Raw genomic sequence first — 104,307 nt, forward strand, 5'->3', positions numbered from 1 at the left:
GGTGGCGGAAGTAGCAACATTAAGTTCAGTGACTGTTAAATCCAGAGACATCTTCTCTAAGGTAGAAGCATTTGGGCTGAGACCCAGATGGAAAGGAACAATTAAATGAAAACATGAGAAATCCACATCTGAGGCCCTGAAACAGAAGTAAGCTTGGTCTGCGCACACACACACACATGAAACCCAGTGAGGAGATTGGTGTGGTTGGAGTTTGGAGGGCAAAGAGAACGACGGAGACAGGGCCAGAACAGAAGGAACTATGCAGGACTTTATAGGTTGTGTGTAAGGGGTGGGGGGTGAGGAACTGTCCATGTTCAAGCACACATTTCCCTTGTGTCTGTCTTCCTGGAGTTCCTGTTGTGGCTCAGCAGTAGTGAATCTATTATCCATGAGGACACAGGTTTGATCCCTGGACTTGCTCAGTAGGTTAAGGATCCAGTCTTGCTGTGAGTTGTGGTATAGTTTGCAGATGTGGCCGGGATCCTGTGTTGCTGTGGCTATGGTGTAGGCTGGCAGCTGCAGCTCCATTCCACCCCTAGCCTGGGAACTTCCATATGCCATAGGTGCGGCCCTAAATAGACTGAAGGAAAAAAAAAAAGATTCTAAGATTCTCATTCAAGATTCTAAGATCCATGAGCTTCCTTGACTTCTTCATTTGTTCTTCCTAAAAGGCTGCATTATTTCAGAAAAAGGCAGAGATTCATTTATAAGTGATGGATGATCCTGGCATATATACTAAATGTACTGACACAGGAAAGGAACTATTGGCCTCTGATGCAGACTACTAACTTCTTGAAAATTAACTTACTGAAAATGCCAGCTAAAAAGTGGCTCACTTTATGTATCTAGCAGACCCTTCCAAAATACTTACTATATACTCACTATTAGCTCTATGAATAACAATTAATTTAAATCTTCAAACAATGCCATGGGGTGAACTATTAATATCTCCTATTTCATACACAAGGAAACTGAAATAAAAAGAAGGTATCAAAGCTGACCAAAGTTACCAATAGTAGGTTGCTGAGCTGGGATTCAAACCAGGTAGACTAACTTTAGTATCTGTGCCCTTACCCACTACCATTCATTACCTCTAAAATAAGTGATACTCAACATAGCATATTTAAAAGAATTGGTATATGAGCTATCTTGCATTTCATTTGAAAGGGAAGCATTTACACTATTGCAAAGTATTGCTCTAATCTTCTAAAGAAAATGAGAGTAGCATTGTTTCCTGTTGGCACTACCATATATCAAAGCATCATCACTTTTTATCATCTCTTAGAGCTGGAAATTTAGCTTAGTGTGAGTGTGATATGAGCAAAATTTATATCCTATCAAAAATTTTCTTTTATGTCCACAAATACCTGAAAGGATGTTTCAATAACAAACTGAATCAAGCATGAATGGATAGTAGTTTTTTGGCATACAAACAATTTTCTATCATTTTAAGTGTTTCATTAAGAAACACTTTATTCAACAATTCACCTGCTGCAACGAGGAAAAAAATTCCTGCTCCCAATAACTCATGGCTAGCAAAGGCATTCCGGTATTTGCTTGTCCATGACTAGTAATTATAAAAGAAGGGGGCGGGTCATCAAATCATGGTGGCATTGATTGTCCCTCTCTGACACATATGATATGGACTCTGTAACTACCCAGCAAAGGATGTAATGTTGCATCAATGAATATTTGTTAATTCATATATTGTCAAAGGCGTTTTTAATGTAAGTCAAGGAAGTGATGGAGTATTAATTAGAGGCCAATAGAATGAAATCACACTGCTCTAGCTTGCCAAAGACATTACCTGTGTGTTAGAAAGAAGTGTCTGCGACTAGCATGCTAGTGTCACATGCCAATAATCTGAGCAGGTGGTCAATAGAGACTTTTGCTAGGAGCCAGATCTTTTTCCCTGTGAATATCTTGGTAAGGTCCAGGCACACATTTCTCCCTGAATTAGAAATTATTTCACTTCAGATTGCCAAGGTACCTGTCCATAAAGTCAAGGAAGTGTTTTAGCAGTTCTCCTTTCACAAGCTGAGAATGACTCACAGTGTTCAGAATTTTAAAATCTGTTTTATTAGATAAAATATCTGCTTTATTGGATACATTTAAGATATCTGTAGATGCCTCCTTTCTTTTTTACAAACAAGATAATTGAAAGCATTGTTTTGGTAGAATCTTCTCAGAAGACCACATAATCACCATTTAAATTAGCCCTACTTCATTTTACATTTGCTTATTTTACTGTTAAGTTTCCCAGAACTGTATTTTTTTTTTTACAATTAGAACATCTGAATTTTAATTACATTACCATCAAGAAGCTCATTAAAGTCACTTAATTGGCAACATTTCAAAAAAAACCTTAGCTGGGTTTAATATATTTTAAAGAGTTACTGTCAAAGTATAATTTCACCATTACAAACAGCTTGGCAACAACATTTGCATAAAGATCTGTCAGTTTCTGAAAAATGCTCAAATGTTGGGAAAATCAGATTCGTTAAGTTGCCTTTACTGAAGCAGTCTAGAAATGGAGAACTTGTCAGATATATTCATCTTTGTGACCCCTGCAGTACATCCCAGGATACTGCCATGCACAGCATAGGTGTTCAAAAAATGTTTCTTGAAGGAAATAAATCATACACTTTATACTTTGGAGTAGATTTTTTTAAATTTAACTCTCAATTAAAATTCCCTCATTTGTATTAAATTTAACAAAATACCCATTTTCTTGCTTTCTTTCTCATTCACTCTAATAAATATTCAATTGTCACTTTGAATTTTGAAACCTTTAAAAATAGCTCTAAGGCCAGCAATTCAGGATTAAAACTTGAGATTTTGAGATGGTATCATTTTTTTATGGTTTCCCTCTTACATATATTAGAATCCCACCCCCAGAGGGCTGATCTCGTTTGAATTTGCAGTGTAGTTACATTCATTTCTCATCTTTACAAGCTTTAGGTTCTGCCTCTAGACATGCCTACTGTTTAATACACATGTCTTTTGTGTGTGTGGGGGGGTCACCTATAGCACCTAAATCAATGGCTTGCAATTGCATTTGTTGAATGAATGCATGCAAATCTCAAGTTTGTGATATATGATTATTATACTCTACAGCATAAATTAGGGTGTTGGGACATCCTCCCCCCCAAATCTCATATGCAAGAATAAATGTGGCAAGGGATAGTTATTATTACAACTCACTACAAATAGAAAAAGTGAGACTTTAATCATCCCTTTTAGTTTGATATTTTCTCCTAAAATCTTTGTACTTTATGTACGTTTTATCTTCCAAGGCAAAAGAAAAACCTAGCAAAGCTGCACAAAATGTGATCATTAAAAAAAAAAAACAAAACATGCCTGCCACTCTGGTTGCTGCCTTGCTCTCCTGTGTATCCTCAAAGACTTGCACAATGTCAGGTATACAGACAGACTCAATAAATGTTTGCTGAATGAATGAATAAATAGTCCTGAGGAGCACTTGGATGAATCTACCTGAGGGGGTCAAGGAAAGCTGCATCAACAGTGACATAGAAAACCCAAGTCTTTATGAGTCCTTCACTCATTCAATGCTTGGTGAGCTTCTACCATATGCTATGTTCCAAGATATGGTCTGCGAAGATTCTTCCAGGATAGTACCATCCAAAAGCACTTTCTGTGATGATGAACATGTTATACATCAAATATCTACATTATTATTATTATTATTATTATTATTATTATTATTGTCTTTTTGCCTTTTCTAGGGCTGCACCCATGGCATGTGGAGGTTCCCAGGCTAGGGGTTCAATCGGAGCTGTTGCTGCCAGCCTACGCCAGAGCCACAGCAATGTGGGATCTGAGCCACATCTGCAACCTACACCACAGCTCACTGCAACACCGGATCCCTAACCCACTGAGCAAGGCCAGGGATTGAGAACCTGCAACCTCATGATTCCTAGTCGGATTCGTTAACCACTGAGCCACAATGGGCTCCTACAATATTATTTTGTAGACCGTGGAGGTTTTTCCTTGGGATCTATCTTGTGGAAGTTTCTTCTGTGGCAATGAGAACAAAGGCCTGAGTCTGGAGACCACTTTTGCACCTTAGTATTAAACGCTGGCTTTGCATACTCTACAAAGGCTGAAAAGAAGTTGGGGGTAATGAGACTTTCTTATTATTTGTCATTGCCTAGTTGTCTCTCTTGACAGAGAGTTAGGAAATGACTGTTGGCTAGTTTCCACTTCCTAGCTGGAGAAAGCGAATGGGGAGAAAGTTATGTGGAAATCACCTGGGCTTGCTTCAGGGGCTGCTCTGTACTGAGCAAGAAGGGAGGATGGTAGCTTTCCTCTGACCCCCAGGGCATCAGCAGTTTCATGGACATACAGAGAGGGGCTGTGGCTGGTCCTGAATCTGGGAGGGTATTGCCTAGGCTCCTTGACCTTCACAAAATACCCTTCCTAACAGGGGAGGTGGTGCTATATGGACTGAGTGGGAGGCATGATTTCAGAAAGTCATAGTAGAAGGAGTTCTGGACTGAGAAAGGCTGAAAACTCTAGAGGAGTCTGTGGTGTAGGACCTTGGAGGCCTCTCCCTGCTCCAAGAGGCCATTTCTGGATTGGTGCTTCTGACTAGACAGCATGACAGAAGGCAGGAGGTCTTCTACTTGCAACTGGGAAGAATCAAGCTAGGGCTACGGAGGAATGACCCCAGGGCATCCAATGTTGGAACCATGTCAGTGGAAAGTCCCCAGCAGTGGCTTCATGGATACTTTCAACATCCATTTAAGAAATATCTTCTAGTGACCTGGTATGGATCTTTTTAATTCTGTGGCAATCACAGAGATGGCAAGCTGCCTGCGTTTCTAATTGAAGGGACAGTTACTGGCAGAGAACTGCCTTTGGGATTGCAGGCATTATGGCTCTTCTTTTCTTTTCTTTTCTTTTTTTTTTCTCTCCCTCTCTTTTTAAAATAAACCCTTTAACATAGAACTAAAACCCCAGAATATCTCTTAGATGTAACATTTTTTCCTCTCCAGCTATTGATGTCCATCTTATTTAATTTTTTGTTTTATTTAGTTTGGTGTGGTTTAGCAATCTGAAAACAGTTACCATTACTCATTCTAAAAAGAGATACAAAATCGGAACATTTCCAAATTTGAAGCATTTCTTAAAAGGAGCCTGGATTCAAAATTCTGACTTTATCAAATGCTTCTGGCAATGTTGAAGAAATCTTCTGGGAGAAATTTGATAAACATTTCTGGGAGGGACAGCAGGGTGCAAATGTCAGGGTGCCTCTACTACTATGCGCGTCACCAACCTGATTTCTGAACAATGCTTTTGCACACTCAGGGTTATTTGTTCCAGCATTTGGAGCTCTAATTACAAAAATCCAAAATTGCTTCTACATTCTTCTCTTCCATGACCACCCCAATATTTTTCAAACACAAGGATTTCTTTCAGTGATAGAAACTGGAACCTGAAATTAATGCACACAGAGAAAATAACAGCATTTCAACTTCTGCCTTTATTTTTTTTTCCTTCAGACAAACAAGTGCTACAACACTGCCTGTGTCCAAAGCAAAAGTCCTGGCCTCCTTTTCTCTTCTTCCAAGGGTGCCAGAAAAATGTAAACAATATTTAAGTTGAATTTCTGAGTCCTCTGAATTTTCTGTCAGCCTTTAGAACAATATTCATTAGTTGTTTATACCAACATTTAAGAGCATAAAGAGTAAAAAGCCAGGGGTCTGGGGCATTTATAGGGAGTGTTCAGATTGTAATACAATCTTGTACCTGCATCGTTTTCAATCTGGCAGAGAGAAACATTGCTTTAGGAAATGGGTCATGTGGGTGTATAAGTGCTTCGTGGAGAGGCCGGATATGCCGTGGTTCTGGTCTGAGTACCACTGAAACACAAAGGGAAGAAACCTATTTTATTCTTACAGCTATATGAGGAATGACTTTTTGTGCTCTCAGGACCTGATAATTTTTCTAACATCATGGATGAAATTCTATTTAAGAATACTTGCATAAATAAAACAGTTTACATGCAAACTTCTGGAACAGAAAGATATAAAGCCCTTTTATTGACCCTCACTACCGTCTCATGTTTTTCAAACTTTTATTTGCAATCTCAGTGCCTGAGCTTTCCCAGGGGCCCACATCCTGGGGGACCAGGAGGCAGGCCCAGTTCCTGAGCTGAAGTGCTGAATTGATTACTTTGTTTCTCTGGAGTTTGGTTTCCTCATTTGAAAAAAATGAGAGGGTTGGTTTTGATTTTCTCTAAGGCGCTTTCTAGCTCAAAAATTCCATGAAGCGTTTAGCTTCTGAATCTAACTCCTCTCCTTCCTGCAGAAAATTCACAACACATGTCATGGTAAACACCCTTCCTAGGAGTTAAACACAGTATCATTAAAAAAAAAAAAAAAAATCCAGGGAAGTGGTATTATAAATTTAAACTTTATTGCTGGAATGATGCCACTAAGAGTAATGTTTTCACTGAATAAAAATGGCTACTAGTTATTGATGTTACGCCACATACCAATGAGTTGAATTTACTTTGGGAGTCACCACAAAAAAAATGGGGTGAAGAGGGGTTAAAAAAACTTCAGAAAAATCTCACCTTGCCTTTGGTAAATGATTTTTAAAAAATTTCCAAAAGATGGGGATTTCCTTTTCTAGGTTCTTGTGCAACATGAGCAGCTGAGGGAGACTGTATGCTCCTTGAAGAGGGGGAAGGGCAGCTCCCAGGGGTAGAGTCTCCCTTGCTTTGGCTTTTGCCTAATTTTTCTCTCGGTATCCATTTCTCATTCCTTGTGCAGCTGGATTTCACAGCTAACTCATTCATTCATTCACTAAGTAAAAATATGAGTGTCTGTGATGAGCCAGACATGTTCCAGACACTGAGAACACAGAGATGAAAGGATTCTTTAACTCCAAGTGGAGCTGCCTGACTTCAGGGAGCCTCTGAAGTCTGATAATATTCTGTGATTGCTTCTTCCTGAATAAACAGAAATCTTCTAGCTGCTTCGGGACACTCAGGTTTTACCGGGACTCTAAGCTCACAGCTACTTATGTACATAGGATCACAGAACTACTGGGCGATATGAACTAGAAGATCATTTAATCTTGTGGACGCCCTTATTTTATATAGGACGTGATGGGGATCAGTAAAGGTGACATGGTTTGCCTAGTGTCCTTTGAGGAGTTTATAAAATATCCAGGATTCATTTGCTAATGTTCTGCCTACTCTCCCTCACAGCCTATTTGTCAGGTTTTAGTGTAAATAAATAAATAAGAAGATTCTGCTTTTTAGCTTAGGGGTCTAAGGCCGTGAACGTGAGTAAAATGAAATTATGTACCATTGCCTGGAAATCCACTTGTGCATTAACCAGAGCTTTAGCAATCTGTGCTGAGTTTTGAAAGTGCACATTATCTGCAACAAAGAGAGAGAGTTGAAGTGCTGTTAAATACCAGAAAGCATAGAGTGACAATGTACTGCCTGGAAATGAACACCAACAATTATCTAGTCATGCAGTTGACATTGTCAGCAGTGAGTAATCACACTCGTTTCTGGAAATGTCCCTGACTCTTAGGTACTGACCCTGAGCACAGGCATAGGAGGATGCTTAATGTTTCTTAAACAAAGTGATGCTGGCTCAGTATTTTTATGTGTAAGAGTCTTGCTTAAACCTCACCATCTGCTGTTCCGTGGATGAGAAGATAGTCTACATTTCTGAAATATTCTGCTCTTGCCATCACAGTTGAATTCTGGAAAAGAGGAAAAATTAACATTTTAGTTGCTGCAAGTTCTAATAGAAAACTAGCTAAATCATTGTGCAATGGACTTAGCACCAATACTGAAATTATGTATTGCTTTGGTTGATAAATATTTAAGAGTCAGAGAAACACATTTTCATCATCATTTGCATTACTTCCATCTGATTCTTAGTTTGAAAAACTGAACGTTTATGTGTCATATGTTACATATGAGTGAGACCTTAGGCATAAATGATGCCCGCTCAAGCTGTGTAGGGGCTGGGGGTGGGGAGGAGGATGAGGAAAAGGGAGGTTAGGGAAGGGAAAATGAGGAAAGAAAAAAATCAAACCCAAAAGGAGTCAATTCCTTTCTGGTGAGGTGTTTTGCAGCTGACAAAAGATCATCTTATTTGCTTGGGGACCCAGCAAAAGTGTAAATTCCGAATGATTGCTTTACAATTATTTAGCACATCTGAAATAAATGAATGATCTCAATAACACAGGAAAAGCTTACTTTGTAATGCTCGAGGTTATCGTCCTTTGTTGGGAGGCCCATGAATCGCTCTGTGTAGATAGATGCTGTAAAATACACAAGAATATGTTGTTTTCCCATGATGTGTGTCATTTCACTAACCAACAAGACCCCCAAGTTGGATAACAGCTCCTCAATCTTCCAGGCGGAGCTGTCCAGGAAGGTTCTCTCTTTCCTTTACTGTAACTCTCCACCCAAGTTATTTGCTCTGCAAGTTGCCCATATGGGGCTGGAGAAGCAATGCAGAAGGTTATGGAAACAGAAGCGCTAACATTAGAAAGGCTGGTCTTAAGCTTTTTCACTTTTACCCAAAGTTCTTAAGTGGGAGGAATGTTGAGCTAGGAATAACCCCATAGAATGACCTCAATATATTTTAAAAGAAATCACAAATGCAGCCACTTCTGGTACATTTATTAATGTCTTAATTAATGTGAGATAGAATTATGTCCCCTCAAGTCTTTCTCCCCCAAAACACACACACACACACACACACACTTTTTTTTTCTCTGAATAAAGATTCCCTACACATTGCAACTGTCTCATTTCTACCCCAACACAAGGAAGAGGATCTGATGAAAGCTAATTTTTGTGCATTTATTAGAGCTAATTCCAAACAATCATCCTACATTGATGTTAATCATAAAAATAGGCACACAAGGATAGTGTACTTTTCAAACAGACTTTTTTCTTTCTTTGATTTCTGGGGCAATGTTGACTGGCAGTTGCAAACTGTGGCATGGAGGTGAATTGGTTGGCCCTGGCCTGACTTTTGCTTAAGATGCACTTAAAATCCAGTTAGGCTGCACCTGTGTGTCTGCAAAAACAGAGGGAACTCTGACTTTAAAGACTTGATTCATCAGGAAGCATGAGGTTTCTGGGACAGAATAACATAAGTTGGATTTTGGAAGACTCCTTCCTGGTCTTAAGATTTCTTTGATTGTTGCAACATGATTATAATGAATCATATAAACAACTTCATTTATAGATTATATTTTTCCCAGAGATGCTGGGGTGAATTTTACTGCATAATTTGTTTTCCTAGCAACCTTAAATATAGAGTAATTATGTGTTAAATGTTTTTGCAGCAACATTTATGAAATGTTTCCATACCGTAGTATTCCCAGCTGGAGACTGGAGCCACTGCTATTCCGCATTTGAAAAGACCAGTTCCTGAGGCGAGGGCCAGTGATGAAACGTAACCTCCATAGGACTGCAGAAACATTGTTACGAGTCAGTCCCAGATTTACTTTCATAAACTCTCCAACATATTTTTTATAGCAATTCTACTCAAAATAAGTGTGAATGGGAACTGGGGAATATGGCAAGGGTAGATTAAATGTCTGTCCTGCACCCTCGGCAGCAAACTCCATCAGACATTAACAGCAATTTCATCCCTAGTCAATTATGAATCCTTGGTGTGCTGATCAGAACATGGTAGGGGCAGTTTAAGAGAGAGATATAATTGCAACTTTTCTGCAAAAATCGCCCCTCCTTTCCAACCAGGGCCTTGCTACAGGCCAAAAACAGGATTTTTACTTAAAAGAAATTCACAAAAGAAGAAGATCCTTTCCAAAATGAAAAAGCAAGATACTTCTCTCAGGGTGCAAAAGTCCTGTGAGGTAGAACTTACATCTGTGGATTTACTTATTTTCATAACAGAACAGCAAGGGAAGAACATAAGAACCTTTTGGATAGAATTTGTGTATAAGGTAGAGTTATATATTCTGTTTCAAGGATTTCTGTTTGAGCATAGCAGCTCAAAGGCAGAAAAGTCATTGGTGTCTTTAAAAATCTCACGTTTTCCACCCTCCTCAATCTAATGGAAAAACAAAGAAATAAAGAGAGGACACAAATTAGAGAGTCAGGAGCAGGCTCAGCACTCATCAGTTTTCTTCCCCAAGGAATCAGTAGTTAACACAGAAATGTGACCCTGATGACAGGAGGAGATGTGTTCCTGTGTCACTTGGATATTTGAACCTTTCCCTAAACATGGAGAAATGAACAGAGTATCACAATAAAGCTGCCTCTCCTGCTGGGAGAAAGATTTGGTCTGTGTTTAACATGCTGGAAAAGAGATGTTTCTTCTGGGAATATGGATTAGGCAGTGTTCTGGGACATGGACCTCCCAAAATGTATGTGCTAGATTAGGAAGGGATTTATATCTCAGTGTTTATTCTTTCCCCAACACAGAAAAGTCCCTACAAATCAAGAGGACAGTGTGACTCTCTAACTGAGGGCGTGCCTTGTTTTTAGGACCTTATTACCAGAAACTATTGGAAATCTCTTGCTCTCGGGTCACGCACAAGAGATTGAATCATCCTTTGCCACCAAAAAGGCAGGCAGTCTTGAGAGAGAGTGAAAGAGGGTGGAGTGAGAGCCTACAGGGCAGAGGAGAGATGAGACAGACACACGGTGATAGCAGGCTGCAGGTCAGTGGCTTGGGTCTAGTTTTGACGCATGAAATACATGGAATGGAGGAATAAGTGAAACTGTTTTGCTGAATTCAATGGTTAGAGGAAGAATGCTCTAACTAGTTTACAGTTTTAGGTTTCCAATCTTATTGAGGACCCTTGGCTACAAAACACACACTAAAAGAGGCAGCTCCAATTATACCATGACCTCCTTTTATTATACTTAGAGAGAACTAAAAAGTATTTTAATAGGGGAAAAATATATTTTAAAAACAGAAGGGACATGTGGGTTTAAAAATCATTTTGATAAGTGAAAATTCTCTATCTGGATCAAATTTCACTTATAATGTAAAAATAATTTGTTTTGATTAGTAGGTTAGCAACAACTATTACTGAAATGAAAGATTTCTTCTTCCTTCTTAATTTTAGGTATAAGCCAACGTAGAGAAAGCCTGAGTCCTTTGGAAATATTATTACTGTTTACAGTTTTATTGGAAAAGTGTGTTTGCTGTAATGTATAATACTGGATTCTGCTTCTCCTCTCCTATGCACCAGAAGAGAAAATAGCATAGAGTGATATTTGAAGTTAAAGCCTTTGCATATAGTAAAACGGGTTTTGAACATTTCTGTCCCAAATCTCAGGAATTACAAAAAATATTAATCTGTATTTACTCAGTGATTAGATAACAGTGCTGTATCTAAATAAAATCTTCCTGTTTCCAAGATGAATGCAAATTGTCTCTAGGGATTTGTAAAAACAAAACTAATGTAGCAGCAGCACAACAAAAGAAGGTGTACTTTAAATTCGCAGGCGGCTTAGAAAAGCTATTTCTATTGTAGAAATAAAGAGGGGAAAAAAATCACCCGAGTTGACTTTTTTCTGCTCTCCCATGGGTGGGGCTCCGAGGCAGAGTGGGTGGCTGCAGCAAGAAAAGAACCCACGGAGCAGATTGGCCATGAGAATTCTAGAATTTTGTCCTTTGCACTTAGATGCCTTGCCATTTTGTTTAAATGAGGGATATCTTTAAAAACACTCTTAGAAGGGCACAGAGTTTTGAGGGATGTATAGAATGGTACTCTGATGGGAGCTAGAATGCACACTGGAACATGTTACCCACAGGCGATAATAATGACTAGCTAATGTCTGTATGGCCAAGGTTACTGCAATTGGTCCCATAGTCTCCTTTCTTCCCCCTTCCACCTCCCCCTTGCTCACTGGCTCTCTTGATGTTTTTTGAACTCTCCAAACATGATCTAACCCTAGGATTTTTGAAAATGCTGCCATCCTCTGCCTGGAATGCTCTTTCCCCAGAAATTGGCATGGCTCACATTTTCCCCATTTTAAGTCTTAATGAAAAAGAAAAAAAAGAATTCTTACTTGTTCTAATCTAAAATTGCACCAACCCTGTACCATGCTCCTTGCTCCTTTTATTTTGCTTTTCTCCATATCACTGATCATCATTTAACATCCTTTACATTTTGTGTATCTTGCTTAATGACTTTCTCCCCCATCCCCAACTCAAAAAAGGGTAGAGATTTTTGTCTGTCTTATTAATGAATGTATCCTTAGCACTGAAATACAGTAGGAAGATAATAATATGTGTTTAATATATGACTTTCCTATTAATTCATCTAACTCTCACAGTGACTTGGTGAGGAAATGACTGTTGCATTTCACGGTGAGGAAACTGAGGCTCAGGCTAAATTTATAGTAAGCCGTGGAGCTGTGACTCAGCCCCAGGATGCCTGACTGCAAATCATTCCACTTTCTCTAAGCCCTACAGTAGGCCACCCTCTTTGGGAAGTTTTAAGTTCAGAGTCTAATATAGTCTCATTAGAGGTGCATTTGTCCTACTTTTACATCGTTGATCACACATAGCAATTCAAATTGCTTATAATTAGTCACTGGAAGAGAAAGGAACTAAGATTAAATCATGAACTAATGCTTATTCAACACCACCTGGCTAGGTCTATATTAACAAAGCAAAGCCCATAAATGAGGTTGTTATTCTAATAATTTAAGCAAAACCCCTGCTGCTCTTCAATTGTCAGAATAATTGCTTCAATTTTTCTTTGTATAAATCAGGTTTCTTCAACCTCAGCACTGTTGACATTTTGGTCTGGATAGTTCTTTTTCTTTTTTTTTTTTCTTTTTGTGGAGTGCAGTCCTGTGCATTGTTGATATTTAATAGCATCTCTGGCCTCTCCTCACTAGACGCTAGTAACACTGCCCCAGTTCTGACAGCTAACAATGTCTCAGACATTGCCAAATGTCCCCTGAGGGACAAAACTGCTGGTCAGAACCACTGTCATCACAGACACTTCCTAGGCATAGTGCTGGGTACAGAGTGGCTATCTAATAAGCAGCTAAAAGCAGGGCTAGTGGAATTCAGTTTGTATGCCAGAAAAATGAAAGAGCAAGATAAAAATCCCTTCTCCTTCCCTTCTTAATCTGGATAACAAAGGGAAAGCAGGATTTGCAATCATTGATCAACCGACTAGAAAGAAAAAAGTGTGGTTAATGTATTTCTCAGGCCACTAAGGTACCTAATGCTTCGTGGAGTAAGATACTTATAGAACACAGCAATGGCTAAACAAACCCACGTCGTCATTCTCAATATCTTTCTCTTCCCTTCTCCAATTTCCCATATAGGTCTCTGCATATTATACTATAAGAGAACACTCAGAGCTATGACCTATTCCTGCCCCCTGCTTCACTGCCTATATCCATGCTTCTGGTATTTGTTGCCAGTATTGTAGTTCTCCTAGCCCCTTAGACCACTCCTTCCCCATCAAACCATCCTTCACTCTGCAGCCAAGAGTATCTTTGTAAGGTTCCAATTCCACTCCTTTTGGCTTCAAGACTGTCAAAGAGGTGTCCATGGAATCAAATACTTTTTGGTAATACTGTATTAAACAAAATTTATCAGAATTCTTTACTATTGTTCCATAGAGCCTATATACATTATTATAGACCTCATATTATATTTTCATATTATATAGACTTCATAATATAACAAATTATTAGACATTATTAGAGAACACCCCCCCAAATTTTCTGGTACTGATATAACACATTTGAGGAAACACTGATTTAAAGGATTAAATTCATTGACTTACAGGATTTAAATGTTTAAACAGCATTATAGATGTGTAAGATGGCTGAGTATTGTGCTAAACATTTGAAAAACAAAGCTGAAGAAAGACAAAGTCCATTCCTTTGATGGGCTTACATTCTCATGAGTGAAACCAATGCACAGACAAGATAAAACATGGTAACCTCTACAAGAGCAATATAAAGAGCTACTGGAGCACAAAAAAAGTCACATCTGAGGTGGGTCTTAAAGAACATGTAAGAGTTTTTTCATTCTGGAAAGAGAAAGACATGGAGAATGAAAGAAGAGGATGGAGATTGCAGGTACAAGGAATAGGATTGTAACTCATGGAAACAAGGAAACACAGACATTAGTCATATTATTCATAAGGTGTGGAGAGAAGTGGAGAGAGAGGAAATTAGAAAAGTAGGTGGCAACCAGATTGCCAGGGACCTTGCATGCAAGGAAGTGTGTTCAGGCACTAGGCTTAGGTCAATGTGTAACCCCAGAAAATGTATAAGCAGAAAAGTAACATGATAAGAATTGTGTTTTGGAATAACAACTTCATAAGCAGCACTGAAGCTTATGAGGCCAAAGCAGGGAGACTAGTTAAGAGGGAATTAGGGTAATTAAAGCTCTACCACCCAACACATGACCCATAGAAGTGGACCCTCAGGTCCCACCCAGGAGTACTGAATCAGAAGCACCCTGGAAACTCTTCTAACAAGTTCTCCAGGTGATGCTTATGCAAGCTAAAATTTGAGAAGCTCTGGTTAAATTACATATAAAGAAATTTGAACTAAAACAATGTTGGCGGGGATGATGAAAATAGATTCAAATGTTTGAAGGCAGAACTACAGAATTTACTAACATAATGTTGGCATCTGGAAGCAGGGGATGTTGAAAATACCTCTGAACTTACTAATTTGGGTGACCAGGGGTGTGGTAGGTCCTTATTAAAGATAAGAACTTGTTTTAAAGTAGACTATAATGAGTTTAGCTTGGGCAAGTTAAGCTTGAGGCCTTGGTAAGCCATTGGGAAATATGATCAGTAAGCATTTAAAATGTGGAGCTCAGAAGGTGGGGTGAGGGCTAGTGGCAAGGATCTGGCCATCATAGTCATCTTTGAAACCACATGAATTTCTTCAATGAAGTGAAGAACACTGAGAATCAAGACCAGGCCCAGAAAATCACTGACATTTAAAGAACGAATAGAGTGTAATGATCACAGAAACAGAAAAATGAGAAAAGGAACATGCCACAGAGCCACGGATAGGGCCCACTCTCCTTCATGTGATGAGCAGATTTCTTAAATCATCAAACATACATGGTTCTCTACCAACCTACCTATAGCTAGAATGTTCTAGAAATAAAGTTAAAAGTTCAACTTTTTGGTTACTTCATAGCCTGAAGTAAAAGCAAAGTGAAACTCTAAGCAAAATGTTAATGATTATATGCAAGTGTTCAGCTTGCAATGTGAATCTTTCAAGGATTTGCTTTAGGAAATTTCATAAAAATGGATGATAAGAAAGGTCTTATCTGCAATGTTCCATTATAAAAATATTTCATTTATTTCCACCCATTTGAATTCCATTCTGTTTAGATACTTTAACATTTGATAGTTTTAAGAAGGACCAAATGGCTTGAAGTAACAACTTTCCACATATTCATGGCAGCTCTTCATCTGGTCACTGAGCTGGGAGTGGAGCAGAATCCTGCAGATTCCCTTCAATATCGGGTTTCATTCCCTCCATCTTGTGCAGGCCGCTTTCAGAGAAAACAGCCAAGAAAAACAACCCAAGCACAAATGGCTGCAAATTGACTTGCAAATGTACAAATTCAGACCAAAAAGTGAAACAGGAAATCTTCTTGGAAGTGTAATTATCATAATTTATAATGGGCAAATCTAAACTCTTTCCCATATTTCTCTAAACTTTTCAGTGACTTCATTGCCTATGACTGATAAGTGCTGCCACTTCCTTTCAATGTGTATTTTATTTTATTTTATTTTACTTTATTTTTTACTTTTTTTGTCTTTTTAGGGCCACACCAGTGGCATATGCAAGTTCCCAGGCTAGGGGTTGAATCAGAGCTGCAGCTGCTGGCCTACACCACAGCCATAGCAATGCTAGATCTGAGCGGTGTCTGCAACCTACACCACAGCTCATGGCAGTACTGGATCCCTAAACCACTGAGTGAGGCCAGGGATCGAACCTGTGTCCTCATGCATACTAGCTGGGTTTGTTACCACAAAGCCACAAAGGGAACTCCTAGATGTGTATTTTAAAAACCCACTCAGCTCTTCAAACATGGGAAATTATCTCCATGACCTATAAATAGTAATAATTATTTCTCTCCCATTAGCACAAATTAACATTAGATCTGGTGAAAGAATTTGATTACTAAAAAGAATCAAAATGGGCAAGATAGGACTAGGAAAGGCTGGGTCCTAGGGAATTTATGTATGAAAGTTCCTGTAATTTCAAAATTTATCTTAGCTTTTCATAAAAATGAAGGGATGAAACATAAAAGGAAAGAAATACATTAACCCTAAAATAATAAAGGAAACTAAACTTCAGATGAATACAGTTCAGTTCGGTATGCTCATAATCTAATACCAGAAATTAATGTGTCAATTATGAGTTAATTTGCTATAGGGAAGAAGCTAAATGATTAAAAAAAGGAACAAACACTTAAGCCACCACTTTGAAGCCCAGATAGTACAAATTGACTTGTTTCCATTGACAGATCAAATTATGTTGCAACATTAACATTTCATGAGAAACCTTATAAGCGAACACTTTTGAAAATGATTGCCGAACTGAATAACAGGCATAAAGCATATAAAACAACTCACCCAGCCCCATATGGCTATTCTTTTTTCATCAATGAAACCCATTTCTATGAATTTTCTAAAGTAAAAGAAACAAATTTTTAGAATTTTAAGTGTGTACACATGACATTTACTTCATTACACAAGCATATTTAATCCAAAGATTTAATAGAAGCGCTACAGTTTCTTTGTTTAAACACATGCATAATAAGACTACATTTACAAATAATTAAAAGAATATTACCATGTCTTCTGCAAAGGATAAAAGGATCCTTTAGACTCAATGGTACATCCCTGGAGTTAGTATTTTCAGGGCTGGTTAGTACTTTTCTAATTGTGCTGGTGAGTTACTTGGGACTCAGAGAGGTTAAGAGACTGGCTCATAGTGACATCAGAAGTAATTGCACAATGAGTAGGACCAAATCCCAAATCTCCAGTTTTTGAGAGAAAGAGTTTTGTCATTGCTACTTCCAATTTTGTTAATTTCTCATGATTTGGACTGTGTAGATGTTAATGTGAAAGAATTTCAATCTCAAATGAAACTGAAAGATACAAATGGAAAATTTCATGCATGTGACCTCAGGAAAACAAAATTTTATGACTGAGGGACTTATTTCCATATACACCTGATTTACAGAAAACTGATAATATTTATATTTCCTTAAATGATAGGGAGTTGGTCAGGGGTTGTGCACATCAACCTTGGAAAGTTTTGCTTATGGTTTACAGAGATGTGAACAAGAAACGACCCAAGATGGGTTGGTTCCTCAAAATATGCTGAATTGAGCTTTCTTTGTATGACTGGACTTGTCTTGTCTGCTTGGGGAGTATTCAAAGATGATCTATTTGTTTTTGACTTTATTAGACTCTCACTGTATTCTCCCCTCTTTATATTCCCTGCCTATAAATACAGCCTAGCCTGAACCCTCAATGAACTGGCCTATAGATTGCTACAGTTCATGAATCCAGAATTGCAATTCCTCTGCTATTCTGAATAAACTCTTTGTTTTGTTCTTATTTTTTTGACAATTGTGAGCTTGCCTCATTTTAACCTTCTATTTAGGTCGACAGGCATAATAATCAGTGTCTCATTTTTGGTCACATTCATCCATGGAAAAATATCCATCCTTTTCCCATTTCGCACTTAGGTACCTTCAGTTTATCATGATGTGGACAATTTTATGTATCTTTTAAGAGGAAAAACATGATGCACTGGAGTCCCTCAGAGAAAGAGTCTCCATTTGAAAATGAGTTTGAAATCTCTCTTCAGGAGCCACCTCTGCCATGCTGAAGGGCAAACGTTAAAAAGTCCTGGGAAGTCCTCAGAAATCTAATTGCCTCACTGGTGCAAAACAAGAATGACTGAGGCTAATTTATTCCGTGCCTCCATGAGCTCTGGTGTTCCAGAGCAAGTGTGATTTATTGGGGGAACTTTTTGATTAAACTCAAGAAACTCTCAGAGAAGCAGAGACAGTGGAAGGAAAAAAGCAAAGTGAATGAGCCATTCCAGAAACCTGGATGGGGCCATGAAGGAAAAGAGGGAAAAGAGACCAAAGTCACACTCATGACCCCAGAAAAAAAATACTATTTTTTTGTTGCCTTAAGTGCCCTTAATGCCCTTTCTCATTCTTCTCTGGAACTAGGACGGAATGATTTTCTTCAGTTGAATAATGGGATTTCTTAAAGGGATTTCACAGTGACCATTTTGCTTGTTGCATGGATTCAACATGCATGTTTCTAATTTGTAGAAGAGTTGGGCAGATGCCCGGGACCAACAGATGGGAAGAAGCCCCGTCAGTCACAGCTTACTCGACACTGATTCTGAGGGACACTGAGGAGCCTACAGGGGAGAAATGCAGTAGCAAACAGCAAGTTGCTACCTGTGTGGAGGTAGAGAAATGAGTGGCAAATTGTGGCATTTCGGCAACTCTTCCACAAACTTCAAAAGCCAAGTGAAAGAAAAGAAGGTGCACTTTCTTTGTCACAACAATAATCTTGCTGTTTGTGCTTGAAGACCCTTCTGAGCCATAAAAATCAATCGTGATTTTATGATCTCCCAGAAGCTAGCAATCATATTGCCTTGCATCTGGGGTAAAAGCAAATAACAGGTGATACACGAGAACAGGAAATTCTTAACTGCTCCCTTCCGAGGTTTATTCTGAAAGGATGACATTTACAGGAAATGATAGTGCAATAGTTAACATGGAAATGAAACATTAACACTTAATGTGGCAGAACTAGGTTAAAGGTTAGCTAGATAATCTGAGCACTTTGAGATCAACAAGGCTCTATAAAAGTTACCTCCAAATTCTGAAGAGCTTCCAGGAGGGTTATCAGAAATACTATTGATAATGTGGTTAAATCAACAAAATGCTAATAACAAATGAAAAGGCATGTTTTTCTAATTTGGGGCACTGGACTGGATTTAACAACTTATCTCTCATAAAAATGGCCCTAGACCAAAGGTCATTTGGAAACCTTAGTGATCAATCATTCTTCTATTTTGGAAATGTTCTTATTGATACCATGTATAAAGTATGATATGAGATTTTTTTTCTTGTATAATTCTTCCTTACCACTAATCCTGAATTTATATACAATGCCAAAATTGTGGGAATGTCTAAAATGCCAAACCTCACACAAATAAGCAGATTTGACCCTCTAACTACTGAAGTTTTCAAGTCTCACAAACACACCATTCGCAGAGGAGCCTGAAGAAAGCAGATCTCAGTTTTACTTAAGCTTTGGACTCCCAAATATCTCCTCTGGGGGTCTCTTTTATGTATAGTCAAAATTTGATAAAGTTGTAGGGCTTCTTTTTTTTTTCTCCTGCTTGCTTTGCTTAAATCTATTTCTTGACTCTGACTAGTATTTACCAGTGTTTCCAAATATAATCATATGATTTCCTTTTACTATGTAAAAAATTTAGCCAGATAGCACTTTGTAAGAGATTTAAGGAAAAAAATTTCATTCTTTTGGGGGGAGGTAATTTGAAGGGCTACCATAGAGGAATTACAATCCCAAGTCCCCAGGGCAGACACTCAGAGTCTGATTCCAAAAAAATCTCTTGGATAGATACATGATTGAATCCCAGAATTATCACTATAAATCTATACTTTTAGCTATTGTTTTCTCTTGTTTTGGGTTCCAAGCCTTCCCTTTCACTTCTTCAGAATAATAGTTTCAAGCAAAGCCAAGGCCAGCCCAGTTGGCATCTCCTCTGTTGTATATGTGCTCTGCTGGGGCCACAGAGCCATCCCTGTTCACTAAGGTGAATACAAAAGTTCCATCTAACAGCCATGTTGTAGCTTTAGTGCATGTGGTGTATTCACTCTTCAAAAATTGTAAGTGCATTGAAAGTAGAGATTGCACATTACACAGTTTATACAGACCGCTGCAATAGCTTGTGTTAATATTTTATCTCTTGTTGAATCTGAGTCAATGAATGAACACATGCCTAATCAATAGTAGGAAGAACTTCTTCAGGTTCCATCCTAAAAAGGGCTCAGAGACGGCGAAGGTAGCCAGTCACCACCTCTGGCCCATCTTCAATCCTAAAGTCCAAAGACATTTATGTTATTGTGAAAATCAATAGAATTTGTGACTTTGGGTCCTATATGTTGAATATCAGAAATAACAATTTTTGTTAAGGTCTATGCATGGGTTTCAGGTTTAAATTTTCATGTTACCCAAGGAAAAACATTAAGAAGCTATAGTAGATGCAAACTATTGCATTTGGATTGGATAAGCAATGAGGTTCTGCTGTATAGCCCAGGTAACTATATTCAATCAATTGTGATGGAACATAATAGAAGATATTATGAGTAAAAGAATGTGTGTGTGTGTGTGTGTGTGTGTGTGTGTGTGTGTGTGTGTGTATCTGAGTCACTTTGTGGTATAGCATAAATTGACAGAAGACTGTCAATCCGCTATAATAAAAATATGATTTAAAAAAAAAGAATCTGTTCTGTTTCTTGTGGTACTCCTCTTAAGATTGTTGCATTTTTGGTGGAAAATAAAAGCACAAAAATATAATGATGTATGACATTAATGATAAAATTGTTTGAACCAATGCTAAAACAAACCACTTTTAACTACCAATTTTGGAAAGTTGAATTACAAACCATAATTGACATCTCTGTCTTTTGAAGTAGCCCCTAGGATTACATATCCTTGGTGTTTACTGCTGGTTTAAATAAAAATAAATGGCCCTACAGTGCCAAAACCAATTCCTTGAAGAATTAAGTCTTCAATGCTGATCAAATATTCCTATTAAGGTATACCACAGTCTTTATATGAGAAACTGAATCTGTGATTCTCCAGCAAGCAGATGACTCTCCCAAACAAGTTCAAATAGTGGAAAGGCCAAAAATCTAGATCTGTAAGAGCTTTAAACTCCATCCTAGAAGCTAGATGTGAATGATGCCTACAGACTGTGTAGTGTTATTTGGTAATTTACTTATTAATTTTTCAGATTTTACTCAAATTGATGTTGCTTTCAACTGAATGTTTTATGTGTGTGTATTATCATTCACCGAATGAAAGAAAATTTTGAAAACATATGGGTTATGATTACTTCTTTTTAAAAAATTATTACTTGTGAATTTAAACTCTCTGCTGCGATTAAAGACAAAAATACAGAAAAGTGTTGTCTGGGCCTGGCTCCTAGTTGTTAAATACAATCTGTGTTTGTCTATGCTGTGTTGAAATCAATAACTATTAATGATATTCAGATGATAAAAGTATTAATGAATTTTCTGAATTGCTCTTTGCTATGAAACAGTGTTTGACCTTTAGTTGTCACACATGGACATAGATCCACACCTAAGAGCTCAATCAGCCTGTATTAACTTTTACACTCACAAATTACTATTCCCTAACTTTACCTACTCACACGTAATAATAGAAATTCAACAGCTAGATAGATATATCCAGATTCTTCTGCACGGTGTTTCCAAATCAGGAAGAATTTTGGTGACTGTATTCTTTATGTTTTAGGAAAAGATGATTGAGCCAGAAGTTATGGTTGAGAATGTAGTTGGGAAAAAGAACTCAGATTATGAGTCTGTCTTTACTCTAAATGTTTTCATAATGTAATTTCTAATATGAAAAATGAATTTTTTGTCAAGTAAAAATAGGAAAACACTTTCATCCTAACATAGCTAGTTTAATTACAAAAGAATACCTAACACCTGTAAATACAAGGAGCTGAAGAACTCTTGAGCCATTTCTAAATTTATGAGGTAGAATCCACAAGGCTTGAGCAAATTCAGACGTCTAGTTTCCTACAGACCATACTTAGAGTTATACACATTTTTCTGCTAATTGTGACCCATGTTAATGAAAGGCTATTAGAAGGAACATCTTTATCAACTTTCACTATAAAATCATTTTTCTATACATTTATTAGCTCTCTTTCACAAATAATATTTTCTCATATTGGGTAAAACTATTCCTTTAAGACTAATGATAACTTTAGGAAAGTCAGGCAAAGAGACAAAAGGAATTAAGGCATTACAGCTGGAGAAACCCAAGAGTGATTACACGACTTTCATGGACATCAGTTTCTGTTTGAATGAGAAGGTGCTCACCTGACAGCTGTGATCTGGTCCTCAACTTCATAAACACCCAGCTTTCGATACACTGCATACAGGAGTTTGTCACCTTGGAAAGCTGTTCCTCGACCGTCCACCAAGGCAATGACTATCCCTTCCTTACTTGCAAGATAAGATATCCATCTAATAGAGAATACAGACCTTACACTCTGACTGCAGGGACCACCATACCTAAAAGAAAAATGAAAGAAAAAGAAAAAAAAAAAGAAAAAAGAAAAAGATAGAATCTCGGATTCCTTTGTGAAACTCAACTTCCCACCATGGCCAAGAATTGCCTTTAGTATTTCCCAGTACATTTGTATGATAAAAATTTCAATAACAGTGGCATTAGAACTGGCTCAAAACCAAGAGAGGACCAGGCTTTCCCAGAGGTTTGCTACAAGGAAGTTGTTTTGGGACACAGCCTCTCCTCTTCCCCAAAACGGATACATCTAGGGTTGGCATTTCAAGGAATATGTGTGGGTTTTTCGTCATTTCTGCCACCTGCCACTTGCTAAAAGCAGGCATAAGATATACTAAAAAAAATGCATGGTGTTTTAAGCAAATTGTGTGTAGGTCAGCACTGATTTTGGGTGTGATTCCACAAAATGTATTCCATTCCCTTATTTCATTTCTGACTCAATTACATAAGATGTTAAAGATGCTTTACAATATTTTTTTTTTTTTGGCTGAAATTTCTCTATCTCAAAGGTATTCTGACACATTAGGCAATTTGCCATACAAAGGAAATTCAAAACAGCAAACGCAAGCAAGTCCACCTAAAATCTTAAAACTTTCTCTAGCTATTTTAAATAGCTGTATTTTATTTACTCTTATTAGTTGGGAATATATAAAAACAGCATTAATAGGAACTGCTATCGAGGAGAATGGTTCATTCTATCTCATACATGTCTATTTAATCCAAGATATTTCAGTAAATAGTTTTCTAACCAAGGAAAACCTTACATACACTTGGATTAGCAAGGGATACTTCTTTGATCTGTCAAACTGAGGAGGAAGGATCATCTTGTACCATAAAGCTTGAAAAACAAAAACAGAGGAAAATCATCATTCCACTATACTCATAGCATTTTTTATTTCTTCAATAATAATATATAAGAAAAAATCAATACATAACTAGTAAATTGTTAAGAATTAAGACTGTTTTATCTGACTTTTATTACATTTTTTCCCCAATTTACAAATTACTAGAAACATTAAACTATCATTTTTCCAGAAGCACACATTCTAAAATTAAAATTAGAGAAACTCTTTTTTAAAAATATCGGTGTTGAAATGGAGTTACAGAAAAGTGTAAGATCAACCCTATTCACAGATATGAAAGATTTTTCATAAAACTCTACCTACTGTTACAATATGATTTTTTAAATTAAGAGCCTGTAATACTACAGAATTTGGACTATAATATTTACCCTATAATTCTGTTTTAAAAAAGCAAGATAAAGTGTTCAGCTTCACATCTATTTCAGAGAAGTTTTAAAAAGGTCTTACTAATATCATCCACGTCAAGTTTTTTAATTTCTTCTTTAGGCAGCCGGATATTTTTCAAAGCATATTCCAAATCCTTGTTTTCTTCCAGGATTTTAATTTCTTAAAAAAAATAAAATACAGTGTAAATTTTTAATTAGTAGAATTTCCATAAGAAAATTCCTTTCTTAAAATTTCTTTAGCTTTAATATGAATACAAGTAAAACTGCATAAAAATTTGCTTAAGGAGTTTCATATGGATAAGCATATTTTTAACACAGCCTTTAAAGTAGGGATGAGCTTATGAAGGACATCAATCTTTGTCTCCTAAACTGATCCCAAGGGCACCAAAACATATTGTGAGCAGAATCATAGAAGCAACAATGTTTCTTCAGCCACATTTCCCCATCTCAAACTAATCTTCATATTAAAATATGAAGCCAAGACCTGTGTAGGTGACATTTTAAAAATATATATTTACTAAAAAAAAACAAATGGTAGAAGTAAAACTATATTGCTGAAACCTCACATTTAAAATAATTAACTATGTAGTTACAAAGTTTGTTTTAAAATTTTCAATGTGTAAGGTAAAATTTTATTTCTGTGATTTTTTTACATCTATTTCTTTCTTAATCTTTTCCAGCTATATTTGCTTAACATAGGATAGTCTTCCTTTTTTGTAATTGAATTACTGTGCATCCTATTTCCTCACATCCTTTCTCTCAAGGTAGTTATAGATCTTAGTAGAACAACAATATATACAAGCTATGATCTCTTTCTGTGTTTCACCTTAAAAGATCTCCCCCCAGAAATTTCTGTTTATCATTGAGCTTAGTTATGTTTCACACTTTAATTTTGAAACTGAACAAATCCATTGATTTCCTGATGCTGCAGACCGGTGTACATTCAAATGGTTTCCTAGCAATCGAGGACTTTTTTATGAGCTTTATTTTGACTTGAAATGCATACTAAGTTACCATCTAGAGAAAGTGAGTTTATTTTTTGTATAATAAATGGAGTTTGTGGCTTTATTTTTTTAAAGAGGGTCTGGATGACTTCTGAGACACGGAAGGTTCTGCCAAAGACATTCTGTAGATTTCTTGTTTTGGTGCCTTTTTAAACAAGTGGTCCTTGAAGATGCAGAGCTGGGGGAGTTCTTGTAACTATACTAAGTTTGCCAAACCACTTCCCTTGTAACTCTCAGTTTTCATATAGTCATGGCATTTTGCTCCAACGTGTTATATTTAATCTTAGAACAAGTATAGATGTTTTGGTATGAGTTGTATAAGATATATAATACATTTCATTTTAACTTTGGATGATCCATCAGGAAAGAGATACTTGTGGCAACTTACAAGATAAAACTAAAAAAAAAAAGGGAGTGGAGAGAGATAAATTAGGAGTTTGGGATTAACACATATACCCTGCTATATATAAAACAGATAAACAACAAGGACCTATTGCATGGCACAGGGAGCTATATGCAATATTTTCTAATAACCTATAATGAAAAAGAATCTGAAAAATAATATATATAATATTTTATATATAAATAATAAATACAATATTATATATATACTTTATATATTCAGTTATATATATTCATATATATCTGAATCACTTTGTTTTATGACTGAAAATAACACATTTTATTATACTTCAATAAAAAATTTAAATTGAATTAATAAATAAAGTGATTCCTAGATTCTAAGTACAATGGAGCCAGCTCTTCATTTTCCTTGTGTGGGTTTTGAATGTGGAACTGTCAAGGATAAAGGGAGGAAACATAGAGTAGCTGTAATATTTATTTAGACCATGTTTAACAGTTTGCCAACAGGTACTGGAAATCAGAGACAATATGCTGGTGTTGCCTGATTGGTTTAACCTTGATTCCTTCTCTATTTTATTCCTAGCTATTGAATATTTTTGATTAATGGTTTACCAAAATGACAGATTGAATGGAATAGCTTATTAACGCTTCCAGAGTTTGGGGTTTCATTTTTATGGATAGTAAGTGGATGATTTTCCCACACCTTGGAACAAAATGGAATTTCATAGGGTCTTGGGGAGAGACAGGAGTGGAAATTGGGGTTGTCTCTGTGGCTTTGTATTGGAAACATATAACATGGCAAGGAGTGCTACAGTCCCCACTGCATCTTCCACCTTCTTTCACTCATCATTGTGGACTAAGTCAGCACCCAGCACACACAGTTCCTGGTACATGACATGTAGTATGAATTCTTCATATATTTGGAGACTCTTCATTAATATGAAATCAAGTGGTAAGAATGATGGAAGACATATGAGATTTTTATTCAAATCATTAACTACAAAATATTGTTCATTGATTACAGTATGTAAGAGGGAAATATCTGGCAAATGAGATTATTCAATCAGTTGGGTAATTTTAATGAAGACCTGCTATGCATAAGATTCATATGGGCCCTCCATGTCCAGTGCCAGCTCTTCTGAGTTTATATAGAGTATCTGGTTCAAGTATTGTTATTTTCAAATAACTTTACCCCACTTTGCATAAAAAAATGAAGCCATTGCCCTGTGTTCTACAAACTTTCATACAATTAACATCTATAGTTTCCTCACTCTCTCTCATCACAGAACTGGAAATCAGTCTCCTCCTTGTCTCCGGACTCCACTTTTCCCACCTTCTCATGAAACTGCCTCCTTTATGTCATCAACCTCTTTTGGTCTCCAAATTTCTTCCATTAGCATTGAACCATGCTTAAAGTTTTATCAGCTTTCAAAAACAAACTTCAACCTCTATCAACCTCTTCCAGCCATCATCCCCTTTTTCTTCCTCTCATCAGTCAGACCTATCAAAAATACTATCTCTTGTTATTAATTTGCCTCTTATGTATATCTAAATTGATTTCAGCCTGGCTTCTACCTCCATGGCTCCACTGAAACTACACTCACCGAGCTAATCCTCATTTTGCTAAGCTCCTTGATTTAGGGCAGTTCTTGTTTCATTATCTGCAGCACTTGACACAGACAAGCACTCCCTTTTTCTCAAGATCCTCTCCTCCTCTGCCTTCCATTCCCTAAAATTTGTCCTCCTCCTTCCGCCCCCTCTTGGTCTCCTTTACAGATTCATTTTTCTCTTTCCATTTCTCATGTTGGTGTTCTGCACAGTTTTACTCTGGGCTCCTTTTCCACTAGCCTGGCTCACCCTCACTTTCCTCATTCTGCTGCCTCCTCTGCTTCCATGGTCTCAACAACCATGTATTACATAATGAATGTCTTAAGTCGAAACCCATCTCCAACATCCAGATCCAAAACGATTACACTCCAGCACAGCTCCTCTTGGGTATGCCTTCAGTATCTCAAACTCAACATTCAAAACAAAATTAATCATTGCTCCAAAAGCATTCTTCCCACAGTGAACCCCATCTTTCAATAAAAAGCATCAATATCAATCTACTTGACCAAACCAGACATCCAAACAGCATCAATCCCTCCTTTATATTTAGGAGTCTTAAGGTTGATACAGCTATCATTAGGAAACATTCCTTAACCCCCAATCTCCAAATGGGTGCCCTGCTTTTATGCTTTCATGATATCTTTACTTCCCCTATCTTAATACTTTACTCCACTGTGTTTAACTGCCCATTCATATGTTTGCATTCCCCATTGATCTGTAACCTCCTTGAGAACAGTGACCATGTGTAACTATCCATCTGTCCATTTTAAGGATCTAGTATCCAGCACAATATCTGGCTTAATGAAATAGGTACTTAATAAGTATCTGTTAAGTGAATATTTTGGGCATCAAGAAATGGGAAATGGGTGAAAAAACTACAAATAAATAGAAGACATAGTATCTGCTCTAAAAAGCAGCTCCAAAACTTGTGTGGGAATTTATTAAAAATACAATTTCCTAATCCAATACAAGATCCACTGAACTGGAATTTCTGGGAAGGGCTTGAAAATCTATTTATCATAAACATTTCTTGAGAATTTTCATCATCAAGCAAGTTTTCATAATTGTGCTGTAAAAGAACTTGCATTACTCTTTGAGAGTTAGAAAACATATGACGTATATGAGAGTGACTTCAACACTGTGCCTATTTTCTAAGTATTGGGTGAAGTGATAAAGCTTTGTCAACAGTACAGAAATTGTTATCTGGCAGGAATATGAGAAGGATAGTGAGACAGTGGAAATTCATGCTATGAAAAAAGGAAAGCTGACCTTTATTTTGCAGTCATGATAAAATGGGAATATACATTTATGGTAATTTCCATTAAAACAAAAACTTAGGAATTTAAAAGTAGTATTACTTTAAAATTTCTCTCACTGAAGGTTGAAATGAGCCAGACTGAGAAATACACTCTGTTATTCTTAAAAGTATTTCAATATTAGACACAAGGTAAGAAAACCCAAAACTTCAAAATGAAACTAAATTCACAGTTTCATCATTATGACGCCTGTCTTGTCCTGAGCTCCTGAATTGACTCTGTTTTCACTCATTACCTTATTTTCACTTATACTTAGGCCATTGAGCTGGCAGCCAAACTAATTCCAAAGCAGTCTCCTGACTTGTCACAGGGATGATAGGAGGCATGGGTGTTGAAGTCCCTCATTGTTCCTAGTCTGCATGAACTTCAACCTTATAATGTTTAATAGTCAATCAAAAGATAACAAAGAACCATAGGAAGTATATCAGGATGATGACACCTTGATATCTTCATTGAGAGCAAAAATGGTCATCTTTGAGGTGTGAACTATTTTGAACCCATACCACAAATGCAGGCTGGGGAAAATCGGTCCCGATAGCAGTTGAAAATGGAAAGAGCCTCCAAATTCCAGGGTTTTCATAAGTGGCAACAGTGTGATGTAGCTGTTAAAACAAAAAAGCTAGCGTGACAGTCACCCTCTGCTTTGAACTGGAGTTATATCTGGAACTCATCTCCAGTTTGAGATGTTACCAAAAAAATAGGCATTCTTATTTGGGAGGAAGATTGTACTAAAAATCCTTAGTTTCCTTCCAATTCTAAGCTTCTGCATTTTTTTATAAGGCTGATAGGGGAAGATAAGATTAATTTCTCTTATGTAACTCATCTGCATTATGCCAGATTCTTATTGCAAATAATTATTAAATTCCATATGATTAGGTTTGGTTAGAAGAATAGCCGAATCTATGTAACCCTAAACTATATAGTAACAGAATCCATCACGGTTCCCCTTGTTGGTGTGGGGAAACTGCTTTGCTTCCTCTAGTGTAGTGTCCTGAGAGGCAGAATTCCTTAAGACAAGACAACAGCAGGCGAGACAGCGTACCTTGATCAGTGCGGCCATCGTGAAGGGTGGAAATGGGGAGGCCTGGGCCTGTGCACAGGATAAAAACAGAAACACGACTTAGTTTTAAATAACATTTGAACATCACCTTTTAAGTTACATTTAAACAACACATGAGACCAGAGCCAAATCAAAGCATAGACATGAGAGAAGAGTTGCCATTTTTCCAAGAATGATCCTAAATAGTTAGGATCTATTGCACACCTGCTGCTTCCTCCACTGTAGAGGGAGCATCATTGCAGCATCCCTGGTCCCAAGCAAGCAGAGGGGTGATGACCTATTTGGTGAGTCCCGAGAAAACCTGGGTGTGAGAAGTTCCTTCTTCAGCCTTATTCCTGGCAACTTTCTGCCTGCTGAGAACATGCTTTTGATCTGTTCCTCAGTGACCTAAGTATGACAGTGCCAGGCCCCATGAACAAAGCCAGTGGCTGTCTAGCTGTACCCATATTTGTGTGAGTAATTGTAACTCTGGGTGCAATATTAGGAAGCTGCACAGTTTAGCCATATTTTCCAATTAACCTTTACAGGCACTAAAGTTAATATTTTGATTTCCTGCCTGACTCCTCATTCTAACTTGAGAGTGAGGAGAAGGAATATTATTTATTAAGTTCCCTCAAAAACCAGCAGTACTTTATTGTGTGGAAGTTCCATATTTTATTGAATTTAACTTCAGAGATTTTCATTTTGGTCTGCTTTTCTTCAAAGTTATTAAAAGGGACAAACACACGTTACATTTTTGGTTAGAACGTGAGCCCACAGACATGAATCTGAATTTCTAGGCTTTAGTCAATCAGCATCCACCTGTTACGGAATTTTCTTGGGTGTGCAATTCCAGTAGGGAAAACTGGCTTTTCTTTTTTGCCCAAATGATGAGACAAACAAAGGACTGACTGCCCTTGACACAAGTGGCCTGACAGTGTGGTCCCAGTAGCATAAGCATTGATGTCCAGAATCCTCCATTGCATTGCTTTTGTTCCATCAGCATCATTAATATGACTTTACCTAGTTCAATCCTGTTATCTGGGATTTACTCACCGTCTCTCTTGGAGAGTTTGAAGTTACATAATGAAGCTTTACTCTTAGTCCTAAAGGGAAAGATTTCAAGGTTTTTCCTATGATGGTGCAGTGACTCATTTTACTGGAGCTTCAAAAACACCAGACGATGTGATGCTTCCCACACAGTATATTTTTTGCTAAATGGGAAATTACCATACTGCCAAGGAAGAGTGAGCGTGGAAAAGTCAGGCGATTCAAGTTCTAGAAAGGACTCCTTCACCAACTTTTGATGAGAGCTTAGTCTTTGATTCCTTATCTCTTCAGGGGGCATTTAAGCTCAAATAGATCTTAGGAAGACAAAGTGATAGAAAAAGCAGTATAGAGCTTTCAAGAAGAATTAAAGCACTGTATAGATGCAAAATGCATAGAAATATAAATGCAAGATATTTGTACGTGTAAGGTCACGGATGTCTTTATCAGTAATATATCAGCATAAAAATAAGGTTATTATTATGCTTTGTAAAAGGCAGCTGTGCTTTTATTGTCCTTAGCACCTATGTTCATTCAGCAAACATTTAATGCCTATTATTCACTAACCGTTCTTCTCAGCCCTCTGAGTATAAACATGAAAAGAAAGCAGGCTCTGCCTTTAGGACAGAAAATAGACAATCAGGACAGTTAACTCAATGATACTGTGTGCCTGGCATGTAAGTTTTTGATATATGTTGCCTAAATACCTAGCTTGGAATGAACAAATATTGCACATAACAAGAGGGATATTTAATGTCTACCTTGAAATGCCATAACTACAATTAGTACATATGGTCATGAACAACAATCTTGACTTTTCAGAGATGCCACTGACCAAGGCTTTTGTAGAAGTGTTGTAATAAACTGACATCTTATGCCATCTTGAAGGGATCGTTTGGATTAAAATGCTTACTCATTTCCACATAGTCAAATTAGCTGGGGCTGAGGTTCTGGACCCACATGATTGGAAGAAGGTAAGCTTCCTTCTTGGGAAGTAAAGGAAACCTCTGGGTCTTCTACAACTGAGCGGGGATCTCAATTTGAAGATTCTATTTATTCTCTGAGCTGCCCACCTGAATATGGGGAGTTGATACCAGAAATAGTAAAGTGGCATGTGTTTTGTAATGGCCCCATTCCATTTTCCGTCCTCCCAATTCCCAGAGAAACTCAGAGATTAATGGGGAAGGGAGGTGTCAGGACAGGAAAAGGAGGGTAGATATGTTACAAATCAGTTTTCCAAATCCTCATTATGACCACCAAGATCCCAATGAGCTCACTGATCTACTGATTGCCTAACCTATGTGTGTGTTCGATACAGATGAAATGTTATGAATAAAATAACATGATTAGGATAGAAATTATTCACTAAAGGTATACATGGCATAAACAACCAGGAAATGCCTAGTATATTTTATTACCTGCTTTTTAAATACTTGAATGAATTACTTATGTTTTCCAAATTTAAAAAGGATGTACTAATTGACAAAAAGCTCATTATTTTATCCCCACTGAGACCGTAGTTCAAAGAATTGCTGACCTCCAAGGCAAAGAACTCAGGTTTCTTTCCCTGGCTGTAGGAGACTGACATTTCTCCAGGCAAATAGGGCTGAAGCCCAGCAACCACTTTATCAGAGGATGCTTCTTTTTATGATATTGTTCTAGCTGGTAGATAGTGCTTGCCTACAACGTCATGGTGCTGTGGCACGTGGTGGATAAGAGGTTGGGATTTACAGCCAAGGGATTCTTGTTCCCATCTGGCTCTGATGCTTACCAGCAATGAGGACCTTTTGCAAGTGACTCTGTTTCCTCAACTGCAAAAAATGGAGATAATAATGCCTTCCTATCCTCCTTACATTTTTTCCCGTAAGCATTAGATAAGATAACGTAGATAAGTTCCTTACGTATAACAGGTGCTCAATAACCTGTAGCTAAGGATTGATCAGATAGTGGTGACAAGGACAAGGACTGTGGCAGAGAGGGGTAGCACATGTGCTAGTCTGTGACCTACCATAGCAGACGAGTGCATAGTACTTGGCGTAGTCGCTGAAACTTGCTGTGTAATATTGGCACCTTTTTTCCCTTAGATGGCAAGTAACGCACTTCTTGCTTGGAGGATGGCTTCCAATGCTAATTCTAGAGGAAAATGAAAATAAAGCTAAGCTGAAATTTTGAGATTGTATTTATCAAAGTGTACTACTCCATGTAAAATGACTAATTTACATATTGACATCAAACTCAGTCTATTTTTCTGTTGCCAATATCATTTAAAGTAAAGGGGGAATCACCGTATTTTGATCAGCCTGATTTTCAATCCATCTTTGCCTGAATAGGCACAAACATTGAGGGAGAAGCCCTCTGTGGTTTTCCTGTGGTGGGAGAAATATCTAACCCCTGGAATGGGAGTGAAGCAGTCAGTCCTCATAACTATCAGTCTCTTACACTTTGCAAAGTAGTGGAGAGTGCACAGTTCTTCCTTGTCTCATCTCTCTCTGTGTACTCCCATGGCGAAACACACAGTGAATCTGACAGTATCACTGAAAAAAGGGGTCCCTGTCCTTATCATACATGTGGAAGAGGAAGTTAGTAATAAGCCAATTGGAAATAAGAAGCCACAGTTCGAGGTATCTCCTGTGCCTTTCATTTTATTTGGCAAGAAATTTGGGCTCAGGGAAGCTTCTCCTGGGAATGTTCCCTCCACATATTCCTACACAAGCCAACCTGTACCTACCAAGTCAGGCCCACTCTCTGGGTGATTGGTTTTAACATACAGCCTCCCAGACCTTACTCCAAACCCTCTGAGTTTCACTGGGATCGGGGGCGGGGGGTGGGGGGAACTAGGTGCCATGATGCTGGGATGGAGCCAGGGTTGGAGTCCTGCTGTGGCTAGTAAGGTTACCTGTGGCCACTGCAGTGTTTCTTCTGCTGCTGCCCCAACCTTGCCTTGGGCATGGTAGAGGGTGGCCAGAGCCTTTGCTGTCACCAGAGAGAGATTCTTCCCAACAGATAAGAAGCTATGATCCAGGAGGGAACAGAGGATTGCAGCAGAGGGAACAATTTCTATTTTCTCAGGTATAGTTAGGAGTATTCATGTTCATAGTCTGATGTTATCTTGGAAACATTAGGTAGGCAGTTAGTAAGGGGTCAATCCACTCCTATGTTCACTGCAACACTATTCACAAATAGCGATGACATGGAAAAAACATAAATGTCCATCAACAGATGAATAGATTAAGAAGATGTGGTACATATACACAATGGAATACTACTCAGCCGTAAAAAAGAACAAAATAATGCCATTTGCAGCAACATAGATGGAACTAGAGATTTTCATACTAAATGAAGTAAGCCAGAAAGTGAAAGACAAATACCATATGATATCACTTACATGTGGAATCTTAAATATGGCACAGATGAACCAATCTACAGAACAGACTCACAGACATGGAGAACAGACTTATGGTTGCCAAGAGGGAGGAAGAGGGATTAACTGGGGATTTGGGGGTAGTATATGCAAACTATTACATTTAGAATGGGTAAGCAATGAGGTCCTGCTGTTTAGCACAGGGAACTATATCCAATCACTTGTGATAAAACATGATAGGAGATAATACAAGAAAAAGAATGTATAGAATGTATATGTATGTGTATATTTATATACATATAAAATCAGGTCACTCTGCTGTACAGCAGAAATTGACAGAACATTGTAAATCGACTATAATAAAAACATTTTTTAAAAAACAGTAAGGTTACCATGCCCAGGTACAAGTCCTGGCTCCAGCGATATCACTGACCTTGTAGAGTTGTTGTGGGATTAAATGAAATTACACATATAAAGCAAATAAAAATGTGCATTACATACAGCATACCACCAGTCCTTGGTAGCTGTTGTTTTTACTTCCACATCCAGAAGGGGCTATTGACATCACCATTCTAATTACCAAAGGGGCCGTTGGACTACTTAAACTCTAATTTAGGTACAGAGATGAATTTCTTCCTATTATAATAGGCCATGCCAAAGAGTCATATTAAAAGAAATCACACATTATTCAGTAGGAACACAGTAGGTACTCAATAAATGAGTGTTAAATGAACGTCCTCAAAATTTAAATGAATAACCTCTAAATTTAAAGTGTTTAGTACCATGTTTACATCAGCATTATAGTTTCTTGATTTTTCTTCCTGAAAACAAACATTTTGAGTTAGCTAATGCATTGGGGGTATATATTTTTACACTGATGTGCTATACAACATTCTCTGAATATTTTATTTTAATTTAAACATTTTATTTCATTTCAATCTTTTAAAAATATTCTATACAACCCCAGGACTCTGACAGATTTTTATTTAAATTTCAATATATAGAAATATTAGAATGACATGAATTACCTATAGATATTTCTTCTTCCAGGGTAGCCTTCAAATTCATTGCTAGAATAAAACCTGAAAATATATTCAGAAGTTATTAAATAAGTATTGATGACTAAATGGTGATAGAATTGTTAATACTAATACCAACATAGTAAACAATATAGTCCAACATTCATGTAATGACACTATTATTTGGCATCTATGTACACAAATCAATGCAATTCATAACCCTGAATTTTGCATACCTGTTCTGACTTTATAAATTATAGCTTATATCCAAATACATTATATTGATATAAAATACAAATTTATATAAAATATATAAATTATAGGAGAAAATAAAATTATGCTGAGTACGTTTTTATTTATCTATTTATTTTAATTTTTTAATTTTTATTTTTTCTCTTTTGTCCTTTTAGGGCTGCACTTATGGTATTTGGAGGTTCCCAGGCTAGGAGTCTAATCAGAGCTGTTGCTGCTGGCCTACACCAGAGCCACAACAAACGCCAGATCCCAACTGCATCTGTGACCTACACCACACCTCACAGCAATGCCGGATCCTTAATCCACTGAGCAAGGCCAGGGATCAAACCTGTAACCTCGTGGTTCCTAGTTGGATTTGTTTCTGCTGAGCCACGACAGGAACTCCTGAGTATGTTTTATTATAGGCATAGTATATCAATTCATTAGTTAGGAAAATAAACTAGGATATTTGATTAATACTACCCATTTCCTTTCTATAATTAACAGTTTACTGTTTTTTATTTATGTTATACTCTTTAATTTTATCTATATTTAGACAAACAGGCTGCGAATTTATTTTACAGAAGCCCTGACAGTAGAAAATTTTGCTATAAATCAGGAAACTCATCCTCCTGGGGATTCCACACAAAGGGGTGTGTTAATTTACACAGAAGCAAAACAAGTCACAAGAGAGTAAACTTGTTACTGAAGTATCTGGGTCCCAGTTCTAATCTGTCTTAATATAGCCATGAAGTGGGAAATCCAACTTAGTGGCATGATGTTCATTCCTCTGTGAGTTTATTTGAATAACACAAAGTAACTGTCTTTAATTTCTCTTTATCTTTAGGAAGAGCATAGTAGAGTGTGAAAAGTTTGGAATAACCTAGGTTTGGTCATTAATTTTTAATTCTCGGACTGTTCAGCAACCCAGGTACTTCTATGTTCTCACATGAAATAAAAACCTTGTTATTCCCAGGAAAAGGAAAAGGCAACAGAACACATCCACTACTAGTGTTCACTTTATCTTCTAAACCAGCATCATTCTAAATGTCTTTTACTAACTTAACAGGACTCCAATCATTACTTGTTCTTGCCTTTCCCACAAACTACCTGTGAATGAACTTCTGGATAGCTTTCCCTAAAAGCTCCCCCGCCCCATGTTAAAGGTTTCACAACTGTCTTCAACGCCAGCATTTAGAACAGAGTCCACCTTCCCTCTTCCCTTTCCCATTTTCCCTCATAGCCACTGATTCACCAATCCTCGTCACCCTCTGTATGTCTTCACCATCTATTCTTCCTTTCATTCAGATAACAAGAGTGTGCCAGGCACACTACGCCAAGTACCAAGAATGCAAAAAAGGAGGCATTGTTTTCCCTCCGAGTCCACATTTCATTGCCACTATTCTAGTTGAGGCCTCTGTCACCTCAGACCTAGATTCTGACCATACTTGGCTCTTCCTGCTTTCAGTTTCCCCCAACCTGTTAAACATATCGTTGCTGAAATTTCACATCTGTTTTTATCTTGTCACTCCTCTGACACTGGCGGTTTTAATGGCTGCTCCATGTAATATCCAAACTCCTCTGCTGACCTTTCAAAGAATTCCATGGATTGGCAATAGGTTCCTAAAAGCTTTTTAATCTGGTAAGCCTGGATCAATGTTCCTCCTCTTTTGCACTTAGAATTCCAGCTAATGGCAGGCAGGCTGTAAGAAGGGCCTTGGATTTGGACTTAACAGTGAGTGAAAGGAATTGTACCTTCTTGATTAGAGAGGCTTGATGATAAATCTTTATCTTAAGATGCTTTATTTAGATAATATGCAGGATAGACTGAAAAAGAGAGAACAGGAAAGAAGAAGCCTCATGTTGAGGTTAACAATAAAAACCTTAGAATTACTATTTTAGGTTTAAATCCTAGTTCTGCCACTAACTATGCATCCTTGGCCAAGTTAATTAAATTTCCAAATATTGGTTTTCTCATTTGTAAAACTGGGATCATCATTTCTACCTTACAATATGTGGTACACAACAATTGCTCAATAAATGATAGCTGTTATAAGTTATAGATAATAATCTTAAATGTATATAACAGTAAATGACTACAAGAACATTTCTATATCTGGAGGATGCCTTCTTGGACTTTTGAACCTTGTGTATTGCTTCAAGTGCTGGGTAGGAAAAACTGTCTTTAGAACCACTTATTATTTAAAAAAAATTTATACTTTTACTATAATCATCTACTGAGTATAAGAAGAGAAATAACCACCTACTGCATATTCTTTCCCCAAAGAAATCATGTTGACTAGTTATTAAAGAATGTGCCATCTTAATGAAACCACAGCTGTCAGAACTAAAGCATAGAATAAATAACAAAAACGCTCTTAACTGAAAGAGATGGTGCCATGTCATTTGTACATCCATCAGTGCCAATTAAAACCTGAATGGTACATCAAGCTTCATGCAATACTTACAGTGAATCCTGTGTTACTCTGAATATATTTATGGCCTCCCACTTGCCACTTGTAATTTGAATAGCATTTTCCTATAAAAAGACAAACATTATGTTGTGTGAAGCTGAGCGTTATTTGAGCAACCTCAAGTGAATGATCTTTGAGGAGATAAATCTTGGAAGGAACATACCACAGAGTCTTTGATATAGTGAATATGTTTGTAGCCATCCTTGTCGCTAAATATTTTGTAGTATGAAATGGCATCATAGCTGAAAACTGGTGTTGAAACAAAGAACTGAAAGAAATGAACAGAGGTTATGTTCAGAAGACAAACTGAAATAAAACTATAGATTTTTTTTTTTTAAGCAATGTGTAGTTATAAGTATCGGAACCAGGATGCCTTGCCTTTCCTATGTTTCATCACTCACACCTGACATTCCTTTTTTTCAGATGGACAGCTTTCCTGGTGATTCTAACAGGCACTTACATATTCCAACTACTGCTTAACTGCTATTGCATACACCTGGTTTTATAATGTTTAGTTTGATTGAATTTCTATGTTCTGAGATCATGCGATTTGAAATGGAGCTAAAAGAATTACAAGTGAATATTAATGTTGAACCAAGTCAAACTTCAAAATATGGTATTTGACTGAAGTGTGACTCTTAGAAAGGCTGTTAGCTCTTTTAACTCTCTTTTTTTTTTTTTTTTTTTTTTTTTTTCCCCACTTAGGGCCACACCTGCAGCAGATGGAAGTTCCCAGGCTAGGGGTCTAATCAGAGTTGCAGCTGCTGGCCTACTCCACAGCCACAGCAATACCAGGTCCAATCCACATCCACAGAAATGCCGGATCCTTAACCCACTAAGGGAGGCCAGGGATCAAACCCGCATCCTCATGGACACTAGTTGGGTTCTTACTAGTGAGCCACGAAAGGAGCTCCAAGTAAGACCATTGGCTCTTTTAATTCTTGATTTGTCTAATGCCAAGCACCTAATGCTGATGATACAATAAAGACATTTTAAAGCACAAAAAAGTATCATGACCTGCTAGCCACAGTTTTTAACAGCAGGTAGGGACTTCTGGACTTGAGAGAAAACTGTAACCCAGGACAAGCCAATGAGAGGTTTACTCCTTGAGCTCATGGAGTTGAGCAGACCTCCTTGCCCAGTTCTGACCTACTCCCAGGGCCCAGCTCGCCACCTGCTGGGAATTGCTCTACGACCTGAGGACTCTCTGACAGGTCTCATATGCCCTGGAACAGTGTTAACCACACCTAGACATCCTGAAAGGTACAGATAACTAAAGTCCTGCAAATGTCCTCACACCAAATTTTAGCTAGTAATTTCTCCCACTAAAAAAAAAAAAACAGACTCATTTTACATTTGATGGTTTCTTCTCTCCTCTGGTCATTGGGTTGCAGAAGGATGGTAACGTGGTGAAAGAACTCTGTGAGGAAAGAGCTGTTCTGCATCATTCATAGTAGATTTTCCCACAAGTTAGCAGTTACCAGCTCTTTTTGCTGGAGGTTTTGCTGGAGTGCTGCCACATGACAGTGAACCAAGATGTCTGGGTCCTTTATTACTGACCAAACAGGAACAACCAAAAGACCGCTGGTATCTTTCAGCCTCAAACACCTATTTTGCTGACACCCATCTTCCTGAGACCCCCTTTGAACAAAAGGAGGGCAAGGGAAGTAGCTGTAGACGTCTTTCAATGATGGCCCTGAATGTGATTTGATACTTTTTTTTTTTTTTTTTTTTTTTTTTTGTCTTTTTAGGGGCACACCCACAGCATGTGGAAGTTCCCGGGCTAGGGGTCAAATCAGAGCTGCAGCTGCTGGCCTACACCACAGCCACAGTCACAGCAATCCCAGATCCAAAACACGTCTGCAACCTATACCAGAGCTCATAGCAACACTGGATCCTTAACCCACTGAGAGGCCAGGGATCAAACCTGTGTCCTCATGGATGCTAATCAGATTTGTTTCTGCTGAGCCATGATGGGAATGCCCATGATACTTGATACTTTTTGATGAAAGTCATGATTAGAATTTCATGATATCGAAATGCAACTTATTTGATACAGTGGCTGTGGGGTCTAAATAATATCCCCCAACCTCAGAAGAAGCCAGTTCCCCCCCCATCAAAATTCATATGTTGAAATCCTACCCTTCAATAGGATGGTCTTAGGAGGCGGGGCCTTTGGGAGGTAATTAGGCTTAGATGAGGTCATAAGGGTAGCCAGAGAGCACCCACCCTCTGCCCTGTTCTTGGCCATTCAGATACAACAAGAAGTTGACAGTTTGCAATCCAGAAGAGAACTGTCACCAGAACCTGACCATGTTGCCATCCCAATCTCAGATTTCCAGCCTATAAGAAATAAGTTTTTGTTGTCTATAAGCCACTCAGTCTACAGTATATTGTCAGGGCAGCGCAAATGGACTAAGACGATGACCCTGCTTGAAAGTAGGGTCTTCACAGATGTGATCAAGGTAAGAACTGAGATGTGATCATACTGGATTAGAGTGGGCCCGAGAGCCAATCATTGTTGTTCTTATAAGAAAAGAAGAGGACACAAAAGACCCAGAGAGGACAAGGCCACGTGAAGATGGAAGCTGAGATTGGGGAGATGCAGCTGCTAGTCAAGGAAGCCCAAAGATTACCAGGAACCACCAGAAGCTGCAAGAGGTGAGGAAAAATTCTTCCCTGGAGACGTTAAAGGGACTATGACCCTGCCAATTCCTTGACTTTGGACTTGTTGTAGCCTCCAGAATGGTGAAAGAATCAAATTTCTGTTGTTTTAAGCCAAGTTTCTGGTTATTGGTTATAGCAGCCTTTGGAAACGAATGTAGTGTCCTAAGACTGTTTCTTTGGCATAAAGTTCATATTTTTAACAAAATGAAAGTGGAATAATGAGACACTGCTATCTCTTTACACGATTCCTTGATTAGTTTCATTAATAATAAGACTAGCTCTGATAGGATTTTGTGTATTGAGATGAAGTGAAATCGAGCCAAAAGGCCCAGGAATAGGGAATTCTGATTTGTAGTTTTATGGATGGAATTTTATTAGTTTGGTCTGACAAATCACCTTTCATTTTAGAGTGAGGCTTTGCCCTCTTAGCCAAATGGTGACATACTTACTAGTAACCGTTTTACAAGATGAAAAGACAAAAACTGGCTCTATGTTGTCTTAACCACTAAAATGGAATCCGGGTCACAAAATATTATAAGGTACCAGAGTAAAAAAATACTCTCCTCACATCTTCAGTTAGTTAAGGAACTCTCAAAAAGATTTAGTTCTAGATTAAAATGGAAAATTTCATTTTCATTAAATGTAGAAGGAAAGAGGGCAGAGTTTTATGTTTTAAGATAATAGAATCAGGCCAACAGGAAGAGTTTTGCAAGGCAAAGACTGTTATCTTCTCCCCTTTTATTGCACACATCAAAGACAGCTGCTTCAGATGAACAGGTAACTTGGACGAGGTAAAGAGGGTGTGAAATATTTCCATATTCACTTCACCAGAGCTCGGTCCATAATGCATTCTAGTTAAGTGCTTCTTGCGGGCAAGTCACACTTGGACCCTAGGTAAGCACACATAACTAGGTGGTCCTCAGTTTTAACAAGACCTATGCACAGGTCCCTTTATCATGCTTAGATGTGCTAATAAATTACTCATCTCTATGTGCAAAGCCATTTAAAATATTTTCCTTGGAAGATAAGATTATTTACCACCAGTGAATATCTTGCTACAGTTGCTACTTATCTAAGGCTGATGTCCAGCCTGAGTCCAGATTCAGACAAAAGCACAGACTTTCAAGGGTTGAGTAGAACATTTATTTTTCTGAACCAAAGAATTTTGCCAAATGCTTTAAGGGGGTGTGGCATATTACTTAATTATTTTGAAATGATTTAACTGTAGCTTTGCAGTCTAAGCATTATACTCTTAGTGTTTACTGATTTATATACTAAAGTATTTGATTAAATCTTTTTGTTCTCAAGAGGGCAAAAATATATATTATTTAAAGGGAATTTGTTGTTATTTTTCTGATCAAATATCAAAGAAAATTTAGGCTATTTACCCCAAATTAAGGCACAATATCTCAAGCTGGAGGAAAAGAAAGCTCTAGACAAAGTTCTTAAGAAACTATTTGCTAGCAGTGCCTGCAACTAGCAGGTCAACTACTTTCAGCAAGTCATCTAATCTCACTTTTTTAACTTACAGATGATCTCTGAAGTTCTTCTTCAGTTTAAATCTCTTTGATAAATAGTAAGGGAACAAATGCTCTAAAATTGATCTTTAAATTTATACTAATATGACTAGCCTGTACACTTTAGCTAAAACCTTCATAAATATTTGAACAAATGTCTAGAAAACATATATATTTCTAGGTTATTTCTGCATAGTTTTATTAAGCCACTGGTTTGATTATATGTCAAAGAAGCTGTGCAGCATGATAGATAGGATATATATATATGTGTGTGTGTGTGTGTGTGTGTGTATATATGTATATGAATAGTTTCTAAATAAAGTGATATCAGATAGGGAAATGTGTGCTTTGTTATACATAATGAAATCCATTTACTCATTTCTTTTTATGTAAAATTTAAAAAGGTTCTCTCTGAACCAAGGATACACATTGTAATTATTTTCCTTGGATTCAAATGGCTAACATTCATTAATATTATTTTAAGCAGATCAGGGATTATGCTCCCTTTTAAAAAATAGCTTTTATTATATTTTTAAGAAGTAATATTAATTATAGATATCAGAGTTGGTTGAAAAAGTTAAGGTCAGAACGAGGTATATGACTTGTTCTCAATGAATTCTAAATATATAGACATTAAAAATTGTCTGGCACAAAAGTGATGAAGGAATCACTACCTTTGTGTTTTTTTACCTTGATGTTTTTCTATAAAAACAAGTACTGCCCACTTGGATACATTTCAAATACTTCTTTGATAGCTGAGAATTTGTCAAATTTCAATAAAGATAAGGAAAAGGTAACAATCATACTCCACCAGCCCATCCAGTTCTGCTTTCTTCTATGTGCTCCTGGGTCTAAAATGAAAAAGAAAATTACATAAAACTTAGTATTAGAAGGACACATTTTCCTACATATAGTCTGGACACTTGAACAAGTCAAGCTCCGTGGTTAGAGTGTCCTATTACTAGTCAACTAACTTCACATTTTAGTTGAAGACGACTATATCCAAAATCTTAAACAGCACTATTGCACACACCTGGGTAATCTAAGGGCTGTATCTTTTTACAAAACATTTATAATTCGGATTAAATTTTCCATGAGGCAATGACTGGAATTATGACATTATCTATGGCGGCCTAGCGCAAGACAAACATTTGTTGTTATGTATGTTAAAAAGGCATTTCACAGTGGAGTTTAGGTTAATTTTTTTTTCTCTCTCAATTTAATGAAGTAGCTAGGAATCTTTAAATTTGCATTGAATCTTATCTTGGTATATATTTTAGTGTAGTACACAATCATTTATTAAACAAATACTTAGTAAGCCTAAAAGAATGAATAGGTTTTTCTAGACAAACAATTAGAGGAAGAACATTCTATGTAGAATGAACAGTTTAGAGACCAGGCCAGCTTAGAAAACCGCAGGTGGTTCAGTATGGCTGAGTGGAGGGTGACTGATTGTGGGAAAGAGAAGATGGGGGAAAATGAAGAGGGATCAGCAAGATCTTGGAGAAAACTTTATGCCACCCTAGGAAGTTTGGATTTCTGTTTCAGGCAAATCCTTTGAAAGATTTCAGTATTACAATTTGAAAAATATAATTGTGAACATGATACAGAGAATGGATTAGAAGTAAGAGGGAAGCAGAAACATCAATGAGAAGGCTAATGCAATGTTTGGGAAAAGGACCCAAATCTAGGTAGTGGTAGGGAGGATGGAGCAGAGAAAATGTAGCCAGAGATACATAAAAGGTCAAATCCTCAGAATAAATTTGTGGGGCAAGTGGTAATTGAAATATCTACTATTAGATGAAAATCACCTGGGAGAGTAATAGATCATTATGACAGAGACTGCTAAGATAATTAGCAAGCATTTCCTCTTTTTGCTAGGACTACAGGTACCTGGGCTACATTTTCCAGGCCCCCTTCCAGTTGGATGTGGTCACATGATAAGTTCTAACCCATGGTGTGTGCCCAAAAGTGACTCATGCTACTTCTACACCTAACCCATAAAACCCTCTTAGATATGATCCTCCATTCTTTTTTCCATCCCTCCAGATGGATGTTGATGATCAGGTTTGAATAACCTTGGAATGCCCTTAGAAGCCACTGGATGAAGATCACAGAAATGTTATCAACCTGAGTTCCTGAATGACTGCATGGAGAAGAGCACCCCATCCCCCACTCTCACCATTCCCCACTTACCAGGACTCACTATTGGATGGTTACATGAATGTGCAAAGTTTCTACTGTATTAAACCACTGAATTTTTGGAGGGGTTTTGTTGTTGTTACTGTTATAGCAGTTAGCCTATCTTGCAAATACATTAACTTGGAGAATAATAAGATTTCTAAAGAAGTCAAAAGAGGAAAAGCTGGAAAGGAAAAGAACAGTCAGTAAAGTAGAAAGAGAACTATATGAGAGTGTACTGTCATAAAAAGAAAGGGAATAATAAATTTTAAAAATATAGTTTGGTTTGTCTCCTATAGGGATAGGCCAGTATCTCAGAGAGAACTGGTTAAGACAAGACTTGATAGTGAAACTTTTTGGATTCATTACTTTTAGCTATTAAGAGAAAATTAATTTTAATTCTCTTTTCATAGAAGAAAGAATAATACGAAAAGTTTTGCCCCCAAACCACAAACATATCGTACTAATATAGTCATATTACAAGTAACTATTGCCAGTTTCCTTTGCCTCTTTGTTTTGGGTATGACTCCCAACATGAATAAAATGTTGCTAAATCTCTTAATCTTAAATATTATTTGTTCTCAAAATACACACACACACACACACACACACACACACACACACACACCAGTCATGAGTATAACAGTTGCTGGAAAATTCAACTCTATTGTTCTTAAATATGAAAATATATTCCATGCACTTATCATGCTATTTTGAAACAGAGCTTGTTTTGAAATTCTAAGGTTAGTCAAACCTGATATTCTAAACTTAATTGCTGATTTTGGCCATAAAGTTAAAGTTTATGTTCCAGGGAATTCCACATATTGAATGAGCATCCTATGTTCTGTCAGTTTGGATTAAGTTGTCTCAGATTTGATAAATCAGAATTTCAAATTCCAAAGCAATCACAGTTTTTAATGCCTAGTTTTAAGGGCTAAAAGTTGTATCTAAATGACCAGTCTTCCAGTTGTAAACTAATAAAATGAAAGCAGTAATTCCCAGTATATAGAATTAAATGAAAATGTTAAAAGCATATTCATCCAAAGCTGACTAATCAAACCAATGGTTTTTAATTAACTAGAACAATCAAATTTATTCTATCTTTTTTTGCCTATAATACTGCACTAAAGCCAAAAATCTCTCTGCTTTGTATATCAAACTATAAATAAGATAAAAATAAGCTTCTAGCATATTCCATCAGAATTAGTCAAGCTTCGTACAGACACAGTAGTGATTTAAAAATATTTTTAGTCTGAGTAATGTTGACTATTATAGTCCTGATGTATTTCCAAACAGATTCATACGACTTTTTTCTTGCAAAACATAATGTCCTAATTTCTAGATGGAATTTAGTGTTTTACTCTGATTGCTTTGTGCTTTTTTTCTTACTTTATAAAATAGGTTTAGTCTATATTTGGTTTAATGAACATTTCTTCATAATTAGATGTCTCATGAAATGTACCCATCAAATTTCCTATTTAAAGAAAACATTTTGTATTTCATAGTCTCTAACGTAAGTACTTATGAACAGGCCTATTTTGAAGCTTTTTGATTGGTGAAGTAGTTTTCTGACTCATTATTTCAACAGATTATGTTTGGGTTTGAGCAATAAAAACAATTAAAACTCAACAATATATCTGTACTTAATTTTTAAGTTTTTTACTCCCTAAAATTAGTATAGCATGGAACACTCTCCTAAGATAACAGGATAGCAGAATAATTTGATCTATGTCATATTCTCAGTTATCTATTTTTAATTTTAAACTGGGAGTATTTGGCTTTCCTTTGATAATATTCATTTACTTTGGAAATTTTTTTTTTTAAGATTTTATGGCCATACCCACATGGAAGTTCCTGGGCCAGGAATTGAATCTGAGCCACAGCTGTGAACTGTGCCACAGCTGCAGCAACACTAGATTCTTTAACCCACTGCATTGGGCTGGGGATCAAACCTGCACCTCCAAAGGGACCCAAGCTACTGCAGTTGGATTCTTAACCCACTGTGCCATGGTGGGAACTTCTACTTTGGAATTTTTATTTTTCATTTTTGATATTGAATAGAACTTGTTTCCATTTGCATTTTTCCTCTGTTTCTTTTGAATAGAACACATCTATTTCCCTTAATAGACCCATCTTATTTCATCTTCATTATTTTGCATTTTTTTGACTGCCAATCTTGTAATCTAAAAAGGATGAATTTCCATCCTAATTCAGAACAAGATGTCTTATTTTAGCAATGTCACATTGTTTCATTTAGTCTTTTTCTCTATTCAATTTCAATGCTAAAGTCACTCAAGAAAACAAGAGGTACCTTATTTATTTAATCAAAATAATAAACCTGTGAATAGAGAAGGTTAGTTTTTGTAAAGCAATGAAGAGTTGAATACAGTAATTCTGCTTCATAATATAAAATCTTACCCATAAATATGTCCCCACTCTTGTACTTTCAGCTTCAGAAATATACCTCTGTGGTTTTGAGATAGCCTACCTTTGGACAGTTCCATGTCTGCCAGTCTTCCCTGAAATCACATATAGATAAGACTGAAACATTCTGGATTCTTTTCAGCCACTGCAAACATATTCGGTCATCAGTAACCCATGTGAACCAGCTGAAATAATAATCACTGAAAATAAATCAAAATAGACAATCACAACCATAAATCAATATCACAATCAAATAATTTTTTAATTTGTGTTTTCTAAACAATGTATTTTATTATACTGAAATATGTTTCCATAGATAAGAAAGGCAAAACTTAACTTTCTCTACAGAGAAAGTTTAAATATACCTGCTGACTTTTTTAGAGAGTATCCATAAGAGTGTGTTCATTTAAAAGATTTATTTTATACTTGAGTTTTCTCCTCATTTGGGATTTTTTATATCTTAGGGAAAATTTTCAGGCCCAAGGCCAAAGTTACTGGTCGATCTAGAGGGGAAAAAGCATTAAACTGGCTCTTTTGCAGAGGTAAACTAAAGCTCTCACTTTTTAACTAGTTGAAAGAGAGCCAGGTGGGTAAAACACCATCTTTCTTTCCAGGCAGGTTTACGTTGGAAGCCAAGTTTTAGCTGGGACCATAGTCAGGGGTTGAAATTCAGGTTAGTATAATAATCAAAGATGATATAGGCAAAGCCAAAGTTGATGTCAATGAGTGGCAGCGATATTACTTGGCTCTGAGGGTGAACTTGTGGTTAGAGAACAACAAAGTCAATGAACTACAGAATTTTGGATGTTGATGTAAAAGGAATCAAGGAGCCAGAGGGGTCTCTGGCTTTATCTCCTACAGTTATACTACCTTAGGCTAATTACTTAATATATCTTTGCCTATGTTTCTATATAAAATGGGAGTAATAAGATTACCAGTTTTAAAGTTTGCAGTAAAGATTTGCTGAGAATGCTTAAAGTGTTATGAACCATGCTTGCTATTTAGTGAGCGCTCAAAAAAATGTCAGCTATTGCTATTGTATAGTTAGTACTGTACAGATGCTCAGGCAAGGCTTGGGACTCCTTATAGGATGCTCTATCATCCAAAGGATAAGTGACACACACAAAAAACCTGATGTTTTTGTGGGTTTATTTTGGGTTCTTTTTGCTTTTTAGGGCCACTACCTCAGCATATGGAGGTTCCCAGGCTAGGGGTCAAATCAGAGCTGTGGCTGCTGGCCTACATCACAGCCACAGCAATGTCAGATCCAAGCTGCATCTGCGAACTACACCACAGCTCACAGCAACGCCTGATCCTTAACCCACTGCAAGGTCAGGGATGGAACCTATGTCCTCATGGATTCGTTTTGGCTGAGCCATGATGGGAACTCCCAGAAAACCAGATGTATCTACTCAAGTTTTCACCAACTAGATTAGGGTGGGGAATAATGGATAATTTTTAAGATTTTTTATTTTTTATCTAAGAGTGGATTCTCTTTGACAAAGCCCAGCAAAGACCTCTGATGAAGTTCTTTTTCCTATTACTGTTCAATCATCTAGCCTTGGCTGACTCCTTCTTGAGGCAGGGGGAGAGGAGTCAGGTCTTGGACTGCTAGGGTTTGGAAAGGCATAAAGAGGCCCTTCAAGGAGGGCTTGGGGTCCTCCCTGCCTCATCCACTTTGACCAGAATGACCAGGGCTAATCCAACAAGATCTGCATAGGGCACCATGCTGGCAAAGTAAGAACACTTCTATCCCTGTCTGCCTGCAATTAATCCCCAAACAGATAACTCTGCTACCAGATCACCTCAAATAGACTGCATCCTACTGAAAAATGTTAATATTTAGAGAGGGTTGGCTTATCTCCTCCTGTTTGTCATGCGCGTGTGATAAGCATGATCCACAAACACAGGGGAGGAGAAAAAGTAGGCCAGACATGAAAAAAGCCAGGCTGAGGACATACATGAATTTTACTACCAACCTGTTTGATCCTAGCTTACATTTACACATCTAAGGGAAGTATCACTTAGAGCACCATGGCCGTCTTTTTTTTTTTTTTTTTTTTTTTTTTTGGTCTTTTTAGGGCCATACCTGCAGCATATGGAGGTCCCCAGGCTAGGGATAAAATCAGAGCTGTAGCTGCTGGCCTATACCACAGCCACAGCAATGCCAGATCCAAGACATCTGTGACCTGCATCATAGCTCAAGGCAACGCCAGATCCTTAACCCACTGAACTGGACCAGGGATCAAACCTGAATCCTCATGGATACTAGTCAGATTCGTTTCTTCTAAGCCATGATGGGAACTCCTTTTATTATATATTTTTTAATTTTTATATGTATGAAAAGAGATAATATATTCAAATCAACTTAAGAAACCTATAAGTGAATTTTAATTTGTTATGTATTTAACTCTACATGCTAGTTTTATTTATTTTTGCTGTAGTGTATACTTCATAAACTTGTTAGAAAAGAAATGGAGACACTGGTTAAGAAATTTCAGTATTAATTGTTGGTGTGAATGGAAGTTGGTGGAGCCACTTTGAAAAATGGTATTCAGGTTCTTCAAAAAATGGAAAATAGAGTTGCCATATGATCCTGCAATCCCACTCCTGGGTATAAATCCAGAGAAAACTGTAATTCAAAAAGATACATTGCAGCTCTATTTACAATAGACAAGACATGGAAACAACCTAAATGTACATCAACAGATAAATGGATAAAGAAGTTGTAGTATATATACACAATGGAATATTACTCAGCCATAACAAAGAGTTGAACAATGCCATTTGCAGGAACACCGATGGACCCAGAGATTATCTCACTAAGTGAAGTAAGTCAGAAAGAGAAAGACTTCTACAATATGATATCACTTAGATGGGGAATCTACAAATATAACACAAATGAACTTGTCTGTGAAACAGAAACAGACTCACAGACATAGAGAACAAACTTGTGGTTGCCAGTGGTGGGAGGGAGGTGTGGAGGAGGGATGGATTTGGAGTTTGGGATTAGCAGATGCAAACTATTATATATAGAATGAATAAACAACATGCCTACTGTATAGCACAGGGGACTATATCCAATACCCTGTGATAAATCATAATAGAAAAGAATATAAAAAAGAATGTATCATTGCATCACTCTGCTATACAGTAGAAATTAAGAAACATTGTAAATCTACTATATTTCAATAAAATAAATTTTAAATCAGGAAATTTCAGTGTTAAAATTCAGTTTAAAAGGTGGGAAGCATCAGAGATTGACATACCTTGAGGCTATCATTGCTGGAACTGGCACTTCTCTTGGACCTACGTGCCCAGGGTAAGAGGTATCGATAATAAATATCCGAACAAAGGGATTCTTAGCTCCAGCCTGTGAAGAAAATGGAGATATAGAAGCTCATAAAATTCCAATTATCACCAACATTTTAAAGACACGGTAGGAATTTAGGCATATTTTTATAAGCTAATAATGTTAAGTATATTACTTTTGAAAAGATTCTAATTATAACATGATCAGGAATTTCATTGCAGGCCAGTAACAAATATTATGCCAACCAGCGTGAAAACACATATTTTAAGTGATTAATGAGGGAGCTTGGATTCATAGGGAAAAATATTTTGGATATAAAAATGCAGTTCCATAAATGATACTCTGTTTTCTGACTTCGAAGACAGATATTTCCCATTATTGTTGTAATTAGGATAATTATAATAACATTTCTCCATGTGCTAAAGGGAGTGCAGGAGGAGGTTGGTTTTGGGAAAAAAGTGTAAAGAATAAATTGGTCTAGGACAATTACCAAACAATCTTCTAGCTAGTTACATTACTACTGCTATCATGTCCCCCAAGGTAGGAAATTTTCACCCCAAAGTAAAGTGTCACAGGATTTGCACTTTTCTTGCTTTGTGCTTTTGGTGCCAGTATATGCTCTAAATTTACATAACTGCATAGTTCATGCCCAGACAGCTTCTTAGAGTTCCTCTTATGTTACCACAGAAAAAGAGAATCTTCTAATTGTCAAACAATTGAAATTCACGAAATTTAGGTATAAGGTCTTAAATGGCTCCAAGCTTTTTGCCTTTGTCTAAGGAATTGTCCAGGTTTTCCTCAGACCTCCATGTTTTACTCTGAGGTTTAGATGGACTTTCTGCTTCTTTCAAGTTGTCTCACTTCTCAATTCAATGTCAGATGTTTCAGCAACTTCAGCCTTCAAAGAAACATGAGAATTTGGGTCCCAACTTCTCTGCCAGTAACTGTCAGTTACCCTCAGTTCTGAGTTTCTTCATCTCTTCCTGCTCCCTACAACCTTCTAAAGATCCAAGTTCTTTTACATCTTTTGGGTTCCAAGTATCACACCTCTCATTTCCAAAAATCTCCAGCTTTCAGACTTTATACACAGCCCTTGAAGGATCTCCTGCCTAAACCCTTATTTCCTACCCATTGCCTTCTCTCAAATGACTTTAACATAAATTTTAGACTATCTGGAATTTCTATTTCTCTCACTATGGCCCCTTTGGCTTGCTTTGGAATCCACTTATGTGCATGCACATCCATCCCATCTTTATCAAATGTAGGGTCCCATTGTATCCATCTATTACACTGTTCTCCTTGGCAAGTAAAAACAAGAGTGACTTAAGAACAAAGAACTATATTCTAAAATCATTTCCACTCCTTTTATAGGAGAATTTCTGATCTTAGCTCCTTTCAGATTTCTTGTCTAAATTAAATTAGGACACCACATTTCTTCACTCGGATCTGGTCACTTTTCTCTTGGGTATACAGATAGCCTCTCTTGAGACATGGGGCTGCATGTGAAGTATGTAAGATAAGAATTCTAGGATGTTTATACAAGGAAGTTTGGGCTCACGCCATCTCTAATTCCCTCAAAGAAGAACCTCGCCTCATAAACTAAATCTACCTTGGATGTCCAGAAAAGACCATAACTCACTCCTCCTTTTACCCGACAGGGACATCACATTCGACATGTTAATTTCCCATTCTAGTTCGCATTTACATGAGAATTCAAGAGGGAATTGCAAAGCAGAACTTTACCCTGAATTTGGAGCTTGAAATATGAAAAAATTAAAATTAAGTTAAGCTGTTTTTCCTCCATGATCTAGACCATATGTTTTTCAAAGACTCTGCAATGGATTTTGCAGAGACGACTTCATCCAGCACAACCAGATGTCCAAAGGAACAGATGTCCACATAAATAATAGAGCACAGTACAATGTTTGCCTTACAATGCACAAGGATAAAAAGCTCTCCAAACTTGTTGATCCCACCTCTATTCATGGTTTGGTTGCTCATTTTGACACCAGGGAAATGGAAGCACCTACTAAAAATATTCCACATACCTTTGGGTATGGAATATTTATTGTTCTTGGATATTGTTCATCACCATAATAGGAATAGGCAATAACTGGTATCTCTGTATCATTAAATTCTGCATATGCCAAAAATCTTCCATTAGGAGACCACCAGAGAGCATATTTTGTAGCAAGCATTTCCTCTGAAAAATAAATACTAGCATATCAATTATAATTATGACTTACTCTTAAAATCATTGTAAATACTTGAAAATACATTGTATACAGCCACTTATTAACCAAAATTATTTATTTTATGTAGATGTGGCATATGTCATACTTCGGTTATCAAAAGAGAGATAATCTAGGTTTAGAGGAATAATTTAACCTTATATCCCATATCAGGAACTGACATTAGTCAGAAATGTACTTTTTAAAACAAATAATAAAAATCTTAACAAAAATTTATTTTTCCTTTTAGGGCAGCTTCTCACTTTTACAGTCACCTACACTAGCCAAAACAAGGAGAACTGTAATTATACTCCTGAGTGACATAAATTTGAAAGCTGACTTTCTCTCCTGGGAGTATTAAAAAAAAAAAAAAGTTGATTCAGTTATATGTCTTTTAATAAAGGCAAGGACTAGAAGACCTTTTAAAGTCCAATTAAGTCCTACATGACCCAGAAAGAGGACACAATCTACAAGAGTATCTAATACTAAGAATATTTTCCTGTAAAATAATATAGACAGTTAGCTTTGGGAAAAAAAGATTTATTTCGCAAGAGAAAAACAAACCTGAGAAAATGTACTAATACAACATCTAAGGACCATATACTTCTTGGAATATAAATTATTACTACTACTTTGTAATGTTCATGAAGATAAATTCTACCAGTCTGATAACAAGATTTTGTTCTTTTAGAACATGCATGTGCTGTTCATAACCTGATAACACCTTTCAGAAATGCCAACATTCATCTCAGTAACATATCGCTCATGGAAATGTTACTAGATGTGTGTGGTTATTTTCAATTAAAAGACTAATGGCAGCAGTAAAAAAAGAATACAGTGTACCTTCATAAACCCAGTCTGGGATTCCATTAAATATTTTATTTTCTTTTCCATTATATGTTATTTGAAAAGGTGGGTCTTCTGGTCTTTGTTTCAGGTAGATGTTGTTTTGATAGACATATGCCTAGAAGTGGTGGTAAGTTAGTTAATAAGAAGAAATTTCATAAGAAATATGATAAAGCCTGCATATTTGTGTTAATTAGTCACCTAGTACCTTTAAAAGGAGTGATAATCCAGATACAAAAAGACTCACAACTAAGATATCATTTTAATAGATCAAAACCCCAAACGATTCACGTTAACATGATTTTTAATGTAACATAAACAGCATTATTTTAAAACCTATCTATTAAATAAAGAATAAAGTCTGCTATTATTTTAGTTGCTTTTTTCCCCAAACAAATAATTATGTAAATTGACAGAAAGTCAAATAAATCTCTGAATATTAATAGCTAGCCAGATCTAATCTTTATTTAGAGTCCTTAAATAAGAGCTTGGACAAAATTTCATGTTGTCTGAAGCTAGTCTGGGAAACTTGTGAAAACCATATTTTTCCTGAGCTTTCTGGCACAACGCATTCTGGCTGAGTATAAGGATAAAGTTTTTGACTGCGATATTTAAAGAAGTCTATCCATGAGCTTGAGATTTTGCGGAATTCTCAGATGGGTTTCAATTTATCAAAACTCTTCCCGTTTTTAACCACTGAAATAGTCATGAATGTATTTTTTTTTTCTTTCAGGCAGGGAAATTTAACAAAGGCCAAATTCAAATGGCTCCTCTTTTATTTAAATGATTAAACACTTCTATAATTTAAACACTTACTAATTTACTCCCAACAGGAGACCAGCACAAATACTGAATTGGACGAGGAAGCTCATTTCTTGTTATAAATTCTCTAGAAGAAAAGAAATAAAGAAAATAAATAAATAAATATATAAACTTTACTTTTCAATGCAAATAATAGGTTTAAAAAGAAAATAAACAAACATAAAAACAAAGGATCATTTTCTCTGCTTCTTCTAAACCTAATGGAAAGAATATGACAACCTGGGGCTGCACATGGGGTGGTAGTTCCAATTCTTCACTACACTAGTTACTTACAGGTCATTTGCCTTCTTTGGATCTCAGTTTTCTGACCTTTTATATTGAGATGAAGTGATTAAAGATTTATAGACGGAGAAAGTGGGACAGTCTCTATAAAGTACCAAATGGAACCCCCCTCATCTTATAGAAAATAAACTTGAGGTTAAAGAAATGATAGGACTTTTAAAAAATCATGTTGCTAGTTCTTGGCAGAACCCTCATTACACTCAAGTCTTTTAACCCTCAGGACTGTAAAATTTATACATACCAGGCTGAGATGGTCGCTGAAGTGCCTTCCAGCTCTGAAATGCTATAATTGTGCTGAAGTTTAATATGTACTCTTCCACATTTTCATTCACAACCCCCCTTTCTGTGAATGCATATGCATTTCAAATTTTGGAGAATAAGATGCCATTTGACAATCTCCCCAGGGATCTGACTTGAAATCAGAAAAGGAAAGGAACATCTGATCTCAAGCTAAACTGAAAAACAGATCATATACTGGGCAGTATGCCTTGGCTTGAAAGTCCTCCACCCATGGGGAAATTTCAAATATACTATTGGCCAAAAATCTCACTTTGATGCTTGGAGTCGCCCTGCAAATACACAATTGACTGACTCGCACCATGGAGCTTTTGTAGTTCTTCAACAAGAATGCATTCAGATTTTTACAAGAAGCGTTAAAGAGTTGCAGGATGACATGCTCAAATTTTGACTGTTATCTTCTTGAAGATAGTGTTAATAGTTTCATCAAGAATGCTTTCATGGAGATGCAAAACAAGACCTGCCTCCAAGGTAGACTCCTTGTCCGCCCCCCTCCAAAAAAAAAAAAAAAAAAAAAAATCTTCAGCCTGCACCTAATATATGCTTGACATTTCTACTTTTCCCATTCCTTTAAAGTTTGGACACCTGTGAAGACTTGTAACACAACATTACTCTGATTTAATTTTTTAGGTCAGGCAGTATTAAGCCTAGTAAACAAACAATGAAGGAACAAGGCACTAGGCAGATAAGCTTTGATTGGAGAAAAAAATGATGTCCCTGGAGGAAGGAGATCATTGGTGCTGCAGTGGGAGTCCTGATTGCTAGAGGGTGATTTATGAGCATCAGGCCCCTGGAAGGTCCAGAACAGATCAAAATATGAGGGCACAGGCAAAAGAATAACCCAGAAGAGAAGACGTTTGTGCCTGGTTTACAATTCTGTCTCAAACGACTGTCCAGGTTACCTGTAATTCTGCCATAGGGTTCTATATACCATGGAATTATTTATGTGATCATGCAGTCAGTGCCAATATGACAACCTCAGGGCACAGCCTCTTCATGGCTAGCAAGTCGCCATAGCTGCCACTGTCTATGTTTTCTTAGTAATTAGCAGATTGAGAGAAAGTGGAGGAGGGTGTTTTATAAAGGCAGTCATCTCTGCAGTGTTCCTTCATTTGCTTGAAACCAGAACTATCTTCATTTTCTCTGTGGTATATTTTAATAAAATCCTCACACGCATATAGAAGACTTGGAATTAGTAATATTCAGTCTTACCTTGAATCTCAACAAATTTATCATTCTTCACTCCCTAAATTATGGTATAATTTACCTAACAAAAAACCAATCTGGGAAGTTAGACAGTGGTGCAGGAAAACAGACAATGGTTTGATTAGATTCACTGCACAAAAGTTAAATATTTAAAGTTATTCTAGACCATAAACCTCATACAAACTATAATTTAATTATTAGCGGTGCCATCTTTTTGGTGAACCTCCTCCATACAGGTAGGATTTCAAAATGATTAAAAAGAAAAACAAGGAAAGGATTAAAGCCTTAGGAAGTTCTCCTGAAAGTGTGACATTTCCACTTTACTACTCTAAAGGTTTCCTGAGAGCAGGTTTGGTGCCTCAAGCTCATTTGTGGCTCCCCTCATGTGCTTTTCACCAGTAGGTGCTCAAAAAACACATGTTGAATCTGGTAACAATGTGGATACAGAGAAGAGAAAAACTCAGAACGCATAGATCTACATTACAAGGCAGTTCCTATCAATTTGACAGTTTAAGAAGATCAGAATTATTCTTTTCTAAACATTTAAAAGAAGCGCAGATAGTTTTTTTTTAAAAAAACAATTTTGTGCTCCTGCTAGACAAAAGAAGAAATAGACCATAAGATTTTTCAATACCTCTTCAAGCCATATAATTATTTTCCCTTTTATATAACAGCAAATAGGATATCACATTAAGATGAGTAACTAAACCACTGCATTGTCCATATTTAGAGTGATTTTTCTAAAGTGCAAATCTGATCACATCATTTCCTATTTAAAACCATTAAGTGATTATTGTCATCAGAAGGAGATTTAAACTCTTAATAGTTTCCTCATTATTATTTGGCCCATGATTTCTGGACTCAACTCCTTCTCAACCTTACACCATCTCCTACCAGTATACATGCCCTCCTCCAATTTCAACTCAGCTGAACTACTTTGAGTTTCTTGAACACTCTGTGCTTCCCTTCCTTTTCGACTTTTACATGTTGTTCCTTTTGCCAGGAATTCTCTTCCCCAGTCCTTTGTCTACCTACTCATTCATTTTTTTTTTCACTTAAACTGTAAATATTTCAGATAATTGGACAAAGAAAATAATGTAAAAGATGAAAATTTAGCCTCTAAATTGAAAATATATTAATATTCTGCATTTTAAAAAACAATTTCTGGGAGTTCCTGTTGTGGCTCAGTGGAGAAGAATCTAACTAGTATCCATGAGGACACAGGTTCAATCCCTGGCCTCACTCAGTGGACTAAGCATCTGGCATTGCCTCATGAGCTGTAATGTAGGTCGAAGACACAGCCTGGATTTGGCATTGCTATGGCTGTGGTGTAGGCCAGGGGCTACAGCTCTGATTCCATGCCTAGCCTGGGAACCTCCATATGCTGCAAGTGTGGCCCTAAAAAGACAAAAAAGAAAAGATTTGTTTAATTTTTTTTTTTTTTTTTTTTTTTTTTTGTCTTTTTGCCATTTCTTGGGCCGCTCCCGCGGCATATGGAGGTTCCCAGGCTAGGGGTCTAATTGGAGCTGTAGCCACCGGCCTACGCCAGAGCCACAGCAACAAGGGATCCGAGCCAAGTCTGCAACCTTCACCACAGCTCATGGCAACGCCCTGGGTCCTTAACCCACTGAGCAAGGGCAGGTATCGAACCCGCAACCTCATGGTTCCTAGTCGGATTCGTTAACCACTGCTCCACAACAGGAACTCCTAAAATTAATTTAAATTAAATGCTGCTCCCTCCCTTCTGCTTCCTTCCAGCGAGGGACCCACTCTCCCCAAGATTATGTATCATTCCTCTGCATGTTTGTATACCTTTGTACATATATTTACTTATATAAATTATATATTTATAATTTGGTATTCAAAAGTAGGGAAGATGTATTGTATATTAAAATGTAGGATATTAGTCAAATAAGAAGAGGTGAATATACCAAGGAAGTATTTCTTTGAATTTCTTAAGTTTTATGGAGATATATATATATATGTATATATATATATATAACAAAGAGGTAAGAAACTAAGATCAGAAACAATACAGCACAGTCTTAATATCAAATCAGAGACTGGAATGAAAAAAATTCTGCATGAGTTTAAGTAGTGTTAAAGAACAGACATGAAGTTTTACCCATTCCTAAGGTCATAGATGTGATATGTTGCTGTGTAAGAGTATCTCCAAAGCTGTCAGGAAAAAGATAGGCAAAGACAAATCATGATTCTTAAAAAGCTTAGGTCAATAATGTATAACAAATAGATCACTCAATTCAAGGTTCAGAATTATAAAAAGACTTATTTTCACAAGGCACCAGGAAAGACATGTTTCAATTTGAAATGAATCTCATTTAAAGAGTTTTTCTGTGGACTTTTGTGCTGTTCATCCAAATTCCAGAACTAATCTCAGCAGTGATTCAACCCTCACTCCATAAAAAGCATATCCAAAGACATTTCTTAGTATAAAAAGCTTTTCTCTGACACACTCTATCCTAAAAAAATGTTCCCTTTATGCTTTACCTTGATTGAAGTAAAACCACTACAATTTCAAGTCCCATAAGGATTACCCTGCACCTAGATAGTTATTATAATAACACCCTTTACCATTAGTTGAGAGAATTTCATTCAAAATAGAGTTTTGTTGCAAAGTGTTTGCTTTTTCTTTGAGAGTAGTTTTTAAATAATGGAAATTGAAAAAAAATAAATGAGGCATATAGCTTACAATTCCTCCTGGAAAAAAAAAAAAAAAAAGAAGAAGGAAAAGAAACTGCTCTTTTCTCCTGAAGTTTATTTGTATTGTGGTTAGTGAATAAAGCAAGAATTATTTTGGATTCTGTTTCTTAAAGGGCTTTTGAACACTTGGCAAAGAAGTTCCAGCAGGTTAAAATATGTCTTTCTGAAGATCACTGGTGACCAAATCTGGTCCACTGGAAAATAATCAGCTGTCTGAACAACTAGGGAGGGTCAAGCTTGGTTTTTCACTGCATCTTCAGGGAGTTTTACATCTCAAGTAGAATATGAAAAATAACATCTAAAATAAAAGACTCTTGATCAAAAAGTAATTATTAGTAGTTGAATTGGATGGTAAATTCTGCCTGTTTTCCAGCATAAGTAGAAAAAGTAAGGGATTTATCTTTCCTCTACAATTTCCCTTAGGACAGGGAAATTATGTGGAATAACTCCTACACTAGGCTTTCAAAGATAGAGCTTTAAACTCTGGTCTACCAATGACTGTATATTATCTGCCTTGAGCAAGTGAGTTCAATAAGCTATGTCTTGATTTTTCCCTTTTTCAATAATAATAAACATTAACAAGGTTAAAATATGTGAGAATTAACTAACAATTTATGATGTCAAATAGCTTTTTTTCTTATGAATATCAGTGCTCCCCAAAATAAGTTTTTTCCTCAAGAGGAAAGTAGTTTCTACTGCTTAATGATAACCAGACAAGAATGCCAAATTCTGAATTATTTGTATATGTTTATGTTATTCTTTGGGAGCTAAGCTAGAATTGCATTAATTTCTTAAATATTTAGAGATAAAGATAGACTCTTGCATCCTCTTACTTCTATAAAACAGTCTGTGGGCTAGTAAAAGATACAATCAGATAAACCCAAATTAAAGAGTCAATACCTTTGAATAATCACTTTCTAGATATGCAAATTGCCGATCAGGTGACAAACCATAACTTGAAGCATTCACACTTTTCTGAAATTATGAAGAAGTTGATTAGAATACAGAAAAAAATAAGAGTCACACAAATTTATAGTTCTAAAAGAACATTATGTCACTGATATACTCCCAGTTATACTTTCGAAGCAAAAGTTTAGGAAGTGCCTAATGTATACACAGAATTCACTACACATTTAGAGGATGTGACAAAAAAGATATACTTTGTGATTTCGAGAAGCTTATAATGTTAAACTTGTAAATCAATAGCACACTCAAATTTACAAAGTTTTATAGAAGAGATACAATTTTAACACTGCAAAAGTATTGCAGAAGAGGTGAGAGGCTTATTGGTTGCACAGAGGTGGAGAATATCATCCTTGCTTGACTTTAAAAGGTTATGAGGCTCTTGAGGGCAGAGAAAGTAGGTGGTCTGAGAGTCCAGAATAGGATGTGTCTGTGTACCACAGTACCAGTCTTTGAGTATTTATTGAGCACTGTCCTAAGCACTTTTTAATGTTACTTCATTTGATTCTTATACTAACCCAAGAGGTATTATTATGCCTACTTTACAGAGGAAGAAACTGAGGTACAATGACAATGGTGTATTGTGGAACTTTACCCAAGGCTCCCTAACTAGTGAATGACAGAGCCAGAATCTGAACCTCCATTCGCCTGACTGTAAGAACTGAGTTCATACCTCTTAGCTCACACAATACTAGTTCCACAGAGGAAGAACTATTTTAGATGATTTAGAGAAGGCAAGGATAGTAATCTAGTGTAACTAGAAGAGTCAGAGGAACTGTGGTTAGGGATGGAGCTGAGAAGGCAGATTGGGTCCAGATGAGGTGCTAGGAGTAGACACCATGCCTTGGTCAGTGAAGAGCTGGCAGAGGTTTTTGAGGAAGACAGTGTTGGATACATACCATGGTGGTATTACTCAAAATGGTATATGATTCTCCTGTTTCAATATTATAGAATATGACATTATCATCTGTAGATTGATGAAGATATTCTTGTCCTTTAAACAAGAAGGAAAACAAAACTAGAAATGATCTCTTTTAACAGGAAATACATTTATAACAAAGAGAAACCTCTCCTATTTCACAGACTGACTTTGTTATTCCTCTCTGTCCAGTACATAGGGCCTTGTCAAATTTAAAATAATAAGTAAAAAAATAACAAGTTGATAGCAGAAGGGAGGAGAGTATGCTTTTTTCCCTGTTTACAGAAAAATGCCATATTTGAGAGTGGCAGCCCTATTCTAAGCAGTTCAGGGCATTTATGAATAAATTTGAGTTGTCTCTGTGTTACAAAGTGGATATACTAGTTTAAAATTGTATGTTTTTTTTTTTTTTTTGTCTTTTCTAGGGGGTTGAATCAGAGCTGTAGCCACCGACCTATGCTGGAGCCACAGCAACGCAACTCCTGTATGAGTTTTGTGTGTTTTTTTGCAATAAGATATATATATATATATATATATATATTCCTCTTTTTTGAAGGCAACACCCACAGAACATGGAGGTTCCCAGGCTAGGGGTCAATTTGGAGCTACAGCTGCCAGCCTACACCACAGCCACAGCAACACAGGTTCTGAGCCACATCTGCGAACTACACCACAGCTTGTGGCAACGCTGGATCCTTAACCCACTGAGTGGGGCTAGGAATCGAACCCATATCTTCATGGATACTAGTGGGATTCATTTCCACTGAGCCATGACAGGAACTCCAAAAACTGTGTATTCCATTTGGGTTGTGTTTGATTTAGTTCAAACACTATTTTACATGCATTTAATTTTGTAAAAAGAAAAATGAAAAAAATTCAATTTTGTTTTAGTGGCACTTTAGATATAAACTCATATCATAAACGATTTAGTTGCTCTTACCATTTGTTTGATTAGACTTGTCTGACCACATGCTATTTTGAAAAACCTATATGCAGATATCAATTTTATGACCCTTAAAGGATTTGTTGTCAGGGCAGGGTTTGTTCATTTCTCAAATTATCTAGATTAACAATGGAATTTCTCTTTTGGTAAAATTCTCACGACCTCTTCTAAATAGGTGCTATTTCCCATTCTGAAAAGCTATACCATATGCTCAGCTTATTCTAACAATGCATTCTCAGATTCTACTGTTCTGCTAAAATTACTATTGGTGTTATTATTATTGGGCAAATCCAGTCTAAACAGTTCTGTTAAAAGTTCTTTGATCGCTACTTGACTTATCTAAATAATTACTCTTTTTATCCATCTCAGCTGAGATGGCTTTGGTTACCACAGTGACTTCTTGACACTAAAAGCAAAAACAAAAATCATACATTATAAAAAGCTCTCAAAAAGTGAAGAAATAATTTACTTACCCGAAATCCAGTTTGGAAAAAATGTTTTATAAGAAAATGTCCCATTTAAAATATCCTTCAGTGTGAGTGCTCTTGTTTTACTTCCTTCAGAGTTAGGAACTTTGGGGGAGGAGGAAACATACTATTACTTAAAAGAAGATTATAACGCAAATAAATGTTTCATCTGTTATTTCTCATATAATGAAAAGATCTGCCACTGCTAAACCCTTGTTTAACTCGTCTTAATAACTTTGAGAATTATTTCCTTTTTTACAGGCATGCTAATGAGGCTTAGAGAGATAGTTTGATTGCCCGGAAAACAACACTGGTGGGAAAATATTGAGGAGTATGGAGGGGACTATGCTGAGCAGTGGGGACAATATTCTTCAGGCAACGAAGAGTTGTCAGTGGTTTTTTGTTTATTTGTTTTTCTTTTTTGGGCCACATTTGCAGCATGTGGAAGTTCATAGCCACAGCAACGTGGGATCCAAGCCATATCTGCGCCCGATGATGCCACAGCTTGCAGCAACACCAGATCCTTAACCTACTGAGTGAGGCCAGGGATCACACCTCATGGGTACCAGTCAGGTTCTTATCCCACTGAGCCACAGCAGGAACTCCAAAGAGTTGTCAGAAGTTTTTAAGACGGAAGATGATACTAGGTTCCAATAAGTCTAGGCCTTGCAAATTAGGATTGCCGACTTGCAATCTAGGCTTGACTAAAAACTTGGTCTTTAAGCAGTTCATTGTAGTTTCTCACATATGCTTGGCTTGGGTTTCTACTGATTTATTAATGATATATTTTAGCATCCAGTTTGGTCCTATGGCCTCAGCCAGAATCCTTACCTTCAGACATCTCATGAGAGACATTAATTAATTTAGATAGCTTCTTATCCAAGCCAGAGATTTTTATAAGGAGAAAGTGAACCAGAAGAAAAGAAAACCACATCATTTATATAAATGATCTTGGAAATTCCAGGAGTAGAGGTTTTCCATGTGAAAATTAACCCAGTGTAGCTCACAAACCACAAACAAATTCCACCTATATTTGAACTCTCCATAACAATGTTATGTTTCGAATGTGGTTCTGTTCTCAGAACAAATTCATTATAGAGACCTGCAACAGTCAGATATACCAGAAACTATGGCAACCAGCTTCTGACACTTCTTCACATCCATATTCCTGTTGTCCATCCTGCCTGTCTTACCCCTTCTCCAGGCTTTCACTTATAGAACCAAAACTTAGGAGAGTGTCCTACACCTTGAAGAGCATATGTGAATCTGGTTAATGCTCGTGTAAAAATAAAACTGTCAAAGATATGAGCTGTAACTTTAACTTCCTGCTAAACTCTTCCACAGCTTTCCATGACTCTCAAGATAAAGACCAAAAATGTTAGTCTGGACTATAGACCCTACCTGGTCTGGGACGGCCTACCTCTTCAGCCCCTTCTTGCCCTTCTCTCACTACTTTCCACTCCAAACATGGTAGGCTTTCTGTTCCTCAAATACTGATCCCTTTCTCCAGGGCTACTGCACCTCTCTCCCCTCTCTCCCTTCTCTGTATAACTACTCTTCAGCTTTTAGGTCTCACTGCAAGGGTCATTTCCTCTGAGAAGCCCTTCCTGATCCCCTGGTTTAGGTCTGGCTCCTTTGTTACACATCACCAAAGACCAGGTTCCCTTTTGTAAGAGCATTTCTCTTGGTTTAGAATGTTGTACATATTGGAATGATTATTTTATTCATATTTCTCTGCCTCCCACTGTATCCTCAGAACAACCACCATAAGGCCAGGAACCATGTCTAGTTTTGCTCACCATGACATCCCTACTGTTTAACACATAATAGGCATTTAATAAATATGTGTTGAATGAATGCATACATGAAATGAAGGATTGATGGATGAATGGAAGAGATTTATCCCCTCTTCCTTTATAGAATGATTCTACTACTAATTCCCTGTATGACATTGTAAGTCAACCTCTGGCATCACAGCTTACTCACCTGTAATGTAAAGGGCTGGATTAGAAAATACCTTCCAGTTCTACCACATGAGATTTTGAAATGTGATATACAACATGCTCTTTTAACTTTATAATCCCATAAATGTAAGGCCATATGATAAGGTCCAGTTGACCAACTGGATAACAGCATCTTCTGCTATTTTAACTGATTGACACAGTATATTCACACTGTATCTGCACTCCTGATTAGGACCATGAATTATTTTCTTAATTTTCTAAGAATTTTTCTGGTAGCTGTAAGAACATAAATGGCTAGTGAACCCCCTTGCAACCAGATATTAAATACTTCATAATATTAAGTTATTCTATTTAAAAAAAATCATCTTTGTACATTCTCTTTGAATCCTAAGTTCTACATGCCATACAATTATTCCTAATGAAAGTGCTTCTATTTACTTAAACACTCTTGTGCAAAATTTATATCACTGATTTTATAATTCCCATTCAACGAATAAAAGACCATTTTACTAAAATAGCATTAGGATAACTGCTAAGTAATTTAATGCAAGTTTATTTAACTCTCTTAAGAGCAAATTGCAGTCTGCTTCTAATGTAGTCAAAAGGAAATTCTAAAACGATTTGCAGTGCAAATTATTTTCCTTTTGAGATATATTTAATTGGTGTCTACACAATCCTGGACATAAAGATGAAAAAAATTTAGTTTAGTGAATCTCTTTATTGTGAATACCAAAAAAACTAGGTAATTGTTTAAAAAAACTTTTTTGATTTTAATTCAATAAATGAATATAATGTTGATACCTTTTGTCTAGCATAAATAATGCTTTGATTATTTGTGTAGTAGATAATGACTTGTGTTGTAGATATTCCTTTTTATATATCCATGCATATAATTTTCCTTACTTGCAATTATGCTTAATTGAGAAATTATCAGCTATAATTACTCTTCATTTTTATAGAAGGTTAAATTAAGTGAGCTAATTCAAGTGAAACATTTAGCTCTATGCTTGGCAGTCAGTGTTAGCTTTTACTGTTATCATAGTTTATGAGTATTCTTCAAATAAATATTTTGATCAGTGTTTCCCCAACTAACTTGACCACTGGGACTTTTTTTTCTTTTTTTTGAATGTCTACTAGAATCACAGTATGGGAAAAGTAGTTTTAGAATAAGTTATCAATATATATAATTAAGGTTTACTTTTATTCCAGTATAATGGAATTCATCAGTTGTACTTGGAACATCTTTGTCGTCATAGAGCTCCATAACTGAACTTTTCCAAACATAATCATAAGTATAGTTAGTTAGTACTAATAGCACATATATGGATAAATAAAATGTATTAAAAAAGGAGTTTCAAATTATTTTTAAATACCTACTCATTTTCCTTTCTTATCACTGAAAGTAATGCTGATTCCAATCAGATTATTCAAAAAGATTTCAAGGATTAGTAATTTTACTCTTTTTAACCTCTAATTTAGATTATCCAGCAAAGTTGTGTAAGAGTACATTTCACATTACTTCCTAGTTACTCATTTATTTTAAATGGGTACATAGTAGCTATAAATGCCAATATAGAGAATTTAACATGCCATATTATGACTCAATACCTGTAAAGCAATTTTAAATATGTATTAATTGTACTAATAATTACTGTAATGATAATAAGCTTCACTAGTGTCCAAAAAGTGCAAGTGGATATACAGAACGCATCCAGAGGAGCCAGCTGCACTTACATGGAAATAGGGTTTGTGGGACTGATTTGGGATAGGTGATTACTCCTAACCTTACATGGGGTGTAACCAGGGTTCACAAGGTGTGATTATTCTGGAGTCAGGCTGGGCTCAGAATGATACCAAATCAAATGGGGAGAATTCAAAACAGACATTCTTTTCTTTCTGCAGAAAATGACACCTGTTCAAAAATGCAATAAAATAATATATCTGCTCCGATGTTGCATTAGGTCACATACTAAGAGCTATAAAACATGTTCTTAGAATTTCCAATTCAAGCTTTTGTTCTTTGTACCCTCTAGGACAGTGTTCCATATATTGTGGGACACAATAAATGTTTGTTGAATAAAAAAAAAATCAACTGAACCGATTTTATTCTAGCTTGTTTTCACTAATTCTCCCCCAAAGATACACCTGTGCTTACTCTTTACCCTCTTGTCCATGTTATAAATTTTGTGTATACACTCTTGTACATGAACATGTCTTGGCTTAAGTATATATCAAAATTTAGTCTGTGGAGTTAGTTGGAATCCTTGTTTGAAAAAGATTCCTAATACTACTCAGCCATAAAAAAGAACAAAATAATGCCATTTGCAGCAATATGGATGGAACTAGAGACTCTCATACCAAGTGAAGTAAGTCAGAAAGAGAAAGACAAATACTACATGATATCACTTATATCTGGAGTCTAACATATGGTACAAATGAACCTTTCCACAGAAAAGAAACTCATGGACTTGGAGAACAGACTTGTGGTTGCCAAGGGGGAGGGGGAGGGAGTGGGATGGACCAGGAATTTGGGGTTAACAGATGCAAACTATTGCCTTTCGAATGGATAAGCAATGAGATTCCCTGTATAGCACTGGGAATTGTATCTGGTCACTTATGATGGAGCATGATAATGTGAGAAAAAAGAACGTATGTATGTATGTACGACTGGGTCACTTTTCTGTACAGTTGAAAACCGACCGAACTCTGTAAACCAGCTATAATGGAAAAAAAAATTAATTAAAATTTAAAAAGTAAATTTCATCAAAACTGAAAAAAAAGAAAGAAAGAAAGAAAGAAAGAAAGAAAGAAAGAAAGAAAGAAAGAAAAAAAGAAAGAAAGAAAGAAAAGAAAAAAATTCCCAGTCCTTATCTAAAACCCACTGTTTCAGACTCTCCGAGGAAGAGGTCCTGGTTTTCATTGTTTACCAAAAACCCCCACCCCCGCCCCCAGGGGATTCTCCTGCAAAGAATCAAAATGTAGTGATTTCACAGCATCTATGGGGTTTAACATATTCTTGCGCCTGTAAATGGTCCTTGCTTGTAAACTTCTGGAAGCTGGATGGGTCTGGCCGACTATAATTCACACCTTGAGGACAGGGACTCCCCACAACTAATGGAAATCATTACTTTCAAAGAACATTAATGGGGTCCTTTAATGTTTATGTCCTTATTCAGTCCTCTCACTCATTTTCTTACCAGGCCATGTCAGATGGATTCTTCTTTAGGTACATTCCCTCTGCTGATCTTGAGGAATAGAGAAACAGCAAGGGGACTGATTTTGCCCCAGATTAAATTTAAGCAAGATAACAGGGAAAGCATTGGTGGCGGAGGGGGCCATTGTTTTCTAGGTTTTTGAATGCGTGTATGTTTGTGTATAAATCAGTATAAATTGCATCTCTATGGCATCAGTCACACTGAACAAGTCCTAGTCACCTGAAAAATATTCCACAAATACAAGAATTTTCATGACTTTTTCCAAATAATGTTTTGTAATGAATTATAATCTTTAATTCTTTGGGAAATTTAGTTTTGGTATCTATAATTTTTAAGCTCTAAATAGCTGAGCAGAAGTAGAAATGAATTCTGACAGCTCATCTCTCTCCCACATGTAATTGACACTCACTGATTAACACAATCTCTGGTAGTGCCCTTATAGTCAATGTGGCCCATCTTTAGTGTTACTCATACACTGCTTAAACACTGTAATTAACTATAGTTTTAATTATTTGCATTTTCAACTTATTAAGGCAAAGCTGAAAATTATTTTAATTACAAATCCGTGAAATTACAATTCACAGAAATGATTCACAAATAAGTAATGATTCACTGTTCTAATTCTTTCTTAAAACTTTGTTTACTCTTTATTAAGATTCTATTTCTAATTTCTGCTATTTAATTTTCTAGTCCTGAAAAATTGGGACTAGGTGTCAGAGCAGACATCTGATGTTAGCTCTATATTCATCACAAACTAAATGAGAAAATATGGTTTAAGTGGGCACACAAATGGCTGATAGGTCCTTTTGTTCTCAGGGTTTTTTTTGTTTTTTGTTTTTTGTCTTTTTGCTATTTCTTGGGCTGCTCCCGTGGCATATGGAGGTTCCCAGGCTAGGGGTCGAATCGGAGCTGCAGCCACCAGCCTACGCCAGAGCCACAGCAACGCTGGATCTGAGCCGCATCTGCAACCTACACCACAGCTCACGGCAACGCCGGATCTTCAACTCACTGAGCAAGGGCAGAAACCAAACCTGCAACCTCATGGTTGCTAGTCGGATTCATTAACCACTGCGCCACAACGGGAACTCCTTGTTCTCAGTTTTGTACTTGATTTGAAACTGATGCTTTTGGAAAGTGGCATGGGCTCCCAGGCATACCACACCTGAATCTGCTGGCTTTGCAAAGATGCTGTCCTCCAGCAATCGAATAAGTCAAGTTTGTTTCTGGAATGAGCACCACCATGGCAAGCATCTGAAGTATTAGGTTAGGAAATAAACTATTTAAAATTAATGCTGTATTTGGGTAAAGGCTGAACACTTTGAAAAATGGAACTGAGGTAACCAGTAATAAGAAATGTTAAGGAGTTCCTGCCATGGCTCAGGAGAAATGAATTTGACTGGCATCAGTGAGGACACAGGTTCGATTCCTGACCTCGCTCAGTGGGTTAAGGATCCGGTGTTGCCATGAGCTGTGGTGGAGGTCCCAGATGTGGCTCAGATCAGGCGTTTCTGTGACTGTAGTGCAGGCCAGCAGCTACAGCTCTGATTCAACCCCTAGCCTAGGAACCTCCACATGTTGCAGGTGTGGCCCTAAAATGACCAAAAAAAAGAAAAAGAAATATTAAAATTTACTAAGTTCTAATAAGTACCAAACACTCTACCTGCATGGTCCCATTAAAACACTCACAACAACTCTCTGATACAAGTACTATTATTTACACTACTTTACAGATCAGGAAATGGAAATTAGAAATAAAGTAACTTGCCTAATACATAAGAGAGCTAGGGTTTAAATCCAGCTCCAACCAATTTTAAAGACTGGACACTATCACTCTACTGTGGTTTAAAGTGAAAGCGCATCTGTAATGAAACAACAACACAAAACAAACACAAAAATATGATCAAGAACCAAGCAACATATGGGGTTTGGGGTGCAATAATTACATCTCAGGAAGTTCCCTTTGTGGTGCAGTGGAAACAATCCAGCTAGGAACTATGAGGTTGCGGGTTCAATCCCTGGCCTGGCTCAGTTGCTATGAGCTGTGGTGTAGGCAGCTGTAGCTCCGATTTGACCCCTAGCCTGGGAAATTCAATATACTGTGGGTGCAGCCCTAAAAGCAAAAAACAAACAAACAAACAAACAAAAAAAACAAAACTCAAAGTAAATATTAAGAGAAAATGAGACAATTCGAGCTTTGTCAAAGCAAAGAGGGCACTGTAAAGCTTTTAATATCTCAGTGAAGAGTGTAGTATCTCTCAGTTCTGAACAAACTTTCCATGATTCTCTCTAAAAATAAAACTGCACAACCTAAGTTATTCAGAGGATTTGCCAGGTGTTAAAAGTCCGTTTTGTGGATAATGTTATCATCGTGCTACGTTAATTAGGGCTTTTTTGCATGATCTCTAAAGCAGTAAAGATCATAGGGTGTGGTCAACATAATGTGTAAGAACAGGAAAGGTAAATGCCATTTTGGTGACGCTGAGGGCGAAGGCAAACCTCATCTGTATTCGAGGATTCACCTGATCTCCTTTGCCAGCTCATTTTCTTCTCATCTCTTCCTTAAATTGTGGTGTGGTTCATATTGGGGTTACTTGGGACCTGAGGAAGAGTCACGTCCCTCAACCATTTCTTTCTCCCAGAGTTTCTATTACAGAGCCCTTGCTGATTCACCCTGACTACTGCTGCCACATCTGATCCCCACTGGATTTTGTCTCTGAATTCCAGTCAATACACTAAACTTCCTCCTTAACATATCTGCTTGCTTATCTCACAGGCACTTCAAAATCAAATGTCTGAAACTAGGAAAAACAGGAATTCTGTGCTGCCCCTCTAGATATCTCCAAGTCAATGGCACTGTTGCCTATGCTGTTCCTCAATCAAATACCTGGGAGTTATTCTACCACCTTTGTCCAGCACCCAGGCCTGACGACTGCATCTCCAAAAATCTCTCTCTACTCTGCATGTCCACTACACCTCCAAGATCAAACCATTTCTCACTAGGTAGGCTGTAATGGATGCCTATTTGCTACACTGTGCAATTTCATTCCTAGTATTTCACTGTGGTTTCAATTTTTTTTCTAGTGACTGGTAATGTTGAGTTTTCTTTTCATGAGCTAATTGGTCATTTTTATATCTCCTTTGGGGGAAATGTCTATCCTTTGTCTATTTTTTTTTTTTTAGGGCCACACCTTTGGTATAGGGAGGTTCCCAGGCTAGGGGTCAAATTGGAGCAGTAGCTGCTGGCCTATGCCACAGCCACAACAGTGCTGGATCTGTCTGCGACCTCCATCACAGTTCACGGCAACCCCAGGATCCTTAACCCACTGAGCGAGGCCGGGGATCGAACCTTCATCCTCATGTATACTCGTCGGGTTTGTTAACTGCTGAGCCACAACATGAACTTTTCTTCTGTCCATTTTTAAATTATTTGCCTTTTATTATTGATTTGTAGTTTTTTATGTATTTTTTTAACATATTCTGGATGCAAGTCACATATCGAATGTATGTATTTTTCTCTATGTTTTCCCATTTTCTGGTTAGTCTTTTCACTTTCTTGATAATATCCTTTGCAACCAAAGTGTTAAATTTCAATGAAGTTCAATTTATATATGTCTTCCTTTGTTACTTGTGCTTTTGGCAATATCTAAGAAACCACTGCCTAACCCAAGGACAAGAAAGAAGATTTATTCCTATGTTTTGTTCTAAATTATTTTACGGTTTTAGCTATTACATTTGCGTCTCTGGTACATTTTGAGTTAATTTGAATGTATGGTGTGGGGAAGTGGGTCCAACACCTTTTTTCGCTTGTGGATATCCAGTTGTTCATTTGTTAAAAAGACTTTCCCCGTTAAACTGTTGTGACATCCCTAGTCAAAATCAATTAACCACAAATGAAAGTCTTTTGCATTTATTACTTAGTTCTAGTCTCTTCATCTCTGTGTTTGTCCTTAGGCCATTATCACACTGTTTTGATCGTGTAAGCTTTGTAGTAAGTTTGAAATAAAGAACTGTGATTCCTCCAACTTTGTTCTTCATTTTCAAGATAGCTATCCTAGAACCCTTGCATTTCCATATGAATTTTAAAACGAGCTTGTCAATTTCTAAAAAAAAAATCATCTGGGATTTAGATATGGATTGCATTTAATTTGTAAATAAATTGGAGGAGTATTGCCACCTTAAAAATACTGTTTTCTGATCTATAAATATAGGATCTCTTTCCGTTTATTTTTTTTGTATTGTTTATTGCTAATGTATGGATATCAATTGATTTTTATGTACTTATCTTGTGTTTTGCAACTTTTATGAACTTGTTTATTACTTTGATAGCTTTTTGAAATGAATTCCTTAGGATTTTCTAAAAACAATTCATGTCATCTGCAAATAGAGATAGTTTTACTTCTTCCTTTTCAATCTGGATATTTTTAATTTCTTGTCCTTACCTAATTGCCCTGGTTAAAACCACCAATAAAATATTAAACAGAAGTGAGGGAAGACATTCTGTCTTGTGCTTGATCGTTAACGGAAGAACACTAAATCTTTCACCAGAGTGATGTTAGTAGAGAGCTTTCTTTGGATGCACTTTATCAGATAGAGAAAATTCCTCCTACTTCTAGTCTGCTGAGTATTTTTTTTTTTTTTTTTTTAGTGCAAGAGACTGTGTTAAATACCTTTTCCTATGTCCATTGAGGTGACCATGTGGGTTTTGTCCTTTTTTTCTACTAATATAGCTTATTATGGTAATAGATTTCTCAATGTTAAAACTTGTGATATTCTTGAGATAAATCTCAAGTGGTCTTGGTGAATAATACTTTTTATACATTGCTGGATTTGGCTTGTTAGTATTACGTTGAGAATTTTCCCATCTATATTCATAAGAAATATTTATTTATAACTACTATTGGTCTGTAACTTTTTTTTTTTGTGACGTCTTTGCATTGTTTGGGTATCTCAGCAATACTGACCTTATGGGATGAATGGAGAAATGTTCTGTCTATTTTTTGGAAGGGTTTATGAAGGATTGGTTATAGTTCTTCTTTAAAAGTGTGGTAGAGTTTACTAGTAAAACAAACTGGATTTGGGGTTTTCTTTGTGGGAAGTTTTAAAATCACTAAATCAATCTTTTCAGTCGTTATTATTCTAGTCAGGTTTTCTATGTACTCTTGAGTGAATTTTGATAGTCTTTAGAAATTTATTCTTATCATCTAAGTTACTGATATATATATTTTTGCCCTTACCCATGGCATATGGAAGTTCCCTGACCAGGGACTGAACCCGTGCCACAATAGCAACCCAAGCCATTACAATGACAATGCTGGATCCTTAACCCCCTGTGCTACAAGAGAACTCCTAAGCTATCTCATTTTTTGATACAGAGCCTTTCTATCCTGTTCCTTTAAGGAGTCCTATCACATCAGTTCTTCTTCCAAATATAAAATCATAACATCTTAACATTTTTTAATTTAGATACTAAACAATCTATTTTTAATATTAACAGGAATAAAAATTAATATGGATTGTAACATTCTGTTTTGGCTACATATTTTTTGTTAATTCTCAAAGGTAAGTTCTTTGTTCAATATATAATAAGCAATTAGTAAATTAAAGACTGTTTAGTATTGATAATCCCATGGAAATATTATTTCAAATTGTGCCTAGCATGTTAATTATTGCTAGATTTTAAGACAAGTTTGACTGTCTCTGGTTCTGAAAAAACTTCAGCCCTGATTTCATATCCCCAATTTGAGCTTTAGAACATGTTTTCTCAAGGTATAAATATGACTAGATACTATTGTATAAGTTATAACACAATTTGCTTTGAAAATCAGAGACAGGTAAACTCCTCTGCATAATGAGAATCCTCCAAGGACTTGGATTGTTTGTGAAATTATTTAGAATTTGGCAAAACCCAAAGAGAATTTGCCAAGATTCAGCCTCTGTGATTTTTAAAATCCAAGTGCAAAGTAGAGAACTATAATCTTCAAGGTTGATATATTTACACTCAGCTGAAAAGCTCTTTTATGTCCATGAACTTTCTGAATGTTTTCCCCAGCCCTTTAGACTTTCCTATATTTCCTCCAAAAGAACAGTGAATAAATAAGCTAAAACTCTTAAAGATGTTTGAAGGAGACTGCTTCACAGTTCTGAATGTTGCTTCTGAGAAAATTTTAGGTTTTAAAAACATATTCACATCTTCTTTGATGATAACTTGGTCTCACATATATCTTACTTTACAAAAGTGGTTGTTGAGGTTATAATAGTGGTAATAACAACAAGATAATAATAATAACAATGGATTTTTGACTAAAATACAGACATTCTAAATGATAATTGTTCTTACAAAATATTGATTTATCTTCTGTCTAAATCATCTGTGACTTCAGATACTTTCTGAAATAAATTATACAAGGTATTACATACCCACATAAGCAGTCACTGTAAACTTTATATATCTGTGTACAGTCGTAAGTACATATGTATATATTTTTCCTGTGTTCATTTGTTTACATAACTGTGGCCTCACAGCTGTCAATCTCCTTTTGACTCCTTGAATTTCCTAAATACTATCCTGCTTCAGAGACTTTGTACCTACTCTTCCCTCTGCATTGAGGACAATGCATTCTTCCTGTCTTTAATATTTTGGCTCAAATATCATCTCAGAGAAGACTTCCTTGACTACTTCTGTTATAAACTGAATTATGCCCTCCCCCCAAAATAAATAAATTGAAACTCTAACCCTCCATGGGACTAAATTTGGAGATAGGTCCTTTAAGAAGGGTAATTAAGACTGCCTGAGACCGTAATGGCGGAGCCCTGATTTGATAGAGCTGGTGGTGTCCTTATTGGAGGAGGAAGAGACATCAGGAGTGCACATGCACAGAGAAAAGCCATGTGAAGGCAAAGCAAGAAGGCAGCCATCTACAAGCCAAGTAGAAAAGCCTCCAGAAAAACTAAACAGCCCCAGACTAAGGGGTAGAAATTCCTATGTGTTTCGCATTTGATGAAAATAAAAATGGGGAAATTTGCAAGTTCCCATTTTTATTATTATGTGAGTGAGCTAAACAGATCTTTCTCATTTCACCACTCTATTTCCTATTTGTTCCTAAAATCCTGCCTAATTCCTCAAAAGCTCTTTTAATCCTGAGACTAGTATTCCTGGGACCTGCTTTCTCCTTGGAAAAGCCCCTCTTTTCTTCTTTCACTTGGACCCTGCAATCTAAGTGACCCATTGGTCTAAGTGAACCCCTGATCCCAACATGGGTGCTGATGACCAAGAATCCACACTGGATTCTTACCATGCTTTCAAAAGGAAGTCTGAATTGTAGTACTTCTTTTGTTCCCCAACTGCCAGAAGGATGAGCAGGTGGAACTAACTACTTGAGTGGGACTAACTAGTGGGAATTCATTCATTAATATATAAATAAATGAATGAATGTTTCATAAGTGAGTTTTAAGTTTCTCAAAGGAAGACCATTCTTATGCTGGCACATAAATCCTGTGTTAGAAATACTAGGGCTTTCTTAAGGCAAATGTGAGGTAACCGGATTTCTGATGAAGGGTGAGAGGAAGGCTAAATGGAAGCTTACTTGGCTTTGAATTTTCTGTTCTTCCTTCCCCTTTTTCCTTCCCTTCCCTGCCTTGCCACTTCAGATCCTTTCTCACCAGCCACTGGGCACATGTGAGACTGAGAACTGGACCTCAAGCTCCACGCTGGGGATGGTTGAGGAGTAAGGAGAAAGGAGGGAAGTCAGAAGGGTGCACTTCACATAAGGGTTGCCTGTACCACTGACTCCAGGGAAGAAGAATTTCAATCCTGGTCCTGCTCAGGAAAACTGAGAAATGAATAGTCCCCTGTACAATTTATTTAAGTGACATTCTGAGAAGTTCTTCAGCAAATTTAAAATTGAAAAGGAAGGATATATGGAAAAAAATAGTTCTCAGCTTTTTTATGATTTTCTGTTGCTAAATGAGTACTAAAATTTCATCTGAAGTTTAATATGATTATTTTACTCTGCCTGAAAATGACTTTGCTCTGAGAATTATCCTGTTGGTTGAAACAGAAAACTAAGTTATAAAATGACATAGATTTTTTTTTTTTCTTTTTTGGCCACCCCATGGCATATGAAGTTCCTGGGCCAGGGAAATTCGAGCCACAGTTGTGACGTATGCTGCAGCTGCAGCAACACCAGATCTTTTAACCCACTGTGCTAGTGATCAAACCTGAGTCCTGGCACTGCAGAGACACCACTGCCAATCCCATTGCACCAAAGCAGGAACTCTGGTAGAATTCTTGGAATGTAGATACAACATATATATATTAAACTTGGGGAGAAGATAGGATTGGGATTGTATATAATTACACAAATACCTATGAGAGTGTGTCCTTATATACTATAACTGTAGTATATTACTAATAAGAAATAATGTTACTTATTAGTGTATTACTTATCAAATTCCAAGGTGCAAATGCAACCCATCCTTTCCTGTAGACATGAAGGTAGGCTCACAGTAAAATCCACACCCTTTTGTTGTCAGAACATTTATTTCTGGTGGAGAAAAATATTGGGGATTTTTCTTTAAAAATCTGGAGGTAATTTTGAATGTGTTGGCATTTGATGGGTCAGTAGGACCTGACTTACCACCTGGCAATTGCTGGTATGAGGAAAAGATGCCCTCCAAACAAGGTGAGACCCTGATCTGAAAACAATTTTAACTTGAAAAATAGGAAAAATGCGGACACATGCAACTTATCTCAACAGAATAATCCTGTGCTATCAGAGAGGAATAGGACTGAAGGTCAACTCTGAAGATACAAAAACATTGCCACCATCTTTTTGGTTAATCGCTTCATTTTGTAATTCTGTGAAAAATCCCATGAGCATTTTGAATTTTTCAAAATATTTTTCCGTGTTTCATTTTTAAAGCAACAGATCATTTAGGACTCATATACTTTCTTTAGCTGAAGGTTTGTCATTGATCTCCCCTTTACTGTCAGTTAGCTTTTAGCCAAAGGTATTTCCCACTATGGTTATCATAAGCTTTTAATATTTGTTGGTACAAACTCTTTTGCTTTCCCTAGACCCCTTATTACTGTACAAGGCACAAGAACTTTCATCACTGTATTTTTTCCCCTTTTAGAATTTGAGCTTCTTTTCATGGCTTCATAAAAACTTTGTCTCCTAGTATCACTGAAATATTATAGACAGTCTTAATTTAAATCCAGAAGAGCCCCAATATTCTAACTATCAGCAAAGTGAGTTCAATGTTAATCTAAGCTTTTTTTAGAAAGAACAATTTATGACTAAACATTATACTTGCTTAATAATATTTACTCTTCTAATTTCATTTTCTTTGCTACTGCATCTTAAACAACAATTTCACTTTTTTTATACAGCTCTTCCTGAGATCTCTATTTTTGACTGTCTTCCCTAAATTTTGGAAAGGCTCATAATAAAAATTTCCATAGGTTCTGTTTTAACTTTTCCATTCTTACTCATCTTTACTTTCCACGAGGCAATCCAATAACGAAAGCAATGTTAGTTAAAAATATTGTCTCTAAATGCCTGTCAAAGCTTGTAATTCAGCATATATTTTGGAGAGATGTGGGGTTGATACAGAGCAGGGCTTAGGTTTTTCTACTGCTGAAAAAATACTGGAGTTCTCTTGCTGCCCATGCCTTAAATTCCTCAGTATTTCTTGTTGCTCAACAACATATCTGGGAGCTTATATGTCTTCTTAAAAATAACAGACTTACTTGGGAAAATAAACAGGAAATGTTCGCTCACTTGTGATCATGTGTTAGTCCATTTTCCAAACTATTCTAGGCAAATAGAGGAAATTAGAGAAAATTCTTACCTCTTGAAGGACGTAAGACAATGCACATCACCAATAAAGCAAGCACGGCAGAGGTGGCAACTCCAAATACAATTTTTAACCATGTCTACATAAAATTTAAAAAATTAGGCATATAAGTAGTTTCTGCTAAAGAGTAGAAATGGCAAGACTTTGTTTACACCTAAATCCTATTTCTCGCTCCCCATAAAGCTTTTCATTGTCTTCCACTGATCTGGCTATAATTGCTGGAATTCTTCCAGCTCTGCAAGGACAAATGTTTCTACAATATATTTAGAACAATTTCCCCATCCCAACCCACTCCAGGAAGTACATATTTATGTACAAATCCTCACCTTCTAAACAATGATCGCACTCAATTCAGCCAGCCCCCATTCTTTAGCACTATCCGAGGCTTCATATACTAACCTTCATTTTTCCAGATGTTTTTGAAAGTTAGCTAATTCTGACTTCAGAGTGTGGGTCACCAGATCTGTGAAAACCGTTGAAAGAAAGTCTGTCTTCGTAGTTGGAAGCCGAAGCTAGGGCAAGTTTTTTTTCTTTCCCCGGACTTTTGAATACCGTGCCAAATTTCAAAAGATTTCTGTAAAATTAGAAACAGAGTTTTGGGGGTGTTCTTGGCCTTGAAATGAACTGTGAGTGGCTCAAGGGAGGTTTTATAGCCTCCTCATCCTTGTAAATTCTACACCAACATCTGCTTACGTTGACATACAGAGGTTTTTAAATTTTTTTTTTACAAGTTTAGGTTTATGTTTCATTTTCTCCTAGCAATCACGAACGGATCACATTGGCAAGTCTTTGGGTTTTGTATAACCTTTCTATTTACCACCAAGAGAAGAATTTAAAGCAGTAAGACTTCCAGGTGTGTACAATACACAAATATCTAAGTTTTAGCAGAGGGAGAAAATTAAAGCCATGTAAAATTTTGTGAGAAGAACACCACGTTACAGCAGTTTTTTCTTCTTCTGGGAGATTATGAGGTACTGCAGACAGAAATGTTTTTCTTTCAGCAAAATTTCTTTGTCCATATAGCACCATATGCACTTTCAGTAAATACAGAAGTTTAAAAATTCAACTGTCTAAACCCACGGCTGCTTTACTTTAAAGAAATAAAATGCCATCTGGTGAAATTTAGTATGGGTTAGGTGTGTATGCACAGGCCAGAAAGATGGAAAGATCAGTAAGAATAATTTACCAGCAGACCTTTGAAAGAATGAAAATGGCTTTGCAAAAGTGATATTTTTGCTTCCCTCTCAGAATATCTTCTGAGAGAGGAGAACAGTGAGTAATTATAAAGCCTTTAAAATAAATAAAAAGCTTTTGAAAATAGAGGTAAATCTTATGAACAATTTCATTTCGGCTAAATTTACATAAATCCAAAGCAATTGTTCAGCTTAACGTCAGTAAAATGGTTGTCCGAATTAACACACACACACACACACACACACACACAACACACACACACACACACACGCGCGCGCGCGCACGTGCGCACACGCTCCAGAGTACACAGATACACATACAGCAATTTCTTGGAGTTTTCTGGCTGGTTCAGTGCAATTCATTTGGATAGATTCTGTGATTCCCCATAAACATAATTATTAACCTACTGTGTTTCAGTTTTTCCAAGGATGGTTTTCTTTGAATATTTGCAATGATCTCAACCTAAGTAAAACAAACTTCATGGTGAGCTTTCACGGATTTTTCATGAAAAATAATGAGGAAATGATCTTGACATCTTTTGCTGTTTGCTTTAGTCAACTGGTCTGACTACCAAGGGAGGCTTTCTCTAGCAAAGAGCAGGACAGTGGCTTGTGAACTTCCTCTCAGACATTCTCCAGACATCCCTCCCTGAATTCCAGCCTTATGAAAATTCTGTTGAGGAAAATGAGTCATTAAGCACTTACTGGCAAAGAGATGTAGCCACCCTGGCTTGTAGAGGAGCCCCTCCCTCCCTTGCAGGTGATGGGGCAGCTCTTACAAACTGAAGCAGTCATTAAGAGAAACATCTAACTTATGCTATAGGCTTGTAGGCATCTCCATGCAATTGTGCAATCCTCAGATTCAAGATAAAGCCACCAGCTAGGTCCCAAACGAAAGGCTCCCGTGTGGGTTTTCTCGATGGATTACCTTCTTTGGAAAATCCACACAGCATGTTCTCAGAAGTTCTGTCTCAGCCTGCCAAAGCCCCAAAGTCCACAAGTACTTTTCAGTCAGTTATTTCCACGACTTTACAACCAGAAGAGAAATGGGCTGTAATAAATGTTAGGGTGTAATTAAAATGGTTAACATTGGCTTTAGTAATTAAAAACTCACTGACATGTGACTGGTCTGAATACCACTTAGGACTGCAGTCAAGTGTGGGTGAAAGGGTGTCCACAAGAAACTCATTTGACAGGATCTAAGGAGAAATGAGGGTGCTTTAAAGGGACAAATTTAAATCGAAACTTAGTGAAAAGGAAAATTATGTGGTTAAAACACATTGATTCAGTTTTGTTTGTTTTTTTCCTTGGATGATTGGGTGATTCAAACTGCAACTTCTGGAAAATTCTTACTGGTTTGAATGGTTTTAAGAAAAATGAGACTGACTACAGACATGTAATTGTTAAAAGTTTGTCTATCTGATTCCATGAGTTGGGGATATATCGCTTATAACAGAACTACACATGTTCATCCCTTTGAGATAATGTGTAAAAGTTCTAAATTTCATCCAAACAAGTATTTCCACCAAAAACTTAGGTTCTTTTTATATTATAACATCCTTACTGGCTTTTTCTCCTTTTCAAGTAGAAATGAAAATGCCTATGCTAACCCTTAATAAACATTAAGGAAAGTAACTACTATTTTTACTTTATACAGTTCATTGACATGTATATGTCAGCATATGGAAGTTCCCAGGCTAGGGGTGAAAGAATCAGAGCTGTAGCTGCTGGCCTACACCATAGCCACAGCATCGCAGGCTGCTTCCACCTACACCACAGCTCACGGCAACACTGGATCCTTAACACACTGTATGAGGCCAGGGATTGAACCCGTGTCCTCATGGATACCAGTCAGGTTCATTACCACTGAGCCACCATGGGAAATTCCAGTCAACAATTTTTCTGAGAAAACAGGTGTGAATAAGCTGCAATATGTGCCTTCAGGAAGATTACCTTCTACTACAAGTGTGGCAAGTAAGTTCTTACATACACATTTGTTCCTTTTCCCTTCCTGGAGCTCTCACGAGGATGAGCCTGAAGCTGGGTTTGTGCTGAGTGGAAAAGATCGCTGATTTATGCATGGACCCAGGAGGAGGACAGAAAGTAAATATGGCACATGTTTATAATCCTCATTCAAGTCCTATTTTTGTCAGGATTGGGACTTTTCTCAGAAAGCAACTCTGGATTTACTTAATGCTGAAAACATGGAAATTATGACTCTGGCCTCTAAAAAATTCAGAGCAAGAATTAGAAGAGTAGAGGCTCAACTAAGCTTTTTCCAGAGATGGACCTTATGAAGCTTAATTTGGAATATGATGGAATTTTAGTAAGATCACTGGATAAGTTAATTATAGCATAAATCTTTGTCTTGCTTAGAGTGCTATCTAGAATAATTTAGTAAAAGCATTGTGTATTCACCAAAAATAATTTTAATTTAGATGTTTTCCCAGAAAACACATTCAGCTATATATTCCTAAAGTGTGAAGGTTAAGACTATGCTGAAAATATAAATAAGAATGTTGTCTTTTTATTTAGGGGTAGAGAAATAGGGAGAGGTGCATTCATTAACCAAAAGCTAAAACAGATTATTTAAGGATGAGTGATACTCTAAAATAAAAATTTGCTCCCAAGAAGGCCATGCCTGCCTGCCCATTTGGTTCCTCAGATTTCCTATCAACTGTTTTATACAAAATGCTTTAACATATTTCATTTAACTCATACTAAAACTCATTTCAACGATTAGGAAATGGGGCCCTAAAAATTAGGGAACTTGCCCAAGATTCCGACAGGAACCAGGGTTACTATATTATATTGCTTCTGTGTGATTATTCCTGAAGCTGAGTCCAAGGTAACAAATATATTTGTAAATATTTCAATTAACCTCTTACTGGTTTTCTATTGAGAAACATATTAAGGGTATGATAGTAAATTCATCGGAGCTAAAATATGCATAACCCCTCACATCTTCAGGGTCCATTGTTACACGTGACTCAAAAGGCTACAGTCTTACTTTATAGAGACTGTGTCCATAATGTTAACTTGGTTAGGCTTTTGTTAGAATTGAGGTCTGGAAATCAGAGCAATAGTTATATAGTACCTGGAGTTAGAAGGTCTTCCTTCAAGGAATTGTTTAAATTAAAGGAGTCATCAGAATAACTGATATCAAAGAGATTTGAAATCCAAACTAGGAAGAGCTAAGATCTTTAAAGCTCATAGTAACTATCACATAGTTATCGAACTAGAAGTAGTGGCCTAACATAGCATCAGTAATAAGCTTAAACTGCATTTGAATCTGATCTATTTTCTAAAACCGCAATTGTTGCATAAGGGAGGATATGAAGCAACACAGCTCCTAGTTTGTAATTGATACCTACTTTATTAATAGATGTTATAATTAGATGTCAGTGGTTTATTACCCTCTAATAATTAGGGCAAGTTTTCGTTGGCCCAGAGAGTTAACAATCCAAGTTGGATTGGAAAAGAAACAGAAGGGAAACAATCTAACTCTTTGGGTGTTTTGATGCAGTTTAAAAATTCAAATATTACATTTCTTTAGAATGAGTTAATTAATAGCCTTGGTTATATTAAATAGAACAAATTGAATGTTTAAGTGCTTTATACACCTTGATAAAACTTATTAAAGACACTGGTATTTCGCTAATATTTTAGAGTGGAGACTATTACTACTAATAGCTAATGTTTATTGAACACTTTTATTGAACCTGACACTTTTTTAAGCACTTGTCCTATCTCATTCCACCCTCAGAACATTAGTATCATTATGATCCTCACTTTAAAGATAAGGATGCAGATGCACAGAAGATTTAAGTAACTTCCTCAGAGTCACAAAGCTTGTAAAGATTATGTGCTCATAAGTTACATTACTCCAAAAAGTCTTATTCTTGTCTTTTTATTTTATTTTATTTTATTTTATTTTGGTCTTTTCTTTTTAGTGCCACACCCAGAGCATATGGAAATTCCCAGGCGAGGGGTCCAATCAGAGCTACTAGCTGCTGGTCTACACCACAGCCACAGCAAGGCAGGCTCCAAGCTTCATCTGTGACCTATACAGAAGCTCATGGCAATGCCGAATCCTTAACCCGCTGAGGGAGGCCAGGGATGGAACCTGCAACCTCATGGTTATTAGTCGGATTTGTTTCCGCTACGCCACAAGAGGAACTCCTTTTTTTTTTTTCCTTTTCTTTTTTCATGCAGAAGAAGTTCTTGGAGTTTGAGGAAGAAATGTTAAAAAAGCAGAGGGAAAAGGGAAAGTTTTGTCATAGAATGAAAGCAAGAGAATTTCCCAAAGCTGAAAAAGGAAATACATCTTTAGGGCCCATGAAATGCCCAGAGCAAAACATAAGTAAAGACATACCTAGACTCATAATTGTGAATTTCTAAAATATTAATTACAAAGATAAAATTCTAAATGCTTCCATAGAGAAAGAATTCCCTACAAAAGAAGCAAGAATTAGACTGACAACAAACTTGCCCTCTGCCAAACAGATGCTGCAGATGAATGGTGTAATGTCTTTAAAGTTCTGATGGAAAATGCGTGTCATGGTAGACTCTACTTAATTAAGACTGGAGTCAAAATAAAGGTGTTTTCATTTGTGTAAAAACTCAGAAAGCTTACACCCCCGATATCCTTTCTTAGGACAGAACTTGAGGGTGTATTTCAGCAAAATGAGGGAGTAAAGTACTGAAGTCATCATTCAGGGGAGAGTAAAGCTGATCCAAGAAATAAAGAATCTAGTCTTTGAAAACCAGATGCTCGCATTGTGTGAGCCCATGTTTCTGGTCTTTTCTTAAATCGGACCTCTTCTTTGAGTAACTGTTTTTTGTCTAAATTTGGGTTGCTTTTCATGCAAGAGTCCCAATAGTCCCATAACTGCTGGACGTAACTGATGGCATGTAAAAGTAGAATCTTAAGAGAATTCTCAACTAAGCTTCATGAGAATTTCCACTGGATCCACAGAGAAAGAAATGTAATCCTACCAAACTACTTAGCTCAAAAGCAATACTCACCTAGTCATAATAGTTTGTTTATTGGTTTTACATTTTTATAATTCACATGGACAAATCACAAAGGACTATTTTGTAGTCAGAAATTTCAATCAAAATGATTTATTATTACTAAAATTAAGCTTATAGCTTACAAAGTTGGGAAGTGGAAGGGGGTGAAGAAACATGGACAGAAGGACAGGAACACTCATGCCCTCACCTCCCAAAGCAGGCAGTCAAGAGATCTGCTCCATGATGAAGAGAGTAAGAATTAGAAGCTCACATAACAGCCCTGCCTTGTCATCTACAAATGGTATTGAGGAGGGTACAGTGCCTGAGGGGAATATTTACATTGGTAGGACTATAGAGCCATATAATTTTCCATAGTATTTCAGAAGTTTAAAAAAGAAATATGGAGTTCCTCCTGGGGCGCAATGGGGTCTGTGGCATCTCTGGAGCCCTGGGATGCTGGTTCAATTCCTAGCCCCTCATAGTGGGTTAAAGATCCAGTATTTCTGCACCTGCAGCATAGGTCACAGCTGCAGCTCAGATCTGATCCCTGGCCCAGGAACTCCATATGCTGTGGGAGAGCCAAAAAAAAAAAAAAAAAAGAAAGAAATCTGAAAATTCATGTGGTGGACATTAGCAGGTCTCCCCTGCTAAGGGTTCTCATAGAATAGTTAACATTTGTGCTCGGCATTCCTCTTTCAGAACACTTGCTCCACAGCACAATAGAAAAAAAAAATGAGTAAGTGGTAAAAACAGGCAGTTTACCCAGGTAAATCCACAAATTATAAAAATATTACCTTGATGTTAAATATTGCCAGAAATCAAAGAAAAATTCCCAAATGGGATTTTCATTGATTGGATTAGCAGAGATTTTTAAAAGGTAGCAAGTTTACAGAGATATAGGCACCTCATGATCAGCTGATGAAGAGGGAAGCACAGCCGATTTTCTGTAGGGCAGTTTAGGATAAATATCAAAACTATATATTCATCTTTGGGATAACAATTCTACCACTAAGACTGTATTTTAAGGATGACATTGGATAAGTGTACAAAGATACAAATACAAGAATATTGTTGAAACTCAGTTTACAGTATCTAGAAACTGAGAACCATCTGAAAGATCATACAGGAAGTTCTGCTGTGAGGCAGTGGGATCGGCAGCATCTCTGGTGTGCTGGGGACACAGGTTAAATCCTGACCAGCACAGTGGGTTATGAATCCAGTGTTGCAGCATCTGTGGCATAGATTGCAACTGCAGCTCATGGCCCATATGACATGAGGCACCCAAAACAAACAAACAAACAAAAACAAAAATCAAAGTCCAACCAGAGGGAATTAGATGAATCCATCATGGAACATATGAAAAGAATCTTGTAGATCTACACTTGTTGACATGGAAAGTGTCCACAGTCTACTGCTTAGTACGTATAGTATGACTCCATTTCCTTTCTCCTCTCCATTTTGTGGAGAGGAGAAAGGAAATATTTATGTAGGAATATATATATAGTAGAAATTCTGTAAATACATGCATCAGAGCATTGGGTACTAAGGTGGGGTGCAGTGGGCATAACTCTTCCCTTTGAAGCAGAAAATAAAGGGAATACTTTATCTATAGCATATCTACAAACAATAACCAAACTTGCTAAAAGCAATCTGCTTTTTATTATCACCATATCAAGCAGTTCTGAACAAATTTAGTGATAAAATATTCCTTTGTTCTAAAGCAGACCGTTCTACTTACCCTTCCCCACCCTTGATATGCCAATCCATCAAAAATCACAAAGTGGTATCCCAGAGAGAGAATAAAATTAGATCATAGGGCCAATTGGCCAAGAAAAGTGTGTGAGAGCATATTTCTTTGTGGAGTAAAAAATATATCATGTGTTGGAGTTCCCGTCGTGGCGCAGTGGTTAACGAATCCGACTGGGAACCATGAGGTTGCGGGTTGGGTCCCTGCCCTTGCTAAGTGGGTTAAGGGTCCGGCGTTGCCGTGAGCTGTGGTGTAGGTTGCAGACGCGGCTTGGATCCCTCGTTGCTGTGGGTCTGGCGTAGGCCTGTGGCTACAGCTCCGATTAGACCCCTAGCCTGGGAACCTCCATATGCCGCGGGAGCGGCCCAAGAAATAGCAAAAAGACAAAAAAAAAAAAAAAAAAAAATATATATATATATATATATATAATGTGTGTTTATTATGCAAAGTATGTGAGGTCAAGTTTAAGACCTTACACTACTTGTCTGGTTTCTGTACTGTCTCTACTCCTCCTTCCCCCTCAATTCAGTCCCTGATCTACCTGGGATCCCCAGTCTATATACCTGTGATCCATGCCACAAATGCAGCCTTTTCCCTTCATGAACATTATGTTTTTTTCCTTGGTTCTTATTCCCATGGAAAATTTTATTTTTAAAGGATAATTAATAATAGCGCTAGGCTTTAATATAATGAATATATTAATGGTGGTGAGTAAGCAGCTTGGCTGACTGATGGAGAAATTATGTAAATTTTTAAGGAAGTAGATTGTAAAACAGGAAGGGAACTAGGAGAGAGGACAGGACTTTGGATTATACATCTTATGCCACATTGTCTAGAAACTTACCAGCTACTACCATGAGTAAGGCTAGGCCTCCTAGGTTTTCAAGAGATAAATTATATGCTAACATGAAAAATTCAACTGGCCTTGACCTGAGATCTACAGTCTTAAGCCTTCATATAAATTATCTTTCTTTATTTTTTATTTTATTTTTTTTTTGTCTTTTTGCTATTTCTTTGGGCCGCTCCCGCGGCATATGGAGGTTCCCAGGCTAGGGGTTGAATCGGAGCTGTAGCCACCGGCCTACTCCAGAGCCACAGCAACGCGGGATCCGAGCCGCGTCTGCAACCTACACCACAGCTCACGGCAACGCCGGATCGTTAACCCACTGAGCAAGGGCAGGGACCGAACCCGCAACCTCATGGTTCCTAGTCGGATTCGTTAACCACTGCGCCACGACAGGAACTCCTATCTTTCTTATGTCTAGTAGATGGCATCAGGAAAGTTATGACAGAAAATTAAGACTTATAGATGAGAAAATAGGAAAGACATTACCATGAGCTCAAGTTTTTGCTCAAGTGTTACTTTTTCAATGAGGCTTAATCACTCATTTAAAATTGGCTTCCCTCAACCTCCAGCTTTTCTTAATTACTCTTCTTTTTTTTTAATAGATTTTACCACTTCACAATACCATGGAAATATGAATGTATGTTTGTATGTATGTATGTAAGTATTGTTTTTATTGCTTATTTCCCTTGACACACTATCTCCATTTTTTGCTTGCTTCACTCATATAGCCCAAGGAAAATGCTTGGCATAAAGTAAGTGCTGAATAAAGATTGCTATCTGAATGAATGCATCAAGAAGGATATAGAGGATCTGGTGCTCACTGGCAGTAACACTGTGGGCCCAGGCTGGATGCCACTTAAGGAAAGCACCTCTAGGTGTGATCCTTACAGGGTCAATCTCATGATTGTTGAACGATTAGATATTAACCCATTGTTATCTAACAATTACCACTTAATCCCTGTGCTACGGCTTCAGGGTGCCTTTCATCATGAATTGAAGTTTGTTCATTATAACATAGAGAATGAGTAAGAGGAATTTTTACTTCACCTACTCATTCTTTTCTTCCTGAGAACAGAAGAAAGATTACCAATCATTTATGACAAGTATCTGTTTTATGGATTAGTACAGTGAGAATTAGTTGAGCTCCACGTCTACTTCCTTTTGACATTCTAATTAGTGAAATTTCAGTTAATACATAATCTAATCAATTCTGTGTTCCACTCTGATAATTCTTCTAGTGTTGACCTGAAATAAATAGACTGTCAAATATTTCTTCAGCAAAGATGAGTTTATTTGGGATCAGCAGAGAATTGCAATTTGGGGGTCTATAAATATAATGAGCCAAGTGCAAGTTCCCTCTCACAACAAGGGAAGGAAAATGCTTTGTAGAGTGGAAAAGGAAGTTAGGAGGGCAATAATAAACAAAAGTCCATAGCTTTTCATTGGCTAGGTCCTTGCCAGGGAAGAAGAGGAGTCTTCTTTCTTTTGGGCTCTTTGATCCTTGAAGGATGTGAAAGCTCCCTTTTCTGGTCTCCCATCTCTATTTTATTGAGGTTTCTGTTTGTTAATTTTTTTATATCTCCACCTTTTGATCAAGATCTTTCTCTGAAAGTATCACTTTTCAAAAGTCAGGTTTTCTGGTTTCAGTGGTTTTTGTCTCAGTGTTAGGAAGGAACTTTCCTGAGCATAATGTCTCAGATCAGAGGAAAAGGGCACAGATAAGAGAACTATTAAGGTCACACTACAGAAAAAAGGAAGAGTACAAAGGAGAACTCCCAAGGCATTTTGAATCTGAAGTGCATATGTTATTAAGACGACAAACAATGGAAATCATATGAACCATTATGTCATCATCAAATGTTTGGAAACAAATTCCCAACAGGCCTGGTCTGGATATTTTAGAAAAAAGGTCTCATCAGTCATCTACTTCAATTCTGAGAAATCTTGACTTTTTGGTCACCAGATGATGCACAATTCTAATTAGCATTTGGTGATTTTTTTAGATGTGTCTTGTGAATCTTGGCAGCACAGTATGTTGGTTAGTATTACTTAATGGGGGCCTTTGGAAGAAGATTGAAGAGAGTTATTCTGGAATTGTATTTTCCAGGAGGTGCATCTCCAGATGGCAAGGTATGATGCTTCAGGTCTTCATCTCCCAAGGACATACTGAAAAGATTGTTCTACCAAAGCATGGTTATTTTTATTAGAAGCCTTTGCAATTCTTTTTATCAGCTGTGAGTCAAAAGAAGGAGGAGTCAAGTTCATTGGACATCCTATGACTGTTTCAAAGGCTAAGAGTGTGTGAGTTCCAAAAGAGGTGGATCTGAGATCTGGAAGAACCAATGGCAATGCTTATGGGCAAAGTATTTGGAAAGCCTCTACAAATTTTGCCAGTTGAGTTTTAATAATACCATTAATACATTCATAAACCAGAAGATTGGGGACAGTAAGCACAGTGAAAAATTTTGAGACCAAACTCCAAGATTTGTGAGAAGTTAGGACTCTCAGTAAAAGCTTAATGCATTAATGTACAGGTGAATTATTTTTCCTTCCCAAGAGAAGGCAAAAAGGTATTATCTAGCTTCATCAATTGTAATACTAAAGAATGCACTGTATCAATAAGGTGCAGTAAACAATTTATATCTGGTGGGAATGAATGTTATTAATCTATGAGGATTAGGAACAGTAAGGTGTCAAGGGATAACAATGGAAGTGTATAACTTCCATTTCTTGGAAGTCCTTGGAAGTCCCTCCATCTTTGGACCTTAGTTTTTCTCACAGGTAAAATGGGCCTGTTACAGGGGCTAGTATGAGGGATAATGAAGCCTTGAGACTTAAAATCTTTTTTTACAGGCTTATGCCTTATAAGACAATTTAGTTATAAGATACTGATAATTTTGGGAAGAGATCTTGAGAATTCTCTTGAAACTTGATGGGAGATGCGCTGTGAATTTTGCCATCAGTTGGAGATTTTGCTCTTAAGGAAAATGATAGCTGATTCAATAGAGACAAATGATCATGTTTCCAGAATCATCTTTACTGCTATCAGGGACAGAAAAAATAAAAGATGTCAAAGTGTTATTTAATGTACCTGGTTGATTACTTTTATGACTACTGTCAAATTTCAGAATTATTTTCCCCTTTTTGGTGGAAAGAAATTCCAGCATGATATTTCTCTAAGAACTCTTATCCCAATAAATGCTTAGAGGTGGTGGCACTAGGGAGAAAAGGGAGTCTATCTTTCAAAGGGCCTAGGCAAAAGGGAATTGGTTCAGAGACAGGAAATTCTTGGAGTTCCCGTCATGGCTCAGCAGTTAACGAATCTGACTAGGAACCATGTGGTTGCAGGTTAGATCCCTGGCCTCTCTCAGTGGGTTAAGGACCCAGCATTGCCATGAGCTGTGGTGTCGGCCACAGACTCGGCTTGGATCCTGTTGTGGCTCTGGAGCAGGCCAGAGGCTACAGCTCTGATTAGACCCCTAGCCTGGGAACCTCCATATGCCCAGGAGTGGCCCTAGAAAAAGGCAAAAAGACAAAAAAAAAAAAAAAAAAAAGAGAGAGAGAGAGAGAGAGACAGGAAATTCTTGAGGTTCCCCACTATTTGTACTGTTAAAACAACCCAAGGCAGCACTCTGAGACAGAGTGCTTTGCTGGTGTTGAGTTGAGCTTGTAGAGTGAGGCTCCAACATTAATTAGGTTTGGAAGAGGGAGTTTCCATTGTGCCTCAGTGGATTTTGAACCTGACTGGTACCCAAGATGATACAGGTTCAATACCTTTCCTTACTCAGTATGTTAAGGATCTGGCATTGCCTTGAGCTGTGGCATAGGTTACCAATGCAGCTTGGAGGCTAAGCTGCTGTAGCTGTGATGTAGGCTAGCAGCTGCAGCTCCAATTCAACCCCTAGCCTGGGAACTTCCACTACCATATGCTGCATGTATGGCCCTAAAAAGCAAAAAAAAAAAAAAAAATTAGGTCTGGAAGAGCTTCATACCCAATCTGGAGAAATGTTTCTCTAATCCAATTAAAAAGAGCCCCTGTAGTTCTTGGAACCCCATCACTGAGAATCAGGTAGACAGTGGAAAGGCTGGATAGAGGGCAGAAGTCACCAAAAGTGCTTAAGTTTTCAGTAATATCTTTTTCAATGTCCTGGATCTTTATCATAGCAGAAAAAACTAGGAAGGGTTTGGTGTTGTTTAAGACCCTCCATTTGCTGGAGTTGAAGAATTTGGGTCATCTTTTTATGAGATGACTCGTCTGGAGTTTGAGAGAGCTGCTTTGGTAGACTAATTAAATCTGGAGGAGACATAATTTTCCATTCCATCCTGGTCTTTTTTACTAGAAAAGAAAGGTCCCAGTTCAGCCCATTAATAAACAGAGAGTTAAGAAATACCTGGGTAGAATCAGCATCTGAAAAAAGGACCAGAATTTTCTTTAAAAATAATCTGAAATTGATTGTAAGAATCATAAACAGATTCATCAGATTTTGTGTGCAAATGTGGATTTTGTTTCAATCAAGACTTTGGAGAAGACTTAGGGATTGCTCCATGAAGATGCCTGATGATTGCTTGAGCCAGATCATATAATAAGTTAGTAGACTGGTCTCCCATTGTAATTATAGCGACCTTTCAGGATTTTCCCCAATTATGGTTTTCACCCCATGCTGGACCTGGTCTTCACTGACAAACATAGTTGATATGTCAGAGAAACCAGGCTTATAAGTTTGCATATGGTATTAAATTCCTCAACAAATCTCTGAGGAACTTCAGCTACTTTGGGAAAATCTTTGACTACTGTTTGCAGTTAAGCTTCAGCTCAGGGACTCTAAGAAATTAAGGGTTTAGCCTCTGGATCCCTAGAAGCTTCATTTGAAAGGGGAAATTTCCGACAAGTTCAGAGGAAAAGGGAGTAGGAAGAGTTTCAGGGAAAAAGGGAAAGTTTAGCAAGAGAATTATTTGAAGCGAACTGAGGGTACAGAGAAGGCATAGATGGTGTAGAAGGAAAAGAGGAAGATGGTACTGGAGGGAAAGTCTAAGACAAAGTAGCTGAAGAAGAAGAGCCTGAGGTTTCAGTAGCTATTTTATCTTTCTTTAATCATTTATTTGCTTCAGTTAATCTTAAAACCTTATTTTTGAAGAGAGGCACTTTTAGATTCCTGATAATGTTGAGCAGCCTCAAAATACCAATTGAAATAAGCTCTGGAAATTTTTGAGCTATTGCGGTCCAGCTCAGTTTTAAGGAATTCAAGCTTAGGGCCTCCAAAATTTCCCTGTACTGACCACTGATATTCTAAATTGCCTTTGGTCAGGTCGGTCCCTTTTGTTAGAAATGTGCACGAGGAAAAAGCGTGATTTTTAAACAAAATTGACCACAGTCTCTGTGGGGGTCACCCTCAACTGGGATCCCATTCTCAGAGGTTTTTCTCTCGGGTAAAGAATGATTTTCAAACAGCTTTCAAACAAGCAGCACAATTTAAACTGCTTGCAAGCAATACCAGCCAATTCTAAGGAAACAGCTTGTTTCCAGAAGAGCGAGACCAAAGGCTTTTTCAGTCAGTTTCCAGAGAGTAACCCCTTCCAAAGGAATAGACCAAAGGCTGAAAAACAAGCAGTTTCAGAGAAGCAGAATTTGTTCCTAAAGTAATTGATGGAAGGTGTTTTTAGCCAGTTTCAGTTGAAACAGTCTGATCTCAAAATCAGACCAAAGTGCCAAACAGGTACTCATATACAGAACAAAGCCTTAATCAGAAAGACCAAATCTTAAAATAGATCTTTGAATAAAGTCTGGAGAAGTTCAAAGGCAAGGAGGGGTGTGAGCTCTGATGCAGGAGAAAGATGTACCTTCAGATTACAGGGTTAGCAAAAAAGCGGTAAGTGAGAATGGTCTCTGTTGTGGGTTCTGCACCTGTTTGCTGACCAGCCTCAGAGCTATTGGGGTCTTCTCTGGTCCCTGTACTGGACACCAAAATGTTGACCTGCAATAGATAGACTGCCAGATATTTCTTCAACAAAGATAAGTTCACTCAGGAGCAGTAGACAATTCAGGGTCTGCAACCATGGCAAGCCACATACAATTGCCTCTCCCATATAAACTCCCATCTCCTGAACAAGGTAAAAGAAGAAAATCCCCTTTATTGAGTAACCGAGGGGCTGTGCTTAACTTAACGAGGGCTTGCTCTAGTTTTGCTTTTATTCGAAGAAAATATCTAATGTGTATTAGTAGCTATTTTTTAAACATATTCTTACAGCCTGGAATATTATTTGTGCCCGAATCTCCTTATCCCTATGATTCACATCATGTGGCCCTCACTAAATGTAGGGTCCCCCTTTTGAAAAATTCTCAGTCAGTGACCTCTGTGTGCCATTACAATATCACCACCATGATAAACCTAATATTTCGTAGAAGCACAGAAACTTCTATGGTTTCATTATTTTTAACATAGTCATACTTAGTTATTGACAGAATAAAAATAACCAGGGAAAAAAAACATATTTTTTCCTACTTAGGAAAACATCCACCCGCTCTAAAATTTTCTACCACCCCTCTGAATTTTGCCAAGACCAAAGAGGCAGCAAGCTTTTTGAGAAAAAGACAGATTGCCTACCTTTTGGAAGATTTTATCCAATGTTCTACTTGAATTTATAGGCTAGAAAAGATTTCAGGAACGCAAAGCACTTTTAATCACGATTTTTGCTGTGGTCTATTTAACCATTAAGAAATAGAATACTTTAGATATTAAGCCAGTCACAAAGACTGTGGTAAGAGACAAAGTAAGAAGGAAAATCAATGTGTAAGAACTGAGTAACTCATCCTATTTAGAAGATTTGAGAGGTCAAGGACAGGAGGGGATGATGATGGGAAAGATGCCTTCCTCCTTCCACTTCCCTAGATCATCATGGTCTTCACTGTAACCTGATTATGACTTGGTAAGATCTGGAAGAGGACCATCCGAAGAGCTGTGCAGAAGGAACTGCCACTAACCTCGATGGGGATATATGTTTGTGTGTGTAAGACAGAGACATGAAGTCATCCGAGAAGGCTAAAGCAGCCAACCACCTATGGGAGAATAACATCAGATGTTTGGGAATCAAAGATCTCTGTGTAGCAGACAAGTCCAGTTTTAAGACAAGGTGGATCTTGATATCTCCCTCCAGCAGAATTGATTTCCCCCTTCTCATGGTTTCACCCACTGCTCATTCATCCCAGTTTTTTTTTTTTTTTTTTCTTTTTTCTTTTTATGGTTACACCTGTGGTGTATAGAATTTCCCAGGCTAGTCAGGTCAGAGCTGCAGCTGCAGGCCTATGCCTTAGGCCCCGGCGACACCAGATCCAAGCTGTATCTGCGAGATACATCTTGTGACAACACCAGATTCTTAACCCACTGAGAGAGGACAGGAGTCAAACCCGCATCCTCATAGACACTACATCATGCTCTTAACCCTCTGAGCCGCAATAGAACTCCTCATTCCAGTTTTGACCATAGCCTTTACTCAGTTGTCACTTTGGCATTTGGGAGAGAGGTGATACAGGGGGGAAAAATATAGGAGTGAATAGACATGGAGAGAGAAAGGGTCAGAGAGGCCTCTGGTCTTGTTCACCTGAAGTTAAGTCTAGTTTGCTCCATGGACATGAATCAAGGCCTGCCTCCTGCTTTTCCCTTCCTTTGCTTCAGACATTCCCTATAATCTTGCTTTTGTAGAATAAAGACTATATTCTCTCTTTAGCTCGGTTCCCTAGAAACCAGATTCTGTGATGAAGAGATGCAAGCAGGGTTTGTTTGGGGGGTAGAATCAGGAGTGGGGAGAAGTTGCTCTCAGGAGATATACCTGTAGGAATTGAAGGGGGCAGGATGGGGCCGTGCAAGACACTGACCGTCAGTACTCTTGCAAAGGAAGCCTTGCAAAGTCTACCCTAGGAGAACCTCAGGAGCTGTGATGGCCCTTCAGAGTTGTCCAAATGAAGTAAGGGAGACAGGCTTGTGTCCCCTCATCCATCAGTCATTTGGCTTCTGGCCACTCCTAAATGGGTATAACCTTTGGAGAGAATGTTCCCCAAAGTCTAGATTAATACCAATCGAGGGAGGCATATTCCCAGCCTGGGTATGGGGGTGCCCTCACCCTGAAGAGGGGATCTGGGCAGAGGACTATGGTGTCCATTATGTTCTCTCACTAGTAATTATTTTACTTGCTATAAAGAATATGCAAAACCAAGAAGATAAGAAGACTTTGGAGAATTAAGATAAAATAACAGAATTCAAAGTTAGAAATAACTTGTAAGGAGAAAATTGGAACCTCACATTTAAGCTGAATTTTATCTGTATTTCTTAAAAAATAAAACATCTAAAATTACACTATCCACCACAGCTATGGAAAAGCCACATGTGTCTACTGAGTCCTTGAAATGTGGCAAGTCCACATAGAGATGCACTAGAAGGGAAAAATACACACAGCACTTTGGAGATTCAATAGGAAAAAAGAAATATGTTATTAATATTTTTTACCTTGAAAATGTCACTATATTTTTTCTATACTGAGTTAAATGTTATTAATATTAATCTCACCTGTTTAATTTTTTCAATATAGCTATTGGCAAATTTTAAATCAGTTACATGTAACATGTTTCTATTGAACAGAGCTGGTTTAAAATAATCTTAAAGTCTGACTAAGGCGTCATTATCTCAAGCCAGAGTTTGAGGCAGAGCTGCACTGGAAAAGGCCATAGAATGGGGAGTGCAGAGACCATCTCCTCTACATTTTGAGAAACTCACATCCCCAGTCTTACTGGAATTGGAACCCCAAAGCCCCTTATTGAGCTCTTGAGAGATTAAGAGAGCACCTGGGTCATGCAACAAGTTCGTGCCCATTGACAGACTGGGAATGAACATAAGAACTGACCGAGATTCATTATGGCATCCTGCTTGGGAACCAGAGCCTCTGGAAAGTGAAAGGGTTTGCTTTATTCACAAATCAAGAGATTCTGCCTCATTTTATACCTATTCATCAGGACAAAGGAAATGTATCCACCACAGCTCTGTGCTCAGTGTGGGTGGACCAGGAAACAGCTGGAGCCCACTGAGCCAGTCCTCGGGGTAATGAAATGACTCCATCTGCCGGGAACATGACCGCATATACACAAGATGATGACCAAGCAGGACTCTGAGCCATATTGAGAGCAAAATAAGGTAAAGACCTGACTTGTATTTGTTTTTATCACCAACTGCGCTGTCCTTTTGTATTCATCTGGTTGATTGCCATCAACTCTATGCCAGCCATGTTTTCCCCAGCTCGTGATTTTATTTCAACATCATCCAGAACCACTCATTTCTCTCACTCTCACTGCCAAAGACAGAGTCCAGATTTTCATCACCTCAGCCCAAATGACTGCAACCAGCTCCCTCCTTTATCTTTTGCCTTCCAGTTTTTCTCTCTTCAGTGTGATTTAGCTTGCCAACTCCTTGTAGATCATCTTTTTGAAAAATGTCACCACTGCTCAAAAAACTAGAATGACTTCATTCATACTGCTTACCCAATCAAGCTCAGACTCAGTATGACATCCCAATAGATAGGAAAAATACATTTATTTTTCTTCTTCCTTCTTCCTCATTACCTCCATTTAGAATGTACTTCCTGTTCCTTCCCTTTTCAAATTATCTTAAAGAACTATGAATATTTAATATGCACAAGGCATTATTCAACTTCCTTATTCACTATAATTTAGAAGCTTTTCTCAATTGATCTCTGACTTTTCTGAACTCTACAATCTCTGTAATTTGTCTACTACACAATTATTGTATACTCATATATTTTCTGATAATTTTTTGACCATAACCATTGAACCCTCAACCAATTTATTAACTCCCCAAGGTCAGAGATTATGTCTTATACTTCAAATAAGGAAAGGAAATTAATATTTATTGAATATCTTCTTTGTGTAAAATGTATTCAGCATTTATAATCCATAATTTCTTTGTATCCACTTTTCCTTGTGTGTGTGCTCTCCCTGCATTGTTTCCATATTTCCCTGCCAGACGGGCCCCATGCCTGATGCCAAATAACACTGACTCAAGAATGTAAGAAGCAGACTTACTGGGTGTTTCGGGACAATGATGGTAGAACTTCCACTAGTAATTTCTACTTGGTCTGCAGCCTCCTGCCTTGCCTCTGGGATTCCCTCTTCAACATTTTCTCCCTTCCTCTTTAGCTCCTTCTAACTGATTCTGTTTTATGAAAACATTTTAGCTATTTCTTTGACTTATTACCAATGGATCCATAAGAAAATCTCATCTTCAAAAATAATCACATATGTGAGGAAGGGTTCTAAAACAAAGATACTTCTCTCTTTTGAGAGTTATTCTGTGAGTTTTAAATATTTAAAAAATCTGTTAATACACACATTTTCTCACTTTATCCTCTCAACAATTAATTTCATGTCTATGTAAGATAAGAATTTGGGGTCCAGTTATTTGTATTATAAGACCGATTGCTTAGACATTATCTAGTTATAAAGTACATTCTGAGGAGTTCCCATTGTGGTTCACTGACAACAAACCTGACTGGTATCCATGAGGATGAGGGTTCAATCCCCGGCCTCACTCAGTGGGATAAAGGATCTGGTGTTGCTGTGAGCTGTGGTGCTGACACGACTTGGATCCCATATTGGTGCAGACACGACTTGGATCCCATATTGCTGTGACTGTGGCATAGGCCGGCAGCTTCAATTCACCCTCTCATCTGGGACCTTCCATATGCCACAGGCGCAGCCCTAAAAAGACAAAAACAAAAACAAAACATTGTTTCTAAATTTTTTTGCTTAGAGAATTGGTCAGATGCATTTGAGTCAATTTTTATGTGAAATATACTGCTTATACATAAGAGAACATAGTTGGATATTGAAAATTATAACTTTTTATGAGCTAATTCTCATATTTCTTTAGATATCGTTATATAAGTATGAGTCCAATCTGGTGGAGACACCACAAAGCAATTTGAACGGGTAAATTTTAATGTAAATAATTATTAAATACAGTGGGATTGGAGTAACAGAGGATTAGCTAAGAAGAGAACTCTAGAGAATATAGAAATAGCAGACATATGAAGCAGCCACTTCCCTGCGGCTGAGATGGAACACCCAAGGCCAACGCAGACCTTATTGGAGAGGGCAATTGGAGGTAACGAAAGCAAAGAAATTGCTGGAACTCTCCAAAAATATACCTTTTCAAGCTTGCTGGAAATGTGCTCTCTGGGGAGCAGGGAAAGCTGTTCATGGAGGTCTTAGTTGAGGTACTACAGACAAAACTGCCTGAGAATATGCAGTTGCTGGCCTCTGAGTGCTGCTGGCTGCCTTGCAGACTCTGGTGCTGGAGAAAGCCACAAGTACTGCAGAAGCTGCATCCTGAAGAAGCCACCCTCAATGCAGAAGCTTGCCAAGCAAGCACACCAGAACCAGGGAACAAAACCCCTTCTTTCTGCATTGCCTTTCCAGCACCCTCTACAGGCAAACTTTAATATGCCAGCAGGCAAAGCAAAAAATATTTAAAGGGCCCAGATGCATCTTTCAGGAGCCAATTAAAAGGATGAATTTGGAGATAAAAGACAATAAATTAATTGTAACTATTATTTCCTGATATTCCAAGGACTAAATGTGTTAATATATGAATATTCACAAAAATTCCCCACTTCCAAATGCATAGTTCCAGGGTGGAAAAATCACCAGTGATTCAGGAATGCATCGAGCCTAGGATAATGAAGAGAGAAAAAGAAATAAACACAATAAAACCATGATGATTAACACTAAAAGGAAGAGTCTGGGAGAAGGAGCTTGGGAAGAAAAAAGTAATACAGGATGATGTGCGGAGATAATTTTGAGGAGTTTTGAAAAGAGAAAGAGGTGGTGAAGTAGTTCTCATGTATAATGATAATTCTTTGGGAAACAGTGTTTAAAAGATTTGAGGATATTTTTATAATATGCAATTTCCATTTGGACTTTTTGCATGACAGGAGAAATATTTAATTTCAGGTGTGGGGAGGGATAAATTAGGAGTTTGGGATTAACATACACACACTAATATACATAAAACAGATAATCAGAGTTTCCATACAACAGGACAGAGAGTGTCTTTGCAGCACCAGGACGAAGGTTTGATCCTCTGAACAGTGGGTTAAAGGATCTCCTACTGCAGGTCACATCTGATCCCTGGCCTGGGAACTCCATATTAGGATGGCCAGAAAGAAAAAAAAAAAAAGACAATCAAGAAGGACCTACTGTACAGCACAGGGAACCTTCCTCAATATTCTGTAATAACCTATACAGGAAAAGAATGTGAAAAAAGAATGGATATATGTATACGGATAATTGAATCACTTTGCTGTATACCTGAAACTAACTCAACATTGTAAATCAAGTATACTCCAATATAAAACTAAAAAACTTTTTGAAACATTTTTTAATTAGTCCAGATTTTTTTGTTTGTTTGTTTTTAGGGCCACACCTGTCACATGAGGTTCCAGGCTAGGGGTCGAATCGGAGCTGTAGCTGCCGGCCTACACAACAGCAATGCTGGATCCAAGCCGCATCTGCCACCTACACCACACAGCTCATGGCAATGCGGGATCATTAACCCACTGAGCAAGGCCGGGGTTCCAACCTGCGTCCTCATGATTACTAGCCTGGTTCTTTAACCACTGAGCCACGACAGGAACTCCAGTCTGGATGTTGATGTTAGGTTTCTTTTGATACAACTCCATGCTGAGAGATGCTGAACAGAACCAGTTTTATTTAGATTATACTGACTATAACATTTTAAAGCTTTTTGAATCCATCAGATTTTTAAACATTCAGATTTTTTTCCTTTCAGATTTATCCTATACCAAAGGATAAATATATAACAGAACTCAGTGTAATAGCCTGCATATAAAGATTGTTAAATGATTGTTTCTACATTTATTGCTTCCAATTTAGTTAACTTAGTCCTGATAATGTGTGGCAATCTACTCTGTTTCTAATTTAGTTAACTTAGTCCTGATAATGTGTGGCAATCTACTCTGTTTCTAATTAGTCACTTTGCCTTCATCGAAGCATGTTTAAAAATCTTGACTACTTTCTTTATGTCCCCATGTCCATCCTCAAATCCTCAATCCATCCTCGCAGATAGCCTAGTGATTGATGCCAGAAGAATCAATCCAGCAGCCTCCAACTTTTGTATGTTCGCACTAAACTGTATCTTGTATTTGTTGTATTTGCCTTTCTTTAAATTTCTTTTTATTAAAGCGTTGTTGCTGTACAATGTTGTGTCAGCTTCTGCTGTACAGCAAAGTGACCCAGTCATACACACACACACACACACACACACACACACACATACATTCTTTTTCTCATATTATCTTCCATCATGTTCTATCACAAGAGACTGGATATAGTTCCCTGTGCTGCATAGTAGGGCCTCATTCCTTATCCATTCTAAATATAATTGTTCGCATCTACCAGCCCCAGACTCCCCGTATTTACTTTTCTCCTGCACCAAAAGCAGGTGTTGTTATCCTTGTATCCTACTTTAGTCTTTCCTGTGCTCTTGGTTTCATCCTCTTCCTTCCTCCCATGCATTTTGTTTCAACAATTATACCCTCATCTCTCCTTCTTGAGTCTTTTTTTTTTTATTCTGAAATTTTATTTTTATTTTTTACAGATTAAATACATACATTTAAACACAATTACATTCACACAGACTACTATATCATGGATCTTAAGAAACAGATTAAGTGACCCCCACTGGAGAAGTGGAATGGAAAATATGCTGAGACGAATAGGAAATTTATTCTATACTTTATCCCATTTTGTATGGCTTTCATCCATCTAGTATTATCTATTACATTTCAATTTTTCCTTAAAAATTGGCATTATATTAAAATTGTTATATTATGCAACTAAAATTTATAAAGAAGAAACCCTTACATACCATTAAATACTTTATATAGCATAACAAAAAGAATAACTTAACTGGTAAGAATAACAAAAATAATATACCCTCTGAAAATAAGTAAAATATAAAATGCATAAATTGGTTAAAAAACAGTGTAACTCTATAAATATGTCCTCACAATTTGTTACATCTTATTGATTCTTCAATATAGGCAATATGCCATTCTAGGTGATGTGATAAATAAGACATTATAGATCTTACATTGTACCATGGAGAGAAATGGTTATTAATAATACAAGTGTAGAACTGTATCATTTAATTGTACAGTGGCATTATTTAATTATAATTATCATAAGTTCTTTGATGGAGAGGAAATCAGAATCAGATGTAAGAAGACTTCAGCATTCCAAGAATGATGTTGAATGACCCACTTCATGGTGGATTATGCACTTATTTACTATGAGATATATTTCTTCTCCAGAGAGTCCCTGTTTGTGTATCAACCGTATTTTTGGTTTGGTTATTCTGAAGTTTTGATATAAGAGTCTATATGTATATGAGATTAAGTTGTTGTTCTCTTAATTGCAAGTTCATCTCCAGTGTCCTGCATTTGTACCCACCTTTTCTCATGATTTCTGATTTTGGTGGTATAATTGTGCATGGATGATTTCGTTATCTTTGCTGTATATATACCTTTACTGGTGAGCCTTGTCATTTGTGGAATTTTTGTTTCCTGTTGCTGTCTTTTCTTTCCTGCCTAGAGAAGTTCCTTTAGTATTTGTCGTAAGGCTGGTTTAGTGTTACCAAATTCTCTCAACTTTTGCTTATCTGTGAAGGTTTTGATTTCTCCTTCAAATCTGAATGAGAGCCTTGCTGGGTAAAGTAATCTTGGTTTGAGGTTTGTTCCTTTCATCACATTAAGTATATCATGCTTTCAAGATTTTCTCTGTCTTTAATTTTGGTCAGTTTGATTAACATGTGTTTATTTTATATGGTACTCGTGCTTCCTGGATTTGAGTGAGTGGTTCCTTTCCCATGTTAGGGAAGTTTTCGGCTATTATCTCTTGGAATATATTCTCTGTCCCCTTCTCTCTCTCTTCTCCTTCTGGCACCCCTATAATATGGATGTTGGTGCATTTAATGTTGTCCCAGAGTTCTCTGAGACTCTTCATTTATTTTCAATCTTTTTTCTCTTTTCCGTTCTGCATGTGTAATTTCCACTAATATGTCCTCCACCTCGCTTATTCGTTCTTCTGCCTCCTGTATTCTGCTGTTAGCTGCTTCTAGTGAATTTTTTATTTCAGTTATTGTATTTTGCATCTCTTCTTGTTTAAGTTTTATATCTTGTATCTCTTTGGTCAGTGTTTCCTGTAAGTTATCCATCTTAGCCTCCAGTTTATTTCCAATGTCTTGCATCATCTTCAGCATCAACTATCCAAAGTCTTTTTCCTGGAGACTAAGAATCTCCTCATCGCTTAGCTGTTTTTCTGGGGATTTTCCTTTCTCCCTCATCTGAGTTATAGTTCCCTATCTTTTCACTTTTATAGGTTTTTGGTGTGGTGACATTTTTATAGATAATAGAGTTGTAGCCTCTCTTACTTCTGGTATCTGCCCCCCCTTGCATCTGAAGTTAGTATGGGGGCTTGCTGTAGGCTTCCTGATGGGAGGGACTGATGCCTGCCCACTGGTAGGTGGAGCTGATTCTAATCCCTATGGTGGGTGGGGCTTAGTCTCTGGATGGGATTAGAGGCAGCTGTGTGCCTGAGGAGTCTTTAGGTAGCCTGTTTACTGAGGGGCAGGACTGTGATCCCACCTGGATTGTTGTTTGCCCTGGGGCTTCTCAGCACTGATTGATGGGTGGGGCCAGATTTTCCCAAAATGGCCACCTCCAGAGAAAGGCAGGGTTGCTGAATATTCCCAAGCGCTTTGCCTTCAATGTCCCTCCCTCACAAGCCACATTCACCCCTTTTCCCCCAGGATGTCCTCCAAGAACTGCAGTCATATTTGACCCAGATTCCTGTGGAGACCTTGTTCTGCCCTGGGACTCAGTGCATGTGAAAGTCCATGTGTGCCTTTTAAGAATGGGGTCTCTGTTTCCCCCAGTCCTGTGAAGCTCCTGCACACAAACCCCACTAGGCTTCAAAGCCAGATGCTCCAGGGACTCTTTCTCCCAGTGCCAGATCCCCACAGGTGAAGGTTTGATGTGGGGCTCAGAACTCTCACTCCTGTAGGTGAGTCTCTGTGAATCAGTTAGTTTTCAGTCTGTGGAGTTTCCCACCTGGGAGGTATGGGGTTGTTTATATCCTGAAATCGCCCCTCCTACCTCTTGATGTGGCCTCCTCTTTTTCTTCTGGAGTAGGGTATCATTTTTAAGGTTTCTGGTCCATTTGGGTGGAGATTGCTCAATCTTTAGTTGTGAATTTTGTTGTTTTTAGGAGAGAAGTTGAGCTCCAGTCCTTCTATTCTGCCATCATAATCCTCTCTCCTTCTTGAGTCTTGAATTTCTCCTTGTTTCTGGACTTTTACACCTTGGCCTGCAAATGGGCTGAAAGCTTTGAGTTCCCTTTCAAAATATTCTCCCCATTTCTTTCTTTCTTTTTTTTCTTTTTTTTTTTTTACAATGTCCATTTAAATCTACCTACACTTATTACATCCATTTCTTCATTTCCCCAAATTCACTCTTTGTTGAAGAATATCTACCAGGCTTATTTGGTATGGGTCAGTTTTCCTTAGCCTATCACGTAGTTCAGTCAAATTACACAGATACCACCAAGCATTTTGAAAAACATCTTTTAATATGTTCATCAATGGCTGTTGCAAACAAAGCAGCACATGGCACCAAATATCCATCCCTCCATCCACCATCCTTTTTCCAGAGCAAACTATGATTTTTCTGGACTTTATTTTCCTCAGAATGGTTATGACTCTGCTGGGCCAGTTGTTAATGTCATTGTCTAGGAGAATGTTGGAAAAATAGGAGTGAGTCTTGAGGCATCTTTGGAACAGGATGAATGTGATCAGAGCCCAGGCATCTTGCAGTTTTCCTCCCTCGTCAAGCTCCACTCACAGAAGTCCTGACCTCTCCGCCCGTGACTGTTACATCAAAAATTGGCATCCTCTGTCCTCAGCTTATTTCCTTTTCAAATACTTGCACAGGAGTTGAATCTTTTTAATATAAGTTTAACTATTTTGTAATTACTTAGGCAGATAATGTTTAATGTTTTAAAATCAAATGTTATGTACAAAATTACCTCAGACTTATCATACACTGCAAATCAAAAATATTTTATTCTAAGCATAGTTAGAATAACCTTTCCTTTTCTATTGAAATGTTATCTAACCATATTTGCTGGTGAAATTCTCGCTTCTCCTTTTTTCTTACCTCTACGCTATCTGTCCTTAACACACCCTCTCCCAGAGAGGATACCTCAAAAAGAACTTTGATAGTCCACAATTCAATGCAACCTTTTTTCTTGATAGTCCACAATTCAATGCAACCTTTTTTCTTCCATCCCTGTTGGAAGCAATCTCTTTGTTCTTTTTATGGCATTGATCACTGTCTTTCCTGTAATTCTGATGTTTATGAATGTGGCTAATCTTTCTGAATCCTAAAAGATCCTTAGTTTACTTATTATTGAGTAAAAGATCCTATACTCAAAATCCTTATTTTACTCACTATTCTCTGTGCTTAAAATACAGTACTTTACACATGGTAGGACTTAAAATATTTGATGATATGATTTTTCCCCATGAAGTTAGTGGCTTTCAATAGAAAAAAAATTTTTTTGGTCTAATTAAACACAAGAAACATCATTGTTTGAGAGAAAGTTTTGGGATTCACTTTTTCAATGTAGTAAATCTTTTGAAAGTTATATTAAGTTGCAATTTTGAACTGAACAGGTTATTAGTATGAATTGTGCAAAGTCAAGTAATGAAAATATAACTTCAGGTCAAATGCCAAGCAAAAAAGTAAATTTAGTAGAAACCTCAGTATGGTACTGAAATGATATTAATATCAGGTGGTTAACCCTTCCAAGACGACACTAATCAGTCCTTTTAGTCATTTTAGTAATTGTACAAATCCTTATAGCTTAATGAATTATGATCATTTCCATGACCCATTAAGAGATTCATAATGAAAGAACTAACCATTCAGTAGTCCATTCATCCTATGTTTATTCAATACAAGTGCTCATTAAGAATGGCAGAGGGCAGGGTTTGAAGGAAATATTTAAACTGAAAAAATGTTCATCTTTGGTTCATTGTTACTTAAAAATATATAACTGAATTAAACATTTAAATTTCTTGCCTAAGTGTCAAAATTATGTCTAGTTTTTAAATTAGTGGCCAAAAATAATATATTTCATCAAATATATTCAACTGAAGTGGTGGCTTAAACTGCATGGTTAAATATTACTTCCAATAACCAGTCTGTTGCTCTTCCCACCTAGACTGTGGCTGTTAATTTGGATTTTAAACTTATGAACTAATAGGGCTCACCACTGTCTAATTTCATCCTTAAATGAGATGCTTATGGAATAATTAATTTCCTATAAAAAGGGACTTGGTAATATTCTATGTGGAAAATATCTAAAAATTATAAAAAATATCTGCAATGCTTTCCATATATATTTTATACTTTATAACCTACCACCTGAAAAAAAAAGTTTAAGGATTTAGAAACAAATAAAAGGCAAGCACAATTTGTGCCAGACAAAAATTACTGTTGATCTGCTCCACTGCAATCCCCTCTCTCCCTCTCTCTCTCTCTCCTTTTCCATGCAATTGCTGGTCTATTCAGTATATTATTATATATTTTCTAATTGTTACACATTTTTAAAGGTTACTTTACATTTATTACAAAATAGTAGCTATATTCCCTTTGTCATACAGTATATCCCTGAGCCTATCTTACAACCAATAGTCTGTATCTCCCACTCCCCCAACTCTATATTGTCCCTATTCACCCCCCAATTGTAACCACTAGTTTGTTCTCTATATCTGTGAAAATGCTTCTTTTTTGTTATATGCACTAGTTTGTTGTATTTTTTATATTCCACATATAAGTGACATCATACAGTATTTGTTATTCTTAGTCTGACTTATTTCACTAGGCATAACGCCCTCCAAGTCCATCCATGTTGCTGCAAATGGCAAAATTTCATTCTTTTTTTATAGCTAAGTAGTGTTCCATTGTGTGTGTGTGTGTGTGTGTGTGCACGTAGCATATCATCTTTATCCATTCATCTGTTGATGGACACTTATCTTGCTTCCATTACTATATTCCTCCTGAAGCTAAAGACAGACTAATTAAAATTGTGTCTATATGACAGACTTACTTAAGTCCTACAGTCACTTAATAAATGTTCTGATCTTTATATTTATGTTGGTAATGTATCTTTGTGTTGCACTTGTAGAAGATCTGAACATTAAATACTTCCACTAACTTCACTGAATAGCCTATTCATAGCAACCATGTTTCACTACAGTTACTACTTACTTCTTGAGACGAGCCCTCTGGGATAAACACTGAATGTTTATAATACTTATAATCAAATATAGGTCTAAAATTTACTGTTATTATGCCATACCCATAGCTACCACTGCTTCTGCTTTTCTGAAAACCCTTACTAATAC

The 104,307-nt window shown here is 37.1% G+C and overlaps 1 protein-coding gene across 2 annotated transcripts; it reads right to left on the reverse strand.

The window, feature by feature from the left end:
• Positions 5,488-76,623, reverse strand: FAP (fibroblast activation protein alpha). Of its 2 annotated transcripts, none has more exons than XM_005671884.3 (26): positions 76,354-76,623; positions 75,949-76,033; positions 60,924-61,022; positions 59,488-59,582; positions 58,526-58,600; positions 57,030-57,082; positions 53,114-53,186; positions 52,295-52,415; positions 51,269-51,423; positions 49,177-49,280; positions 45,972-46,107; positions 42,109-42,153; positions 37,282-37,386; positions 37,113-37,183; positions 34,420-34,473; positions 32,039-32,163; positions 28,987-29,034; positions 23,715-23,813; positions 23,173-23,242; positions 22,200-22,394; positions 16,633-16,687; positions 9,380-9,479; positions 8,252-8,316; positions 7,677-7,749; positions 7,341-7,414; positions 5,488-5,885 (listed from the first exon to the last, which is right to left on the reverse strand). In XM_005671884.3, the coding sequence occupies exons 1-26, from the start codon at positions 76,357-76,359 to the stop codon at positions 5,784-5,786; spliced, it is 2,283 nt and encodes a 760-aa protein (XP_005671941.2). In that variant the 5' UTR covers positions 76,360-76,623; the 3' UTR covers positions 5,488-5,783. The 2 variants fall into 2 exon arrangements, with proteins under 2 accessions (XP_005671941.2, XP_020930559.1); XM_021074900.1 differs by having other exon boundaries at positions 76,281-76,616.

This window comes from Sus scrofa, chromosome 15, assembly GCF_000003025.6.
Source record: "Sus scrofa isolate TJ Tabasco breed Duroc chromosome 15, Sscrofa11.1, whole genome shotgun sequence".
In the NCBI taxonomy this organism is placed as follows: domain Eukaryota; kingdom Metazoa; phylum Chordata; class Mammalia; order Artiodactyla; family Suidae; genus Sus; species Sus scrofa.

What these genes read in the sequence shown, in the direction of transcription:
- FAP (XM_005671884.3), bottom strand. An exon ending in AGACATGGAACTGTCCAAAG is followed by an intron (nt 42,154 to 45,971) that starts GTAGGCTATCTC and finishes TTTTCATTTTAG; the next exon opens with ACCCAGGAGCACATAGAAGA. An exon ending in ACTATATCAAAGACTCTGTG is followed by an intron (nt 37,184 to 37,281) that starts GTATGTTCCTTC and finishes GTCTTTTTATAG; the next exon opens with GAAAATGCTATTCAAATTAC.